The following is a 144,179-nucleotide window of genomic DNA, read 5'->3' as shown; positions in this document are numbered from 1 at the left end:
TCAAGGCAATTTTCAGAATACGTGTTCAAAAGTATTACACGACTGTCTGCCGGAACCCCCTCTCCCCCTTCCCTGGCAATGACTCCATGACCGATGCTGCCATTTATCCAAAATATATTGACAATAATACAGTCATGGTGTGCATGGTTCCCAATGGAATTAGACATCAAAGATATTTTTTATTGCCAATATGTTTACTGTCATATGAGGCACTGAGAGCACATGTGGACTAACTCATGCTTTTTGTGCATTTGATGTATTGACATGATGTCATAACAGTATACGATTATTAGGCAATGCCTGTTGACCTGTTCGTTTATGTGAAGCTTTGTACCATTTAGCAAAGTATACATTGCTGTTGCACTCAACTGCTGATAGATACCATTGAGAGCAGGAGTGGACTATGGATCATAGTCCATTTGTGCTCAGTGCCTCCATCCACTGTCACTGGATGTGATGGCGGCGAACGAAGGACTTGGGTATTCAGCATGGAACAAAATACTGGACCAGCAACCATGTGGAAATGTATGTCATTTGTTCAGCATGGAAGCCCCTGCAGAAAGCATGGAGGACCAATTGCAAGGTTAGTTGTTATTGTGTTCCTTTCTTTTGTTTGCGGATAACATTGTTGAATGTACACTAAAGTGTTCGTGTTCAAAGACGTCCAGAGGTACCTCAAACGGTAACTTTGTTCACAAAGTACAGGTTGTTTTCCATTCAAAAACAAAATGGAATACAAACATTACTATATTTATTGCTATATTGTGTAATCAAGTAACAATCACTTTTAATGTTATGTGTACAACATTTTACCACTCGCTGAGTTGTGTTGTGCAATGGCTTCACCTGTGGATACCAATGCCCACGTTGACCATTACTATTGTGTAGTTAATATTACGTTGAGGGATAATATTTTTATTACAGAGAAATTTGTGTCCAAAGGGGAAGTGCAAGGAGAAGTGAGAACAAGCACGGCTGCAGCAACAACTTTTCCAGAGGATGTGCTGAGACAAACGATGATGCCGTGATACAGAGCTGAGGAAAGTAATGCCTTAGAAACAAAGATAAATGGCTTCATAACGTTAGGAAAGAATGGAGAGCTCTAGGTCAAGAGTATGCCAACCGTAAGGGTAACCTTGTACCTCGAAAGGAAGTGCGGAATAATCAGTGAGTGCTGGTGCCGGTACGAGTGTCACAAAAACATCAACAAAGAATGGCAGGAACAAGTGTTCAATGAGTTTTATAATTTAGACAGTCATGATTTGCAGTTGGCTTTCCTGTTTACCATGATTAAAGTTGTTGATAAAGCACAGTGTTACGTAGGTGAGCAACATTCGCACAGGGAGAAGACAAAATTGTATTACTTGCTCAATTCAAATGGGTCTGAAACTAGGATGTGCAAAAGATTCTTTCAGAATACTTTAGTCATGTCTGCTGGAAGAATTGATTGGGTACTCAAGAATAAGGAGAAAAATCAACCCCTACTCGTGATGGTAGAGTTAAAGGCGAACCTGGTAATAACCCCCCCCCCCCCCCCCCTCCCCGCAAAGTTGATGCAGTAAAACATTTCATAGAAAACTTTCCGGCTTATGAAAGCCATTATGCATATCATAAAAATAATGATAGGAAATATTTAAATTTATCAATCATGTATTTACTGTACTGTGCAGAGGAGCAAATGCCCATTTCTCATTTTACTTTCCACAAAAATTTTTACAAAAACTGCAATTTGTCATTTCATCCGTCAGTGTCTGACTCTTGTTGAACATGCAGGTAAAAATAACACCTGCCAATAATGCAAGGAGAGAACAGAGTTAATTACAGAATGTGAATTCCATCAGCAAAAAGCTGAGTATGCACGGGCAGGTTTACAGAGTGATACTTCACTTAGCAAATCAGATGGTAACATTACAGTGATAACATTTGATTCGATGAAAACTTTGCTTACACCGTTCGTCTCAACTAGTACAAATATCAGTTGTGGACATATTGCTTTGGCACGCACAATATACATGCATAAATGTTTCTGTGCAATGAATCCATTGCGTTGAGAGGGCCACAAGAAATTGGTTCTTGTTTGCTGCATTTCATACACAATTTAGTCAGGACTGAAAAACTAATTATATACTGTGATCAGTGTGGAGACCAGAACAGAAACATAAAAGTTGCTGTACTATGCCAATACATTGTAAGCAGCTCAGAGTTCTCTGTGAAGGAAACAGACCATACATTTTTAGTTAGCGGATACCCTTACCTGCCCTGTGATCAGGATTTTGGCTTGGTTCAGAAATGAAAAAAAGTATTTTCCTAATATTTACCTTCCTGATTACTGGAATGATGTGGTAGTGAGTGCCAAATAAAGGAATTTGATCAACATTATGAATATGAACGCGGAATTTTTCTTTTCAGCAAAACAACTTGAAAGAAACATCACAAATCGAAAAATGTCTTCTAGCAATTATAAAGTACAATGGTTGAACATACAGTGGCTGTAGTCTGAAGCAATGAATGGATTCAAAACATGGTATACATACTCGAACCAAAACCAAGAGCTATTTCAGGAAATCGATGTGGCCCAACGAACATCCACATGCATCAGCAATCTCGAACTGCTTTATCCTAATGGACATATAATTACAGAGGCAAGAAAGAAGGACCTGATCAGTTTGCTTTTGTATGTACCCCCACTTCATCATAATCTCTACAAAACTTTAAAAGTGTCTTCAAATGCTGTATAAACATTGCCTGTGGATGATTTTGAAATGCAACATCATGCTTAAAATTATATAAACCAATTTGAAATGTTACATGTAATCCATACAACGTATAATAATAATGTATACTATTGTCACATGCAATCTATGATGGACTTTGTGCAATGAACAGAATGAATAGGGATGTTAAATGTAATCAGTACAATGTATAATAATAATGTATACTATTGTCAAATGCAATCTATGCTGGACTTTGTGCAATGAACAGAAAGAATAATCAGCGTACTAATGGACATGTCATTGAGAATGTTCAACTATTCGGAGTGAAAATGGACTAAGCCACAACAAAACTGCTAATATTCTACTATATAATTAACGTTTGTAATGTATCTTTGTCAGAATATTGTTCAATAAAACCACAGTTACATCGTATGTGTGTTAAAAGGCTGCTATGCATCACAGAAAAAACATTCTTTGTGAGCCCTTATTATTAGGCCTGTTTCTTCCATACTTACTTCCCCGGAGTTAGTCCACTTGTGCAAGATAGTGCCTCATACGTCCATCATGAAACAAATTATTTTTAAGTGCTTATTTCTATCTCACTTTCTCTCATAGTATGGGCATCCAAATCTGCAAGTTATGGATGTAAGGCTACATTTTATTCTGATCTTATTTAAGGGTGATTTGGAAAATTGTAATGCAAAGTGTGTTTATTTTAAATCAGTATATAAAGTTATGTTCTCCACACACAAAAAATATAGGAAAAAATCAATGATTCATTCTTTAAGCTGGGCAGATATTAAGATGTAGCAACTAATCTCCACTATTTATTTTTTTTTCATTATAATTCAGCTTTTTATGGTGTTTGGATTGCTTGACAACAAATTGATGGCTATCCCATCAGCCATTGAGGGGAGGGTGTAACAAAGTGCAGGTTGTGGCGCACACTGGAACAAATGACACCTATCATATAGGCTTTGAAGTCATACTTGGATCATTTCAGCAACTGGAAGAGATGGTTGAGTAGATCAGTCTTGCACTGGAGTTTCAACAAAGCTTACAGTTTGTAACACTGTCCCCAGAATTGATTGTGGCCCTTTGGTTCTGAATCAAGTAGAAGGATTGAACCAGAGATTTTGAAAGTTCTGTGACAAGATAAGCTGCGGCTTCCTAGACTTGCTCCATATGGTTGAGAACTGTAGGGTCCCCCTGAATGGGTCAGATGTGCACTACACGTCAAAGGCTGTTACTAATGTAGCTAAATGAGTGTGGAGTGCACACAAGGGCTTATCAGATTAGTGACTCTCCACCCAATCCAGATAACAATAGCTGTAGGAAATACAGAAATATCAGAGTAAGATCAAAAGAAATACCTCCCAACAGTGAGAGTACTAAAATCCTAACAGTTAACTGCTGAAGCATTTGCAACAAAGTGCCGTACTTTGAGGCACTTCTGAAAAGCAGTGAAGCTCACATACTACTAGGTACAGAAAGCTGCTTGAAACTTGAAATTGACAGCAGTGGGATTTTTGAGGATTGGGTGTATATCGAAAGGATACACAAATGGGAGTTAAAAAACTCAAATCCACTGAGACAGAGATTTGAAGCTGGATGTGAGATTGTTTGCACAAGATTCAGTCTCAGGGTTGGGCGTAAAGAAATAACTGGATTCTATCATACACCAGACTCATCTCCTCATGTAACTGAAAACATTAGAGAAAACCTCAGTTCATATGTATTTAAGTTCCCCAGTCATTGGTGGAGAATACAGTCACCCAACAATTAACTGGAAAAATTAAAATTTTGTTGGTGGTGGGCATGATATGACCCTTGTGAAACATTACTGAATACATTGTCTGAAAACTACCAAAACAGGTAGTGAGGAGCCTCACTCATGCTGGGAATATATTGGATCTAATGGCAACAAATAGACCCGAACTCTTTGAGGATGTCCACATCCAAACTGGCGACAGTGACCATGACATGGTTGTGGCAACAACAATTACCAAAGTATAAAGGACAACTAAAACAAGCAGATATCAGTAGCATCATTTCTCAATGAGGAATTTCAAACTTTCAGCACAGGTCAGGAGCATGTAGAGGGACTACGAAGACAGAGAGGAATTAAAAAATGACTACATGTCAATCCCCAACAACGAAAGAGAAGACAGCTAAACACAGGGACGTGGAGAAAGGTCAATAAAATATGTAGTAGAGAAATGGAGGTCCAGAACTGAAAATTAAATGGCCTTCGCCATATTGATATGATGGATAAAAAGTAAAACGCAGTCAACAGTCCGCGCGTCATTCCCTAAAATGGCTGATAACTCAGACAGTGAACCCAAATGAGAATGTAAACAGTCAAAGAAAGGGCATTGTGTCAGGAACTGTGGACAGCTAAAAGTTGGGTGCAATGTGCACAGAGTGGTGGGCGAGTGCTGCTTAACAAATGGCGATGGCTAAAAAGGCATTGCCCAATATGCAGCCTAGTTTAAATGATCTCCTCATGGTGGGAGGACTGAGAAGAGGTTGTCCAAGCTGCAGGGAGAGGATTAATAATCCAGAGCTTATTCCCATGAAGGGAGAACCAGGGGCGATGTCAAAGTGACACCACTTCCTGACAAACGGCAACACATAGATCATCAGAGGGAATGTAAAAATTAGTGGGCTGAGGTACAAGAATTGCAGCCTTCACAGCAGCATTAGCAGTCTTGCTTCCTGTCACACTAACATGAGCAGAAACCCACATAAACATCACAATGGTTCCATTAAGGGTGAGCATGAGAAAGCTTTCCTGGACCCATCACACTAAGTGATGGGCGGTGTACAACGCACAGAAGCTTCAAAAGGTGCTGAGAGAGAGTGAGCAGATAACACATTGGAAAAGCCTGTGTTGCCAGATGTACTATGTGGCCTGATACAGGGCAAAGAGATCTGCTGCTAAGGGTATACGGAATGAGTTTTTTGATGAAAAAAATCGATTTTTGGGTAAGTGCATTTTCGAAAAATTTAGACTCTCCCATTTAATACCATGTATAAAATATTTGGATGACGTGAATAGAACTATTTTAAATAATTTTTTTAAATAATTTCGACACACGATGTTCCGCACCTTGTATATGAGACGCGAAACATACCTGATATAGACAGCCTTGCCAGAGATATAATTGAGCACAAGAGAGTTAGCTTTTCAGTTGGCTACCCTGCTAGAAAGTTGACAATAGATTCTGCACCATTTGTATTGTTTCCTTCGTGAGTACATCCATGTCATTGTTGTGAAATTCGTATGTGGAGAAGTCATTGAGTTTTCTTTCCTTCAACATGTCAAGGTCTAGTCTGAAGGTATTTAGAAAGGGTGTACATCGGCGCAAGAAAGTAAAGTGTACTAAAAAATCATCTGACTCATCTTCATCAGTATCTGATGTCCCAGTAGCGACTAACCTCAACACTGGTAGTGATACATTGAGTGATGCTGCTGCCACTACACCGGAAAGTGCTTCAAGAAGAAAACTAGCTGGAATTGAAGAAGAATACAAGAAACTAAATGCTGGGACTACAAAATATGAGGTAATTAACGTATCTTTATTATCAGACGTTTTGGAGAACAATGTGTACAGCAAACAATGTGGAAAACGTGGTGTTTCATTGAAAACAAACTTACATGTAGGACTTGCTTGTGAATTTGAGTTGATGTGCAGTTATTGCAAATACAGTGTTACTTTCTTCAATTCCTCACATGTTACTGCAGATACAGGTAAACAATACGATATAAACATTAGACTGGTTTATGGATTACGGTGTATAGGAAAGGGCAGGGCTGCAAGTGACATGTTGTGTGGTGTGATGAACCTCCCTCCTCAACCTTCAAAATTTAACAAACACACAATTGCAATAGGCTCTGCTGTAGAAGGTGTAGCACAGGAAAACATGAAAGATGCTGTTGAGGAAGCAGTTGTTGAAAATAATAATAGCAGAGACTTGTCCATAGCTTTTGATGGAAGCTGGCAGAAGAGAGGCCACACATCTCTGAATGGTGTAGTGACAGCTACAAGTGTGGACACTGGTAAGGTAGTTGATGTGGCAGTACTTTCCAAGCATTGCAGAAGCAAGGAGAAAATGAAAAATTAACATGAAGAGGAGTGCATGGCAAATTACTATGGGTCAAGTGGTGGTGTGTAAGTTGCTGGCGTAAGAAGTATTTATCAATGCTCAGTAAAATGGTACAACGTTAGATACATAAATTATCTTGGAGATGGTGACTCAAAGGCTTTCAAAGAAATTGAGGAATTGAGACCCTATGGTAACAATGTGAAAATTTCCAAACTGGAGTGTGTTGGCCATGTTCAAAAAAAGGAAGGGATCAAGACTTCGACGGCTCAAGGCTAGCATTAAAGGCAAGAAACTGAGCGATGGAAAAACTTTAGAAAGGAAAAATAGACTGACAGATGCTACAATAGATCATATTCAGAAGTGCTATGGTCTAGCAATAAGACAGAATACAGCAGATGCAGAATTAATGAGAAGAGCAGTCTGGGCTCTGTTTTTTCATACAACTTCAAACAATGAGAATCCCCAACATGGGCTATGTCCAAAAGGAGACAATAGTTGGTGCAAGTACAACAGAGGCAAGGTAACTAAGAAGCAATACAATCACCCTCATCACCTGCCATCTACCATAATGGATGAAATAAAACCAATATTCCGAGACCTCACAGATATTAGTCTACTAAAGAAATGTCTTCAGGGCCAGACTCAAAATCCAAATGAGTGTGTGAACCATGTGATATGGAATACACTACCTAAAACTGTGTTTGTGGGTACAAACACACTTCACTTTGGCGTTTATGATGCTGTTTCATCATTCAATCAGGGCAATATAACAAAGTGCAAAGTTCGGCAGAAGTTGGGACTCTGTGTAGGACTACGAACTGCCGCAGCTATGATTTGTTTGGACAAGGAATGGCTCAGGTCTTCAGATAATGCAATAAAAGTATTTTCAAAGATGGCTAGACAGCATAGCAGAGCCATCAAGAGGAAGCTGTTGGACGATTCTGATGATACGAGCTATGGAGCAGGCTTGTACTGAAGTAACAACTTTGAAGCTAATTTCCCGTAACTTTAGTTTTTTTGTGTATCAGGTACTTTTTCTCAGGGCCTATTTATAGTAGAAAGATGAAATTTTCTGTAGTTGTTTCTTAAGACCTTCTAATATATCTGAATTAAAAGATATGTGGAATTATTTTGTATTAATGGATGTAAATTTTAAAATACTTGTTAAAATGTATAACTTTTTTTAACATTTACAAAAATTAAATTTCTGAAAAGCTATACATTACTTTTTCAAAATTAATAATTCAGCATAAAAGCAGAACATATCTCTGCATTCTGTGAAAAAATCAAGAGTATCGTCCAAATAACAGATGAGAAAATGTTCCTAACTTTTAACTCAATTTAACATTGTAAGCATAGGGCGTTCCGCATACCCTTAATACTGAGCAGTGTGCTGGAAGCTACCACGGCCAGTCTGAGAGCCATCTGTGTACACAAAGGTACTATCGCGAAATTCTGTGCGTAGATCGTGAAACTGAAGGTGATAGAACAAGGCTGGTGTAGAGTCCTTAGGAAGCGAATGAAGGCCAAGATGAACACGGGTAGCCGCATGAAGCCAAGGTGGAGAAGAGTTCATGCCCACTGGGAAAGATTCAGGGAACGTGTAGGTAATCTGCTGGATCAAGAGCTGAAAGCAAACTCCAGGAGGTAACAGAGAAGAGGGATGCACCCTGTACTGGCGATCAAAGGAGTCATCAGAGAAATAGGCACAGGATGGGTTGCCATGCATGGCAGACAAATGGCATGCATAGCTACTGAGGAGAAAGTCATGGCGGTAGAACAGCAGTAGTTCGGCAGTTTCTGCATACAGACTCTCAATCTGGCTAGTGTAAAAGGCGTCAGTAGCCAAACAGTGGCCACGATGCTTGATGGTACTGAGATGTGCAGATGCATAAAGTGCCCATGGTCTATTTTTGAACAGACAAGGGATCGATAGAAATGGAGAAGGGTGGTTCGATCTGCACCCCATGAAGTACCACTGAGGAACTGCCAGGTAAGACATGTGGGAGAACTAAGGGAGTTTTCTATCAAGCAGGAGCCCCAGGAATTCCGTAGTTTCAGTGAATGGAAGAGCAACAGGCCCAAGATATAAAGATGGTGGGAGAAACCAATTGCACCACCAGAAATTCATACAAACCGTTTTCTCAGTGGAAAAACGAAAGCCACTGTCGATGTCGCATAAGTAAGACAATCAGGACATCACTGAAGATGCTGCTCAATGAGACAGATCGATGAAGAACTGCAATAGATGGCTAAATCGTCAACAAAAAGGGAGCCAGAGATGCCCTGCAGGAGACAATCCATTATAGGGTTAATGACAATAGCAAAGAGGACAACTCTCATGAAGAAACCCTGACGTACACCGTTTTCTTGGATAGAGGTGTCCAGCAAGGCAGAATCCATACATACCTTGAAAACTTGGTCTTCCAAAAATTCCTCAAGGGAATGGGGCAGGTAGCCATGGAAGCACAATGTGTAGAGAGTATGGGGGACACAAGTCCTCCAGCAGGGTTCATAGGCTTCCTCCAAATCAAAAAACATGGCCACAGTCTGGGATTTCTGTAGAAAACCATTCCTGACATGGGTGGACAAAGTGATGATGAGATGGTCAACTGCAGAATGGCAGGCTTAAAATCCGCACTGTACAGTGGTTACTAAATTACGAGACTCGACCACATACCAGCTGGGCATGAGACATATGTTCCATCACCTTGCAAACACAGCTGGTGAGAGAGATAGGCCAGTAGCTAGAACGAAGGTGTTTGTCTTTACTGGGCTTATGTATGGGTATGACACTGGCTTCATGCCAGTATCTGGGAAACATGCCCTCTGCACAAATGTGGTTGTACATACTAAGCAGAAAGTGCTGCCTGCAAGAAAAAGGTACTGCAACATCTGAATGTGAACAGCATCTGGCCCTGGGGCGGATGATCTGTATGAAGTGAGAGCATGATCTAGTTTCCTCGTAGTAAAGGCATCATTGTAACACTCATGATTCTGAGAAGAGAAAGCTATCACCCAAGACTCATCCTATCGTTTCCAGTGGAGGAGGGTGATAGTGAGAAGAGCTCGAAATTTACGCAGAATTGTGGCCCAAGGTACTGGAGATAACAATAGGGTCCATGATGACATCATCTGCTGCTGTCAGGCTGGAAATTGGGGAATGGATCTTGGTCCCAGAGAGCCGCTGGAGAGGAAGAGCGGGTGGAATTGTTTAAAGAACTAGTGAATGAAATCCAGCTACTTTTTTTGCTATCCCATAGAATGCAATGACACTGTGAATGCATCTGTTTATAATGAATGCAGGATATGGAGAGCAAATCTCTATGTGTGAATTGCATTATGGCACTTCTCAGTCCACCAAGGGACTGGGACATGGCATGGTAAAGAGGAAGTGCGAGGAATGGAATGTTCTGTGGAGGTAAGGACAATGTTTGTAAGGTATTGCACCTGGTCATCACAACTGGGGAAATCATGTTTGTCAAATGTTGCCAGGGAGGAGAAATGCCTCCAGTTGGCCTTAGTAAGCTACCATTTGGATGTGCACGGAGGTGGGGTAGGAGTCAGCAAATGGATAGCACATGGGAAATGGTCGCTCGAGTAGGTGTCAGACATAACAGACCACTCGAGACGATGGCCAAGATGTGCAGTGCAGAAGGATAGGTCCAAATGGGAATAGGTGTGTGAGGAGTCGGAAAGGAACATGGGTGCTCCTGTGTTAAGGCAGAAAAGGGTAAGTTGATTAACAAAATCAGCCAAGATGACACCTCGAAGACAGGTTCTGAGAGAACACCAAATGGGATAGCGAGCATTAAAGTCACCAAGCAACAGAAATGGGAAAGGTAGCTGCCCAGTAAGCTGGAATAAGCCAGCCCTGGTGACATCGAATGACAGATGAATGTAAATGGTTCAAAGGGAAAAGCTCAAGTGAGGAAGGAAAAGGCAAACTGCAACAGTTTGAAGATGGGTAGTCAGTGATGTCATCCTATATGAGCAGCATGACTCCCCCATGAGATGGAAAGCTGATCTCGGGCAGAAGGTCAAAATGGACCAGGAAGAAATGCAAAAGCAGCTGTTAGTACAAGTGGATGTTCCGTTTCTAAAAGCAGGTGTAAATTCTCTTCAATGGACTGAAGCTGTGAACGTTCATTGACGAAGAGTCCGGAGGAAAAAATTAAGGGGTGTCATCTCGGCAGCTGCCAAGTGCCAGTCTGTGAAGACTCGCTGCTACAGGGCACTGAGGTAGGAGGATTGTACTTCGTGAGGTCAACAAAAGTGTCAGCTTTTGTGTGCTGACGGCCTGCGGAGTCCAATACAGAAAAATGGTTGGTGGTTTGCACCAGCGACATGGATGCCGACCAGGTGAATCTATCATGTGATGCCACAATCGAAGAGGATCTTTCAGTCCGTGGAGAAGAAGAATGTTTGCCTTTGTTTGACTTCTTCAACCCTTTCTGATTAGCAGAGGAAGTCTCACATGTTGGCTGGCTGGAGGGACGTAAGAGGTCTTCACGGGAGTACTCCTTTTGTCCTTTCTGGCCTGCCGGTACTGTAGCTGGTGACTTCACTCCATGAGATGAGAGTCTGATGGCTTGTTGCAGATCTGGACAAGGGGACTACAGTACCAACATCACATTGAGTGATTTCACAACCTCAGAGCTGAATTTGAGGTTACATGTCTGCTTGGCCATCTTCTTCATGGAGCAAGATGTAACAAAAACAGTACTGTAAGTGCCAGACGGTAAAACACAGGGCATGCGAATAGCCAAAACTTTCAAGCAACTGGGTAAGGAACTTTTTCCTTTACCCACTCAAAGAGATACACAGGACAATCTCGAGTGGAGGTGGCATCGTCGCCACTGCATTTGATACAGCAGGGAGGAGGAGGCGGACAATTGCCCTCATGCGTATCCCTACCAAAGGTTGCACAATTGGCCGGGTGTTGCCGAGACATTTGAGTGTGGTTGAAACAATGACATTGATAGCAGTGCATTGGGTTCAGAATGTATGGTTGGGCTATGAGAACCTCTTAGCTTGCACTGATCTCTGACAGCAGCAGCTCTCTATCAAAGGTGAAGAAAAAAGTGTGTGTTGGCACGAAGGAGGCAATTACGTTTTTCATCACCGAATGTACGGCAGTGACACCTTGATCAGAGAGGTATGTTGTTGTGGTCTTCAGTCCAGAGACTGGATTGATGCATCTCTCCATGCTACTCTACCCAGTGCAAGGTTCTTCATCTCCCGGTACCTACTGCAACCTACATCCTTCTGAATCTGCTTAGTGTATTCATCTCTTGGTCTCCTCTGCAATTTTTACCCTCCACGATGCCTTCCAATACTAAATTGGTGATCCCTTGATGCCTCTGAATATGCCCTACCAACCGATCCCTTCTTCCAGTCAAGTTGTACCACAAATTTCTCTTCTCTCCAATTCTATTCAGCATTCTTCTGTAGCACCACATTTCGAAAGCTTCTATTCTCTTCTTGTCTAAATTATTTATTGTCCACGTTTCACTTCCATACATGGCTACACTCCATACAAATACTTTCAGAACCGACTTCCTTACACTTAAATCTATACTCGATATTAACAAATTTCTCTTCTTCAGAAATGCTTTCCTTGCCATTGCGTCTACATTTTATATCCTCACTATTTCGACCACCATCAGTTAATTTGCTCCCCAAACAGCAATTCTCATTTACTACTTTAAGTGTCTCATTTCCTAATCTAATTCCCGCAGCATCATCCAATTTAATTCGACTACATTCCATTATTCTCATTTTGCTTTTGTTGATGTTCATGTTATATCCTCCTTTCAAGACCATGTCCACTCCGTTCAGCTGCTCTTCCAGGTCCTTTGCTGTCTCTAACAAACTTACAATGTCATTGGCAAACCTCAAAGTTTTTATTTCTTCTCCACGGATTTTAATTCCTACTCCAAATTTTTCTTTTGTTTCCTTTACTGCTTGCTCAATACACAGATTGAATAACATTGGGGAGAGGCCACAACCGTCTCACTCCCTTCCCAACCACTGCTTCCTTTTCATGTCCCTCGACTCTTATAACTGCCATATGGTTTCCGTACAAATTCCAAATAGCCTTCAGATTTTGAAAGAGAGTATTCCAGTCAACATTGTCAAAAGCTTTCTCTAAGTCTAGAAATGCTAGAAACGTAGGTTTGCCTTTCCTTAATCTATTTTCTAAGATAAGTCTTAGGGTCAGTATTGCCTCACGTATTCCAACATTTCTACAGAATCCAAACTGATCGTCCCCAAGGTCGGCTTCTACCAGTTTTTCCATTCGTCTGTAAATAATTCAAGTTAGTATTTTGCAGCAGTGGCTTATTAAACTGATAGTTCGGTAATTTTCACATTTGTCAACACCTGCTTTCTTTGGCATTGGAATTATTATATTCTTCTTGAAGTCTGAGGGTATTTTGCCTGTCTCATACATCTTGCTCATCAGGTGGTAGAGTTTTGTCAGGACTGGCTCTCCCAAGGCTGTCAGTAGTTCTAATGGAATGTTGTCTACTCCCGGGGCCTTGTTTCGACTTAGGTCTTTCAGTGCTCTGTCAAACTCTTCACGCAGTACCATATCCCCCATTTCATATTCATCTACATTCTCTTCCATTTTTATAATATTGTCCTTAAGAAAATCGCCCTTGTATAGATCCTCTGTATACTCCTTCCACCTTCCTGCTTTCCCTTCTTTGCTTAGAAAACTGGGTTTCCATCTGAGCTCTTGATATTCATGCAAGTGGTTCTCTTTTCTACAAAGGTCTCTTTAATTTTCCTGTAGGCAGTATCTATATTACCCCTAGTGATATAAGCATCTACATCCTTACGTTTGTCCTGTAGCCATCCCTGTTAAGCCATTTTGCAATTCCTGTCGATCTCATTTTTGAGACGTTTGTGTTCCTTTTTGCCTGCTTCATTTACTGCATTTTTATATTTTCTCCTTTCATCAATTAAATTCAATAGGATTTATATTAGCCCTCGTCTTTTTACCTCCTTGATCCACTGCTACCTTTACTATTTCGTCTCTCAAAGCTACCAATTCTTCTTCTACTGTATTTCTTTCCCTCATTCCCTAATGCTCTCTCTGAAACTCTGTACAACCTCTGGTTTAGCCAGTTTATCCAGGTCCCATCTCCTCAAATTCCCACCTTTTTGCAGTTTCTTCAGTTTTAGATAAGAGAGGTATGTTTGGATTTCAGCCTCAGACTGGCCTTCAGGAGCACACAGGGAGAAGAAAGAAAAAGAGGAGCCTCAAACGTCTGAGTGGAGGAAGGATAGGAGGAGGTGCGCAAAGGAAGGAAAAAGGAATGAAATACAGTTGTTAGATTGTTGTTATGTCAGCTACAGACATGTGCAACATTCCCAAAAATGTCATGTTCCCCAAGGGATGGGAGAAAAAGCAGCATGGAAGGGAAAAGATGCTGCAAAGGCTGGGGCTCTATGGTAGATTTCAAACCTGTGTGAGCAAAAATCTTAAATACTAACATCCACATCTTTTTTAATGAACTGTTTTTAGATGGAGAAAGCAAGCCAAACGGTGTATGTGTTTCATTAAGTCCACTGCTGTTATTTTATTTCAATAAAATGAAACACATTTGTGACAAAAATATGTTTCCTTGGAGTGGGAAGACATTTAAAATACCTTCACTGATCTCAGAAATAACCTCAGAAAAATGTAGGCCTCCTGAAAGAAGTGTGTAAGGCAGGGAGAAGTTGTGTAAACCAATACTATAGGTGACTACCAATAAAATGTTGTTTCTACTATTTTCCAAGTGCCAAAATGTACTAGAATAAATACCATGTTTGTAAAATGCAGCACTGTACAATGTACTTGAGGTGAGACAGTTGCAATTCCTGAAATCCATCGGCTGTGACCTCTGGCCTGCTGAGGAGCACCGCAGTCCTGGGATAAACCACGAAAATCCACTGCGTTCTGCCACACACAAACAGACCTGTACTGGAGGCAGACTGGTGAGACTACATCTGATGGACATGGCTAGCACATTAGTGGGAAATGATGGGCTTCAGATCTGCAGGTCAAATCTGTTACAGATACCCACAGAAAAGGCCTGCAATTTTGGCCCATTGTCAAGTCCACTCTGCGGCCAGCTATTCACTTGTCAAAGGTACCATGTTGACGAAATGAGACCATGTTGATCAGTCCATGCAACAGATAACTTGCGCAAATACTTTGAGAATCAATACTAATGAAGATAGGTATCAGCTCACCGCAAAGATGATTGCTGAATCGCAGACAGGCACGTAGAAAGTAATCACACTCTCACAACTAAATTTTTCGAAACAGCCTTTGTCAGAAAACAAGAGTTTACACACATTCACGGAGTCACTTATACACAACTTACGCATAGATGACTGCCATCTCTGGCCGCTGCTTCAACAATCTCTGAGAATCAGATTCAAACAAACCACTCCTCCCACCTGCCAGCTTCTCGTCAGCAGCTGCTAGGCTACTAGCAAGAATTGGTGGCAGCACTGACTGCAAACTGAGGGGAGTGGTAGGAAGGGGAGAAGCAGCAAGAATGAGGAAGTAGGGAAGTGGTGCTCGTACTCAGCTGTGCCCAGCCAGTGACGACGCATGACATCTGTCAACAAACCATTTCATCTAATGAGACAAAAATGAGATTTTTGCAGTGTTTTTTTTTTTTTTCAAATTTCCCTGACAAGTTTGAAATTCTCCCATTTCCAGAAATTGGGGCAACCCTGTGGACAACGGGACGGCGATGCTACTGTGACACTTGGCGATTTCACAACCTCAGGGGTGAATTTGAAGTTGCATGTCTGCATGGTCATGTCCTTTATCGAGCGAGATGTAACAAGAACAGTACTATAATACAGTAGAACACAGGGTTGGTGACTAGCCAATAACTTGCAAGCAACAGGCTAAGCAACTTTTTTCCTTTACCCAGATCTCTCGAGAAAGCCCGGCCATCAAGATACATGTGACAATCTCGAGAGGCGGTGGCACGGTTGCCATTGCATTTGACACAATGGGGAGAAGGATACGGACAATCCCTACTACAGGCTACACATTTGGCAGGGTGTCAACAAGACATTCGAGTGTGGTTGAAACGATGACACTGGTAGCAGTGCATCGAGTTCGGAACGTACGGTTGGATTGTGATAACTTCATAGCCTGCTTTGATCTTGGTCAGAAGCACCTCTCTATCAAAGGTGAGAAAAAGAGTGTGTGTGGGCACGAAGGAGGCATCTAACTTTTTCATCACCCGATGGAGTGCAATGATACACAAATCCAAGAGGTATGTTTGTATTTCGGCCTTGGTCAGATCGTCGAGCAGCATAGTTTAAAGAACACTGCAGGAAGACTTCAGAGTTCTATGGGCCTCGACATGAACAGGACAGCAATGGAAAAGTGAAGCAGCAAGCAGTTGTGCTTGAGAATCAGTTGCAGTCTCCAAAACCAAAGTGCCATTCTGTATACAAAAGCAGGATTTCACAGGACCGGAAACTGCATCAACACCTTTCTGAACAATAAACAGATTTACCGTCACGAAGTACTGACCATCTTCAGTATGTAAAACCACGAAGAAATGTGGTGCAGCTGGAAGGATCTTTGAATCATTAGCCTCATACCGTTTACATTTTGTAGACGTTAATTATGAAGGTGATTGGCTCATTGTGAGAAAATCCCCCACAGTTGCCAGTGTCTCCGATGGTGAGTTCCTTCCACCTGGGGGCACCCTTCACAAGGGGACACATCCACCTTAGCTGATTGTTCACACTTCCTGAACACCTGACAGAGGGAACAATCAGCAATTTAGGAAGGTAGCAGCTCAGGCAATCACCCCTCCCTGGGCCTGGCCTATACCAGGGGATATGCATAAATCCTACCTGATGACCCAGGGCTGTGAATTATGCATTATCCAGTCACCTATTATGCATCACACACAAGGGCCGGCCTTCAGGGGTGCACAGGGAGGAAGAAGAAAAAGAGGAGACTGAAATGCCAAAGCGAAGAAAGGGCAGGAGAAGATGAACGAAGAAAGGAAAAGTGAACGTAAAACAGTGGTGAGACTGTTCGTATGTCAGCTACAGACAATGCAGAACATTTCCAAAAACACACCAACCATGTTCCCTAAGGGATGGGGAAAAGAGTAGCAAGAGGACAGACAAGCAGAACGGAAGGGAAAAGATGCTGCAAAGGCTGGAGCCCCATGGTAGCCAAGCACTAACCCGTCAAAGAGTGGCGAGCCCACTGTGGGGACAGTCACTGTAAATAACTTCTAAAGAAGCAAAGGTTATGGCATAATACATGAAAAACAAATCATAGAGCTTCAGATAGAGATGCTGAATGAAACATGTTTGGCTGGTAATGATGCATGATGCCCTCAGTGACCACTTAGCAGAATACTGTCAAATGATATTTCACAAAATCCCAAATGATTCTGGTCATATTTAAAAACTGTTAGTGGCACCAAAGTTAGTGTTTAGCCCTAGAGAATGAAACAGGAACTGAAATTAAGAGAAGAAAAGCAAATGCTGAAATCCGTCTTCAAATGTTCCTGTACAAAGGAAAAATCCTATGAGAACTGAACCAATTCAATCCTCATACCACTAAAATGATGAATGAAATAAGTTTTTGTGTCACTGATGTTGAGAAACAGCTGAAATCATTGAAACTTAACAAAGGTCCAGACCCAATGGAATCCCTCTCATATTCTATATTGAATTTGTGACCGAGTTAGCCCCTCTTCTATCTATAATCTATCATAGCTCCCTTGAACAAAAAACTGCACCAAGTTCTTCGAAAAAAAGCACAGGTCACACTTATCTACAAGAAGAGTAGCAGAAATGATCCAAGAAACTACCGTCCAATATAAGTGACATTGATTTGTTGTAGAATCTTAGAACAAACATTGAGCTTACACTGAGGTATCTTGAACAGAAAGACCTCTTCAGTGCCAACCAGAATTGATCCCAAAAACATTCATCATGTGAAACCCAGCTTGCACTTTTTCACAGGACTTACTGAAACCTTTGGATCAAGGCAGTCACGTAGATGCAGTGTTTCTTGATTTCCAAAGAACATTTGACTCTGTATCACATCTACCCTTATTGTCAAAAGTTCAATCATATGACTGGATTGAGGGCTTTCTGGTAGAGAGGACGCAGCATCTCGGATGGAGAGTCACCGTCAGATGTAGAAGTACCTAGCAGACAATATTAATAGTAACCTCAGACTTTTTGTAGATGATGTAGTCATCTATAATGAAGTACTGTCTGAAAGAAGCTGCATAAATGCAAAGGCTATTCAGAAAGTAAGGAACGTTTTGGCATTTAAAAAAAAAAAAAAAACACTCTCAGTACAAGAAATACATTTTATTATATTCATCTGAAAGAGCGACTGACATACTACTTTTCCACAAAGTCACCAAACACATTGAGGCACTTATCATAGTGGTGGATAAGCTTTGAAAGACCTTCGTCGTAAAATTCTGTCGCCTGAGACTTCAGCCAGTGAGTCACGCCCGCCTGGAGTTCCACGTCGTCATCAAAGCGCTGCGTTGCAAGCTGCGTTCTTCATCTTGGGAAACAAGTGGAAGTTTCTTGGTGCAAGATTGGGGCTGTAGGGTGGATGAGGGAAAATTTCCTATTTGAATGAATTAAGGAGTTCTTTAGTGCGGTTTACCGTCTGAGATCGGGCATTGTTGTGCAAAAACAAAATTTTGGACGTCAGCTTCCTTGACGTTTGTTTTGAACTCCTCTTCTGAGGCTGTGCAAAATTTGACAGTACTGGCAGGAATTTATGGTTGCTCCACGTTCGAGAAAATCAGTAAGAAGCGTATCCCAAAACACTCGCCATCAACTTCCTTGCTGACAAGGTTTGCAAAACTTTTCTTGGTTTTTGGGGAGACCTTGTGTGCCTCCACTCCATGGACTGTAATTTTGTCTTGCAACTGATGTGTTTCACCCACGTCTCGTCACCAGCTATGATTTGATCCAGTAATTACAGTAATTAATCACCGTGTTTGTGGAAGGCCTCCAGAAATGTCAACGTTGCCCCCATTCGCTGTTCTTTATGGTGCTCTGTAAGCATTTTGAGCACCCATCATGCATAATATTTGTGGTAGCCTAGCTTTTGAGTAACAGTTTCAAGCAACAAACTCAGTGAAACTTGTGGAAAAGAAAGCGAAAGCTTCGTTATTGTAAAGCAATGGTTATCGTGAATCGTTTCATCAACTTTAGCAAGACTGTCTTTGACAGTGCTTGCGCATCCATTCTTCTCTTCATCATGAATGTTGGTCCGGCCATTTTTAAACCGAATGCACCATTTCCATACAGAACATTCACTCATTACATTGTTTTTGTACAGTTGGGACAGTTCATGATAAATTTCTGTAGGTTTTAGGTTTTTTGCCTACACAAACCATATCACTGACTGCACCCCACAGCTGGCAGGATTTTTGATTACAGCGCACATTTGAAATTCTAATATAAAAAAAAAAAACCAGACATGCAGAGACGTTCCCGCTGTCACGGATGGATGCCAACTGAGCTGCCGAGTACGCACATACCAGAATATACGTGATTGGTGTGCACCTAGAGGTGTCAGACGGAAACGTTCCCTACTTTCTGAACAGCCCTCATATTAAGTCAGATCTTGATAAGGTTTAAAAATGGTGTAAAGATTGGCACCTTGCTATAAATGCTCAGAAATGTAAAATTGTGCAGTTCACAAAACGAAGAAACCATGTAGCGTCGTATGACTACAATATCAATGACTTGCTGTTAGAATTGGTGAACTTGTACAAATACCTGTGTGTAACACTTTGTAAGGATGTGGAATCGCTTTGCTTTATTGACAGAATACTAGAGTAACTGCCATAAGTCTACAAAAGAGACTGCTTGTGAATCACTTGTGCGATCTGTTCTAAAATACTGTTCAAGTGCAAGGTACTCGTACCAAATAGGACTAACAGGGGATACTGAACTTATACAGGGAGGGCGGCATGAATGGTCACAGGGTTATTTGATCTGTGGGAGAGTGTCACTAAAGTACCTGAACTGGAAGACTCTTGAAGACAGAGGTAAACTATTCCAAGAAAACATATTAACAAACTGCCAAGAATTGGATTTAAAGGACTCTAGGAATATACAACAACCCCCTACGTATTGCTCACATAGGGTCTGTGAGGTTAAGATTAGAATAATTACTGCATGCATAGAGGCATTCAAACAACCACTCTTCTCATGCTCCATACTTGAATGGAACCGAAGGAAACCCTAATAACTGGTACAATGGGAGATGTACCCTCTGCCATGCACTTCACAGTGGTTTGTAATTCTGCTACAGGGCACACAAGCCATTTTTATGAGTCCAGCGCCCCTAGGAAATATACACACAGGACAATGTGTACTATTTGAATTTGGAGGTCCAAAATTTTCTAAGAACTGAACTGAGAATTTTCTTAAATTTCATCCACACTTTCACTATTTTCATCGCAGTAGTTGGTAGAGATCTTAAAAGGACACAATCTAATATGTTTGGAGCTTTGCACAGAAGTTTGATTTCTATTTGGTGGATACAATACCCGGTCATGAATTAAAATTTAATATTGGCCTCCCTACATGGCTATCTCTAGTATCTATCTCTTTTTTTCTCTTCGGTGCAGACCCATTCCCATAATTTTCCAGTTGAAAATACACTTTCTCCTTATGAAGTGATAAAATTATTTCCCTCAGAATTGTAAAACTTATCAAAATTTTGAATGGAAAAGGTTTTATACGCAGACATAGAGCTTGTCAGCACTTTAGGAATCAAAACCTAGCAGAAAAATAATGCATTTTGATAAGATCTTTGATGCGCAGCAACATGTAAGCCGAATATTTTCATATTACGAAATTATAAATAAGAAATCCACCAAACACAGCACTTTAGTTTCCAAAACATTGAAATCAAGATTGCAATGCACCTTTGTCAGCCAGTCACAGTTCACTTCACATTATCACACCAGCAAATGATGGCAGGTATTCAGAGCATAGAACACACAATGTAGTGAGCCAATAGAAAACAAAGAGTTAAACAGTGTGAACACACAAGTAGGAAAAGTTCATGGTTTAAATTAAAATAAATGTAAAAGTCGTGTGACTAGGGCCTTCCATCGAGTAGACTGTTCGCTGGGTGCAAGTCTTTCGATTTGATGCCACTTCGGCAACTTGCGCTTCGATGGGGATGAAATGATGACGATTAGGACAACACGACACCCAGTCTCCTACTCAGCTGGGAATCGAACCCAGACCCTTAGGATTGACATTCTGTCGTGCTGACCACTCAGCTACCAGGGGCGGACGTTTAAATTAATATACATACAGTACAGCTACAAGAAAAGCTAAGATTTTAAGTATAATATTGGTCTTTTTACTGTCAAGACAACACATCCAGTAGCAGATAGGCACAATTAAAAGACACTTTCATAAATATTTCGGCTACACACACACACTCTCCCCCCCCTCATACATGCACAACTGCCGACTCCAGTATCTCAGGCCAGACTGCAACTCAGTTGCCGGCGGCCAGTGTGGCCGAGCAGTTCTAGGTGCTTCAGGCTGGAACCACGCGTCCGCTACGGTCACAGGTTTGAATCCTGCCTCAGGCGTGGATGTGTGTGATGTCCTTAGGATAGTTAGGTTCAAGTAGTTCTAAGTTCAAGGGGACAGATGTTGTCAGATGTTAAGTTCCATAGTGCTCAGAGCCATTTGAACCATTTGCACCTCAGTGCATTGTGTGTCTCTCTTTTACTGATGAAAGCTGGGGCCGAAACCTCTATGTAAGTATCTTTTAATTTTACCTGTATTCAATCAGTCATGTCTTCTTTATGGTAAGTAGCAATATGTCTTTTTCTACATTGTTGATATTCCTACCTGAAGTTGCCATTGTTTGATACTGGTCGTTTTTGCATGTTACTCATTAAGATATATCAAACACAAATGTGCCACAAAAATTTTAAATGAAGACATAAATATCTGGTCTTCTGGACCCAACATTTTTCTGAGTGACTGGTCCACAAAGAAGTATTGAATGAGAGTCAAATGCTCTGCAACTTAGGAAATTCCTCATACATCGTCACACGTAACATAATTCACCTTGTGTAAAAGGAAATTTACTTTGATAGTAATGTTTATCAAACCACCATTTGAAATCTTGTCCCATGACCTGTTAGAAATAAGTTTGTTAGAACAGTTGCCAGAGCGCACCAGAAGACAAACGTTACTGTGCGCATGCAGCTACGATGACGTAAGAAGTACACGCCTGGTGTTTGCTCTGTTCATACAATTTTCATCTCATTCCTGTGTGGAATTTTGAGTGTTGTTGTGCATGACATGGCAATGTGCAGCAAATTGTTCAGAGGGGACACACAGAGTTACTGTACTTCGGAAATTGCTTTATCATACCTAAACCAGACAAGGAATGCAAAATTAGAAAGCAGTCCTTGGCACAATATTCATTAAAAAACCAAACTCTAAAACTGAAACAACTCAAATATTCCGCTATGCGGTGACTTTTAATACAGTTTTTTTTTTTTTTAAATACTGTTGTGTAGCATTTCCAATCAAGTTTACATACCCACAGCACTGCAAAAAGCTAATAAGGAGGAATTCAAATTTCTTGCAAAATAACAAAACCAGTTGTTTGTATACACCAGCACTGAGATAGTGGTTTTTTTATGGCTTTTTCAAACTGTATAAAAACAAACATGTTTACTTGTGAAGCCAAGAGCTGTATAATTGGTAGCTTATATTTCACTCCAGGAGTAAACAAAGCCATGTGGGAAGTGTATAATTTACTGAAGAACTGTGTTCTGCAAATTAAGAAATAACATCAGGCATAGAGGAAGTTCCAGAAAAGTGTTGAAACAAGTCTTGTGATCAATAATCGTTGTGTTTCACAGAAGACAATATGTAAAATTCTGCTAAAGCTTTTCAGTGCAGTTTTCAGGAAGCCAATTTTCTTGGGCTAGGTACCTGTATTATGTCATATTTCATTTTTTTTATTATGGCATATTGCCACATATGCCAGAAGATAAAAATGTGCACTCGAAATTCAGCGAATGGTTCAAACTATTTAATATTGTGGAATGAAACACTTTGTTTCAAATAAACAATGTGAAAACAGAATAAAATCAAAAACTAACAACATATTTTAGGTTTCTGTAATTATGTGCACATATTTTATTTGGTAGCTCCCAATCACAGCAATCCAGTCTGCTTTCATTTGACGTGAAAGCTGTAAATGAAGAGAAAACAAGAAAATCCCAAAACATAAATGTTGGTCATGTGGAGACAGCTCCCCACTACAACTCCAATTTCTCTGTGCAAGCACAAATCTGGCAGCTTGGGCACGTCAGGAAAATTTTTCCAGTTCACATCTGGGTGCTTGCTGCGTCTGCTTATACAAATAAAAGCCACACTTCATATAGCAAGAAGTGATGGAAAGAGGCTGCTCATACGCGACTTCAGCACTGCACTGGCTACTGCTCAAACAAACCTATTTTAAACAGTTGTGATGCCACACTCATTGAAAGTAGTTTGTTGTTATGGTGTATTGCATAGTCTTAGTCCTAAAGCTTTTGACACACTTTGCAGTCGGCGGACACTTGTGTGCGCATTGTGTTATGTTGATGTAAACAGCACTTTTTTTTTTTTTTTTTTTTTTTTTTTTTTTTTTTTTGCAACTTAAAGTTTTATTGATGTTTTTCCTTGCAGTAGCGGGCTAAAGTAAATTTCTTAGTTAAAGTATCACTTCTTACCAGTCAAAATTACATTCTACCAGATGAAAATATTCCCAGGTTTTTCCCCGATTTCCCGGGACATACAAAACCAAGTTATAAAGTTAATTTTGTTAAAATGCTGACTACCACGACACACTGGTGATGGCCTTCATCTGACACCATGTTCTCGCTGACAACAAGAGCAGAGCCTCGCATTTGAGACTGTGACCTGGCCTAGTGGTGAAACATCCATCACAGTGTGTGTGGCCATAGATGTGTTAAATGAGTCAGACTGTTCAAGCCAAGCAGGAGCAAAATAAAAGGTGAATTACAGCCAATAAAGAATCCTGTCATCACTTGACCAATTACTTGTTACTTCACATCATCAGATTAGTTAAAACATGACCAACTTACACCACTCAGAAGGCCAATAACTTCTGATCTCCTTGGATTTAAATATAGAATGCACCACAAAATCACATACTGGCAATCCAACTATTCAGAGCTCACTCGTGGACAAATGCCCCAAGGTAGTTGGCAATGGTCTGTGGTGACATTGTTGGGAATGGATGAAGGACCTTATGCTACCACTAGAATGGTGCGCGTATTATTGTTGCAAGATGTCGTTTCTACAGACCACTGTGGATGAGAGCTATGGTATTGCCACATTAGCACCTTTCCACACTATTATCAGGGTTGTAAAATGTCCTTTGGCATTCAATAGATCAACTGTAAGACTGGATCCTAATGCCACACTTTGTTCCATCTGTGAGTAGGACATTACTTCAATGATCCTGAGTTCATTCGCATTGTGGAAGGCACCATATTTCCTGAGCCATGCGAAGTGTTTATATGAAGGGACATTTGACAGGTTACCAAGAATACAGCCCAGCCTCTTGAGGCCAATGATACAGTCAGACAGCAGATGTGTCATGAACAGACTGTTGTGAAGTTTACAATTATCCAGTCTTACATAATGTCTCCCAGGTGTGTCTGCCTTGCCATTCTGAATTTTTCAAAGCAGTTACTGGGTGCCTTATGCCAGAAACACTATACCCAAGATCCCAACACATACATAGTGGCCTTGTTATAAAAAATTTAGAGAGAGAATGGCAAACCTAAATCTGCAGCAGAGGACTAGCATTTGAACCACTGTTCTCCTGAATGAGTCCAGTGTCTTATCACAGCGTGTGTTGGCACATACTTTTGCCACAGTTTATTATGCGCATCACCATCATGTAATCAATACAATCTTCTAGGCTTACAAGCTGCATCATTCTGAATAAAATACTCAAGTTTCTGACAGCTGTCTTCACCATCGTCATCAGGAATTGAAATCACTGACTGCCGTGTCTGGTACAGTGTTACGCTTATACAGATGTCATGACAATGTCTGTAACGTTCCAGAGAGGGCTGAAAAGGCGCATGCATGAAAGGCAAGTTCGGCAACTTCTAGAGGCCAAGTCCTGTCGCAAGACTGAGTGTCGTCACATTGCGCGAGCAGCTGGCACCGCGTTTGAAACTGTCACTCCCATATCCCTACAAGTGTCAAGCCCTACTCTTGACTTTCACTAAGTTTCAAAAGGGCATCTGAAAGTCGGCCTTGGCTGAACATTGCCTAGAAAATGTATACGAAGTACGATTTGAACAAACAAGAGTTTAGGCTCAATCATCATAATACTGGGATTCTGTTATCAAAGAAGTGATCCAAATCAGAATAAACTGCAACAATTTTAACAGAGACCAGAGGTACAAATGGGGGCAGGCTTTGAACACTGAGCAAAAGGGAAGACATAGGCTTGATGCTTGTAAGAATGCGGGAGCAGCAGATTCAAATGTAGCACCAGCCATTCATGCAATGTCACGTCACTTGGTCCTGTAGCAGCACGGAGCCACTAGGAGCTGCCTAATTTGCCTTCTGCTCCACAATATCTGTGAATATTATGAGATCTGGTATGATGTTTTTATAAGATAATGCACTTATCTACTGTAGATAATGAACTTTTTATTTTCTACTCATGAATACTACTGACAACAGGTGTGAGATAATAAATGTATATAATGTGCCTCTCTCCTTTGCCTGCTTATGTTTGATTATCTTCCAGCCTGCTCTGATGAGTCTCTTTAGACATATTGTTCTGGCTAACTTTCCTAGACGGTATCCTAATAATTCCCTCTCCTCCATCCCTCTATTCTCTGATCAAATACATGAAACTTAGGTTCTGGAAATTAGCATTCTTGCTTGTCTTCTTCGTTGCTATCTTGTATGGTATCTTTTTTAGTTTTATTTTGGACTATCTGAGCAGAGGATATTTCACAAAAAATGCTGCTGAAAAAGGGTAGTAGAGCATTGCTGATGGACACAGAAGTTACAAAAAACAATTTTACTTTAATTAGTATGTGTTTAAGTTGTGTTCAAATTATTTTTGTTTACAGCAATTTTTCTTCAACAACAAATGTTGATAACGTCAATTTCAACAGCATAATCAGTTATTACTGTACATATTTTTATACCTGTTATGGTCATAAATAAACACAGTCTTTGTTATTTCACATGAAATTCTTCACATCAGTCAACTATCTCAACCCATCAAAATAACTCATTCTGTTATCTTATTTGAACTTGGCAGGAGGTGGATCAAGCAAAAATGAGCAGAGTGAGACAGAAAGAAAAGCCACTGTGTTCTGACAAAAGTAACACATTTTTGATGTAGTGACACAAAATTCTGTTAAGCATGATACCATTTACATTTATAATTATACATTTTCGTTCTGAGAAAAATTGTACCCCACTATCAGTTAACTTTGCAGTAAGACTCCTTTTTTCACTATTCAGGAAATATATTTCTTCTGTTCAAAACTTATACACAGTCTTGATAGTGGCACAAAACCACAAATTCACTATATTCTTATACTACCATTCATTATTAGTCCCACAAAGTTAAAGAGTTTGTGTTTATCAGCACTACCACATATCTCTGTTAAAACATGGAAGTAACAATTGACAATAAACTAAAAAATGAATAGTTACACACATTCATAAACTACAGTGAGTTTAAAAAACACATTCTACATGTGCACTTTCCAACTGCCACACTTCACATACAACAACAGCAACAATGATGCAGAAATGGAACTTTCTATTACGTTAGCTGTACAATTTTCAATGTGTGATATTATGGACAGATATTTTCAATTTATAATGTTCAATATTAAGACAATTAATCATCTGTTTTCAATTTCTTCGCTTTTCATGTTCTAAACAAAATTATAATATACTTGAAACACATTATAACAGTGAACAGAATTTAATCTCTCATATTAGTTTCATGTCCATCACAAATTATGAAACATTTTAGTATTAATGCCTAAACAAAACTGAATTTCAGCACAAAGGAAAATAAATATATAAAAACACATCACTCTGAAACTGAAGATAAAGAAACTGATGTGCAAATTGTAGTCAGAACACATCAAAGTTTGCAAACTAGACGTACTAGTTTACCATTCTCCAGGCGCAGATAATGCTATTCTCTCACAACTTGTAGATGTTTATGCACCATCTGCTCCTTGTTGATAAGATGTGTCGTCTTGTTAACAAGCTGCATGAGAGCGCTTAGATGATTAGACCACTCATTCAGCACATCATTGGGATCTTTGCTTTGTGTAAAGCAGACTACCCCTGCTGGTCTGTCTGTCTTGGCAAGCACAGTCTTGTTTACCACAAGGTTTGAGAGAAAGTCTTCAGTTTCCTGTTCCCCAAACAAAACAAGTATTTAGAAACCATCACAGTTATTATGCTGAACACATATATATTTAATTTCGATTAGAGTACGCACACACGCGCGCACACACACAAGATAAAAAAATAAAAAGAGGTAAGAACTTGACTCATCTTTGACGACATATATTCATGATGTGGAATAAAATGAAAGGCATACAAAACAAAGCAATTTATAGTCCAAAAGTGAATCTCACCAGTATGCACAATATGGATTGCAGGCTGTTGTCAATCAGGGACTGAATAGTGCTGCATGGCAGACATATAACTACATACCTTGAATGTGAAATAGTAGTTCGAGCTAAGCAAATAACACACCCCATTTTGGAAACTGTTGGTGGATTCAATAAAAAAACGAATTTCATGTGTTACTTCCTACCACGGATAACGCAGTAACCAGTGGCCTTCAAATAACTACCACGAGCTGCGGAATTTGTGTTGAATTGTCACTACTAATAGTTAAGAAACATTGCCCGAAGTAACTGCAGATATCAACGTGGGACGTACAACAAACATATCCATTAGAGCAGTGTGGCAAAATTTGGCATTTATAGGCTATGGCAGCTGATGAGTGACATGAGTACCTTTCCTAACAGCGAATCGTCTGCAGTGCCTCTCCTGGCCTCATGACCATATCGATTGGACCCTAGACAACTGGAAAACCGTGACCTGGCCAGATGAGTCCCATTTTCAGTTGGTAAGAGCTGATGGTAAGGTCCAAGTGTAGTGCAGACCCCATGAAGCCATGGACCTAAGTTGTCAACAAGGTACTGTGCAAGCCTTTAGTGACTCCATAATGGTATGGATGGCGTTGACATGGAATGGACTGGGTCCCCTGGTCCAAATGAAGCAATCACTGATTGCATATGGTAATGTTAGGCTAGTTAGAAACTCTTTGCAGCCGATCATTGACTGTGTGTTCCCAAACAACAATGACTTTTTATGGATGACAATGTGCCATGTCACTGGGCCACAACATTTCGTAATTGTTTCGAAGAAAATTCTGGACAATTCTAGAAAATGATTTGGCCTTGTTCACTGTCTGATGTGAATCCCGCCAACATCTATGGGACATAATCGAGATGTCATTTCTTGCAAAAAATCCTGCTCCAGCAACACTTTCATAACTGGGGACGGCTATAAAAGGCAGCATGGCTCAAAATTTCAGCAGGGGATATCCAACAACTTCTTGAGTCCATGTCGCATCTAGCCCCTGCACTACAGATAGCAAAAGGAGGTCTCACACAATATTACGAGGTATCCCATGACTTCTGTCACCTCGGTGTACCTTTGTTCACTTCCACAATACCAATACTTTTCTTTGCCATATCTGGTGTTAGTAACAACTACTTAATAATGAAGTTATCCTATAAGAATGATTTATAGTCAAGAGTTCTAGATAAAACTGGTTTGGATACTTCTACATCTGCATTTGTACTCTGCAAACATCAGTGAACTGCACAGCAGGTAGTACGTCCCACCGAACCAATTACTAGAGTTTCTTCTCATTCTATTCATGCATGGAGCACGGGAAAAATGATTGTTTAAATGCCTCTGCATTTGCTGTAATTAATCTAACCTTGTCCTCAAAATCAGTACGTGAGTGATAAGTTGGGGGTGTAGTATATTCCTAGAGTCATTATTTAAACCTGGTACTTGAAAGTAGGCTATTTTGGGAGAGTTTACATTCAACTTTCAAGAGCCTGCCAATGCAGTCTCTTCAGCATCTCTGTGAGACTCTCCAACAGGTCAAACAAATCTGTAAACATTTATGCGGCCCTTTTCGGTACACGCTCAATATCCCATGTTAGTCCCAATTGGTACAGGTCACACACATTTGAGTAATAATCCATAGTAGGTTGCACGAGTGATTTCTAAGACATCTCCTTTACAGACAGACTGCAATTTCCTAGTATTCTACTAATAAACTGAAATCTACCACCTACTTCACCCATGACTATGCCTATGAGATCATTCCATTTTATTTTCCTACAAAGTGTTACACCAACATATTTTGATGAGTTGGCAGATATTATAGTTATATTATAGTCATACGATACCATGTCTTATCATTTTGTGAAAGGCACAATTTAACATTTCTGATCATTTAAAGTTGATTGCCAGTCTTTGCACCACTTTGAAATCTTACAACGATCTGACTGATTATTTATGCATCTTCTTTCGGATAGTACCTTAAAATAGATAACTGAGTCATCTGCAAAAAGCCTGAGGTTACTATTAACATTTGCTGCAAGTTCAATTATATGTAACACAAACAGCAAAGACCCTAGCTAGGGACGGGGGCTGGGCAAATGCCAAGAGGACAGGACATTTATACATGGGAATTTGCCCACATCAGTTTTAAATACTCAAAATCTGGGCATTCATAAAAAAGCATTTTTAAACCTTTTATGGCTAGAATGTATATTTTTACTAATTAAAATAACGTATGGGACAATACTCACGCTATTAAAAGGTAGTAAATGTTTACATTTAAACTAAGGTATATGGTTCATTGCATTTATTAGAAAGAATGAAAGAAAAGGAGAGAAGCATGCCCCCCCCCCCTTCCCCAATTTGCTTTACAAAGATGGATGCGTGTACACACTCACTCCCCCCCATAGCACTGAACAGCTGTGTAGTGATAAGATGGTATAAAAAAAACACTGTTCTTACTTACATCATCATTTTGTAATGTACGACACTTATAATCTTTGTCCAATCTCTGATTATTATTTTAGGACAATAATTGATAGCAAAATTACTAGTGAATCTATCAAACAGCTGAAGTGTGTTTCTTGATGATAAATGTGATAATGTCTTCAGTGGGGGAAAGAAGGAAAGAAAGGAAAGAAAGAAAAGAAAGAGAGAGAGAGAGAGAGAGAGAGAGAGAGAGAGAAGCTTTATTTTCAAATGTGGTGACATTTGAGACAGACTATATTTTCCTATTCCACTTCTTTCTTTATCTTCTTTCATATTTTTGCACTGCTGTGAAGATAAAATGAGAACACATACATAAATAAGATTTAATAACAAATAAAGATTCTGGAATCATTTGATTTCGATACTGTCGATTCCTAGAGAATTGGCGATTCTTAAGAGTTGTGGTATCAGAATTAATACGACACATTCCTAATTAAAATCATTATGGATAAACATTTTCCCTCTAATTCTAATCATATTCAGGGGACTCTGAAGCAGAATTGGAACTTCGTGATTATTCTCAACTTACGAAGATTGAGAAACTGGTCAAGAGGGGTGTTTTTTTTTCTTTTTTTTGTGGTAGTATAATTCATTGTAAATTTTACTTTATTTCAAAAATTACTTTCAAAATTGAGTGTTGCTTTCTTTTTTTAATTATGTACTATCCCAAGAATTAATCTCATTAAAGATGCAAAAAGTTAGGTTTATAATACAATTTGTTTTCCCCTAATAACTCCCCCATAACTCTGAAGCCACTTTTTCAACTTGATTACTCAACCAATAAAGAAGCAGTGTTGCAAAACACCTTTTCCAATATGAAATATTACCTTAAATTTTTTTATTAATTAATCTTTAAAATGTGTACATGCCTAGCCAATTATGAATTTTGGTCATTTGCCCAGGCATTTATTGTGGGCATTTGCCCCAACTTACAAATGCCCAGGCATTTTACACCACTAGTCCTAGCACATTTCCCTGGGACACACCGGACGTTACTTCTACATCTGACAAACTCTCACCATCCAAGATAAGATGATGTGTCCTCCCTACCAAAAAATCCTCAATTCCAGTCAAAAATTTTGCTTGATATGATCATAACTTTGAAAGAAAGCTTAGATGTGGTACAGAGTCAAATGCTTTTTGGAAATAAAGAAATACTGCTTTTACCTGACTACCTTGATCCAATGCTTTCAGTATATCATGTGAAAAAAGTCCAAGATGGATATCACACGATCGATGTTTTCAGAACATATGCCGGTCAGCACAGAGGTCATTCTGTTTGAAATACCTCATTGTGTTTGAGCTCATTATATGTTCTGAGATTCTACAACAAACTGATGTCAAGGATATTGGACAGTTGTTGTGACTGGTGCTTTCTTCTACCTATTGAGCATAGTTTTTTGTTTGAGGGATCTACAATAGATTATAGTGAGAAGAGGGGCTAACTCAGTCACAAATTCAGTATATAATCTGACAGGAACTCCTGGGGCATTGTTCAATATTATTAATTTCAGGGAGGAGGGGGGGGGGGGGGGGGAGGGAGATTTCCACAGCCTGTTATGAGCAGAGGCGGCAACAGCGTGTTCTGCCAATCCCTTAACGGATCAGTATGGTTAAGTAGCCCTCCCTCAAAGTGAGTGGTAAATTCCACTTTCACGGATCCAAAGTAAAACTAAGTCAGCCACTGTGGCATCACCTCTTAATACCAGGGGTAGGGAGTCAGGGAGATTAAGCGTCTGCCACAGGGCGGCTATGTTGGTCAAATGGGAACCACAACGACAGTGGAGTGTGTCCTCACAACAGAAGAGAAGAGCACAAGCCAGACAAGTATGGCCGATGCTGAGCTGACAAGGGATGGCAGTGTCCTTGCAAGAGACCTCCATGGAGGACTCCACTCCCATAGTCTCCTTTACCACCCATAGTTTGTTAGGTGAAATCAGATTGAGCCATACTGCAGTCTAGAGCCTTAAAACTTGACGGCATAATAATGACTGGAGGTCTGTTTCCGAAATACTGATCTCAAGAGTCAGCTTATTGGCAGCCAGTTTAGTCAGGCAATCAGTGAGTTCATTCCTTAGGATACCAATATGGCCTGGGGACCAGAAGGACGTCACTGAGCATCCACATTGTTCACTGGCATACAGGGAATTCTGGATAGTCATCATGACCTATGGATGGCGATGTTTAACTCTGGTCAAAAGCTTGCAAACTGCTTAAAGAGACAATTGCAGGTGAGAAAGGACTCACCAGTGCAGGGACGGATGTGCTCAAGAGCATGAAAGATGCCTACCAACTCTGCAGCAAAAACAATACAGTCATGTGGCAAGGAGCACAGTTCAGTGTGTCCCCGTGAGTATACCGTATTTACTCGAATGTAAGCCACACTTTTTTTCCGGTTGTAATAAAAAAAACTGCCTGTGGCTTAGAATTGAGTGCAAAGTAAGCGGAAGTTCTGAAAAATGTTGGTAGGTGTCGCCACAGCTAACTTCTGCCGTCAAATATATGCAGCGCTACACAGGCATGCTTTGCAGGCACAAAGATAAATACTGGCGGCAAAACCTGTGTGTCAGTATATAACTAAAAATAAAGGTGGAAGATGAGCTTTTTTCCTCCGCCCTGAGTTTTGACCACTGCGTAAACCAAGCACTGAGACAAGACGATGATTCCACACACGCCTGATCCCAATCATGACTCACATTTTAAACAATTCGTATAAGATGTATTACAAACCTAATAATTTTTTTTAGTAAATTTTAGCGTTTAATTTCTACGTTATTTTAAGTGTTGCTACTCTTCATTGCACAGGATAGAAAAGCGTGGAGAGCTGCATCAAACCAGTCTACGGACTGAAAACAACAACATACTCCGCATTTGAACTCATCACTAAAAATCTACTACGAAAATCTGACTGGAAAGACTGTTTGGGATTTATGTCAATATGTCCAACTCTACATTCTGAATTTTTCCCTACTTGTGACAAGAGATGGTTGCTAATAGGAAGTTTTATGAATTGTGAATCACATGCAGTATTCTCTTCACCATAAGAATAATATGAATGTAAACATTATGCCATGTATTCTTTTGTGTTTGCTGCTATCTCATTTAAATCATGTCTGCCTAATAAGCTACGAAACTAGAGTGAGACAACAGCAAACGCGGAAGAATATACGTATCGTGTCATGTTTATATTCGTATTATTCTTATGCTGAGTAGTGATACAGTCAGAAATGAAGCACGGCAACTGACTACATTTTTAAATCTAAGATGACTAATTTCTGTGCAGAATGTAATTTACTATAATTTCTGCACAGAATGTAATGTACTAAAGAGGTGTCTGCAGAGATTTTCAAACGGAGGAAAATTTTCGCTAAACTATTGTTCACAACATCTTCTATCATACACAGTGTATTATTTGGTTCTTGTTGATCATTATCAAAGAAAGCAGATATCCCCCTTCTGTATTTCATAAACTAACGATATAGGGAATGTATGGGCAAGTGTAATAATTTTTTACTCTTTAATAAGCAGCTACACGTTAGAAAGATGTTTTATCCATTCTATGCAATGAAGCAACCTGACTTCTTTTTAGGAAGTCCACATTGTAATTGGCATCAGTGATCATGAAGGCAATTGTAGCAACACTGATTACCGAAGTACAAAGGGCAACTAAAACACGTAGAAAGATATGGATGTTCAGTCAACTAAGTAAAGAGGCTGTAGTGCTGTATTTTCATGAGGAAAGTAAAATATCTGGATCTGGTTAGGTGCATGTAGCAGAACTGTAGCTAAAATTTATAAGAATAGTTCACCGTGCTCTAGATTGATATGTACCTGGTGGAACAGTTCACAATGGGAGGGTCCTTCAACGATATACAGTAAATGAGAAAGCATTCCTATAAAAACATAGGTGTAACACAAAGCATCGTGGTACAGACAAGAAAGTTCATGAATTAAACACATTTAACTATCAAGAGAGTCTTCAATGACTACCACAGCTGAATATTATCAGAAGCTCTGTTACAAAAGATGAAGATATTCCGATTGTATGTTAAGACTTGTTAGCGGCACCAAAGTTAGCATCCAGACTCTCACAGACAAGACAGGGACTGAAATTGGGAGCAGAAAAACAAAAAGTTGAAACAGTGAACAAACCTGAAGGTAATAAAACCAAAATCAGAAATGAAGAGCAACATTTTCTCATGTTCCTTCATACATAAAAATCCAGGAATATGGCCTCAATTTAAATCTCATGCAACTGTGAAGATGAGTGAATTAGATCTTAGTGTTAATGGTGTTGAGAAACACTGAAGTTCTAGGCCTCAACAGAATCCCTATCAAATTCTATACAGAAATGTAGCAGATTTATTCTCTCTTTGACCCACAATATACTACAGATCCGTGAAACAAAAAACCATGTCTAGTGGTTAGGAAAAACATGTTACACTCATCAACAAGAAGAACTGCAGAAGTGATACACAGAATTACTGTTAAAAAATGATGTACTAAAAGTCATGGGTGTACTGCCAGAAAAAAAGCTAAACTCTTATCAAGGTCTGACTGAATATTTGTGCAAAACTGTGTAACAATTGGCTACTTGCTTTAACTGTTTAGAAATGTAAAATTTTGCACGTTGAAAAACTAAAGAACTGCAATATCCATGAGTCACAGTAGGTATAAACTCATATAAATGCCAGGATGTAACAATTTGTATGGAAACGAAATGAAACAAGAGAACTGATTCAGTCATGGGTAAAGCAGGTTGGAGACTATGGTTCACTGATAGGATACTGAGAAAATGGAGTTAGCCTAAAAAGGAAACTGCTTACGATACACCTGTGAAACCCATCCTAGGAATTTGTTCAAACATGTGAGACCTACACCAAATACAACTAACAGGAAATATGGAGTATATAACAGAGAAGGGCAGCATGAATGGTCACATTCCTGTTTGCCCCTTGGGAGAGCGTCAAGGAGATCCTGAAAGAACTGAACTGGCACACAGTAAACTATCTCACGTAATTAGTTTCTTCATATTTGGGCCCACGGCCTCGATATAATTTCTGAATGATAAAACTATTTCACACATTCACTGTATGGTTTCAAATTCTTCACATAAGGTGGCATTTATTTTATCACGTATGTCGCTGCATTAAGGGCCAGTTTCGGCGTATTGCCATTTTCGGATGTCTGTAATAACAAAACCAAGAAATAAAAGGTAAATCACTAAATTAACATCACTACACTTTGTGTATTATAATTACTAGACACTTGTTCACCCAACACACACACACACACACACACACACACACACACACACACACACACACACACACACACTAGACACTTGTCCCCCTAAAACACATGCACGCACTCACTGAAAATATATACATATAGTTATGCATGAAGGAACACAATTTGTAAAATGTCATGTAATTAAAATGCTGTTGACAAATTGCTTCCAAGTCCTTGGCTCACATATTTACCATAGCAGCACAGCATGTCCTTTCACTTCCACTGACATAAACACAATTGTTATAATAATAAAAAAAATGGGAACAGGTAAAGTTCAAAGAGTATGCTCAGACAGCGACATTTTCCAAAGGGATCAGTGTATACCAGCAGACCACTAGTTGTTGGACCACAGTATTGCATGCATTATGTGCTTGCCATTATTCTTAATTAGAAATCTTACATAGTGGAAGCTAAAATTGTTTATAATAATGTTAGTACATTTAGTGTGACATCACCAGCCATTCGCACATGGTGAGGAAACAGTCAACAATATGAACGCCTTTCATTGTCGACAGCAGCATATAAACAATGTATATTGGGTTTAGCGACCTTTCTGCTAGCATCACAGTGCAGCTTGTGATCATGCATTTTTCTAAACTTGTGTCCACACAGTGTTTTTTGTGAGTGGAAATTTTAATAAACTTCATAGAAATGTCCTTAAAGAAGCTGCAACAAGACAACCATAAGAGTATACAATGATCTTAGAAATTAAATGTGGAATCACTGAAAAACACAAACATGGTGAGAGTGTTGGTGATTTAGCACACACATACAATTGGTCTACATAAACTATTTTCACTACCATCAAGGAAAGGGCAAGATTAAGGAGATAGATGCTTCAAAGGGAGTGACAAGAATATCTAAACAATGGTTTTGTATTCTGGACCATGTCGAAAGGTTGTTCCTTATATGGATAAATGAAAAGCAATTGCAAGGCAACACTATTAACGAGAACATCATTTGTGATAAGGCAAAAACAATTCTCGACGACCTCGTTAAGAAGACGCCAGGATGATCAGCAGCTGAAGAAGTTTTTAAGGGAAGCCTTCAGTGGTTTGAGGAGTTTAAGAGAAGAACCAGCACCCACAGGCATGGCAAAGCAGCCAGCTCCGACACAAAGGCAGCAAAGAACTTCATCAGCAGCTGATTTTTAATTGTGACAAGATGTGTGTATTCTGGAAAAAAGGTGCCGAAGGGTACCTTTATACAGCACAGGAAAAAGCATTGCCCAGTCACACGCCAATGAAAGACCACCTCCTACTGCTTTCTGTGCCAATGCAAGTGGCAATTTGAAAATCAAATACTGCTTGTTTACCATTCAGAAACTCCACGAGCCTTCAAGAAGTGTAAAATCCAGAATATCAGGTTAAATGTGATGTGGAGATCCAACAACAACAACAACAACAACGCTTCAGTGACACGTGATCTTTTTTGTGACTGGATAAATGAAGTGAGTGGCACTTCAGTGAAAAAATATTTGCAGGAGATGAATCTGCCACTCCCTACCTTGCCTGTAATGGACAATGCTCCTGCCCATTCTGCAAGTCTACAAGACAGCCTCCTTGAAAAATTTTAATTCATCAAGATCCAATTTTTGCTATCCAACACCACTCAGTTACTCCAGCCTAAGGATCAACAGATAATTTCCAGCATTAAGAAACTCTACACTGAAGCAATCTTCGAGCATTGCTTTTAGTTGACTGAAGTCTCACTCTCAGAGTGTTTTCGAAATATCAAATCAATGCCATTGTCCATGTCAAGATGATCAAAAAAGTTTTCGAAGGGGTTACCAAGAGAACCCTCCCTTCTGTTTGGAAGAAGCTTTGGTAAGAGTGTGTTGTCGAATGTGACTATGAGGCATTTTGAGTCAGTACCTGTGGAGCCTATAGTCAATGAGATTGTGTCTTTAGTGAAGAGCATGGGACTAGAAGTGGATAACAATGATATTGATGGGTTTGTGGAAGATCACGGCCAAGAAATGACCATCAAAGAGCTTATGGAGTTGCAATGTACACTCCTGGAAATGGAAAAAAGAACACATTGACACCGGTGTGTCAGACCCACCATACTTGCTCCGGACACTGCGAGAGGGCTGTACAAGCAACGATCACACGCACGGCACAGCGGACACACCAGGAACCGCGGTGTTGGCCGTCGAATGGCGCTAGCTGCGCAGCATTTGTGCATCGCCGCCGTCAGTGTCAGCCAGTTTGCCGTGGCATACGGAGCTCCATCGCAGTCTTTAACACTGGTAGCATGCCGCGACAGCGTGGATGTGAACCGTATGTGCAGTTGACGGACTTTGAGCGAGGGCGTATAGTGGGCATGCGGGAGGCCGGGTGGACTTACCGCCGAATTGCTCAACACGTGGGGCGTGAGGTCTCCACAGTACATCGATGTTGTTGCCAGTGGTCGGCGGAAGGTGCACGTGCCCGTCGACCTGGGACAGGACCGCAGCGACGCACGGATGCACGCCAAGACCGTAGGATCCTACGCAGTGCCATAGGGGACCGCACCGCCACTTCCCAGCAAATTAGGGACACTGTTGCTCCTGGGGTATCGGCGAGGACCATTCGCAACCGTCTCCATGAAGCTGGGCTACGGTCCCGCACACTGTTAGGCCGTCTTCCGCTCACGCCCCAACATCGTGCAGCCCGCCTCCAGTGGTGTCGCGACAGGCATGAATGGAGGGACGAATGGAGACGTGTCGTCTTCAGCGATGAGAGTCGCTTCTGCCTTGGTGCCAATGATGGTCGTACGTGTGTTTGGCGCCGTCAGGTGAGCGCCACAATCAGGACTGCATACGACCGAGGCACACAGGGCCAACACCCGGCATCATGGTGTGGGGAGCGATCTCCTACACTGGCCATACACCACTGGTGATCGTCGAGGGGACACTGAATAGAGCACGGTACATCCAAACCGTCATCGAACCCATCGTTCTACCATTCCTAGACCGGCAAGGGAACTTGCTGTTTCAACAGGACAATGCACGTCCGCATGTATCCCGTGCCACCCAACGTGCTCTAGAAGGTGTAAGTCAACTACCCTGGCCAGCAAGATCTCCGGATCTGTCACCCATTGAGCATGTTTGGGACTGGATGAAGCGTCGTCTCACGCGGTCTGCACGTCCAGCACGAACGCTGGTCCAACTGAGGCGCCAGGTGGCAATGGCATGGCAAGCCGTTCCACAGGACTACATCCAGCATCTCTACGATCGTCTCCATGGGAGAATAGCAGCCTGCATTGCTGCGAAAGGTGGATATACACTGTACTAGTGCCGACATTGTGCATGCTCTGTTGCCTGTGTCTATGTGCCTGTGGTTCTGTCAGTGTGATCATGTGATGTATCTGACCCCAGGAATATGTCAATAAAGTTTCCCCTTCCTGGGACAATGAATTCACGGTGTTCTTATTTCAATTTCCAGGAGTGTATTTTGCAGCAGGAAATTGTGGAGAGGCATTCTTCAGAGGTGGAGGTGTTAACAGCAAAGCGGTCTCCTTCTGGTGCAATAGGAGACATTTTAAAAGCAAGGGAATTGGTTGTAGTGTCATTTGAAAACCATCATCTAATGAAGAAGAGGCTATGCTCGCTTCTAATTTATTTCATGATACTGCTGTGTTGAATTTTCGCCAAGTGTAGAAGTATCGACAGAAATAAATGACTACAGGTAGCTTCCTAATAAAAAGGAATTAGTTATGCATCATGAATAATAAAGCACATAATATGCTGTATGTATAATTTTCTTTGAATAAATGGCATGAATAAGATAAAACTTAGAGTACTTTTTCCGTGTGGTATGCATAATCATATTTTACATTAATTTACATGGGATAAATTGTTTCACTTAATGAGTGTTTTGCTCTGTAAGATTCTGGAACAAATTACGCTTGCTATGCGAGGTTCCACTGTATTCACAATAATGTCACCACTATAATGAACTATAATGGTTATTATTACAAGAAACAAAGAGTTTGTAAAATTTTCATATGTCATTACAGTAAAAAGCAGTTCCTCTGGCCAAAGTTTCTCCCCAACAGAAGGGAGAGTTCTTCTGGTAACACCTTCTGATGCCTTTTCGATCATCTTGATGCAGACAAAGATGCTGAAGTGATACTTCGAAAACTTGTGGTACTTATGGTAGTTTAATATACACAACAACATCACTAATATAACAGACACTACCACATTAAAACACTGTGGCTCTGCAACAATACCAGATGCCATGACATTAAAAGTAGACTTTCACATTCATTGGTTCATATGGAACTTAAAATGTAACTAAAGTTGTCCAAAAACCTCCTGGTCCTCCCCCTCCGCCGCAAATTTGTCTGCTCATTTAGTATTTGTGATGCTGCTTTTTCAGGTGCTTTATATTTTCATTTCCTACAAAATATTCCTGGTTTCTCCCTCAACAGTATTATGTAATTTTTTGTTTATATACAGTTGTGGTTTGACAAGTCTGGTAAAAACTCAACGAAAAATGTTTGTTTGATGAACAACTTACATTATGTCTTGACTTCATCTCCTTTCAGGGATATACACTTGGTCCAGCAATCCTCCAGATTTTTCATACACTGGAAAAATAGGTTCTGTCACACTTCAGGACACTCATTGACTGCTACCACTTCCTCATTTGACGAAAATTTCATTCTAGCAAGCCGAAGTTTCAAGTTAGGGAACAGCAAGAAGTCACCGGGGGTAAGTCTGGTCAATAGTGTTGATGGGGAACCAATTCAAAGCCCAATTCATGCACTTTCACCGTTGTTTTCGTTTGTGCGTGGAATGGTGCTTGGTCTTTTTTCGGCCAACCCAAGTTTCAAACAATACAACAATGATGCTAATTGGGTTTAGTTATGGCTCTATGCCTTTTTTGAAGCACCCTATGAGGATTATTCACTGGGAATCCTAAAAAACCTTACCAGAAGACAAAATGTATTTGCCTTCCTCAGTGCACTTTCACCAGCCATTATTTTGACTGCCGTTTTAACTCTGATGTGTAATGAGAGAACCATGTTTCATCAATTGTCACAAATCGGTGCAAAATGTCTTGCAGATTGCAATTGAAGGCCACCAGACACTGTGCTGAAATGTTGTTCTTGATGCCGTTCCAGTCACCTGTGAGCAATAACGGCACCCACCTTGCACACAGCTTATTCATTGTCATCTCTCTGTGTATGATATTATGACCTAACTCATATGCTTACAATCTCTGCAATGTCATGATTTTTATTCAGTGGTCATTCTTTTACCACAGCATCGATTCTGTCAATGGTACATTTGTCATAACCTCAATAGGACGGCAGGAGCGCACTTCGTCTTCGGTGCTTGTCCAACCATGTTTAAATTCATTAATCCAAAAGCAAGTGGTCATCAATGATGGCGCTCAGTCCAGGAACTTCATCCAATTCTGTTTTGATCTGTGCGGCAGTCCAAGCCTTCAAATGAAAATGTTTAATAACAGTATGAAACTGTTTTCTTCATTTTCAATCACAGACTACTCACTGACCAATTCAGATGGCTGTCAACAATGAACTGCACACTGCATATTGTTGAAATTCTTTATATGATCCTTGGAATAATCAAGCTAATCAACCATGAAGCGTAACAAAAATATTCCATCCTTTCATGGAAATTTACTAGATTTAGCAAACCATTCTTGTATAATGAGGAATGGCCGATTCCTCTTAGATACATGCCATATGTGGATGAATTATTCTCATTCTATCTGACATGTTCATCAAAACTTCTCCCCATTTGGCCAATATAAAACTTCTTGCAGTTCCTACAATTTATTTTATGAGAGGCACTCAAATGAAAACGAGGCAGAAGGAAAAAAGTAAGTAAACTGTTTATTATTTCAAAAGTAATCACCATAACCACTAATGCATTTATTACACTCTTGAACAAGTCAGTCAATGCCTTCATTGAAAAACGTTTGCAGCTGCTTACAGAAGCAAGATTGTACCCACATGTGCACCTTTTCCTCCACAGCAAATCAATTGCTATGAATGTATGCTAAACAATCTTGGCAACATGTGGTCCCATCCAGATCGCGTAAGAACTTATTTGGGATACAATTAATACCTGGGCCTGCTCTGGGGCAGTCCTTGCTCAGCTGCTATTAAGTACTATGCCACAATACCAGAGAAGGAAAGTTGCTATTCACCATATAGCGGAGATACTGAGTCGCGATAGACACAATAAAGAGATTCACACAATTAAAGCTTTCGGCACACACACACACACACACACACACACACACACACACACACACACACACATGCACGCACACAAACGCAACTTGCACACACATCTGCAGTCTCAGAGAGCTGAGACCACAATGCAAACAGCAGCACCAGTGCATGACGGAAGTGGCAACTGGGTGGGGGTAAGGACATCTTTGCTATCTGGATTGAAGGTGAGGACACCTTATTCACATTCCTCCAGAACCTCAACAACTTCTCCCCCATTTGCTTCACCTGGTCCTACTCAACACAACAAGCCACCTTTCTAGATGTTGATCTTCACCTCAGAGATGGCTACATCAGTACCTCCGTCCATATCTAACTTACTAACCACCAGCAGTACCTCCACTTCGACAGCTGCCACCCATTCCATACCAAGAAATCCCTTCTGTACAGCCTATCCACCCGTGGTCGTCGCATCTGCAGTGACGAGCAGTCCCTCTCAAAATATACCAAGGGTCACATTGAAGCCTTGAATGACTAATTATCCTCCCATCCTTGTACAAAAACAAATCTCCCTCGCCTTATCTTTCCAGTCTCCCGCCACCTCCCAAAGTCCCACAGTCCGGCTACAGAGGAGCATTACCCTCATAACACAGTACCAATCCGGGACTGGAGCAACTGAATTACATTCTCCGCCAGGGTTTCGATTACCTCTCGTCATGCCCTGAAATGAGAAATGTCCTGCCCACTATCCTTCTCACCCCGCCTACCGTGGTATTCCACTGTCCACCGAACCTACACAATATACTCATCCATCTTTACACAAACCCGGCTCCCAGTCCCTTAACTCATGGCTCATACCTCTGTAATAGACATAGGTGCAAGACCTGTCCCACCACCACCACCACCACCACCACCTACTCCAGTCCGGTCACTAACATCACCTATCCCATTAAAGGCAGGGCTTCGTGTGAAACCAGTCATGTGATTTACAAGCTAAGCTGCAACCACTGTGCTGCATTCTATGTAGGCATGATAATCAACAAGCTGTCTGTCTGCATGAATGGTAACTGACAAACTGCGGCCAAAAAACAAGTGGACCACCCAGTTGCTGAACACACTGCCAAACATGATATCCCTGATCTCAATGACTGCTTCACAGCCTGTGCCATATGGATCCTTCCCACCAACACCAGCTTTTCTGAATTGCGCAAGTGGGAACTTTCCCTGCAATACATCCTACGTTCCCGTAACCCTCCTGGCCTCAACCTTTGTTAGTCACTGTCCTCACCCATCCAGCCCCCTCCCTGTTCCCATTCCAGCACTACACAGCCGTCATTTCACCGCCACACCCAGTCTTTTAATTTCTTTTATTTCTCTCCCTTCTGCTACTTACCCCCCCCCCCCCCCCCCCACACACACACACCTTCTCTCCTGCCCTCTGTCTAAACTGCAACACTTCACTGTCCGCCACTCCCACCATACTATCCCTCCCCCTCCCCGCCCCAGCCTCCTCCTTACCCCCCACCAAGTCGCCACTCCCATCATGCACTGGTGCTGCTGTTCACAGTGTGGTCTCACCTTTCTAAGACTGCAGATGTGTGTGCAAGTTGTGTGCGTGTGTGTGTCTACTGCTGGCAAAGGCCTGAATGGCCGAAAGCTTTAATTGTGTGAATCTTTTTATTGTGCCTATTGCGTCTCAGCATCTCCACTATATGGTGAGTAGCAACTTTCCTTCTCTGGTATTGTTACATTCCATCCTGTATTTTCCATTGTTTGATTTAAGTACTGTGTCAGTAATATTTCTTAAAACAGTAGAAACACTGCCATCTCTTCCTTCTGTAATCCTTTTTGTGTAGCCTTACACATGTCAACATCTATAATCCATTTAACTACCAATTCTTACATATGTAGCCTCATCTGAATAGTGCTCTTTCAGTGTTTAAACTTTTAAGTAGATGGTAACTTCCTAACGTTTGGACAACAAAATTGGCTTGTATGATTTTCCTAAGACACTGGATGCTGTTGCCTATTCTGGTAGGTGATAATTTGCAATATTATTGTGTTTTCTGTTTGTGCTGTATGAAACCCTGACACGCAGTTATGAACGTGATACAGTCACCACTGATGCCTCATGTCACCATGAATTTATGCAACACTAAGGGCTGACAACATATTACTACTTTCAGAAATGTTTACCCCTCCACATAGCTTGATCCCTCTTCTCTACTTGAGGAAGGAACTAAAAGTTCCAAAAAATAGCTTTCTGTACTTACGTGTGTTTTGCGAGCAGTACTTGGAAATTTTCCCTCTTACATGGATATACCAGCCAGCCACTGTCACACCTTTTAATTTCATACTTATCACAATTAAGAAATAATGCACTAACATTGCAAAACTTCATTAGAGGCAAATTTCCAATATTTCAGTTCTTTCTACTATTTTATTTCATTCTAATTTTAGATGAAGAGACCAATAACTTGTCAATTCACATGCCTTCAAAAAATAATAATTACTTCAAGCACCTTGCCACCAATTTTCATTGTTCAAAACATCTTTCTGAGAACAGCCCTTTCTTTACAATTTCAGAACATCCTAGAAGTTTTGTGCCATGAACATCACGACTTTAATGCAATTATAAAAGCAGCTGAACTTCTGGGAGATAAAGTACAGAAATGTGAGAAGTTTCTCCGAGTCCCATGTTTAACAGTGATTGTACCTTGAACCTGCAGCAAGATTGCAGGAGAAGGCAGATTCTAGTTTTGTTATGAAATACTAGACTGGATTATACAAGAGAATACAATGGGAAAATATACACAATAGCTTTATGTAACATGCCTATCAAGATTTGTTGAGTTGAATGGCTAGTGTCTTGAAGTGAGATCATAACACGAACACCAAGAAGAGTAAAAAAAAGACTGAATGGAATGTGGTCAAACAAATCAGATAATGCTGCGAGAATTGCACACTGAAAGTAACTGTTGACTTTTGCAATTTGGGGAACAAAATAGCTGACAATGTTATAAAGCTTTTCATATGGAATGTAACCTTATACAGAAATGAAATGTGGTTTAAGAAAGAAGAGAGTAGAAGGGTTTGAAATATGGTGTTGCATATGAATGAAGAAGATTAGGCAGGTACACTGAATAACTCATGAAGATAACTAAATGAAATTGCTGATAAAAGTAATTTATGGGACAATTTGGCCAAAAGTAGGGGTTAGCTAATAGGACATATCCTGAGTTATCGAGGAATAGTGAATTTCACTATGAAAAAAAGTATGGGGGGTAAAAATTGTTTTTGTTTGAGTTGCCTCCAGTGGCCATCCAACATAGTTACTGGAGCAAATAACATGACAACTTTTGACCAAGTTTGCTGCCGTACCTGTCTTTTTCAATATATTGAGCAGTCTTGTCAGTTCCTCCATTTGACCTTTTAGTAACTGTTTATTTGTTTTTTTCCAAATTTATGAAACTCAGTTTGCTCTATGGTAACTGAGTGTGCACTTGTGCCGAAGTTGACTAAGCCCTCCCCTCAACCACACAAGTGAGTGGCGCGCGTGCGTCCACACACACACACACACACACACACACACACACACACACACACACACAGAGTGTCAATTCTTTATTAATAGATCTGCGGTGCACTATATGAAAATGGGATCAAAGTTTTTCACACTGTAAGTACACTGTACATACCTCAATGGGCAAATCCAGCAATTCTGCCATTCTTTTCAGACTTATCCTAGTGTAATACTTTGCCATTACTCTGATATTCTGCAAAATAAGGAAATAAAAAAACAGATTGTTTAAACAATATTTGTTATTTAATTTATTTCAAACTTCTAATTCAATTCAGTCATGCCACAGCAGATAAGAACTATAGTCAACAAAAGAGGCTGGGTATCATCAAAATGAGGGAAGGACAATGAAAAAATGGAGGGAATGAGGGTGGTATAAGCAGAATATGGAATATAGAATCAGTTTAGCCAAAGTAAACTGGTAAAATACAGATGTAAATGACAACTAGACAAGACAGTTTATTATCTTACATGCTCAACAACACGGCTCTTCAAATCTTGCCACCTCTTCTGTCCTTGTTCCGAGTCAGCAGTGAACACAGATGTGGGCTTACTTTGTGGCGAGCCTTGCCTCAACTCCTTTTCATAGATCTCGCAAAGGCCAGACCATTTGATCAACTCTGGATTTGTGAACAGGCGAAGTAGCTCCCTGTATATCAACAGAAACATGAACAATGATCATGAAATCTTGCTCTGTTGTTTGACGTCAATTTGATGAAAATGTAAATGCAAATTTAATTTCTTACTAAGGTTTGTGGCAAGAAATGGTTAAATCAGACATGTTTTCATCATATATCCTATTATAATTTACCAAAAAAATAACTGAAGGTGAAGGATTAGTTAAGAACCTTTGTGTTATATTTGATGGATTGTTTCAGTTCTGTAGCGTTAACTCCACCGAAGTTAAGTTTTATTTTAATTTACTTCTAACGAGTCTGTAAATCAGACACATTCTGAGCATCCAGAACACTTTGTAGAACATCAAACATTTCCTGGAACCAGAAATTTCCATAACTTTAAGTCATCAGATTGTTTTGAGAACTTTGATGGGAGGAGGATGAGCAGTGATGTGAAGGCTACTTTGAAATACAAGTTAAGGAATAAATTAGCAAACTTTGTGAGAGAAGACACTTTTATTCCATCAAATGTAACTTGTAAATATTCTAGTTCATTGTACTCTGGGATAATCATTGTCCTAAACACAACAGAACATGGCGTTACTCTACAATTTATGTATCCTTCAGGACCTTCGCCATTATTCCATAGGCGAAAATGAGAATATATTTACCTGTTACCAGTCCTCACATACTTGCTGTAGTTAAATGTTCAAAAACCTCAACCGCAAAAATTTGCCAATTTTCAGAGGAGTCTCTATGCAGAAAAAAAAATATTACCATTGGAAATTCTGTCTACTATATGTAACGATGTTTAAAAATTCTATTAACCTGAACTTTTTTAAAAATACCGTTGATTGAGCCTGTTTCTTTTATAAATTTAATTGCTTAGAATTTCTGTTAGGTCAAAAGTATATTATTTGGAGCACTTGGAGTTTCAAAAATTATTTTAGATTCTCAAGGGGGAAAAAAATCAAATGCTATTATTTGTTACAAAAGAAATAATAACAAAGTAATAAAAACTGCATTATTTTTATTTCCCAAAGCGATAGCTGATACTTTGAGGATTACTTAAAAATCTATTTCAGCCTGTGTGTTTTTCAATGTAAAGGTAAACCAGATTTTTTTGCAAAATAAAATATTGTATATTCACTTTCCAAAGAGCCATTCTTCAGTGTCGTTGATACACACTGTTTCAACATGAGTCCAATGGCCTCAGTTGGCATCAACAGCTGTTTAAGCAAGTCTGTGGGCTCGTAAAATGCAGCAGATGTACTTGAACACATAAGGATCACAGTAATGTTATATGAGGGTCACTCCAAAAGAAATGCACACTATTTCTGTAAAAAAAAAAGTTTTATAGTGAATAGATACATCCTTCCCACTTGTTTTCAAACTTAGTTCAACCTGTTCCCATGAGTGGTGCCGTCACAACATGTCTTCAAGATGGCTGCTACACTTGATGTTCGTCAGAAGCAACGTGCAGTCATAGAATTCCTGTGCTGTGAAAACAAGACAGTGGCGGGCCTCGTACTGCACACACTCCAGACAATGTGCAGAGAATTAACGAATTGGTGACTGCTGACAGATGCATTACAGTGAATGAACTGTCACGCTACGTTGGGATAGCGGAAGGAAGTGTTTGCAGAATACTCAAAGCGTTGACGTTAAAAAAGGTTTGTGCCAACTGGGTTCCCAGGAGGAAGACAGTGGCTCACGAAGGAACAAGAAAAATGGTATGCAGTGAACTTTTGGAAGAGTATGAGAATGGTGGAGATGAATTTCTTGAAAGAATTGTGACAGGTGATGAAATGTGGCTCCATCACTTTTCACCAGAGACGAAGAGGCAATCAATGGAGTGGCATCATGCAAATTCACCCAAGGTGGGGGGATATTCAAAACCACACCTTCTGCTGGAAAAGTTATGGCTACGGTGTTTTTCGATTCCGAAGGACTCTTGCTTGTGGACATCATGCCAAATGGAGCCTCTATAAATTTTGATGCATATGTGATGACGCTGAAGAAGCTTCGAGCTAGACTCTGTCGTGTTCGACCACATCAGCAAAAGCAGGATGTTTTGCTGTTGCATGACAATACACGGCCACATCTCAGTCAAAAAACCATGGAAGCGATCACAAAATTCGGATGGACAACATTGAAACACCCGCCTTAACAGTCCTGACCTGGCTCATTGTGACTATCATCTCTTTGGGAAACTGGAAGACTCTCTTCGTGGAACAAGGTTTGAAGAGGATGACTCCCTTGTGCATGCTGTCAAACAGTGGCTCCAACAGGTTGGTCCAGAATTTTGCAGTGCTGGCGTACAGGCACTGGTTCCAAGATACCTTAAGGCAGTTGAGAGGGATGGAAATTATGTGGAGAAATGAAAATATCATTCCTAAAGGATGTATCTACACACTGTAAAACTTTCAAACATGTAGAATAAAATATGGATTTAAAATAAAATAGTGTGCATTTCTTTTGGAGTGACCCTCGTATATGTATTTGAAATTGGTTAAAATCAGATATATCCACTGAAAATACTCTTTGCTATATAATATGCGACAGTTATTGCACAAATGAAATTTGTTATTAAAGGTACTTAAAAGCTACTTATTACTACTAAAAATACTTATAGTTTTAAATCAGATGTTTCGTTTCACTCATTTAAACATTGTGAGTGGTAGCGTTTTTGGCCTGATTCCACTTACACCTGGAAATGTCATCTGCTTTCACGTTTATTAGTAGTTGCAAATACGAATGTCAAATCTCATTAATAAATCTAAAGCACCTTCAAACACGTGGGCAGATGAAATTAAAATCTAATCTAGCTTAGGGTGATGGACACAAAATTTCTAACACTGAATACATTACCAGTGACTTCTTTATTTTTAATTTTACAGGAAATCTCTACATCCAGTCACCTAAACATTACACACAGATTTACTCTAGGCTATCCATTTCATTTTCGTGATAACTAACACATTCATCATCCTGAATTGTTCCAATTCATCATCACTCGATCGAGTTGTGACCATGTTAATAATTACATCACCAATGGTAACTTTCATGATGGCACTGTTCATACAGTACTCAGTTTCTAATCATGTTACCTTATTACAGTACCCACACCAGTCTTAAGCAGTAACACTTTTCTGAAGGGAGCATCTGTGTGCTTTTGCAGGATTTCACTGGACATTTCCCCAGTCACACTACATTCTCTAAAATATCTTTAAACTTTTGCCTACGCAAGTTCAACTGCATTGAGATTACAATTGTATGATGGTAAGCAGACAACTTTATTGCCTAGACTTTAAGCCAATTTCGTCGATGACGAAAATTTTCTGCACTTGTTGGTGCCATTCAATCAGGGGGAAGAGAGCCCCTTTTCTCATACTGCCAGCACAGTTGATTCTCCTCTTCTGTAGCCACTCCATCACAATCTTTTTTATTGGTGTCTTGTCAAGATGCCTGATGTTACAGAGCTCACTCTCCGCAACAGTCACCCACTGTGGAAGAAGGTTTGGCAAAAATAATTCCTGAAACCACTTTTCGAAGTTCGTGGAATTCACTGGGATATGGTAGTCTCCTTTGACAGATTTACTATAGACCTGACGCTAAGCTTCTCAGATAAAACCATTTTTGAAACCTACACTTGCAAATACAAGTAATTCTGAAGCAATGTAGGATCATGTTACTATCAAACCAAGTCTCACGAAGGTAAAAAATATTGTTACCTGTTTCACAAATCCCTCTCATTTCCACAAGGAATCGGGAATGCCAGTCTTATTTCTCTCATTGACTAGGACTACTGAATAAAAGAATTACTGAAAGTCTCCTCCTCCTCTTTCTTGGAGTTCCTGGAGATTCTCCAGGATAAGTATTAGTAAACTTCAAGAGTTTCTTTAAGCTGGACACATTTTTTCCAGTTTACACAGCAGCAGGTGTAGTAGTTTGTTCTGCTGTTTGTCTGAGTTGCAACATTTAACAACATTCATCACCATTTTGCAAGCTCGGCTGTGACTTGCTGCTCACTTTCCATGAACAGGAATGGAGGAAGTTGGCGGTGTCACAGTCAATGAGGCAGCATCAGACTCATTCATTTTGACATACAGAAATTGAATATGAAGTCACAACACAGTAAATTAACCTGTGAACAGTGTGGCTATGAAAATATCAGAAGTAAGGTTGGTAGTTGACAGAAATGAGTGAATATCATTACAAATAAATACATAATCTTTCAACATATATCAAAACCAATCCTTGATAGTTGCCATGCCATGGCTCTTTAAAAAGTGAACTGACAATACGGTAATATATATATATACATTTTTTTCCCATCTTGATAGTTTTACTTGTAGGTATGAAAACCTTTCTTCTACAATCCTCATATTGTAGAGCAGGCATGAGAAACCTTTAGCGACCCACAAGTCAGATTCACATCTTTTTTTAAGCTCAGGGACTGCCTTGCCATATAATGCTACAGCAGCGCTCAAAACGCATTAAGTCAAAACCATAGTGTCCAAGATATTAATGTTTATAGGGTGATGCGCTGATATAAATGGCACACCTTCCCTGACATGCTACAACAACAAATTATGCTTCAAAAAGCATGTTTTATAGAGTATATTCATTTTGTGTTCACCAAATCTTCAGATGTCTACACTCATTACATGTTGTGAACACTGTTTACTTATGACAGTTGACAACAGCTGTCTCAAGAACTTCCACTGTAAAATTCTGCAATGCCATTAGTACAGAAACAATGTTCGTTACCTGAAATAAATGTAAATATCTGAAGGTGGAATGTTAGGCACCTTCAAATGTCATCACCAAAAACAATTGTCTATAAAAGTAACTGGTTGCAGCCAATTCATTATAAATTATCTTCAGTTTCAATAGTTGCAGTGTTTTAATACATTCACAATGGACAAGAATTACTTACTAATTGGGGGGGGGGGGGGGGGCAACACCACTCAACGTGGCACAGTCAACAAATAATAGGAGTGCCCCTGTAAATTTCTTTATGGGTCAGTTTCCCAACTGCCCTATAGAGAACAGAACTTTTAAATTTAACATTGAATTGAGGAAGTATGGCTTTTTGTATCTCTGGAAGTTATTGCAGGAGAGATCTGAAACTTTACTCGTATTAACTTACTAATAGAAAGTTTTAAAGCATAAAATTTCATTTTCTAGCTGCTTTCCAATATCTTAAAAATTGAGGGCAAAGTTGACTATATTTGTAAAAAATGCCAAAAATGGGGAAAAGAAAGTCTTGTGCAAACTCTTTAAAGTCTTCATAAGAAAGGCCGTGTTCTAAATCACCTAAAAATCTAGATTTAGTTTTTCAGTGTGAGCATATAAGGCCCACATCATATTAAAAAAATATGATTTGGTTTCGCAATGCAAGCATATAAGGCCCTAAAGAACAACGGCAAGGTAGAGGTGCATTGAAAATATGTCCCTATCCCACTGGTACTCTACTATGACAACTTTTATTGCATTCTACAATTATGTAGTACTCTCTGGGGAAGTTAATATCCAAAGTCCTGATGGCTAGGATGTGAGATCAAGTAAAGCAAAATGTGTAAATGTGCTGAAATGGTCCATGATGGCTTAACTGCTGCTGGTTTGTCTTCAAGTGAGAAAGCCAGCACTACTATCACAAAAGGCCACTCCCGATAGCTGTGCAACAGCAGCTATGGTGTGTTTCTTTACCACAGGTTCCCAAGCCTGATAAGAGTTTCTTTACACATAATTCTAAGCCTGATTATATATTTCTTGATGTGTCAGAGGACAAAACTATAAGAGGTATCTTTTAGGAGACTTCCGCTGAGTAGAAGGATACTTTAATAAGCCTTATGCATCCACATGATACAGCACCTTCATTTTATTGGCCCTCAAGGGGTGACAAGGGATGTGTCCTGAAACAGCACATTATTGCAGTTATTCCAGCACCCTCAGTAATGTCATCTGGCTGGCTGTATAATTTTCTTCATGAAGTTCAACAGCAAATTAATGAAACTTGTATAAAATTCACCTACGTTGAAGGAAACATAAGCTTAGGATTCTAAGAGAGACCTCTTCTAACTTTGTCCACTGGCACTTCAAGCAATGTATTATCACGCTTGTGATTCCATGTCAAGAAATCCTTATCAAGATTGGATACCTGTGATAAAAAAATCAATTGGCAGCTGCTGTTGCACAGTTATCGGATATGGGCCCTACGGCAATGAGGATGCTAGCTTTCTCACTTCAAAACAAATAAGCTGTGGTTAAGTGACAATGGACCATTGCAACACATTAAGACAATTTTTAATTAGTTCAAATAAACTACCAACTATGCTATACTTTAAACTGTAACTAAACTATCGTGTCAAAGGCAGTGTACAATGAAAAGACATACTCTAAATTCTCTAGAACCATGACCAAAAAGTGTCAGGTAGACTGGTATGAACTTACGCACAACTTAAACAATGTGGCAATATGTAAAACTTGAAGGTAGTTTGTAAGATATGAGTTGCAGCTAGTATGACATAATTTTACTACCATTACACCCAGAGCCTTGGTAAAGCACAGATAAATTTTGAAGCTTATTACTAGTTGGATTCTGTTGTTATCACGGCAGAAAAACAGGCTGAAAAATGGCAAGATGAATTGTGACAAAACAACCTCCCCTTTTTTATGTTTTTTTGTTTTGATTCAGTCTCATTCCCTAACCATCAGGACTGTTGAGATCCAGTCATGCATGGTGACATCAGTTTATAAACCACCAAATGCTGGGTTCAAGTTCATAGAATGCCCCAATTTTCAATCTCAGCAATAAAGCAGGTCACTTATCACTTAAAACTGCCATAGCACATCTTGAGGTTTCCAGAGACTAATCAGAGTGGACAAGATCGTGAACACTGGGCTAAACAGATGGAGGGTTGATGTTAATACATGAGCAGAAGTTGCCATCCTTGTTTAACGGTGGGACATGGCACGGACAATATAACCCTGATAACACATTTGTTAGTGACCATATTGCCCAGAAGGCAAAGAAGGAAATTTTGGGGTCTCTTCCTCACACTAAGCACCAACCAGTGAACTTCACTGTTGCAGCAATGGTGTAGTCAGAAACTGCCCAATTTAAAAGACTATTCAATTTTATAAGAGCACAGTGCGAGTAGTTCAACAGACCCAATAAAGAAGCCATAAAGCTTAAGCCAAACCCAGAGATGTATGATAGGTTTATCAAATTACTTAAAGTCATCTCTCGTAGATACATTCATAAAGGATGCAGAACAGATTACATCCCTGGACTTGATAATGATTCAAGATCTCTCCTTCGGAAATACAAACACTTATTTGAAGATGACCCATTCCATGAAGAAACAACTCAGATACGTGATGAACTACTGATGTTATATCAGCAACAAGAAGAGAGAAATGGTGTGGTGTGGTGACCTGAGTAGACACGAAACAGAACAGCCATAAGGTGTGGAAGCTGCTGAAGAAAATTAACAGTGACCCCACAAGTTCTCCTCCAAGCCTATTTAATTTAACACCTAAACAAATTGCACATCAACCATTATTGAATGGGAAAACTAAAAGAAGAACTGTGGACAGGAAAGTTTCAAAGAAACATTAATGAGGAAGACCAAACTGATACTCCCTTCAACATGGAAGAATTGAAAGCAACTTTTCAGTCTATGAAGAACAATGAAGTAGCAGGCTCAGATGATCTAAGACCAGAGCAAATTAAAATGTTTGGGCCAGTTAGAAAGCAATGGCTCTTAAATTTAATGAACACCTGCATTTCAAAATTACAGATTCCTAAGATCTGGCACAAAGCCAAAGTTGCATCACTTCTGAACCCTGGAAAGGAACCAACTGATCTTAAAAACTTTCGACCAGTTTCTCTTTGCCAACTGTACGAAGTCCTGGAAAGGCTGATCCTCAACTGCATCTCACATGATGTTGATAAAAACCTTATAAATGAGCTGTCGGGTTTCTGCCCAGGAAAGTCACGCTGTGGTGAAATCCTCAATTTGACTCAGTATATAGAGATCGATACAAAAGAACACAAGTTATAGGAGTGGCATTTGAAGATCTTCCAGCAGCATATGACAATGTAAATCACAACAGTTGATTAGAAAGGTATATTTAGCTATGAAAGACTACCGCTTAATACAGGTCATCCAGTGTTTGCCAAAAAACACGAGGTTTTTTGTCACTCTGCATAACAGGAAGAGCCAGTGGAGGACCCTGAGGAATGGTCTCCATCAAGGTAGCATACAGGCACCCCTGCTGTACAACTACACTAACAACCAGCCAATCAACCCTAGAACAAGAACATATATGCAGATGATACAGCAACTGCAGCTCGAGGCAAAACCTTTGAGGAAGTGGAGACGAAGCTGACACCAACTCTCGAGGATCTCAGTAAGCATTACGATGATAACCACTCAAAGCCAAATCCCAGAAAGACACAGATCTGTGCCTTCCATATGAGAATCTGAGAAGCCAGGAGGAGGTTAAGTATTGCCTGGAGAGGGCAACAGCTATGCCATGGTGATACTAAAAAATACCTGGGAGTAGAGTTGGATTATAGTCTCACATTCAAAGTTCACTGCCAAGAAACAAGACTGAAGTATCTGCTCAGGAAAACATCATATATTAACTTATTGGCATCACTTGGGGATTGCAGCCTAATGCGCTCTGTACATCCACCCAGGCATTGTGCTTCTATGCAGTAGAATATGCACCACCAGTCTGGCATAACTCCACACATGCTTAACAGGTGGACATGTCACTGAATGAGACTGGACGCATTGTGACTGGCTCCTTACGACCAACTCCTGTCACGAAAATCTTTCAAATTGTAGGTGTAGCACCACCTAACATCCACAGAAGAACAGCCACATAAATGGAGAAAAGATACAGGAAACTGACGTCATGTATCCCCTGTTCAGACATAAAGCGCAAAGACCTAGGTTGAGGTCAAGGAGCAGCTTCATGCACCAATCAGCAGCAGTTCCATCTGCACCTGGAACTCGTCAAACAGAGCTATAGCAAGATTCATTAACTGAAAGGACTACACCACTGATGAGGAATTATGTAAGTGTGGTAACCTACAGGACACAACATCTGGCCTGCAGAAACCTGCCAGATCCTTGCACCACGGAACATCTTTATGCAACAAGTCATAAGGTCATCAAAAGCATGGAATTCTGGAGCTTGCAGTCGATTTAATAGAAACCATGTATGTCTTGCTGCATTAAGTTATTACTTCCAGCATCTTGTATTACTGTACTACACTTTTATTTATCATGTTCCATTTTAAATCAGTTTGTATATCTAAGTCCTGGATACATAAAATAAAAATAAATACATAACTTTTAATATTACCTTCCCCAGAGATTATTACAATATTGTTGAACATAACAAAAGATGTAAGATTCAATCTGATTACTGGTGGAATATGGGGATCTTTCGAATGCACCTCCACCTTTTAACTGTTTTTAGGACCTTATAAACTTGCATTGCAAAAACAAATCTAACTTTTTAATTGGTTTAGAACGTGGTCTTTATAGTGAAGACATTTTAAAAGAGTTAGCAGAGGACTCTTTTGTAAAAGTGGGCTAAAATAGTCTTTCTATGCATTTTTACAAAAATTGTCAACTGTACCCTTAATAAGTAAACTACTGGAAAGCAGTAGGAGAATGAAATTTTACATTCTAAAACCATGTATTGTTAAGTTATTATATGCAATGTTTCACAGTTATCCTGTAATTACTTCTGGAAATATAAAAAACCAAACTTAACACTTATTTCAAACACACATTTTTTTGGCCATCTTTGCTTCAAATTATAGTATGAGAAGGAAAGTTACCACTCACCATATAGCGGAAATGCTGAGTTACAGATAGGCACAACAAAAAGAGTTTCACACTTAAAGCTTTCAGCCAATGGCCTTTGTCGACAATAGACACACACACACACACACACACACACACACACACACACACACACACACACACGTTACACCTAGTGCAACTCAGCATCTCCACTATATGGTGACAACTTTCCTTGTCATATTGTTACATTCCATCCTGGATTTTCCACTGTTTGATTTTTGCTTCAAATTATTCATATGAAAATTGCTCACAACATCTTTTTTTATTACTTCACTGAAGAGATGTAGAAGGGAGAGCAAAAAGTTGTACAAGATGGTCTAGCTTTCTTTGTTTCAAGAAAATACTGCTGGAGATATTTCAAAACTGCCACAAACTTGAAGGTGCACTTTTGAGAGTTGTGGTATGAACAATGTTCAATGGTAACATGAGCAAATAGTCACAAAAAATTTCAGCAGAATCCATGACGGTCAAGTGAGAGTCTTTAGACCACATGGCATGATCCTAGTGTAAATCACCTCTGCTTTTTGTGTTATATACAAACATTACAGTTGTTTCCAAAGTGCAAATGATTATTGACAGCAAACTCCATAGGTAGAAAATGTATGTTGAAGTTCTCGCCAGTATGTCAACTGTTTTAAAAAGTTGTCTAAAAGAGATGCTAGAGTGATCACAAATTTATCTTTATTACACACTTACATGCAACAAACACTTTACTAAATGACGAGTTACACAAGAACATGACGATGCAGGACATTAGTAAATGAAAATAGGAAAAGGACTTTGATCTTCAAAATACAAGTAAATAAATAAAAGTGCCTTAGCACACTCTCATCGTGTATTATCTATAGGAGCAGTATTTGCAATTATAGGAGGAGCTCTCGGTGAAACTTTGGCTACTGCAATTCTCAAAACAATTGCCATAGTACTCACTTGTATGTCGGAATTTCATCAAGTAATTTTTCTTGCAAGACACGATGCGTCAGGTCGCTTTGCTCATTATCAAATGGGGCCAGGACAAGATATAGTACAACATTCTTAAGCACCTCTTGTCTCTTGTCTGCATCTTCCTGCACTGACGGTGTATTCAAAACAGCTCTGTAGTGCTTGCACGTTGCTAAGTAAGAACCCTCATGCTGGTCCAGTTCAATCATGAGCCTGCAAGCAAAAACAAAAATATTCTTTTGCACACAAATTTTCACTTCCAACATTTATTAACATTAATGATACATCAAAACAGTGTAATTGACTGGGATCAGAATGTGGAAAACCTTTTCTTTTATGGAGACTGCCTTCCTAAATGATACCTGAGAGCATGGCTATCATACTGATAGCCAGAATAAAAGTCACTGCAAACAGAATGTTAAAGATATTTGGTCAGTATAATCTGAAATGGAATATCACTGTATTCAGATCTTCCTTCACATGACACATGGTCTTATTCTGCCACAAATGTTCAGCCAAACAAATTATTTGCATGGAACTGAAATCAACCTATTATGAGATATAAAATAATTACTGAAACTCTTAACAGGTATTTCCTGGCATGGTATGGAGCACTGTCTCTGTTGGAATTATTTTTCCCAAGTAAATATCCAAATGAAAATGCTTTCATACATGTTGTTGCTGTTATGGTTAACAGATTTTTTGGTGGCAATTGGGTAGCTGCAATTCCAATCCTAACATTAATATAAAACTAAATCAATGCGTTATTAATCCACAACTACATCCATATTCTATCAACCACGGTGAAGTGTATGGTAGAGGATAATTAACACAGTACTAGTTACTGGGTCTTCTTCTCACTCCATTCAAGTTGGGAGTGCAGGAAGAATGTTTGTTTAAATCTCTCTGTGCTTGATGTAATTAGTCTAACTTGCCTTTGCGAACATTATGAGCCGGGAAAGTCTTTTGGAACACTGTCATTTCATTTGCGGGGTACCACCACAGAAGTGATATGAAGGGTGTTTATTATATTCTTAGATTCCTCACTTAAAGCTGTTTTTTGAAACTTTGTTGGTAGGCTTTAAAGAGTAGTTGGCTTTTACCATCAAAGCACCTATTCATTCAGGTTTTTCAGTGTTTCTGTGACTCCCATGACTAAAATAATCCTGTAATCATTCAAGCTACATTTCTTTGCATACATTCAACATCGCCTGTTAGTCCTATATGTATGGGTCCCCACACACTTCAGCAGTACTCTACAATGGATCACATGAGTGTTTGGCATGCAATCAGCTAGTCTACTTTGTAGATTAATTACATTTTTCTAGCACACTACAAACGAACTGAAGTCTTCCACCTGCTTTACCAATGACTTAGACTATTGTGAAGGTACAGGTTCCTCTCGTGAAATATATATAAGCATTTGAATACCACTTACACCCTCCATGGTCTTATATAATTGGGCAAGTCAGATATTTTCAACTGGGTTCAGTCCAAATATAGCTGTTACTCTTTAGTTAAAATATTAATGTGCTGCTGTTTCTGCATGGCAGTAATTTTACATCTGAGGTATTCCTGGAGTGTTGTGAGGTGATGGAAGGTCTCCTTATGATGTGCTTATGTCATCATACAATGCCTCCTTTTAGTCTGCAATGCCATGTGCCATGCCATGGAGTCCTTCCTGAAGACATTCTATGCCATGGACTTCTCAAAAATTGAAACAGATATCAGGAATACAGAGTAAAGCATTTAGTCAGTTCAGGTTTGACGCTAATCAGCCTAGGGAAAAAAGTTATCAAATGAATATTCAGATTTTTTATGATTTAATGCATGGTTAATAAACCAAGTCTCTCACTAGGACACTCATTTTCTATTAGTACTGAAGTAACCAACACAAGAAGATTTTTGAGATTTGCAGAGCTTTTGTCCAAACCAGCGCTGGGGCCTACCTGCAAGACGTTGCACTTCATTGGCATGAACCCTTCCAAGCCACACAATCTTAGTGAAGAGTCAAATTACGATATCATAAAAGGAGTGATTTCGGAACTTAAATTACAGTGTGAAGAAGATGATAAATGGTTTGAAACCAGCCCACCATGCGGCCATCACTAAGTTTATACGAAATTTGCTAAACGCAAACAAGATCAAGAATTTGAATCGATTACAATGAAATTTTCTGGAGTGATGCACTTGTGCAGTGCTACCAAAGGTCAGGATGCAGAACCACACAAAGTTGCACACAATTCAAGGTGGATGCAGCAGATGAAGACAGACATCTGTAGTGTAAATTCAGGAGATCTTAAAAAAAAAAATATTATTGTAGACATAGAGAATACTTTTTATAAAATATGAGTGATTTACATGTGGCAACACTAGTCAATAAGGGGTTGCCACATGGATCATCAGTGCTCAGATTCAGATACGTGTGCATTAGTTATGCCCTATTGGCATCGGCTGAGTGAGTCATCAACATCTTCACAACAAGAGTACCTGGCACTATGACCCAGTGTCTGTGGCTACGTTCATCCATCAGCGCAGTCGGTGAATGCATCAACGGCAGTTAGCAGTGTCTGAGTAATGCCAGTACAGCACTTTGGGACTCCAAGCAGCTGTCCTCTCACCGTACTACGGCACATCAGCAGTAATTAACAACTATTCAGTGAGTCAGGATGTTGTTTATGAACTTTTTTTCTAGTTTTGATTATCGTTTGCTGTGAATTCAACATCAACTACCAAAAATGGCTCTGAGCACTATGGGAGTTAACGGCTATGGTCATCAGTTTGCTAGAACTTAGAACTACTTAGACCTAACTAACCTAAGGACATCACAGAACACCCAGTCATCACGAGGCAGAGAAAATCCCCGACCCGCTGGGAATCATCCCCGGGAACCCGGGCGCGGGAAGCGAGAACGCTACCGCACGACCATGAGCTGCGGACTCATCAACCAAAAGGCCAAGGGTAAAGAATGTGTATTTCTTATCATGAAGTACATACTGTAATTTATGTTACATCTACAGTTCCACAATGACAGCAAACTAAGACACAATCATGTCATCTACAGACGAAAGTACGAAGATGGAGGGATTTATGCAGGCAGTATCTGAACAATTTTCACAGACAAATGATAGGTCTATGCAACTTGAACATAAAATGATGAACAGTTTATGTTATTTTAGGGTGTATATGTGGACGAGGAAAAAAAATTCCCTGATTTTCCCCGGATTTCATGGTTAAAAATACACTTTGTCCCAGAGGAAAATACACTTTTTTCATAAGTAACAGTATCTTTTCCTCGGAACTGTGAAACTTATCAATCCTTTCAATGGTTGTGGTTTTATACACCGGCATAGAATTTCCCGGCACTTTAGAAAAACTCAGAGGAAAAAACATGTTTTGGAAAGATGTCTGATGTGCATCAGAAGTGATATCAGGTGTTCCCACGGAAGCGTCCTGGGACCTCTGCTGTTCCTGATCTACACTCCTGGAAATTGAAATAAGAACACCGTGAATTCATTGTCCCAGGAAGGGGAAACTTTATTGACACATTCCTGGGGTCAGATACATCACATGATCACACTGACAGAACCACAGGCACATAGACACAGACAACAGAGCATGCACAATGTCGGCACTAGTACAGTGTATATCCAACTTTCGCAGCAGTGCAGGCTGCTATTCTCCCATGGAGACTATCCTAGAGATGCTGGATGTAGTCCTGTGGAACAGCTTGCCATGCCATTTCCACCTGGCGCCTTAGTTGGACCAGCGTTCGTGCTGGACGTGCAGACCGCGTGAGACGACGCTTCATCCAGTCCCAAACATGCTAAATGGGGGACAGATCCGGAGATCTTGCTGGCCAGGGTAGTTGACTTACACCTTCTAGAGCACGTTGGGTGGCACGGGATACATGCGGACGTGCATTGTCCTGTTGGAACAGCAAGTTCCCTTGCCGGTCTAGGAATGGTAGAACGATGGGTTCGATGACGGTTTGGATGTACCGTGCACTATTCAGTGTCCCCTCAACGATCACCAGAGGTGTACGGCCAGTGTAGGAGATCGCTCCCCACACCATGATGCCGGGTGTTGGCCCTGTGTGCCTCGGTCGTATGCAGTCCTGATTGTGGCGCTCACCTGCACGCCGCCAAACACGCATACGACCATCATTGGCACCAAGGCAGAAGCGACTCTCATCGCTGAAGACGACACGTCTCCATTCGTCCCTCCATTCACGCCTGTCGCGACACCACTGGAGGCGGGCTGCACGATGTTAGGGCGTGAGCGGAAGACGGCCTAACGGTGTGCAGGACTGTAGCCCAGCTTCATGGAGACGGTTGCGAATGGTCCGGCCTCCCGCATGCCCACTATACGCCCTCGCTCAAAGTCCATCAACTGCACATACGGTTCACGTCCACGCTGTCGCGGCATGCTACCAGTGTTAAAGACTGTGATGGAGCTCCGTATGCCACGGCAAACTGGCTGACACTGACGGCGGCGGTGCACAAATGCTGCGCAGCTAGCGCCATTCGACGGCCAACACCGCGGTTCCTGGTCTGTCCGCTGTGCCGTGCGTGTGATCATTGGTTGTACAGCCCTCTCGCAGTGTCCGGAGCAAGTATGGTGGGTCTGACAAACCAGTGTCAATGTGTTCTTTTTTCCATTTCCAGGAGTGTATATAAATGACAAGGGTGACAATCTGAGCAGTTCTCTTAGATTGTTCGCAGATGATGCTGTAATTTACCGTCTAGTAAGGTCATCCGAAGACCAGTATCAGTTGCAAAGCGATTTAGAAAAGATTGCTGTATGGTGTGTCAGGTGGCAGTTGACGCTAAATAACGAAAAGTGTGAGATGATCCACATGAATTCCAAAAGAAATCCGTTGGAATTCGATTACTTGATAAATAGTACAATTCTCAAGGCTGTCAATTCAACTACGTACCTGAGTGTTAAAATTACGAACAACTTCAGTTGGTAGGACCACATAGATAATATTGTCGGGAAGGCGAGCCAAAGGTTGCGTTTCATTGGCAGGACACTTAGAAGATGCAACAAGTCCACTAAAGAGACAGCTTACACTACACTCGTTCGTCCTCTGTTAGAATATTGCTGCGCAGTGTGGGATCCTTACCAGGTGGGATTGACGGAGGACATCAAAAGGGTGCAAAAAAGGGCAGCTCGTTTTGTATTATCACGTTATAGGGGAGAGAGTGTGGCAGATATGATACACGAGTTGGGATGGAAGTCATTACAGCATAGACATTTTTCGTCGCGGCGAGACCTTTTTACGAAATTTCAGTCGCCAACTTTCTCTTCCGAATGCGAAAATATTTTGTTGAGCCCAACCTACATAGGTAGGAATGATCATCAAAATAAAATAAGAGAAATCAGAGCTTGAACAGAAAGGTTTAGGTGTTCGTTTTTCCCGCTTGCTGTTCGGGAGTGGAATAGTAGAGAGATAGTATGATTGTGGTCCGATGAACCCTCTGCCAAGCACTTAAATGTGAATTGCAGAGTAGTCATGTAGATGTAGATGCAGTAATATGTACACTGCTTTTTTCGTGATACACGGAAGTATAAATTCGAATTCCACCAAACACCGCATGTTAGATTCTGAAGGATTGAAATCGAGACTGCACTGCACTTTTGTAAGCCAGTTGTAACTCATGTCACGTGATATCGCCAGCCAATGACAGAGGATATTCAGAGCATAGGATACGTGGTGTAGTCAGCCAATAGCATCATCACTGTTAAGTAGCGTGAACATACAAATAGGAAAAGCTAATGGTTTAAATTAATATATATAATGTTGCTACAAGAAAAGAAATGCTTACACGTTTAATATTGGTCTCTAAGATTAATAAGCTGCAAGAGAAGCTAAGCTTTCACACATAATGTTGATCTTTTTTGCGCGTGTTACACTTTAAGATACATCACACAAATGTGCCAGTAAAATTTTTAATGACGGCATAAATGTCTGATTTTCTGGGCTGGAAAATAATATAAATGGTTGTCCTCAAAGAGCTGATTTTTGAATGAGAGTAAAGATCTGATTTTTGAATGAGAGTAAAACGCTCTGCGATTTAAGAAATTCATCAGACATTTACGCACAGAGTTCATCTTGCGTAAAAGGAAATTTTCATTGAAAGTAACGCTTTTCAAAGAACCATTCGGAATATTTTCCCGAGACCTGTTAGAAATAGATTCATTTCAGCAGCTGCCAGAGAGCACCAGATAACAGGTGTCGCCGCACTTGTGCAGCTACAATGACGCAGGATGCCCGTACGTTCGTACATGTGAAATATTAAAAGATCTTACTTTATGTCATTAAAAAAAAAAAAAAGGAGAAGAGGAAGAAGAAGACATTAGAGGATACTGCAAGAACATGGGAATTTTGTGAACCATACTAAAATGCATAATTCAGTTTAAAGTGCACATTCGCATGTTCAGATTCAGATGTACAGAAGATGAAAACCTGAACTTGAAATGCAGCGAACAGTTGAAACTAGCCAATAGTGTGGAATTAAACACTTCCTTTCAAATAAATTGACTGCCTCAGCAGAAAAGATTAATATACCTCAAATTTCTTAACAAACTGACAACAATAGCTTCATTGTTCTGCAAGGCAATTAACACTTGACTGTCAGGAAGGTGGCAACAAAATATAATCTGAAACTAATAACATATTTCAGCCTTCCATAATTATGTGAATGTATTTTAATTCACTTGATAGCTCCCGGCCACAGAAATCTGTTTTGATTTTCGTTTGACGAGAGAGCAATAAACGAAGAGGAAACAGCAAAATCACTTAATGTAAACACGGGTCACATGGAGACTACCACCTCCCCACTACAACTCAAGACTGCTCTGTGCATCAAGTCCGGATCTATGATATTTCCGAACCGGGGCAATATTAAATAGTGGTGCTACCCCTCCCTCGAGTGTTTGACGTAGGACGCCAAAAATTTAAATAATCGACTTTTCAAAAATACCTTAATTTTGTAGTGCACATCTTTCTGAAGAGTCTGATACATAAAACATATATGTTTGAGGGAATGTAAGACATGTTATTTGGTCTTAAGTGTGCCAAAGTGCAGTACCACTTCACACAGCACTCTTCCATCGCACGTCTCTGTATTTCGCTCTGTGGAACTCAAACGCGTAATATTTTGTAATGGGTGCCATCAAACTACATTCAGGGCAGTGAAAATTAAAATGTCCTGTGGTGCCTCTGCTGTTCGCAGTTGGCCGGTTTCAAATCCTGCCCCTCTTAAAGAGAATCTCGCAATTAATACTGGATGGGATTATTTGTAACTGGCAGAACAAGAACTCTTCAGAGAATTTGCAGTCTTTACTGCCTATTAGCCAGTAGCTTGCTGTTCTGTGTGACATAAAATTAAATATAGGATACATAAAAAGAGTAAAGACAAGAGACAAGCAAGACAGTACACATTTCTACAATCCTGAAGTCCTAGCCTTTTTCGTTTTTGTTTCTTTCTTTTTTTTTTTTACTATGTAATCTTGCCACCGCTTTATGTGGCGTACTTTCTTTTCTGGGAAAGACTATTACCTCATCGAAGTTCGTCAACTATTTGCTACATGAAAAAATGAAATGTCGTTGTCTAATACTAGAAAAGCTCTTAATACAAATTGTACCCAAGACTGATGTAGTTCCTCAATCTGGTTACGTGTATTTTGTCTCTGTCTGCTAGATAAAATGAAAGAGAGCTGCCTATTATTGCTGCAATTGTTACACACACCAAATAAACGAATCTGTTTTAACACAAATGGTCATTTTTATAACACGACAGAGTATAATTCACGAAGTACCAATATCAAATGCCTATTAGGCCTACTAAAAGCAAAAAGTTTTACATTAGGAAATCATTCCACATTTCACTCATATTCTCTAGCTTCTGAAGAATGAGATCAAAAAGTAGGAGTACGAAATTTTTATATAAATTTGGAATCGTCATATTCTTCCGTACTTTGTGTGAGTTCGTTTCTTCCCCTTCCTCGGTCTAACAATCTTGTCATCACTAACTTTGTAACTATTCTTGCCAGTGTCAAAACTTATTCTCTGGTTAACTTCACTAACTCTGCCACAATCACCGCTTTAGTTATCCTGCATTTATTCTCCGGTTAGGCGTTATGTGTTCGTGCAACTTGTTTTCCGCGCTACTCCCAGAATAGAAGTTTAGCAACTGCTAGCCGGGGACTATAACTGGCCCTTAGTAGTGTAGTGGTCTGACCAAAAATTTCTGTCAAAATTTCACTTTCTTGGATACACAGAGAAGACAATACATAATCTTTGTTGCCTGTTATTCCTGTTAGTCTTTTATTTCCACTCTGGTAGTCTGAATCTATGGAATTCGCTAGTAATTATAACAACACTGATAATTTACAAACCCAGTCAACTGCATGAAAAGTGATTGGCATTCACCCATTTAACTTTGTTCTGCTCAGCTCGTATAGGCCCGTCCCTTTTGTCTGCAGGAAAGTTTATTTCTAGATGCGACAGGGATTCCCCTGGCAGAGACAACATGTACAAGTACAAAAATCAACTTTTGATTAATTCAGAAATCAACTTAGAATTTGTTCAAAAATGTTTCAAACCCAACAGAGATGTGTTCAAAATCATATGAGTAATTGATACACCAAATTGCGCTGGATGCCAGGCGCTGTGTGAAAAAAAGATCTTTTTCCTTAATAATATGAATTATTATTGTGTTATATTGTGAGTAGCAATCTATCCTTTTCATAATACTGTCTATTAAACATTAGATGCTACAGAAAATTAATCAGAGCAGTTACATATCCAAACCTAATAATGATAAGTGGAGTAACTACAGCAGCCAACAATCAAGAAATGTTTGGGCAGAAAATAATGAACAGAGGAATATGTGGTAAGACAGCAGTGGAGAGGTAATACCATGACCAATGATAATTGGGAATTCCAATCTACAGAATCCAACAGTAATAATAATAATAATAATAATAATAATAATAATAATAATAATCCCCGTGGAGACCCGGGAAAAGAATAGGCCTCCGGTATGTTCTGCCAGTCGTAAAAGGCGACGAAAAGAACAAACCACTAATAGGGCTAACCCCCCTTTTGATGTGATTAGTTGGTTCAGGACACAACTAAAGAAGCCTCGGACAAGCGCCGTCATGGTCGGGGACGACACTTGAACCCTATGCCCGCCCACAATGGTAACGACACTGCTAGCCAACTGGAGAATGATTAAAATCCAAATAGAGGTGTTTTAAAGGATATGCTTCCTGCAACCACCCTAGAAGGAAAACAAAGACAGAGGATGAGATGGTCAGATGAAGTTAATCAATACCTCATGTTCTGTTATTACCAAGCAACAAACCTAGGAACCAACACAACTGGATACAGATCACAAGTATACGCAACATTTATTACCAGATACCCAGAATTAAAATTTTTAACAGAATAACGACTAGCTGATCAGATCCGTGTAATAATAAAAAATAACAGGACACCCCAGTCAGAATTAGAAAACATCAAACAAGTACAACAAATACTGGAACAAAATAATGTGCAATCAGAAGAAGAAAATACAGTAATGGACTCACACATCCCAGAGCAAACAAACAACAACACGCATCAATTAAACAATCAGAGAAAAACGAAATCTTAAGACTGTCACCAGAACAAGTATAAATAGAACGCGAAGTGACACACATGTTAGAAATAGAAGAAAAATTGCAGCTGACATATATAGAATACAAAGACACAAATACAGACATTAGACCATTCTTTCATAGACTGCCAAATAACCCACAAGTCGAAACGACAATAAAAACTATCAACACAATCATACACAACAAAATAAATGAAAACACAACTATGGAAGAGTTACAACTACTGGTTTATATAGGAGCACTCACTACACTAAATATACTCACTAGACAGAGATCAGAACCAACCAACACACAGAAGAAACCCACAAAACCAGCATGGCAACACAGGCTACAGATCAGAATAGAAAAACTGAGAAAAGACATTGGACAGCAAACACAATTTATAAGACATCAAATTTCAGGCGAAAAAAAACTTAGGTAAAATCTCACAACAAGAAGCAATAGAGCAATTAGATGAAAAGAAGCAGAAATTACAAGCATTGGCCGAACGACTTAGAAGATACAAAAAAAGTGAAAATAGAAGGAAACAAAACCAAACATTCAACACAAACCAAAAGAAATTTTACCAGACAATAGATAACACACACATTAAAATAGACAATCCACCAAACATAACAGACATGGAACACTTCTGGAGCAACATATGGTTAAACCCGGTACAACATAACAGGCATGCACAGTGGATAGAAGCAGAAACAGACACATACAAGATGATACCACAAATGCCTGAAGTGATAATTTTGCAACATGAAGTCACTAAAGCAATTAATTCTACTCACAATTGGAAAGCCCCTGGAAAAGATAAAACAGCAAATTTCTGGCTAAAGAAGTTCACCTCAACACATTCACATCTAACTAAATTATTTAACAGTTACATTGCAGACCCATACATGTTCCCTGATACACGTACACATGGAATAACTTATATGAAACCTAAAGATCAAGCAGACACAGCAAACGCAGCTAAATACCGCCCCATAACATGCTTACCAACAATATACAAAATATTAACTTCAGTCATTACACAGAAATTAATGACACATACAACAAAGAACAAAATTATAAATGAAGAACAAGAAGGCTGTTGCAAAGGAGCATGAGGATGTAAAGAGCAACTGATAATAGATGCAGAGGTAACATATCAAGCTAAAACTAAACAAAGGTCACTACACTATGCATACATTGATTACCGAAAAGCTTTTGATAGTGTACCCCACTCATGGTTACTACAAATATTGGAAATATACAAAGTAGATCCTAAATTGATACAGTTCCTAAATATAGTAATGAAAAATCGGAAAACCACACTTAATGTCCAAACAAATTCAAATAATATCACATCACAGCCAATACAGATTAAGTGTGGAATATACCAAGGAGACTCATTAAGTCCTTTCTGGTTCTGCCTTGCTCTGAACCCACTATCCAACATGCTAAATAATACAAATTATGGATACAATATTACTGGAACATACCCACACAAAATCACATATTTGCTATACATGGATGATCTAAAACTACTGGCAGCAACAAATCAACACCTCAACCAATTACTAAAGGTAACAGAAGTATTCAGCAATGATATAAATATGGCTTTTGGAACAGACAAATGTAAGAAAAATAGCATAGTCAAGGGAAAACACACTAAACAAGAAGATTACATACTGGATAACCACAGCGACTGCATAGAAGCGATGGAAAAAACAGATGCCTATAAATATCTAGGATACAGACAAGAAATAGGAATAGATAATACAAATATTAAGGAAGAACTAAAAGAAAAATATAGACAAAGACTAACAAAAATACTGAAAACAGAATTGACAGCAAGAAGCAAAACAAAAGCTATAAATACTTATGCTATACCCATATTGACCTACTCATTTGGAGTAGTGAAATGGGGTAACACAGACCTAGAAGCACTCAATACACTTACACGATCACAATGCCACAAATATAGATTACTTCACATACATTCAGCAACAGAAAGATTCACATTAAGCAGAAAGGAAGGAGGAAGGGGATTTATCGACATAAAAAACCTACATTATGGACAGGTAGACAATTTAAGAAATTTCTTTCTAGAACGAGCAGAAGCTAGCAAAATACACAAAGCAATCACTCATATAAATACATCGGCTACACCACTGCAATTTCATAACCACTTCTACAACCCTTTAGATCACATAACATCAACAGATACGAAGAAAGTAAATTGGAAAAGGAAAACACTACATGGCAAGCACACGTATCATCTAACACAGCCAAACATCGATCAAGACGCATCCAACACATGGCAAAGAAAAGGCAATATATACAGTGAGACGGAAGGATTCATGATTGCAATACAGGATCAATCAGTAAACACCAGATATTACAGCAAGCATATTATTAAAGATTCCAATACCACAACAGATAGATGCAGACTTTGCAAACAACAAATAGAAACAGTAGATCACATCACAAGCGGATGTACAATACTAGAAAATACAGAATACTGCAGAAGACATGACAATGTAGCAAAAATACCACAGCAACAACCTGCCATACAACATAAACTAATAAAACAACACATTCCCACATACAAGCATGCACCACAAAATGTACTGGAAAATGATAAATACAAATTATACTGGAACAGAAGCATTATAACAGTTAAAACAACACCACATAACAAGCCTGACATCATACTCACCAATAAAAAGAAGAAATTAACAAAACTAATAGAAATATCGATACCCAATACAACAAATATACAGAAGAAAACAGGAGAAGAAATTGAAAAATACATCCAACTGGCTGACGAAGTCAAGGGCATGTGGCATCACGATAAAGTTGACATTATACTGATTATACCATCAACTACAGGAGTCATACCACACAATATCCACCAGTACATCAACGGAATACAGCTACATCCAAACTTATATATACAACTACATAAATCTGTAATTATTGATACATGTTCAATTACCCGAAAGTTCCTAAATGCAATATAACATATACCGTACAGTTAAAAGGAAGTCACGCTTGATCAAGGTCCACGTCACTTTGTACTTTTGACCAGACATAACGTCTGAGATAAGAAAGAAATAATAATAATAATAATAATAATAATAATAATAATAATAATAATAATAATAATGATAATGATAATACAGAAGGGGAAAACTACGAAGTGTCTGGGTAGGAGTTCGGTCCCAACAACAAGTTGAAAACAAGAAACAAATACTGTATTCTAATTTAATAGAATAATATATGGGGAAAAGTATATTGTCTGAGAAGGAACAAAACCTTGACACATATACACAACTAAAACTGAATGGATTGTGAGCACCATCACAGTGATCATTATTGTGCATTCTGGCAGTGAAACTGTTGTGATTCGCCGATCTTTCAAAATGCCACCGCACAGTTACGCGCATTCTCTACATGCGGCACTGTCTGCCAGCCATGCACCAACAGCGCCACCTAAGCAGCCAGCCAGGCAGCGGCCTCTAGACTCGGACTCAGTTATGATTCGACTGTTAAAGTGTGCACACGTCTTACTCTGTTTACTTCACCTGTGACCTTCTTCCTTGAAATAACAATTGCCGACGAGGATGGGATTTTTCTTTTCCATCGTTGACTCACATGTTTCCATGGCTACTTTAGAGCAACTATTGCAAGGTCTCATAGAACAGCAAATGCTTCTCACAAATGTGATTCATGATTTGGTCGCGGCATCAAATGTGGGGCGTCTCTCGTCGTCTTATCTAACTCCTTTTCCTCCTTACGACGAGATGGCGGAAGACTGGTCTGATTACGAAAAACGACTTCGACAGCACTTCTTGGCATTTCATGTCGCGGACGAACAAACATGTAAGTCTCTGTTCCTTTCATGGATTTCACCTCAAATGTATTGGTTGTTGTCGCAATTGGCTCCTTTGAAAGATCCTGAGTCTTTGTCCTTTGCTGAAATGTGCTCACTTCTGTCCGAATATTTTCAAAAGCAAACGCATGTGGTAGCCTCTAATGTTGCCTTTTATCATTGTCAAAAACAACCGAATCAATCGTATCGCGCTTGGGCTGCTGAACTTCACAGCCTCAGTAGAAAGTGTCAATTTGTTACGGAAGTTCACAAAGAATCCTACGCCGATTCCATAGTACAGGATGCTATTACCAGATCGGCACCCGACAAAGAAGTTAGACAACGTGCCCTTCAATTGGCAAATCCGACTCTAGATGAAGTCCTATCCATCGCTCAGTCTTTTGAAATTTCTCATGCCACTGGAGAGCAAATAGAGGCATGGGGCGACGTCAGGGAAATACAACCTCTGTGCAATGTTGACGAAGTGTGTGGCGTGTCCCCGCTGACCGACGTGGCTGCAGTAACTCCCAAGCGCAGCCTCGGCCTAACCGTAAACAAACCACTAAGAAACTGCAGCAAAACCCACAGCAACTTCCCTTCATGTCCGCGGTGTTTTAAGAAACATTTACGAGAAGGTTGTGCACAATGTGTCACAAAAGAGGGCCATGTGACTTGCGTTTGCAAATCCGGCCGCATACATGATGATGTACATGACGCTGATTCCGATTCTGTGTCGTCTGTCAATTTTACTTCTTCTCTTTCAGGGAAGTTATTCCTCACTGTCCAAATACTTGGTCGAGATGTTTGCATGCAGGTGGATACTGCTTCTGCTGCCACTATCATCAATTCTCAGATGTATCTTCAGTTGGGTTCTCCAATCCTGTCACCTGTCACTAGGCAATTGCGGACTTACAATAAACAGAAGATTTATCCCTTGGGGCAATTTGATGCTGAGGTATCTTACAAATCTGTTGTTTGCACTGTTCCCGTATTTGTGGTCGACCATAGTAGCACGGAGAACCTTTTTGGTTTCAATGCCTTTTGCGTTTTTGGGTCCTCCATAGATGACTCTGTCAATATTGTCTCAGATGCTATTCCTTATGTGCAATTAGATTCCTTGTCGACAACCTTTCCGTCCCTTTTGTCTCCTGGGTTAGGCCGTGCAAACGACTTTGAAGCTCATATCACGATCAAACCCACTGCTCGGCCTAAGTTTTCTCAGGCTCGGCCCATTCCTGTGGCCCTTCGTGATCAGGTCAAACAGGAGCTGGATTGTCTCATTGCTTCAAGGGCTTGCTTCCTGTCAATTCCAGTGAGTGGTCCGCTCCTGTCGTCGTCGTTGCTAAGCCAAATGATGATATTTGTCTCTGTAGCGATTTCAAAGCCACTGTAAATGTTCAATGCCTTATCGACACTTACCCTATGCCTTGGCCAGAAGAATTATTCATTAAACTTGCTGGAGGCCAGTATTTTTCTAAACTTGACCTGTCAGAAGCTTATCATCAATCTCCTCTTGACGGTGCTTCCTGGCAGTTTCTGGTCTTTAACACGTCTTTCAGCCTCTATCAATACCAATGATTGCGATTTGGGGTTGCCAGCGTCCCTGCTCTCTTTCAGCGATTCTTGGAACAATTATTGCTCACTGTCCCTGGGTGTATAAATTACCAGGACGACACTGTTGTCACTGGCTCCACCACAGATGAACATCTTCAAAATCTCCGCACACTTTTTCATGTCTTACAGACTGCTGGTCTTAAGTGTAATCTTCAGAAATCACAATTTTTTCAGATATCTATCATGTACTTGGGGTTTCAACTCTCGCGGGATGGTATTCGTCTGCTTCAGCAAACTGCTGCTGCAATCGATGCCCTTCCTCGCCATACATCTGTTAAGGAACTACAGGCCTTCTTGGGGAAAATAGCAACCTATCACAAGTTTTTACCGTCTGCTGTTTCGGTGGCTCAGCCGTTGCATCGCCTGTTGCACAAAAACATGTGTTTTCACTGGTCAGCGCCATGCGATGCGGCTTTCCAGAAATTGAAGACTATGCTGAAACAGGCCCTGTGCCTGGCTACTTATCGAACTGGCCAACATCTTGTTCTTGCCACGGACACCTCTCAATATGGGGTCGGAGCAGTCCTGGCACACTGTTTTTCTGACTGTTTTGAACAACTCTTTGCTTATGCCTCCAAAACACTCACGGATGCCCAACAAAAGTATTCTAAAACTGTAAAAGAAGCTTTGGCCATTAATTATGCTCTTCGTAAGTTTGGTGTTTCTCTCTATGGATCCAAATTTCATCGTGTTATGGATCACAAACCACTTGTTTCCTTGTTTCATCCATCAAAGTCACTTTCCGACAAGGCTGCTCACCGCCTCCAGCGTTGGGCTCTTTACTTGTCTCGTTTCAATTATGAGATTCATTTCCGGCCGACGGCTCAACATGGAAATGCTGATGCACTGTCTCGCATTCCCATGGGTCCTGATCTGGCATTCAATAGGGACAAACTTTTTGACCAGGATGTTGGCGAACAGTGGGTTGTGGACAGGTTCCCCATCACCGGGGACTGGCTGGCAGCTGCTACGGGTTCTGACCCTACCCTCTCCCAGGTTTTACACTGTATTCAGAAGGGTTGGCCAGATCGTCCGTCCGCTATGACTTCTGATCCGTTGAGAAACTACTACGCTTTGCGTTACCGCCTCAAGGCTAGGGATGGTGTTATCCTCCTTTCCACCGAAAATGCTTCGCCGCGTGTTGTGGTACCTGCGTCTTTTCATGCTTCGGTCTTGCGCCTCATTCACCAAGGGCACTGGGGTGTATCTTGCACAAAATCTCTGGCGCGCCATCATGTGTACTGGCCCGGCATCGATTCTGAAATCGCACACACAGTCGCTGCCTGCGGCCCTTGTACATCACAGGCCGCTGCCCTGAAGTCATCTTTGTCACTGTGGCCTTCGCCTGAGAAGCCCTGGGAGCGTATTCATGCTACCTATTGGCTTATTCTAACTTTCCCTTCATTGTCCATTGCACGTCGCCTACAACTGCGGCAACCACCAATGCTCTAGCTCACATTTTCTCTTTGGAAGGCTTTCCCTCTACTCTTGTTAATCATAATGGTCAGCAATTTGCCTTGCCTCTTCCGATTTTGCAGATTTTTGTGCCCATCATGACGTCATGCATGTCACGCCCCCTCTGTTCCATCCATAGCAAAATAGTGAGGCTGAATGACTGGTCCGCACATTTAAGGCTCAGATGAGGAAACTCCTGACTTATTCTGCTGCTGATGATGATGCGCTTCTCCAATTTCTGGCTTCTTACCGTTTCACCCCCATGGGCGACCACAGCCCGGCTGAGCTCTTACATGGCCAACAGCCCCGCACGGTACTTCATCTTCTGCGGCCTTCCATCTTCGCTTGGCCGGTTCACCGCCAGCATCCTTGTATGGGTACGGAGATATGGCAGGCAGCCAAAATGGAGTCCTGGTCGCATGTAATGGCACCATGGCCGACGCCTGTATGAAATCCAGATGGACACGGGTGTTGCAGTGGGTCATTCAGACCAGCTTTGGCCTAGTGTGCTGGCAACGCCTGTTCCGGATGCCACTACACCACCTTCGGCTCTACCGAACACAGTCCTCTACAACACAGTCCTCTCACCATCATATCAGTGTCAGCACAAGAACTGACGCCACCAAGAGATGTACCCATGCAGGAACCAGATGACCATCATCTGTTGGAGCAACTCTACTCGCCTCCTTCTCCTACGGACACAGACACATCGTCCATGTCTCCTGTTATAAGAACCGGACTTGCCACAACGGGCAGATTGGTGCACTGGGCCGCAGCAGATTCGACCCCTACGTCTCCTGTCATCTCGACCCATTATCATCGGGGACACTTCTGTCCGTACAGGAACCTCCTCCTCGAAACTTTACGGTCAGTCAAACAACACCTATGGACGTTAGCCATCTACAGGCCACCTCCATCAAGACCTATGCAAAAACTTCAAAGGGAGGAAAAGTGTTGTGACTCTCCGATCTTTCAAAGTGCCGCCGCGCAGTTACGCGTGTCCTCTACATGCGGCGCTGTCTGCTAGTCATGCAGCAGCAGCGCCACCTAAGCGACCAGCCAGCCAGCGCCCACTAGACTCGGACTCAGTTATGATTTGACTGTTAAAGTGTACACAGGTCTTACTCTGTTTACTTGATCTGTGACTTTCATGTATTGCATCTTCCTTGAAATATATTTGTTCAACTTGAAGTTATAACAGAAACCCATGCAGTATATCAACACATCTTAGAACAGAAAACATGTTGTACCCGTTCCTTAGACTACCTGTAAATGGGGTAAAAATAGTAGGGAATTCATAGACGACTGGTAAGGAAATCCATACTGAGTTTTTGGTGAAATTTAGTCTACAGGAATATGTCTTTGAATATCCAATGTTGTTAGTACTATGGTGAAATGTACCAATAATTATAGAAGTTCATTGGTTATCAGAATATAAAGTTATATTGGATTTTAATGACTGTTTACTAATATTTCCTTACGAGTAAAATAAGATAAGGCTGACACTACATTTTGATGCAACAGCCCTGTATAATGATAAATTATTGAAACAATTATGCAGAGTAGTACAGAGAATTCTATATATGATTGTAATATGAAAGTTAAGGAGGAAGATGTAGTGAATGTAATTAACAAAGCTCCAAGAGTGTCACTACATGAGAAGTCAGACCTAATATTATTATTGATTAAACATATAGACATTTTTATTTAAAATCTCGGATGATTAAAGACTTTTAGTGTGTACTTAAAATAAAGCCACATGAAACGTTTTTTTGCAAATTTCTATCTCATCCTGATAGCAGCAAAAGATGCAGTAAAAGAAGAAATGAGTACAATTGTCTCATGGGACATAACAGAATCATCAAATAATTGTTACAATTCGTAATAAGTTGTCAGCAACAAGATGGATCAGTACGGTTGTCAGAGCAATGAGCAAAATCATAGAACCAAAACAGGATAGTCTTCACATCATTGACAAGTTACTGTCAAAATTTACATGAGCAAAATATAGAAGCACAATGGACTTAACTTCTGGGTATGGGCAGTTTAAGTTACATGCAGTCTACGAAATACACAGCATTCCTTTCAAAGGTCAAGCCTACAACTTGAAAGTACTACCGTTCAGGCTCAATATCTCAGTATCTGTATATATTACTGTATAAAAAACAGGTGAAGAACAACATGAAAATGTCTTAGTCTATGAGGATGACATGGTAATCATTTCCAAAACCTGGATTGAACATCTTCAAATGCAAGATCAACTTATTACAATGTTATATGCATATTCAACAACTATTAAGCTTTCAAAATCGCAATTCAGTTGTAGTGGTGGTAAGTTCTTAGTCACACTGTAAATACAGAATGTATAAAATTAGATCCATGTAGATTAGACAGTATAACAGGGGGTATCCACAGACAAAGGGTGGGGGGGGGGGGGGGGGGGGTGGGGGGGGGAGATTTTCTTGGTTGAAAATACACTATATCCCTGACGAAAGTACATTTTTTCCATGGTAAGTGACAATATACTTCCCTCACAGCTATAAAACTTGTCAATCCTCTGAATGGTAAAGGTTTTATACAGCTGCATAGAGTATCCCAGCACTTTAAGAAATGAGACACTGCAAAAAGCATTTAGTTTTGAAAAAGATCTCTGATGTGCAGCAACGCTTATGCTGTACATTTTCGTATTAGGAAAGTATAAACAGGAAGTCCAGCAAATACAGAATAGTTGCTTGTTAAGCACTTCAGTGATGAGATTGCTAGAAAAAATAAATAAATAAATTCTCTCTCTCTCTCTCTCTCTCTCTCTCTCTCTCTCTCTCTCTCTCACACACACACACACACACACACACACACACACACACAAGGATAGTTATATTTTCTACAGTTTGGATTTCTTAAGGGTTCTGATATACAGAAATATATTTACACTTACAGTGAGAATGTACTTAATTCATTAGGTAATAAATTAGAGGCTACTTGCATTTTTCTGTGACATCTCAAAGGCCTTTGGCTGTGTGAACCACGCCATTGTCTTAAGTAAATTAGAATATTATGGTGTCACTGGCAATGCTGCGAAATGGTCCGAGTCTCATCAGTCTAACAGGAAACAAAGGGTGTTGCAAAATACCTGTGCAGTAAGCAGTCAGTCTTCATGTGATTGGGAATTAATTACATGTGGTGTTCCCCAAGGTTCCATCTGGGATCCATTACTTTTTCTTGTGCACATTAACGACCTCTTGTCTGAAACTTCCTGGCAGATTAAAACTGTGTGCCGGACCGAGACTCGAACTCGGGACCTTGCCTTTCGCGGGCAAGTGCTCTACCAACTGAACTACCCAAGCACGACTCACGTCCCGCCCTCACAGCTTTACTTCTGCCAGTACCTCGTCTCCTACCTTCCAAACTTTACTGAAGCTCACCCTCGAGAATCATCTCATTTCTTGGGTCTATGGAATGAAAACTGAATCTAATCTAACCTGCGATCATTACTGCCTAATTTGTAATTGATGAAAGAACTACGATAAATATTAAAAGCTAATCTTGGAACTTCATCTTTTTTTAGCACGTGTTACCATTTAAGGTATATCAAACACAAGTGTGCCAGGAAAATTGTAAATGATGGCATAAATGGCTGGTCTTCACGATTTAAGAAATTCACTGCACAGTCACATGAAACTTAATTCATCTTGCATAAAAGGAAATTTACTTTGAAACTAATGCTTTTCAAACCACCATCAACAATGTTTTCCCACGGCCTGTTAGAAATGTAAACAGTTTTGATGTCATGCTTTTCAAAATGAGGTCTGTGAGAAAGATGCTTCAAACACAGACTGTTGTTACGAAGTATTGCACAGTCTCTCACACATTTTGCTGTTGGTTGATGATTGTGTGTGCACAGTGTTCTGTTGTTGTATATGGCACATTTTCTTTGGAACTCAAGTTTTATTTTGGTGTTATTCTCTTGTTTATGTTTTATTGGAAAGGCAAACCTACGTTTCTAGCATTTGTAGACTTAGAGAAAGCTTTTGACAATGTTGACTGGAATACTCTCTTTCAAATTCTAAAGGTGGCAGGGGTAAAATACAGGGAGCAAAAGGCTATTTACAATTTGTACAGAAACCAGATGGCAGTTATAAGAGTCGAGGAACATGAAAGGGAAGCAGTGGTTGGGAAAGGAGTGAGACAGGGTTGTAGCCTCTCCCCGATGTTATTCAATCGGTATATTAAGCAAGCAGTGAAGGAGACAAAAGAAAAATTCAGAGTAGGTATTAAAATCCATGGAGAAGAAATAAAAACTTTGAGGTTCGCCGATGACATTGTACTTCTGTCAGAGACAGCAACGGACATGGAAGAGCAGTTGAATGGAATGGAAAGTGTCTTGAAAGGAGGGTATAAGATGAACATCAACAAAAGCAAAACGAGGATAATGGAATGTAGTCGAATTAAGTCGCGTGATGCTGAGGGAATTAGATTAGGAAATGAGACACTTAAAGTAGTAAAGGAGTTTTGCTATTTGGGGAGCAAAATAACTGATGATGGTCGAAGTAGAGAAGATATAAAATGTAGACTGGCAATGGCAAGGAAAGCGTTTCTGAAGAAGAGAAATTTGTTAACATCGAGTATAGATTTAAGTGTCAGGAAGTCATTTCTGAAAGTAGTTGTATGGAGTATAGCCATGTATGGAAGTGAAACACGGACGATAAATAGTTTGGACAAGAAGAGAATAGAAGCTTTCGAAATGTAGTGCTACAGAAGAATGCTGAAAATTAGATGGGTAGATCACATAACTAATGAGGAAGTATTGTATAGGATTGGGGAGAAGAGAAGTTTGTGGCACAACTTGACAAGAAGAAGGAATCTGTTGGTAGGCCATGTTCTGAGGCATCAAGGGATCACAAATTTAGCATTGGAGGGCAGCGTGGAGGGTAAAAATCGTAGAGGGAGACCAAGAGATGAATACACTAAGCAGATTCAGAAGGATTTAGGTTGCAGTAGGTACTGGGAGATGAAGAAGCTTGCACAGGATAGAGTAGCATGGAGAGTTGCATCAAACCAGTCTCAGGACTGAAGACCACAACAACAGCATGTTTTATTGCAGCAGTATAATTCTTCAGCAGTGGGCTAAAGTAAAATTCTTTGTTAGTTTCAGTTCTCACCAGTATAAAAAAAAACTGCTAACTGAAACAATGAAAAATTTCCAGACTTCTAAAAAATTACCAGGTTTTTCAAGAATAAAAAAAAATTCTTGGGGTTTTCTGGTATTTTACAGTTGTTCTGGGGTATATACACCCTGTATAAGCAAATGTCCAGAGCCATCTAACAAGAAGCAAATTATAGCTTGGAATGATAGGTTATTACAGGATGTTTCTACCACAGGAGGCACTAAATACCCCTTTGTGGCGGATAGAAGAGTATAGGTCAGAGATTAATACTAGTACATCGTAACTTTAAAGAACATTTTCATAGATCAATGTATTAGACTACTTTATAAAAGTTTAAAAATGGAACAACAAAATGATGATATGTTGTGCAACTATGCTCATTACTTAGAACAAAATCCAAATCACAACAGTAAGGAATAGAAGATTCATAAAGGACTATACTTCCATAAAAATAAAAATATTAATAATTGGTTACTAAGTATGAAATTAGTACAGTAGATCTATTAACATGGTATATACACTTAGGGCACCCTCATTTTGGGCTAAAGAAGTGGGCAATGCATGTGAGAAAGTATTATTACTTAAGAAACATGTTTAGACAAGACTGAAGTCATGTAGTATGTGTTAGAAGTTAAAGTACAGACCTCGAAGATGCATGCCATATATATGGTACCCCATAACAGCAGGAGCATTATGAGATTTTGTGGTCATGGACTTATAATGTTCACTATCTTGACAATGGGAAGGAATGGTGTACATCATCGTTGTGGCTGAATGTTGGTCAAAGTTAATTAAACTGTATCCTCTGAATAGAGCCATGACCAATCATGTTGGGTCAAAGTTGAACAATAATTAATTTACACTTGTAGGGAAACCGAAGAATTTGCTATTAGGCAATGGTACCCAATTTACAGATAGGCAATGTAAAGAATTTCTGTCCTGGGATATGGTAGATCATATGTTATTTCCAAACACCACCCATATACAGCGACAAGAACTGTGTGTGAATTAAATAGGTTATGTCGCATGTATTGCATTCTAAGTGGAATGATTAGATGGGGAACTTCCAAAAAATATTGATCGAAATGCCCCACTCAGTTACTACAGTATCACCCACCAATGTAGTTGACTGGTGAGTAGAGGGAGAATATAAATTGAAATATAAAGAATGGTCCAAGCTAAATGAATCCTTACAGTGTGTGACAACAAATAATATTAAGGAATTACTAATTAAAGCAGTAGAAAAAAAGGAAAACAGATGGGAAACAGGGGCTCCAACACCCTATAAGATAGTGGACCTAGTTTTGGCGAGAAACCATGAACTCAGCTGTAAGAGAGAGAAGTTGATAAGAAAGTTTTATACATTGTATGAAGGATCTTTTATAATTATAAGAATGCCACACACTAAAACAACCATACTAACCGACCCAGCTTCCAAAAAGGTGAAGGTATGTTTAATAAACAACATTTATGACCTTTCACAACAAACTATAATTGAATAATTATACATACTGTAACAAGCAGGGTGTTATACCTTCCCTATCATTTATGTATGATGGTTGGGTTTCACATGTCTTTTATAGAGAAGATCTGGTCATACAAATTGTTAAATAGGTACTGTAAGTCGTTAAGTACAGAGTATAACTAAATAAGTACGTTTCACAGTGGTGAAATACTGTGAACAACCACCGACATGTAGACTGATGATTAAAAGGCTAATTATTACTGATTACCAACATGTTGTTAACTATTCCCTACAGGTTATTCACAGTAGTGTAGGTAGGATCAGTTTTCAGGATCTGTATGGGTGAAACTGGGACAAGTCAATTCTGTAAAACATACTGAACAGTTCATCCTCCAGCGTATTGGTGAAGATCCATGAGAAGTTTATTCTGTAGGGTATGCCGATCACACATTGTCCTCTGGCATCTCAGTGAAGAACTGACTAGGGATGCTTCCTTGAGGTGGGGTGAGGGTGGGATGGGAATCTGTTTTTGGGGATCTGTCTTCTCTAATTCATCAATCCAGACACACATTTTCCTTTATTTTCCTTTCATTCTTCTGCAAGAGAAGTAACGGTTCTCTTCCCTCATTCCAGATTCATATGTTTCTATCATTAAAACTCTTCTTTTATCTGTGTCACATTGCGGCAATTACAACAGGTTTTTACTCTTAACATTGAGAGATGGTTCACAGCAACACGTAAAAGACATATTGACATAGACTATTATTATTATTATTATTATTATTATTCGTGGACAAGTAGGTTGTGGTTATTATGTTGAGATGGATTTGGTGGGAGGGGTTATAAATTGTGTTTGACATTTCTTTAAGGGAAATTTTGATAATTTATTTACACATGTTATATAATAGTTGGAGATTGGATGGAAGAGGCACTTCTTTCATTGTATATTTAATGAACATTATCATTAATTAAGATGTAGTATACAGTGGGTTTGAGGACCCAGGTGCTCTAACTGAGGTGAGGCAGAGGAACTAGTAAGGAAAGAGGTGATGAGGATAAAGTGCAAAGCTGAGAGGCTGATCCAGAAAGAGGTCTTCTAGGAATTTGTAAGACAGGAAGGTGAGGGAGAAAGTAATTAATTCTGGTTGACAGAAGTATGTGTTATGGTACATAATAAGTACTACTTTTGTACGAGGCAGAATTGTTATTTCCCTTTATGTGAAGAGTACAAAGCTGCTCAGTACAAAGGAATGTTGTGCTATGGTTGGATTGAGCTTATTAATACTTACAGCTCTATGAGCTAAGTTTTATTGCACTGTAAAGGATATTCATAGTAAATGACCACTATTTAGTAATAAGTAATAATTTTATGAGGTGAGAAGTCTAGGGGGTGCTATCCAAAATTTTTGGGCTGGTGCTGCCACCTGTTGAAAACCTCACCTTTGAACTAACGGTCACCGTCACCCTTGAAGTAGTTCCCACCCGCAGGTACACACCAGTCGCAGCGCTTCTGCCACTGGTGAAACATTTTCTGGAAGTCCTGTTCTTTGAGGGTGTTTATCACCACCAGTGATGCTTCTTGAATTCTCTCTAGAGTGTTGGACTGACAGCTTTTCAACTTGAGTTTCAGTTTGGGAATAGAGCGAAGTCGCAAGGTGCCAAATCTGATGAGTATGGAGATTGGGGTACAACAGCCATGTTGTTTATTGCCAGAAAGGTCCCGGTGAGCAAGGATGTGTGACAGGGCATGTTGTAATGATGCAGCAGCCAGTTCCCTTGGCGCTAAAGTTCGTGCCATCACCGCCACACGTTTTCACGGAACCATTGCTAAATGTTACAGTAGTGTGTGAAATTCACTGTTTGGTTGCATGGGATGAATTCTTTGTGTACAATTCCCTTGGTAACAAAGAAACTTATGACCATGCTCTTCACCTGTCTTGCTTTTCTGGGTCTTGGAGAGCCCGGGCTCTTCCACTGGGACAATTGTAGCTTTGTCTCTGAGTCATAATCGTAAACCCAAGACAAAATACTATTACCATTAATCAAAGAGAGTAGAATTAAGACAGGCAGATCGTAAAAAGGAAATGTAATATAGTAGAGATTACCCGCAGGAGTGTCTATGGAAAGGTCCCAGAACTAGTCTCCTTAAAAACAGTAACAAAATCCACATAGTGCCAGGGACAGAAAGATGGCTGAAACCATTTGTTGATAGGAATGAAATTCTAAATTCAGAGTGAAGCATACATCGGGAAGATAGGTTGAATACCAGTGGTGGAGGCGTGTTAACAGCCATAAAAAAAAATGTGAAAATATCTACTGAGGTTAGTACAGACTCTGAATGCAAAATAATTTGGGCAAAGGTATGTTAAAGGTGGATCAAACAGGGCCACCGAATACTTTTATGCCCTTGCCTCAGGAGCAATAGTGGCGCAACATTTGTGGGGAAACTTGCAGAATGTTTCGTGTGAATCTCTTCTTCATGTTGTAGTATTAGGTGGATGTCTCAATTTAACAGTTACACATGGGAGGCTCGAGTGATTAAGGTGGGTAGTAAGGTCAGTGAACCATGTGCAACTGTTCTAAAAGACTTATCTGAAACTTACCTTCAGCAGCTTAACAAAGAAACAACTCTCAAGGGCACCGTATTAGATCTCCTGGTCATGGAAATGACCATAGCATAGAAAAGCAACTGAAGTTACTCAAAACCAGGAGAGATTATAGTATAAGATGAGGTGCCAATATGATTGTACACAGAATACAGAAAAGAATTTGTAGCTACAGTGTACTGTAGGTCATTACCATTTTCAAGAAGATTGTCAAACAGATACATAAAACTAAAGGCCAATATATCTGCTGTCGGCAAAATTTTGGAACATTGTTTTATCTTGATGTTGATGATATTTCTGGAGAGTGAAAATCTTCTTGTTGGAATCAACACAGGTTCTGAAAACGACTGCATGAAGCCCAGCTTGCTATGTTTCTACACAAGACCCAGAAAGAAGTAGATGAGCACCTAGGTTGAGACCATGTTTCTTGTCTTCCGGAAGGCTTTCAATACAGTTACACACTACAGCCTAATGAATAAATGCCAGACCATCTGTGTTACTGGATTAAAGAGTTTCTAAAATAGGACACAGCATGTCACTCTGAACAGGGAGAAATCTTGAGAGGTAAAAGTAACTTCAGGCATACCACAAGGGAGTGTAATTGGACCACAACTTTTCATGGAATATACAAACGACCAAGAAGATAACACTAGAAGTTCAACGTGTTTTCACAGATGATGCTGTTGTACACAGAGAAGTCACAGAAAACTGAAGCGAAATGCAGGAAGACCAGCAGATGATTGATGCTTGTTGTAGGGATTGACAATTAACCCTCAACATTGAGAAATGTAACACACTATGTCATATCGAAATGTTCATAATTTGCAATATATTTTATCTTTGCCAGAGATTTAGAAACTGTACACGGACACTTGACGCACTCAACGTGAATTGTCATATTCGGATATGACTCACTGGTTGCTAAGAATTCTTATAAACCTCATCACACTCATATTAAATTCCCATTTCTGTTCTTGCTTTCTCCCTTGGCTAATGGACATTTAAGGCATGTATTAAGTCAGAGATAAAATAAAAATTGATTTTACACATTATATCACCACACTGTTTATTCATTACGTACCTTCGCTCATTGAAATACATTCATCAGAGACAAAGCAATATTACATGCCAGTGAAGAGAAAGAGTCAAAATTAATGTGTAGTGTGCTACAATGTGCATTGTTGTCTGCAAAGGCAATTACTAGCGACAACATATGCTCAGTCTAAATCGGTAATAGAAAGAACATGTAGTTTTCGTGATCTATTTCAGAGATTATTTTTCACAATAACTTACGAATAAATTATTTTACGTTCTGCCATGAACCATGCCATATAGGACAGGCAATTGTATTAACTGTTACTTTTAACTGTGAATACATATGCACCTTACATTATTGCACGTGAACAGGCAGAAAGACCCATTATTGTATGATTACACAATTGCAGAACAATCACCAGAAGCAATTACTTCCATAAAATATCTAGAAGTATGTGCATAGAGTGATTTGAAGTGGAAAGACCAAATAAAATCAATCACCAAAAAGACAGACAACAAACAGATTCATTAGAAGAATCCACAGGAAATGCAGTCCATTCACGAGAGAAGTAGCTTGCAAAAACTTTCGTTCAACCAATACTTGAATATTGCTTGTCAGTCTAGATCTACAGGAGATAGGACTGACAGAGGAAAGAAAGACGATGCTCTGGTACCGCGCGCCGCAGAATTTGAATCCGCACCAGATGTCATGGACGCCGAAGACCCACAGAGGTCTTTGCACCATCACGCCTTAAGCTGTGGTGGCGCACCTCCTGGCCCACTTTTAGTGTGGGGACGCCACAGTGGAACATGTGGTCCCAGCGGCCAATAGTGGTGCCCCCGATAGCATACTTAAACGATGGCCACTCGCTCAGCCAGTCGGTCTACTCTTGCTCACGTCGGGTTACACCTTGCTTTGCACTAGACTGCTTACTTCCTGGTTCATGTACGAGTTTGTTTCCTTGTGGCTCTGTTGTTCGGTCTTGTATTTGTTCCGTCCTATGTTTGTTGTGTCCGTCCTATTCCATTGTGTTTTTGTTTGCGGCCTCTCTGCGGGTCCCGCTGCGCCTTCCGTCGTTGCTACCCTGCGACCATCCTGGTCGCAGTTACAACAAATGCAATGAAGAGGAACAGCATGTTTTGTTACAGGTTCATTTACTTCTTACAAAAGTGTCAGAGATGCTCAGCCAATTCCAGCAGCAGATGTTGGACGAGAAGCACTGTGCATCATCATGTGGTTTACTGTTAAAGTTCCAACACCGTATGTTCCTAGAATAGCTGACCAATATTATCACTTCTCCCTTCCTATATACACTATGTGATCAAAAGTATTCGGACACCTGGCTGAAAATGACTTACAAATTTGTGGCACCCTCCATTGGTAATGATGGAATTCAATATGGTGTTGGCCCACCCTTTGCCTTGACGACAGCATCCACTCTCGCAGGCATACGTTCAGACAGGTGCCGGAAAGTTTCTTGGGGAATGGTAGCCCATTCTAAATGGAGTGCTGTATAGAGGAGAGGTATTGATGTCGGTCGATGAGGCCTGGCACGAAGTTGGCATTCCAAAACATCCCAAAGGTGTTCTGTAGGATGCACGTCAGGACTCTGTGCAGGCAGTCCATTACAGGGATATTATTGTCATGTAACCACTCTGTCTCAGGCCTTGCATTATGAACAGGTGCTTGATCATGTTGAAAGATGCAATCGCCATCCCCGAATTGCTCTTCAACAGTGGGAACCAAGAAGGTGCTTAAAACATCAATGTAGGCCTGTGCTGTGATAGTGCCACACAAAACAAAAAGGGGCGCAAGCCCCCTCCGTGAAAAATACAACGACACTATAACACCACCGCTTCCGAATTTTACTGTTGGCACTTTACATGCTGGCAGATGACGTTCACCGGGCAGTCACCATCCCCACCATCGGATCGCCACATTGTATACTGTGATTCGTCACTCCACATGCTGTTTTTCCACTGTTCAGTCACCCAATGTTTACGCTCCTTACGCCACGCGAGGCATCGTCTGGCATTTACTGGCATGATGTGTGGCTTATGAGCAGCCACTCGACCAAGAAATCCAAGTCTTCCCACCTCCCGCCTAACTGACATAGTATTAGCAGTGGATCCTCATGCAGTTTGGAATTCCTGTGTGATGGTCTGGATAGATGTCTGGCTATTACACATTATGACCCTCTTCAACTGTCGGCGGTCTCTGTCATGACATCAGACAAGGTCGGCCTGTACGCTTTTGAGCTGTACGTGTCCCTTCACGTTTCCACTTCACTATCACATCGAAAATAGTGGACGTAGGCATGTTAAGGAGTGTGGAAATCTCGCATACAGACATATGACACAAGTGACACCCAATCACCTGACCACGTTTGAAGTCCCTGATTTCCGTGGAGAACCCCTTCTGCTCTCTCGCGATGTCTAATGACTAATGGCTACTGAGGTCACTGACAGAGTACCTGGCAGTAGGTGGCAGCACAATGCACCTACTATGAAAGACTTATGTTTCTGGCGGTGTTTGGATACTTTTGATCACAAAGCGTATATCTCATATATATTACAGATTTGAGGTCACACTAAGGCTTACCAGCAATCATTAATCACATGACCCATTTGCAACTGAAAAAGGGGAAGGGAGAAGTGGCAATGGACACAGAGCATCCTCCATCACATGCAATAAAGTGGTCTGCAAATATAGATCTAAATATAATTATGATCTCTTATCTCAGCTCTCTGTATGTCACTTTTTACGCCAATTTAATCATTTCAGATTCTAATGTTGTGAAGTCTTTAGTGCACCTGGGAATGACCCAATCCCAAAGCCACTGATGCTGCGACACAAAAAGATGTAGCAGGTAACACGTTATTGAGAATGGCCACCACGGGCTACACATTATTGCTGTCAGTAGCATGTGCAGTAACAGTTTACAGTTCCCCTGATCAAAAAGACTCCCATCTCACAAGAATTTAAAGTCCATTAGTCCTCTTGAGAAAAGGCTAATATGATTCAATACTAAGTTTTTTTTCAACTGCATAAGAAGTTTCACATAGATACTACAACTAGGCAGAATATTTTCATTAGGCTATAAATTCACCAAAACTGATTAAGATTATGCTGTCTGAAGATCATCCCAGTGAAGGATACCGGAATATTTGACACTGGCCTTTGATTTCACATATGCAATGGAAAAAAATGTATTTGATAATATAATTAAACATTTCCCAGAACCATTTAAGTCTCTTTTTATTATCTATGGTAATGATTGAAGAAGACGAAATGAAGTAAAATTTGTGCTGCGACCGCGACTCATCCCGGGTCTTCTTGCTTGCTAGGCAGAAATCCTAACCATTACACCATCACATTTAATTATAAGATCTATAAGATCACCAATGGTACAAGGATACCCCATTACGTCCAATGCTAGGGTGGTTGCCAATATCGGAAAGCCCTGGCAGTAGTGACAATATGTGAGGGAAAAATGAATTGTAGTTTGCGCTGGGGAGAGCACTCAGTTTAGGTAGTTCGTGCAGCAACATCAATCATCATACTGCGGTGGTGTAATGGTTAGCATTTATGCCTAACAAGCCAGAAGACCCGGGTTTGAGTCCCGGCTGCAGCACAAGTTTTAATTCATTTCGTCTGCTTTGATTATTATGATAATGTTGGAGAACACCCCTGTATTACCAATAAATATCAGCACCTTATTTGTGAAAATGTGCAAAAAGACAGAAGGCTTAAAGTTTTGACAGGCACTTTGGTAGAAATTTAGATATCATACTGCTGTTGATGAGAAAATCTGGATAGTTTATTGCCAAGTGATGCAAAGACAGATCAGATTTTTATTTTGGTGCTGGTGAAAACGGTCTTCTGAATTAATTTTAATTACAATGTAGTAACATCAAGCATTTTTATATATGATGTCTTCATGCACATTACCCTTACCTGTTTTAAAATAGACACTACAAACATGACTTTCAGCATGTACTGCAAAGAATTTTCACATTTTGTACTCTTCTTTATGCAACCTAAATTAGCCACAACTCAAATTATTCTCTTTCTTAGATTTTACTATCTTTTCCCCAATGACTGCCACCTTTCTGTTTTTTGTCTTTAGTATTCATTATAACAATCTGAATTACGACAGATCAGATTTGTACTGACCACAAAGAGGCAGCAGCAACTAGCTGCAGACTGCTGCACTTAAAACTAGACAGAGTATCCAGAGGGGACAGTAGCCTCATGTGTGCCAGTTATACGTGTACGAAAAAGAGTGTACGTTTCCCTCTCTGATGAAGGCATTTGTCCGATACCTGAATACCCTCTACTTTGAAATGATGCGGATTGCCACCTAATGCATCCTCTAGGTAGTGAGACTAGCCTAATTCACATCATTATTCCACCCTTGATTCTCCATTGTTTATAAACATTATATATCTTATTCTCCTTGGTTGCCTTCTTTCCGTATCCATATCAACTTATGCTATAGCACTATATGTAATACTTGGACATGTTCCGCAGCGTCAGGCCACCAGCCTGTCACACTTTGACTAGTCTGCCAACAGCAACTGCACAGGCCAGCCCCCACAGGCTGCCTGCAGTGGGCCACACAACGTGTGCACACGGCTCAGCATCCGCCGCGCTGTCTTGTCTACTCGAGCACTCCTCCCCACAAGCACAGTACAGCAAGCACTCGCCCTCATAATAAGTTCATAGTGATTGTCAGCAGTTGCTTCTGTAAGTACCTGGATCGATTCTATGTTTGTGTCTATGTTCTCAACTGTTGTTTGCTTGTGGATGGGAGAAGAATAAACTTTTTCTCATTGTGGTCATGCTAGTGTTTGTGTCTTGCATTGCAAATGGCACTGAGTGTGGTTTTCACTTTCGTGTGCTCAGTCTACTTCTTTGCTCCTTCAGTTCTTCTGACCCTGGAGGTAGTGCTCCCATCTCTCCTTGAGCGGAACAGACTCTTACAGTTGCTACCACAAACTTCTCTGCCACACTGCTTATGCAGGCTTCCACACTGTTGGTGTACCTGCTGCCTTTCTCCCCTTATGACGACCTGGCCAAAGATGGGAGATATATGAAGAACTGTCTTTGGCAACACTTCCTCACTTTTAGTGTCTATGATGCTGCCCCGTGATTGATAAAAAACTACTGATCAGCCTTCCCTCTATGTTGACTTTAAAGTTTCAGTTAATACTAAGTCTACCACTGATATCTACCCTTTACCCCGTCCATACGAGTTATTGGCTCAACTCACCGGGGGCCAGTTTTTGTATGAAGCCTATTTACAGGCTCCACTGAATGAGGATTCTAAATGGCTCCTTAATATTAATATGTCCTTCGGCTTGTACCAATATCAGCACCTCTATCCCGGCAATTTTTCATAATTTTTGGAACAACTGACAATGCCTGTTCTGGGATGTGTCAACAATCTCTATGTCATCCTTGTAGCAGATGTGTCCACAGAAGAGCATTTACGTAACTTACGCACCTTGTTCAGTCTTATATACTGCATGGTTGAAATGCAACTTGGCCAAATCACACTTCTTCTGGCTGTTGATATTTCTTGGGATGGTGTTCAGCCTTCGCGCCATAATGGTGTTACAGTCACAGCACTGCCTTGCCCTACAAACGTAAAGGAACTCCAAGTGTTTATAGGTAAAATTGCTTACTATTAATAATTTATCCTGGGCGTGACTGCATTGATCAATCCCTTCCACGATTTGCTCCACAAGAACATTCCCTTTCAGTGAACGCTGGCCTGCAAACGTGTGTTCACGCCATTGATAGCTAAATTACATTCTGCTCTGTTTAGCTGATTTCCATCCCAGCCACCACCTGGTTTTGGCTATGGATGTCTCTCATGACAGACTCAGGACTATTCTCGCACATCAATATGTGGATGGTTCAGAATGTCTGACAGCTTTTGCATCAAAATTGCTCAACTCCACTTAGCAGCACTCTTCACAAGTTGAAAAGGAAGCAGTTACTATTGACTATGCTCTCAAAAGTTTCATGTGTTCTTGTACAGGCACCAGTTCCACCTCATTAGTGATCACAAGCCATTAGTTTAATTGTTTATTCCTCCTGCTTCGTTGCCCACCAAAGCAGCACAGCGCCTCCATTGTTGGGTTTTGTTTCTGCCTCGCTACAACTATGAAATACATTTTTGGTCTATTGTGTAACATGCCAATGCCAATGTGCTGTCCCAGCTTCTGACTGGGCAGGACTCCACAATTGATTGGAATGAACTCCTATGTTTCCACTTAGGTGCTGAGGTGTCATGTGCAGTGGAAGGATGCTCTCAGATCACAGTTTAAGTCACTGCATATCTGGTTTTGCATGAAGTTATTCACGTAATTCAGCAGTGTTGGCCAGACAGGCCTCTGGACAGAGTTTCTAATCTTTTGTCTAACTATTTTGCCTTCTGCAACACATTTCAGTATCTGACGGTGGTGATCTCTTAGCTATGAACTGGCTGTTATTCAGGGTTGTAATCCCACACAGCCTCCAGTGGGATGTGCTTCCGCTGATACACCAGGAAGATAGGGGAGGGCGAGTCCTTGTGCACCAAGTTACTGGCCCGTCTGCATGTGTTTTGGCCCAGCATTCATGGTGACATTGTGCATGCTGTCACGCCCTGTTCTTAGTATGCCACCCAACTAGCATCACAGCAGGCTACGCTTTTCCCGTGGACCAGACTGCAGTGTCCGTGGAAAGTATCCATGCTGATTCTGCGGGATCCTTCCTAAATTCTGCTTGGCTGTTGGTTGTCAACACTTTCTATAAATTTCCATGTGTTAGCCACTCCTTCGATATCAGGCGTGTTTACGGTTCAGGACCCCTCGAAAAGTTTGTCTATTTAAGGATTGCCATGCACGCTTGTGACGGATAATGGTACACAGTTTGTATTTTACGCCATAACCCCATGTTGTATTCTAGGCATTCGCACGTGACTGCATCTCTTTTTCACCTACAACCTAACGGTGAGGCAGACATTTCATAGACATGTTCAAAATTCAAATCTAGTAGTACATCGTGGACTTCTTCACGGATGACACCTTGACACGCTTCTCGAGTTCCTATAGGAGTCTGGCTGAGATCACAGTCGCCAACCCCGCGCTCTCTTGCATCTGCTCATGCTACTCCACTGATGTCCATCGGCAGGGTCCATGTCTTGGTTTGTTCCTGGCTCTGCTGTCTGTGCTCAAGTGTTTGGCCACCAACTGAAGTGGATTCCACCCATGGTCCACAGCTGCCACAGATATTGTCTCTATATGATGCACACCCGTGATGGGGTGGTGGCACGCCACCATGACCAGCTGCGCCTTCACACAACAGGGATCGCCTCCTTCCACAGCACCTGTCCCAGCTTCTATGGACGTCCCAGCTGCAAGGGAAGATGCATTAAGTGTAAAGGGCACTGGCATAGCCAGAACCAGTTGCAGTGCATCACTGCAACTGGTGATTCTGCTGCTGGCTAGGCCAGTGCCTTCGGGTCCTTCAACATCTGTGTTCCTAGCGTCCGAGCGTCCCCCAAAGAAGCAACCAGTGTCTTGACCATTGGAGCAACTCCACCATGTCGAGGAATCTAATGTCGAGATGCTACCAGTGCCTTTGTCATTTGTCCTCTCTTATGGTAATTTGCAGAGGAATACTGCAGCAGCAGACCACCCTTCCCATGAGGGTAAAGGGAGTCTATAATCCTGCACACAATGCTTGGATATGTGCCGTGGCATCAGGATGCCCACGTGCTACACTTTGAACATTGCACCAAAGCCTTTTGTTCAGGCTGGCCACAAGAGGTCGCCTGCAGTGGTCCACACAACTTGTGCACACAACATGGCATGTGACTTGCAGTCTAACGGAACCTTCTCCTTTATAAGCACAGCGCAGCAGGCGCTCGCCCTTATATTGAATTCGTACTTATTGTTGGCAACTGCTTGTATCAGAACCTGTATTGTTTCTAAGTTTGTGCCTATATTCTCAACAGTTGTTCACCAGTATAGCAAGAGGAATAAATTTTGGTCCATTACGCCCATGCTGTTGTTAGCATCTTACAGTACAACACAACGTTCAATTTTTCTAATAACACATAACGAAAATGTTCCACTCTGCTGACTCTGTTCATACAAATGATTTTCAGAAAGTATTAATACGGAGCAATATGATTCAGCTCATCATACAGAACAAGAAAACCATAAAAAACGTTAGCCATGGTCAAAATTAAATCTAGTGTACGTTCATTTTCAAAAGAGGGGTGGTATGTAATTTTTCAATAAATGGGGTTTCTGAGCAGGCTGTATAAAATATATTATACTGCAGTGTGCGAAGGTGTCACATAACAAAAACATTATTCCAAAATATCTACTGAATGATACAGTGGTAATACTTCAACTAATTACAGGTGATGACTGCCTTCCTATAACTCAAATGTGTAAAAAATTACATTAGTACAAAAATTCTTGAGTATTGTGCTGACAATCTAAAAAAAAAAGGTTGCATAAAAATGTTACAAGCATTACACAAAAAATAAAGTTTTGGTCTTGTTTAGTTTACAGAATTACTTTGTTAACCTTTAGCAAATTATGGAATAAAGCAAAAGTATAACCTTTGCTATGGGAACCTTTCTTGTTTATGTTAAAAGCACTCCAGAATTAAATTTTCTGTAATGTGATAAAAGCTTACCTATAGTACTTCAGTTTCAAATCTTGTGTGCCTTCATCATCAAAGAATTTTGTGTTAATTTTCTTTGATATAATCTGTGTTCTTATATAATCCTTTTTGGCCAGGCATAAACGCATCTGCTCCAGAATAAGTTCTACCTACAGGTAAAAATCGTAATAAACTAATTAATTGCTTTAAAAAATGCTTATTTTTAGAAGCAATATAAATTCAATTCAGATCATGATGACCCTTACAACAAAAGTTTACACCACATTTTCTAACTTTTTTTTTTTAATGCAACAAGATATCATAAGTACTGGAGAGTTTAAGAAAAATGATTTTTGTCCTAGACAAATGGAAGAGAAAACCCTGATGCTACCTCTCTCTGGAAGTGAGCAGGCAATGCCTGCACAGATATTCTACAAATGTCCAACAATGCAAGGTCTGAGTATCCCACAGAAAAGGAGACTTCTTCCTTCCAAATGGCCAACAGGTTTTCAGAGGACTGAGTAGTGGGAGGATGGTGGACACACTCGTGCTCCTAGAACTAGAAACCATTCCTACAGGTGATTGTTTCTACGGAGGTCAATGGCATACAAGATACATGATATGGACAGTAAAAATCTGAGTAAGTTGTATCACTGAATGAAAGAGTGCTAGGAATGATGACATGGAGCACCCCAACATAAGCAGATTGTCCAAGTTCACATGCCAATATCCAGTACAGACGAAGAGGAAATAAATAAAATATATGAACAAAAAAGTGTAAATCTATGTACATTAAAAGGAAATGGACAAGAACAAACTATAAAGGTAGGAAACATGAACAGCTTAGTAGGGAAAGATAAAGAATTTAGTTGAAAAACACAGGGAACGAAACAAAATTGGTGAAAACTAACAGCCTTCTAAGAGCAATTTGACATCTGGATTTCTAATACTTGGTATAAGAACCACCACTGAAGAATGTATACATGGAAACCTCACAGTGATAACACAATACCAGATATATTTTGTTATATTCAACCGCATATTCAAAAATAGTATCAAACAGGAAAAATGTTCCTGAGAGCAGAGGTGGATTCAGAGCAAAATTTACTGATGGCAGAACAAACCTGAAGTACATTAAAAGAAAAAACCGGTAAGAAAATGGATTCACTATCTTTAAGGTCTACTCTCAAACTACAGAAAAACTGGAAAATTCTGCATAAATGTGTCAGAGAAAACTCTAGAAGAAGAGACCAGAGAAGTAGAGGAGGAAAAAAATAGGTAAGAATGGGCAGCATGAAGTAAGTTGTATAAAATTAATAAAAAGAGAAAAGTATAGACGCTGAAGAAGAGAGTAATAAGATTAACTGATCAGTCCAGCGAGGAATGAATGAGGATTTTGTGCAAGGACACTGAAGAAGTGGAAAATTAATGGAAATGTATACAGTAGTTGAGTACCTAACAAACAAAGCTTCAACTTACTCAACAAAAAATGCGAGGCTTAAGTTTGTGTACAAGAGAACAAGTGAGTACGGAAGGTATATGTTGAAGAATTATATGCAACAAAAGCATATCATACACCACCACTGAGCAGGAATTGCAATGCAAGGAAACAAATAGTGGCCGACAGATAACACAATGGGAATGGCAAAAGCCATTCAGAAACTGAAGTAGAGCAAAACAATGAGCTGTGGTGAAGTACCAAAAAATGAAATGATCGGCCACCGAGTGAAGTCTTATTTCAGTCTACGCCACATTGGGTGCCAGTGATAAGGATGAAATGATGATGAGGCCAACACAACATCCAGTCCACAAATGGAGAAAATCTCCAAGCCAGCCAGGAATTGAACCCATGTCCGCTGCAGGGGAGGCAAGCACATTGCCATTCAGCTAAGCAGGCGGACAGTGAAGTACCAGTTGAAGCTCTAAAGGCCTTGGGAAATGGAGCAGTATTTAAGTAGACTGACAAATTTTATCAATACAATATGTGACAAGGGCAATTGACTTCAAGATTTGGTTGAAGCCAAACACTTACTTTTACCCTAGAAAAAAAATGCCAAAGACTTAAGATTATATGACAATTAATTACACGTGAACGATTGAAAAGGCAGTGTATCTGCATGTACTCAGAAGTTTTCATAGAAAAATTAAGGAAAACATGGTGGAGGATCCATTCAGATTCAAGAAAGGAACATCAGATGCTATGAATGGCACATGATGCTGAAGTAATCAGGAACATATTCATTTTCATCTGTTTGACTGGCTGAGAAAAAGCTTTGGTCATATTTGACTGGACCAATCTCCTGAAGAGTTTGAAAGACATTCATGTATAATGAAAGGGCAGAACCCTAATAAAGGAACTGAACACAAGACACGAAGTGGTAGTAAGTATTGACAATGAGGAAACAAATGAGATGGGCCCCGGAAGAGGTGATAAGAAAAGGGTATTGGCCACCAACACTTCTCCACATTCACGGTAAGAAACATACGGCCGAAGCAGTACAGGAAACAACAGAAATGACACAAGAAGAGGAATAATACCAGAAGAGTAGGGATGAAGATAAAAATAAGAACAACCAAAGTTATGAGAATCAATAAACATGAAGTTTCCATTAAAACATCATTGGAAGAGAAGACCTTGGATCATGCAAAATCTTTTAGGTACTTAGAAGTCAGGTGACAGAAAATGCATGCTGTTTGAGGAAAATAAAAAGCAGACTACCTATGGCTAAAATAGTACATAACTGAGGGTAAAGGAGATCACTTACCAAATAGCAGCTAAATGTTCAGTCATCGAAAGGCACACAACTTGCTAGCTTCCAGAATAAAAAATTCTTTGTGGTGCTAGGGACAGTGTGTGTATGCCCCCCCCCCCCCCCCCCCACACACACACACACTTGTCCCTATGTTGTGTCAGATGTATACACAAGCCAGTATAATGTAGGTGTTAGGGGCAAAAGTAGGAGCAAGCGCACGTGTGTGTGTGTGTGTGTGTGTGTGTGTGTGTGTGTGTGTGTGTGTGTGTGTGTTTTACTATTAAATAATTTACATTCTACCACAACTTTACTATTATATTTTAAGAGTGAAAAACAAGAATGACTACACCAGGCACGTCATTCATCTATTTATGCAAGGAAACAAGGAAAAGAGAAGCTGTGCAGGCATTTACAGGATGTAGTCAAGATCAGAGGGTCTGAGCCTGCACCACCTACTGTTTATTGTGAGGACAGAGGAATGGCTGGGATTGCCTGCTAAGACAGTACCATACCAGCAGCAGGGACTGAGGCCACAGCACAAAATAAGTTCAAATATCTATTGAGATCAGTCAGACCTCGATGCCGCCTACTTCACTGGGAGCAAGTATGACTACATCTATCTGGATCATCTGGAGGCGACTGATATTTCATAGACCAACCAGCACCCAGAATCATCAGGAACTGAGTTAAAATCACCTGTAGAAGGCTGGCCAGCAACAGAGGAGGAGATACAGTGCAAAAGCACAAGATACAAGATGCCTATGCAACAGGATTTTTTTATACATATAGTCACGAAAAAGGCGAAACGGTATGTACAGATAAAAAGGTATGTTTCTGAATCTTACATCGAACCATTCAGTATGCTGTGAGGAAAGCAGAAGAGAGGTAAGTGCATACTGGTTTTGAGGCACACAATGTATTAATTATCACAGAGCATGGTCTGACACACAACGGATTACGAGCTTACAATGTAATTGGTTTTCAAGGAATTTAATATTTCAATAAAATGAAACACAAAAGGAGGTGAGGTTGTTATATTCATCAAAAATGAGATACAGGATAATTTTCCAGGGATGGTTGCGAAGAGCACAGAGATTTTTTTTTTTTTTTTTTTTTTTTTGTACTATAGGCTAAGTTACAGGGACATAAATGCTACATTCTTGGATTATACAGATCTTCAGGAAGCTCTGTCGATAGCTTTCTCAGAGAGATAGATGCCTTTCTTGTAAATGTGGTGAGGGATTTCCAATACATTTTAATGGTAGGAGATACAAATATTAACACATCAAAGTAAATTCTTATATTTAGGCACTTCTGTGATGTACACAGCACTCTCACTTCAAAATTGAAAGTAAATTGCCCTATTTGATAATAATACTTGCAAGTCATTATTTTGTGGTGTCTAGGAGGTTATTCTTTCTGTAGACTATCTTTTATTATTTTAAATAATGTCTGGCTGCTGATCTGTCTGGTTGTTTGTTGTGTGTTTCTTCTCTATTACTGCTTTTTGAATTTATAAGTTCTCTTATAGGTTAGGATATGTTTCTTGTTGCTGAACTTGAATATTTTCATGTCCTTTTGAATTGTGGTGGGGCGTGGTCTTCTTGCCAGAGGCATTCTGCAAATGCTGAATGGTTGGTGCCATATTTCCATGCTGTTTTGTGTCCCTTATACCTTTACCTTTTTCAAAAGTTCTGCCCATCTGTTCTAAGTGTAGAGCATCACAACTTTTCCACTGGAATTGGTAAACTTTTTGTACATGTTAGGGTGATCTTGCTTTATTAAACATTTATGTATTGAGGTCCTGCTCTAATATGCTATTTTTATTCCCTGTTTCTTGAGGATGCTCCCAACTCTGTGTGTGTGCTTCCATATGTAACTGTGTACCAGCTTGACTCGAGTGTCTTGAGTTGTTCCCTTGCTATGTAGTGGTGGTGGTGGTGTTGATGTCGGTGTTGTGGGTCTCTGGATTTGTGTGGTGTTTTGTTATTATATTCATGTTTTTTTGGATTCTCTTGCTCAGCTTTGTTACTAGGGATTCTTGCTATCCCTTAAGGAGCTGGACATAACTATTCAGACAGCAAAAAATAAAATATCAAGAATCCCCAGTTTAAAAAAGGGGGGGGGGAAGAGGAGGCACGCGCTCTTGCGCCTCCCCCCCCCCCCCCCCACACACACACACAGACAGACAGAAAGAGAGCACACTCCCACCACTACCAAAACAAACAAAAGATGAATACATCCCCCATTAACAAAACTAACACATGAAATGGTGACATGACAGTGGTTCTTTAATACATTGAAAAATTAATATATTTAGCACTGTGAAAGTGCTGTGTGCTGAAATCTAACACATACATGTGAAAGGCAGGAAGAATGATGTAATAAATAAATAAAATCTTAAGTAACAATATGAATTACACTGAAACTATATTGGCAGATTAAAACTGTGTGTCAGACTGAGACTCAAATTCGGGAACTTTGACTTTCATGGACAAATGCTCTACTAACTGAGCTACACATTCATGACTCATAACCTATCCTCACAGATCTACATCTGTCAGTACTTCATCTCCTACCTTCAAATGTTCTGTCAAACTTGCACTCCTGGAGGAAATTATATTGTGGACACATGGTTTAACCACAGCCTGGGGGATGTTTCCATAAAGAATTTTCTCACTTTGCAGCAGAGTCTGCACTAATATGAAACTTTTCTGATAGATTAAAACTGTATGCCGGACTGAGATTCGAACTTGGAACCTTTGCCTCCTGTGAAGTCTGGAAGGTAGAAGATGAGATACTGGCAAAAGTTGAGCTGTGAGTAGGGTTTTGAGTCATACTTGGGTAGCTCAGTCGGTAGAACACTTGCCCGCAAAAGGCAAATGTCCTGAGTCCGAGTCTCGGTCCAGCATACAGCTTTATTCTGACAGGAAAGTTTCATATCGTTGCGTACACTGCTGCAGAATGAAAAATCAATTCTGAAGAAATAACACTGTTTACAGTAGTACATAAAGCATGTGAACTGTTCATGATTCTTGCAAACAACATTTTAAGTTGTTACAATGATTTAAAAGCAAAAGGCACATGGCTTTAATAGGACTTTCACTACAGTTCCAAAAGACAGTATTTAACCTATGCAACTCTTAATTTGTAACTGCAGAAAAAGTGGCAGAAGAACACAGAAGAAAACTTGTACGAATCTTTTGTAACATCTGATAATACCAAAACAATTGCTTGGACTTACATAAATTCCAAAAGGAAAGGCTCATCTAGCATCAGACACTGAAATTTAACTCTAAGAAAGGGTAACAATGATTCTTTGGACCCTCAGGATGTTAGCTCCATTTTCAAACAGCACTATGCAGACACAATAGGCAACTGACAGGATATAGCAAAGGTTAAAGTTAAGACTACTGAAATATCAAAGTCTGTTTCTTTTCCCAACAGAAGAGTATAAAGTAGCAAATATAATAAATTTTAAAAACTAAGAGCACGGAAAGGATACGCGCTACATCATCTAGGATAGTTAAAAAACATTATACTCAACATATAACAGGAACACTATTATTTTTTTTTTTGGGTAAACCTAATTTTCAAAGAATTTATTTACCTGAATGCCCAAAAGAAAGTAAACCAATTCCAATATACTTGTTTTCAATTTTTACTTTTGAAAAAGGTGAATATGAATTTTCATTAAATATTGCTTGAGAAATGGAATAAAGTGCAGTGCCACATTCAAAATATTGACTGTGGATTTTAGCAAATCACGACAAAAGTTTACGAGTGGTATCCATATTTGAAACTGGGTCGTAAGACAACGATAAGATGACAAGTGCCTTGGACATTCCGACACATCAATTACCGATGACAATGTGGAAGTAGTACTGAAAATGGTTCTGGAAAATCACCAGATTACCATCAGCGAGGTTGCTGATGATGTCAGCATATACTTCGGCTCATGCCAAGCAATTTTCTCTGATGTTTTTGGCTTGAAAAGCAAAATTTGCTCCAAAATTGATGAATTCCGACTCAAAATGACATCACACAGACATTGCTCAGGGATTACTGAATGAAGTTAACAATGAGCCATAACCTCTTTAACGAAGTTTAGAACTGGTGACGAAACATGGGTATATGGATATGACATTGAAACCAGCGCCCAATCATCCAACTGAAACTGCCTGAAGAGACAAGATTGAAAAAAATTGACAAGTGCATCATAAGTTCCTGCCTTATGAACATACGGTCAATAGGGAACACTACTGGAAATTATGTGCCTTTTGTGTGAAGCAATCTGCCGAAAATAATTAGAATTGTGGCATAATCATTCATGGAAATTGCGTCATGTTAATGCTCCCACTCACAAGTCAATGCTTGTTCATGACTGTTTGGCCTCAGCTACTGTATTTGGCAGACATAGCCCCCTGAGACTTCTTTCTAACCATGAAAGGATATCATTTTGGATAAAAAACAGAACTGCTCAAGGAGCTGAACACCATAATGAGAAGTGAGTTCCAGAAGTGCTTCCACGAATGGAAAAAGTGGTGGCATAAGAGAATTGTAAGTGTACGATATTCATGATCTACATCTACATCTACATCCGTACTCCGCAAGCCACCTGACGGTGTGTGGCGGAGGGTACCCTGAGTACCTCTATCGGTTCTCCCTTCTATTCCAGTCTCGTATTGTACGTGGAAAGAAGGATTGTCGGTATGCTTCTGTGTGGGCTCTAATCTCTCTGATTTTATCCTCATGGTCTCTTCGCGAGATATACGTAGGAGGGAGCAATATACTGCTTGACTCTTCGGTGAAGGTATGTTCTCGAAACTTCAACAAAAGCCCGTACCGAGCTACTGAGCGTCTCTCCTGCAGAGTCTTCCACTGGAGTTTATCTATCATCTCCGTAACGCTTTCGCAATTACTAAATGATCCTGTAACGAAGCGCGCTGCTCTCCGTTGGATCTTCTCTATCTCTTCTATCAACCCTACCTGGTGCGGATCCCACACTTCTGAGCAGTATTCAAGCATTGGGCGAACAAGCGTACTGTAACCTACTTCCTTTGTTGTCGGATTGCATTTCCTTAGGATTCTTCCAATGAATCTCAGTCTGGCATCTGCTTTACCAACGATCAACTTTATATGATCATTCCATTTTAAATCACTCCTAATGCGTACTCCCAGATAATTTATGGAATTAACTGCTTCCAGTTGCTGACCTGCTATTTTGTAGCTAAATGATAAGGGACCTATCTTTCTATGTATTCGCATCACATTACACTTCGCTACATTGAGATTCAATTGCCATTCCGTGCACCATGCGTCAATTCGCTGCAGATCCTCCTGCATTTCAGTACAATTTTCCATTGTTGCAACCTCTCGATACACCACAGCATCATCTGCAAAAAGCCTCAGTGAACTTCCGATGTCATCCACCAGGTCATTTATGTATATTGTGAATAGCAACGGTCCTATGACACTCCCCTGCGGCACACCTGAAATCACTCTTACTTCGGAAGACTTCTCTCCATTGAGAATGATGTGCTGCGTTCTGTTATCTAGGAACTCCTCAATCCAATCACACAATTGATCTGATAGTCCGTATGCTCTTACTTTGTTCATTAAACGACTATGGGGAACTGTGTCAAACGCCTTGCGGAAGTCAAGAAACACGGCATCTACCTGTGAACCCGTGTCTAAGGCCCTCTGAGTCTCGTGGACGAATAGCGCGAGCTGGGTTTCACACGATCGTCTTTTTCGAAACCCATGCTGATTCCTACAGAGTAGATTTCTAGTCTCCAGAAAAGACATTATACTCGAACATAATACGTGTTCCAAAATTCTACAACTGATCGACGTTAGAGATATAGGTCTATAGTTCTGCACATCTGTTCGACGTCCCTTCTTGAGAACGGGGATGACCTGTGCCCTTTTCCAATCCTTTGGAACGCTTCGCTCTTCTAGAGACCTATGGTACACCGTTGCAAGAAGGGGGGCAAGTTCCTTCGCGTACTCTGTGTAAAATCGAACTGGTATCCCATCAGGACCAGCGGCCTTTCCTCTTTTGAGCGATTTTAATTGTTTCTCTATCCCTCTGTCGTCTACTTCGATATCTACCATTTTGTCAACTGTGCGACAATCTAGAGAAGGAAGCACAGTGCAGTCTTCCTCTGTGAAACAGCTTTGGAAGAAGACATTTAGTAATTCGGCCTTTAGTCTGTCATCCTCTGTTTCAGTACCATTTTGGTCACAGAGTGTCTGGACATTTTGTTTTGATCCACCTACCGCTTTGACATAGGACCAAAATTTCTTAGGATTTTCTGCCAAGTCAGTACATAGAACGTTACTTTCGAATTCATTGAAAGCCTCTCGCATAGCCCTCCTCACACTACATTTCGCTTCGCGTAATTTTTGTTTGTCTGCAAGGCTTTGGCTATGTTTATGTTTGCTGTGAAGTTCCCTTTGCTTCCGCAGCAGTTTTCTAACTCGGTTGTTGTACCACGGTGGCTCTTTTCCATCTCTTACGATCTTGCTTGGCACATACTCATCTAACGCATATTGTACCATGGTTTTGAACTTTGTCCACTGATCCTCAACACTATCTGCACTTGAGACAAAACTTTTGTGTTGAGCCGTCAGGTACTCTGTAATCTGCTTTTTGTCACTTTTGCTAAACAGAAAAATCTTCCTACCTTTTTTAATATTTCTATTTACGGCTGAAATCATCGACGCAGTAACCGCTTTATGATCGCTGATTCCCTGTTCTGCATTAACTGATTCAAATAGTTCGGGTCTGTTTGTCACCAGAAGGTCTAATATATTATCGCCACGAGTCGGTTTTCTGTTTAACTGCTCAAGGTAGTTTTCAGATAAAGCACTTAAAAATATTTCACTGGATTCTTTGTCCCTGCCACCCGTTATGAACGTTTGAGTCTCCCAGTCTATATCCGGCAAATTTAAATCTCCACCCAGAACTATAACATGGTGGGGAAATCTACTCGAAATATTTTCCAAATTATTCTTCAGGTGCTGAGCCACAACAGCTGCTGAGCCCGGGGGCCTATAGAGACATCCAATTACCATGTCTGAGCCTGCTTTAACCGTGACCTTCACCCAAATCATTTCACAATTCGAATCTCCGTCAATTTCCTTCGATACTATTGCACTTCTTATCGCTATAAACACGCCTCCCCCTTCACTGTCCAGCCTATCTCTGCGGTATACATTCCAATCAGAGTTTAGGATTTCATTACTGTTTACGTCTGGTTTCAGCCAACTTTCTGTTCCTAGTACTATATGGGCGTTGTGACCGTTTATTAAAGAGAGCAGTTCTGGGACCTTTCTATAGACGCTTCTGCAGTTTACTATTAGCACATTAATATTGTTATTCCTTGTTGCATTTTGCCTACTCCTGCCTTGCCGCGTCTCAGGAGGCGTCTTGTCGGGCCTAGGGAGGGAATTCTCTAACCTAAAAAAACCCCATGTGCACTCCACACGTACTCCGCTACCCTCGTAGCCGCTTCCGGCGTGTAGTGCACGCCTGACCTATTCAGGGGGACCCTACATTTCTCCACCCGATAGCGGAGGTCGAGAAATTTGCACCCCAGCTCTCCGCAGAATCGTCTGAGCCTCTGGTTTAAGCCTTCCACTCGGCTCCAAACCAGAGGACCGCGATCGGTTCTCGGAACGATACTACAAATAGTTAGCTCTGATTCCACCCCGCGAGCGAGGCTTTCCACCTTCACCAACTCCGCCAACCGCCTGTACGAACTGAGGATGACCTCTGAACCCAGACGGCAAGAGTCATTGGTGCCGACATGAGCAACAATTTGCAGTCGGGTGCACCCAGTGCTCTCTATCGCCGCCGGTAGGGCCTCCTCCACATCTCGGATGAGGCCCCCCGGCAAGCAGACAGAGTGAACACTGGCCTTCTTCCCCGACCTTTCCGCTATTTCCCTAAGGGGCTCCATCACCCGCCTAACGTTGGAGCTCCCAATAACTAATGATGATCAGTCCCATACTCCTTTACAGAGTGTAGGGGAGCGACGTCGGAGAACCGCGCGGCCTTACTAGGCAAGGTCCTAGTGGAGGTGGTTTGCCATTGCCTTCCTCTGACCGTAATAGGGATGAATGACGATGATGAAGACGACACAACAACAACCAGTCATCTCGAGGTTGCCGGGAATCGAACCCGGGACCCCGTGCTCGGGAAGCGAGAACGCTACCGCGAGACCACGAACTGCGGACACGATGTTCATATTGATGAATAAATGAAGATTTTTTTTTATGGAAAAACGGTTTTGATCACACCCTATATAAGGGTAGTTAAAAATATTGGAAACAGTAATAAAGGACAGTTAAGTTAATGAAGAGACAAAACAAAAGTGAGGCACAGCATGGCTTTAGGAAACATTGGTCAACTAATGCAGCAACTGTTAACTTTTAACATTCATTTCAAACAGCAAGACGCATTAGGCCTACATGGGAGGAAAAAAAAAAGTGGTTTATTTCTTGACTTCTCTAAAGATTTTGATTGCGTATGTCATGAGGCATTACTGCAGGAACCTTATCTTTATGGAGGAAAATCTACCAACCTTATATAATATTTTGTGACAGAGTGCTGAGCTAAAACAAACTGTGGATAACATTGTTCTTGTTCTCAAGGTTGCGTGAAGTAAAATACAAAGTATTTCAGCATCAAGTACTTTGACAGTTATCTTTAATTCTTTACATAAATGAAAAATTTGCCACAGGAGACGAAGTCATTATGTGTGTGTGTTTTATACATATCCTTCTAAACCGTTGGATCGATTTCAACCAAACTTTGCTACATACATACCTTACTGTCATAATGAAAGCACTTAGTGACTTGCAACAAAATTTAAACATCTTTTCAGACTTTTACAATTTTTTTCTCTTTGAAAACACCTACAAAATGATGTAAGGAAGAAAGTGTATCACTTACTTCTGTTCACACTGTAGAAGTACCAAGTGAGGTGTGACGTTATAATTTATTACTTCTTTACTACTAACTCTATTCACGACACATTTTACAGACAGTATGCACATATGCCACTGAATGTTAGTGCAAAATTATATCATTGTAGGATGCATAGTTCAGTAATAAATAATTAAGCACAAGGCCAGACACTGCATAATATGGATATGGTTGCAGTGCCATAAATAAATACCTGGGCAACTCTGGGCCTCTCCGCAACTGTATGTATAAATGGCTTTCACCTTAGTTTTGTAAACTCAGTCCTACATGAGCCAAGCAGTTACAAATTACAGTATATGTTAGTGCACAGTTACAGGACTTTGGCAAATCACATGGATAACACATGCTCCAAAAAGCTCTAACATATTTCCTATGAGGAAAACATACAGTATTTTAAATATAGACACTTTAATAAAAATGTACTGTGGTCTCATGCTTAATTTTCCTTTATTTAAGATACAATGATAGCCATACCTGCCACAACATTAAATTCAATAAACATTTGTGTGGGCAGTAGGCTTTCATGAAATTATATTTTTTGAAACAATATTATGAAAAGGATAGTTGCTACTCACCATATAGCTGAGATGCTGAGCTGCAAATAGGCATAACAAAATGACTTCAGAAAGTGAGGTTTCGGCCAACTAAGCCTCCTACTGTGGTATTCCGCCGTCCACTGAACCTACACAATATACTCGTCCATCCTTACACAACCCCTGCTCCCAATCTCTTACCTCTTGTCTCACACCCCTGTAATAGACCTAGATGTAAGACCTGTCCCATACGTCCTCCTTTCACCACCTACTCCAGTCCAGTCACTAACATCACCTATCCCATCAAAGGCAGAAGCCAGTCATGTGATTTACAAGCTAAGCTGCAACCACTGTGCTGCATTCTATGTAGGCATGACAACCAACAAGCTGTCTGTCTGCATGAACAGCCACCGACAAACTGTGGTCAAAAAACAAGTGGACCCCCTGTTGCTGAACACACTGCCAAACATGATACAGTGAAACCTCTTTATAACGTTCCTCCATATAATGTTTTCCTCTATGTTACATCTGTTTTTTTCAGTCCCGACTAAAAGCCCATATGAACAATGTTAAATTTTCCTCTTTACTGCATTTCCTCTATATTACAAATTCCTCCATGTAACACTCATATTTTTGAAACCCTGGTCAATTATTTACCTCTTTATAACGTTTAAGTGACTGGATGTAGGCGCATAATTTTCCGTTCTGTGGATTCACAGTTTGCACCGGCTCGGAAACTCCACGCTCAGCGTGTTACATATGTCAGTGCCAGGACCTGGTCATGTGACATGTGACGCACATTCTGCTTGCGATCTTTTGGCGCCATTTACTTTCACCCATCCCCACCCATCCCACCGGGCCCCATGTTTTAATTACAATAAACTAATCATTTAATACATTGATCATTTGCAATGAATATCATATTACAGTTTGTGAAATTTTAAAATGTCATCTATGGCACCATTTGTCAAAGCTGATTAGTGGTATCCAGATCTTCAGCAATGCCCTATAATTATTACTTGGAAGCCTTCCTCTTTATAGTGTTTTCCTCTACACAGCGTTTAGAATTTGTGGTCCCTAGAAAAACGTTATATAGAGGTTTCACTGTATACCTGACCTCAATGACTGCTTCACAGCCTGTGCCATATGGCACTATGCCACCAACACCAGATTTTCTGAATTGTGCAGGTGAGAACTTTCGCTGCAATACATCCTACGTTCCTGTAACCCTCCTGGCCTCAACCTTCGTTGGTCACTGTCCTCACCCATCCAGTCCCCTCCCAGTTCCCATTCCAGCACTACACAGTCATCATTCCACAGCCACACTTAAGTCTTTTAATTTCTTTTATTTCTCTCCTTTCCGCTACTTACCCCTTCCCCCTCCACACCTTCTCTCCTGCCCTCCATCTAACCTGTAGCACTTGACTGTCCGCCACTCCCACCATACTATACCTCCCCCTCCCCACCCCAGCCTCCTCCTTACCTCCACCCAGTCACCACTCCCATCATGTTACTGGTAGTGCTGCTCGCAGTGCAGTTTCAGCTCTCTGAGGCTGCAGACATGTGTGCAAGTTATGTACTGCTGACAAAGGCCTTTATGGCCGAAAGCTGTAATTGTGTGAAGCTTTTTGCTGTGCCTATCGCGACTCAGCATCTCTGCTACATGCTACTAATGGCGTGTGTCACTTTGGACCTGAGGAAATTCTCTCTGGATTCCAGTGGATATCTGATTTGGTGAAGGCTGCCGGTCTTGCTTATGAGATGAAGGCAGAGCTCACCATCTGCAGCATCATTGACAGAATCTACTGCAGACCTTTGGTGCAGAGCCGGATGGAGGGTCTGAATCAGAGGCTCAGACAGTTTTGCGACCGTGTTGACTTGCGCCATAGGGTGATGGGGTTTCAGGTTCCGCTGAATAGGTCAGGAGTTCACTACACTCAGCTGGCGACTACACAGGTAACGGAAGCTGTGTGGCGTGGACTGGGCGGTTTTTTAGGTTAGAAGGCCTCGGGAAAGTACGGGGTGAACTGCAATCTCAAAGGGTTCATGGCAAATACAGAATGTGCTTGCATCAAGGAACAGTCGGAATTGTAGTTGTAAATTGTTGTAGTTGTGCTGGGAAAATCCCTGAGCTACAAGCGCTAATAGAAAGCACAGAAGTTGAAATCGTTATAGGTACAGAAAGCTGGCCGAAGCCTGAAATAATTTCTGCAGAAATTTTTACGAAGTCTCAGAGGGTGTTCGGGAAAGATAGATTAGGCAGAATTGGTGGTGGAGTGTTTGTGTCTATCAGTAGTGAAGTTGAAGTAGATACTCAGTGCGAATTGGTATGGGTGGAGGTTATACTTAACAGCCGAACTAAGTTAATAATTGGCTCCTTCTACCGACCCCCAGACTCCAATGATATAGTTGCTGAACAGTTCAGAGAAAATTTGAGTCTTGTAACAAATAAATACCCCACTCATACGGTTGTAGTTGGTGGGGACATCAACCTTCCCTCGATATGTTGGCAAAAATACTTGTTCAAAACCGGTGGTAGGCAGAAAACGTCTTCCAAGATTGTCCTAAATGCTTTCTCCGAAAATTATTTCGAGCAATTAGTCCACAAACCCACGCGAAATGTAAATGGTTGCGAGAACACACTTGAGCTCTTAGCCACAAACTGTTCAGAGCTAATAGAGAGCATCATGACTAATACAGGGATTAGTGCTCACAAGGTCGTTGTAGCTAGGCTCAATACCGTTTCTTCCAAATCCACCAGGAACAAAGACAAAATAATTTTAATTAAAAAAGCAGATAAAGTGTCACTAGAAGTCTTCCTAAGAGACGATCTCCATTCCTTCCGAACTAACTATGCAAATGTAGACAAGATGTGGCTCAAATTCAAAGATATAGTAGCAACAGCAATTGAGAGATTCATACCTCATAAATTGGTAAGAGATGGAGCAGATCCCCCGTAGTACACAAAACAGGTCCGAACGCTGTTGCAGAGGCAATGGAAAAAGCATGCGAAGTTCAGAAGAACGCGAAATCCTGAAGATTGGCTAAAATTTACAGACGCGCGTAATTTGGCACGGACTTCAATGCGAGATGCCTTTAACAGGTTCCACAACGAAACATTGTCTCGAAATTTGGTAGAAAATCTGAAGAAATTCTGGTCATATGTAAAGTACACAAGCGGCAAGACGCAGTCAATACCTTCTCTGCGCAGTGCCGATGGTACTGTTATCGACGACTGTGCCGCGAAAATCGAGTTATTGAACACAGTTTGCCGAAATTCCTTCACCAGGGAAGACGAATGGAATATTCCAGAATTTGAAACACTAACAGCTGCTCGCATGAGTTTCTTAGAAGTAGATACCTTAGGGGTTGTGAAGCAATTCAAATTGCTTGATACGGGCAAGTCTTCAGGTCCAGATTGTATACCGATTAGGTTCCTTTCGATTACGCTGATACAATACCTCCCTACTTAGCAATCATATACAACTGCTCGCTCACCGATAGATCTGTGCCTACAGACTGGAAAATTGCGGAGGTCGCACCAGTGTTTAAGAAGTGTAGTAGGAGTAATCCATCAAACTACAGACCTATATCATTGACGTTGGTTTGCATGGGGGTTTGGTGCATATACTGTATTCAAACATTATGAATCACCTCGAAGGGAGCGATCTATTGATACGTTATCAGCATGGTTTCAGAAAACTTTCTTGTGCAATGCAGCTAGCTCTTTATTCGCACGAAGTAATGGCCGCTATCGACAGGGGATCTCAGGTTGATTCCGTATTTCTAGATTTCCGAAAAGCTTTTGACACCGTTCCTCACCGTGGGATCCTTACCAGGTGGGATTGACAGAGGACATCGAAAGGGTGCAAAAAAGGGCAGCTCGTTTTGTATTATCACGTAATGGGGGAGAGAGTGTGGCAGATATGATACGCGAATTGGGATGGAAGTCATTAAAGCAAAGACGTTTTTCGTCACGGTGAGATCTATGTACGAAATTTCAGTCACCAACTTTCTCTTCCGAATGCGAAAATATTTTGTTGAGCCCAACCTACATAGGTAGGAATGATCATCAAAATAAAATAAGAGAAATGACAGCTCGAACAGAAAGGTTTAGGTGTTCTTTTTTCCTGTGCGCTGTTCGGAAGTGGAATAGTAGATAGTATGATTGTGGTTCGATGAACCCTCTGCCAAGCACTTAAATGTGAATTGCAGAGGAGTCATTTAGATGTAGATGGGAGTAGCAACTTACCTTCTCTGGTATTGTTACATTCCATCCTGGACTTTCCATTTTTTCAGAAAAGTTATCCATATTTTTAATAAAACTTTACTTGTTGCTGACACTGAAAACAAAAATCAACATTGTTTGCTACCACCCCCCCCCCCCCAAAAAAAAAGGGGTAATGAGAGAGAATTTTCGAGGGGTTGTGACAAACGTGGTGATGCCCTTAACTAAAGAAAAACTGGCACACACAAGTTCAATTCGCTGCAAATATCATGGAGGTATAGCCACTTTATTAAATTTTATCTTCTTCCTGCAGATAATAAATGCACAGAATAACTGTACATAAATGTAATCTGTATTACAAACAAAATTTGTCACTTTTATAATGAATTTAATGGTGGAATTGTGTAATGTCAATAAATTAATATGGTATTTTAAACTATTCATATTGTTCTTCATATTTATCCACATGAACACTAGATCTGGCACATCCACTTTAAAATCTGGCCATGTGAGACATGCCAGAGCTGTCCCTGCTAACTTGATATTATTATTTTTATATTTGTTTATGAATGCTACAGACATACTTCCTTGTCAATTGAAGACATGACATCTGAAAATGAGTCCATAACCATAGTCTGGCACTTTATTTTATAGATCCATCTTGATCATGCAAACTTTTGCCATTCACTATTACCAGTTCCGGCTACTGCCATATTCAGATCTTGTGCTGCTGGATATTCTGGAGAACAGCAATAGTAGCACAAGATATGAAGATAGCAGAAGCTGAAACCACTAATAGTGCAGTGTAAAAGTTTGTGTGATCAAGACGGACCTGTAAAATAAAATGTCTGCTTGTGTCTGTGTATGTGTGTGCGCGCGCACGAGTGTATACCTGTCCTTTTGTCCCCTTAAGGTAAGTCTTTCCGCTCCCAGGATTGGAATGACTCCTTACCCTCTCCCTTAAAACCCACATCCTTTCATCTTTCCCTCTTTCCTGAAGAAGCAACCGTTGGTTACGAAAGCTTGAATTTTGTGTCTATGTTTGTGTATCTATCGACCTGCCAGCGCTTTTGTTTGGTAAGTCATATCCAATTTGTTTTTAGATATATTTTTCCCACATGGAATGTTTCCCTCTATTATATTCATCAGTAATATCAAATGAGATTTTTTTGAAATGTGCTACACTACAGGTCAGTCTGTAACCACAATCAGTTTTCCGAATTTCACATTTACTGGCTCTGCCAACTCTCAACCAAACTGTCACTTCCAACATAACCTACACCTTGGGCTAAGCTACAGATCTATCACCACAACAAGGATTTTTTGCTTTAACATTTGTTACCTCCGCAAACTAATGAAACTGTGAAAACTTGCACTGCAGGCAATATCACAGCAGCCATTAACATTACGCCACTGGCCAAAGTCTACAACTAGTAAAGAGTATTCTTGTTTAGCCCAACAAAATATTGACGATTGTATCTTGTATTTAACACATAGCTCAGGCCCTACATAATGTATTGCTGATGAGTGGCTGCTTTGTTGATTGTGGCACTGCTTGAAGCTGAGGGGTAGAATCATATTCTACTTCCTATACACAGAACTTGATTTAGTTCTGATATGATCAGGTAGGAAAAGTAACAATCTTGTAAGCTACAAGGAATTTTACACAAAAGAACATTCACATTTGAAACCAAAAGGTTTGATGTCTACAAGACTAGCCCAATACTTAGGCCTAATAGCTGAAAAGCAACAGAATCCATTCTAAAGTTCTTTTCAAGCTATAATATTCCTCCACAACATTTCGAAAAACAAAGTAAATAAAATGAATATGTTGATTAACATCACATTTTGTTACTTTTGTTAGTGACTGATAACAGTTAGTGAAGTACAGTAGAGTATTATTTGGAAGCGTTCTAGGTAGAAAATTGACATTAGTGAACACAAAAAGTAGAATCCTGTTGGGACTGGGCTGGTCAGTTCTGCAGTTTCTCCCTATCTGCCAACCGTGTGGTTGCTGTTCTGTGTTGACACCCCAAACTTCACTTGTGGTAGAGATTGCTATTAGTGTGGCAATCACAACAGCAACTAAATGTAAAAACATTGTTGTGGTTTTTTTCTGACAAAATAATAGATAGACCTAAGTAGAAGAAAAGTGCTAATGGATCAAGCTAAGTTCGGAGATATGGAGTTGATAATGCAATGATACTGGGCACCTAAAAAGAATTCTCAGGAAATGAAGAATAGGAGCATGAAAATATGCAAGACTGGATTGAATGTGATGTCAGTGACCCTGGATATCAAGTAGACAGATGGTGAAATAACTCCAAATGGCATTGACCCCTAAGACCCTTGCAATGAAAAGGAAGAACCTAGCAACAACGACAATGCTGAAAATGGGCTATTCAGTGAGAAAATTTTCACTATCCTGAAGTCTGTATGAAGTGGTTAGAGGAAAAAGAAGAATATAACCGTGTGCAGTTACTGTCTTCAAAATCTTTTGCGTCAGAAAATGGGTCTCAGCTCAGGAAAGATAATAAAAAAGAAATAAATGGGCTTCTTTTCCTAAACTGTACGCCTACTTGAATGCCATTTTGACTTCTGAAACTAGGCCATGTAGGCCATTCCCTATGTTGCTTGCTAAGACATGTGATACAAAATACATCTAGGCTATTTACAGGGGTGTGTTTAATTCAGTGTTTCTTTGTACCATACTCATATGAACACTGGACAATATGTTTTCAGATGTGTTCAGTAATCTGAAAAATCAGTTATCCTAATTGTTTTGGACAAACTGTACACTGATGCTTCTTTTCAGAAGACATTCCTTCAAACTGGATCTCCAAAGCAAAATGCGAGTTCAAATGTATGATTGTAACATCACGGAAATACTTCTTTGTTCCTTCTTTGTGACACTGTAGCAATGTCCGATTCACAGTAGTAAAGATATTGACACCTGACATTGACAGGCCTACTGCATGGTATGGGAGCTATCAACACACAGCCCAAAAATGGATTGGTTGACAAAATAAAATAGTACATTAATATTAGAAAGAAACAGTACTTTACCTTCTCCCTTTTTTCCATGGAACCATAAGTCTCAACTTGGAGTTCCTGGATTATGTTTGCAGCTTCAACTATGTTACCCTCCTCCTCTTTCATTTTCGCCAGTTTATGTGTTAACCTAGCTCGCTCAACTTCCACGTATATCTAAAACAGGTGTAATTAACAACAATTATTTTAAATAAATCTTACAGAAAAACACTCTTAAGAAAACAGAGCAATGCAAATATTTTTAGGACCTTTCCTTCTGTAACACTTCTTAAAGTATCAATAAGTTTCGTTTTTATTTCCTTGTTAGGCGTTTTCTCAACGTACTCGCAGCATTCTTGCACCATTTTTGTCACTGCTTGCTTGAGCTGACTTCGGCGTTTAGCAAGAAGAGCTATATGTTCATTCAGTGTATTCCACTGACCTGCTTCAAAACACAGTCTTACAATGGCAACTAGGACTCGACCAGTTGAAACCATATCTGAACTCTGAAACATTAAATCACTATTAGAATAGGTTTTACTGTACAATTTAATGTGTACTCACTATGAAGTGGTCAATTCAGTAGTTTACCGTTCTTGTTTGCTTCTCGAGAGCTAGTAGTGCCTCTAACGCTTCGCTTAGTTTCCCCTCCTTGGCCAATTTCTCACATTCTGGAATCTTTTCATCACAAACCCCTGTACAGTCAACTTCCATTTTCACAACACGCCCAGCATCTGTAGCAATTTCGTCTGCCATTCTCAAAATTCAGTCGGTAGTTTACTGCAAAGCAAAATCAAGACAGTAGAACTTATCACCAGCTTAACAATGCACACGTTTCCAATAAGCCACAGCGAGATGTCTTTCTTGTGAGTTTACCACTTACACAAAAGTGAAGTATTCTTCCTTCAACAATATTTTACTCGGATGCAGCAAATCCCCTTCTCGAGCTCACGGTTTGCTTACAATAGCATAGTTGATCAAATTTACTTGTCAGCGTTTTTCAAACCGGAAGTCAATGTATATTTCACGAAAAACTACTCTGGATCACATTCAGTATTGCGATGCTTCTTTCAAGTTAATAAATGCTATTTACTGTTTTTTGTGGAATTTAAATGGTAAATGAGACACTTAATACCAGAAGTTAAATTTGATTCCAGCTCCGTTGCGACTTCGTTAGTAATGGCGAATATTATCGGGAACGATACAGTTGTTATTGTGGTAGCAGTATGTGTTTGATTCATAAGATGCAGACGTTGTAGCAAGCAAAATGTCGGAAAATCAAGAGGTGGCCAAAAGTGAACAACCTGAAGGGAGCAGACCTCTCAGCGTTGCATCTGAAACGTCATTGGAATCACATACAGATGCAACTGCAGAAGCATCTCAGCAGCCAACAAGTAAACATAAAAGTGAGTTCAAAATGTCATTGGACCCGGTAAATTGCATTTCCTACAATTAGGCCTATGTCTTCGTAATATAGCACAAATCAGAACTTTTTCGAACACTGAAATACATCCATATAATAACGTGCAGCGGGACCATAACACACAATTGTGTAGAGCTTACTGTAGGCAGTGCTAAGAGACTTCTAATATTTGATACAAATAAGCTCAGACAACTGCTCTACTGCGATGTGACACCCATCTAAGCACGTAAACAAACAAGAGTGTTCATATATTCTGCAATGCTATCAAATTCCGTTTGTTTATTTGTTGTTTTTCAGCATTGCGGGGAAAGTCTTTTCAGTACCTGGGTTTTGTAAGTTTCATCGTAGTGCTTGTCATATTCGATGCTAAGCTACTGAGGTAATCAAACAGTGAAGAAACACGTCAGTTTTCATTGTATGACTGTCTGCATACAGTGGGCATGTCACTACTTAAAAAGTCGAAAATTTCTGGCTTTGCTCATTTGTTTAACTGAATTTGGAAATTAAACATTCTGTACAAACAGAAACACGGATAAAAGTCAAAAGTTATTTAGATGGATACACAGTATGACGCACTTTCGCGTTTTTATCAGTTATTCCTTCGAAGCCAGAGTTTACTTTGCTTAACAGTAGGGCCTACTGTCAAACTTAACTTAGCAGCAAATCTAACAAAAGAGAAAAAATCAACATCAGATTTCTTGCCTTCCCTATTTTCTGCAATTGGTATGTAATTGTTCTTTAGAAATAAAATGTCTTCTGCATCAAATACACCAAAGGCACTTTGTTAATAAATGAATTCAAAATGGAATGGTTATAATAACTGCAAGCAAATTAGAATTTTATTTCCCCACAAATAATTGCAAGCATATAGAACAAAATTGTGAGTAACTTTTCTTTCCAAATTTCAGTAGGCTAGTTCGGAAGCTTGAAGTTAAGTGTGCAACTGTAACAACTGTCGTGAGGTGTGGTACTGAGTGATGTCTGTAACAAAACTTTACGCCATGCATATTTTTGGTGGGAAATAGATGTCAAAGAAAGGTAATTTGGCAATGCAGTTATCATATGTACAATAATCTTTTTGATTCAAGTAACGTACTGGGTAACTGAACTGTCCACTTAGATTAGATGTAGCATACTTTTCGTTCCAATTAATGCATAATGAGGAGATCCTCCTGGGTATGTCAAGATAAAACTACAAAATAACTATTACAATGAAAAGCAAACATGCTAATATACATTCCATAGGTCCCAAGTGACTTGGGGGAGGGGAGCAAGAATTACACGTAGACAATCGACTCTCTCAACTTCATGTTACTAAAATGTTCACATACCTGGAGGGGAGGAAGAATTGTATGTAGACAATCGAATCTCAGCATGATTTAACTTAAATGTTTACATACCAGGAAGCAATCTTAGGTGCAAAGAAAATTATCCTAACTCATTTTATTTACTGAAAAAGAATAAAATGAAAATGCCAATTAGGCATACCTTCCACATTCAACACTGTAGGGAATTGGGAAATAAAAACCAACATGTATCTATGAAAAATCTTACTAAAATATTTTGGTTGACCTGTAGGTCAGAACTGTAAACAGTTGAGAGCTGAAAACAGATCCAATCATTTTCTTAATTCATATGTTGTAATTCACTGTTAAAGGTCTTCAGTGTAAAGAATGACAAGAGACAGTTTGTGTGCACAAATGTGTTGTATCTGTATTCGGTTACTGTAAATGAAAAAGGCAGCCTCAGTGAAATAACAGAAAATATGTGCAAGCAATAATGAGAGACATTAATATTTTTTTGTATGCGTTGATGTATGCAGACATAAAAATTACGCTAAGAACTGTTTCATAAACAAATTCAAATATAAACAATATAATTCAATACTTAAAACTCTTCTACCATGCTTATAACATTATCGTCCTTTCTGTACCTGAATATACTTAGCTGCCACAGCGTCATGATCAGTCTCACCTTAATGTGGCTGTTAGGCGCATTTATGTGTGGCCGGGGAGGGCACTGATGGCGGAGGGCATGGATCACATCTCAGTGGTGCCAGTTGGGTCTATCAGTGGATGGGGTTTCACTAGTCATGGCCTGCACCTCAATAGGTACGGGAAGGGGAGGCTGGCTAAGCTTATAGGTGACAGTGTAGTGGGTGGTGGTAGTGGTATCACTAATGGAAAAATTCCTGTAGTAGTTGGTGTTAGAGCTGCACTTTTTTTAGACTGAAGTCAGCTGATAGGTATACCTGCTTAAAGGAAGTGCCTCTAACTAAGCGCTCACTACCAGAGGATGTAATGCTTCCATGTAGAGAAGGCATTAAGATATTTCATCAAAATATAAGAGGTATTAGAGATAAAGCTACTCAACTGCTAATAGATGTTAACTCTGAAATTATTGGTATATCAGCACACCACTTAAATAATTTGATAATTCAGAGGCTTCCTTTACCAGGCTACAGATTAGCTGGCTGTTTCTCGAGGAGTTTCTTGCGGGGTGGGGGAGTGGCTTTGTACATAAAAAAAAAAAAAAACAGTATTTCATTTGAGTCCATAGACGTATCACGACACTGCACTGAACAGATATTTGAAAGTTGTGCAGCATTAGTTGAATTTAGTGAAATTAAACTTCTAATTGCTGTTGTTTATAGGTCCCCTAACTCCGACTTCAGAGTATTTTTGCTTAAGTTAGAGAGGGTTCTTGATTCACATTGTAGGAAGTACCAGAAAATAGTTATATGTGGTGACTTCAATATTAATTTTGTACATGATTGTGTAAGTAAAAGGATGTTGGTAGATCTCCTAAATTCATTTGATCTGATGCAAAACTGTATTTTTTCCAACTAGGGTGCAGGGGAACAGTAGCACAGTCATAGGCAATATTTTTATTCATTCTTCATTACTAGATGGGCATTCTGTTAGTAAAATGGTGAATGGCCTTTCAGACCATGATGCACAAATTTTAACACTAAAAGGTCTTTGTACTCAAACCAATGTTGTATTTAATTACAAACTACGTAGGAAAGTTAATCCAACAGCAATAGACGAGTTTTTCAAAACTTGTCAAGGAACAAGAGTGGCAAGATGTTTATAGCGCCGATAATATAGATGATAAATGCAATGCTTTCCATAACACATTTCTCATGCTCTTTGAGAGTTGCTTTCCATTAGAACATTCTAAACGGGGTACTAGCAGTAATGGACAGCCTGGTTGGCTGACTAGTGGGATAAGGATATCATATAGAACAAAGCGGGAATTATATCAAAATGTTAGAAGTAGTCACAATCAAGCTACAGTAGCCCATTACAAACAGTATTGTAAGGTGCTTAAAAATGTTATTTGCAAGGCAAAAAGTATGTGGTATGCAAATAGAATAGTTAATTCACAGGATAAAATTAAAGCCATATGGTCATTTGTGAAGGAAGTGTTTGGTCAGCAGCACAAGGTTGATGATATAAAGTCAGTTCGCAGTAATAATATTTCTGTTACTGATAAATCAGATATATGTACAGTATTTAACAACCATTTTCTGAGCATTGCTGGTGAATTAAATAAAAATTTAGTTTCTACAGGAAATCATATAAATTTCTTAGCAAATGCCTTTCCGAGATTGACGTCTGAAATACTCCTCTGTGATTCAGACAAGAGGGAGATTGAGTCAATAATTAAATCACTGACGACTAAGGACTCTCATGGTTACGATGGAGTGTCTAGTAGAATATTAAAGTACTGTGCTGCACATGTTAGCCCTGTATTTAGCCATATTTGTAATTTTTCCTTTAGGAATGGTCAGTTTCCTGAGCGATTAAAGTACTCAGTAGTAAAGCCACTTTATAAAAAGGGAGAGAGGGAGAATGTAGATAATTTTAGACCTATTTCTATGCCACCAGTGTTTGCAAAAGTTATCGAAAAGGCTGTGTATGTAAGGTTAATTGATCATTTTATATCACATGATTTGCTATCAAATGTACAGTTCGGCTTTAGAAGTTGTTTGACATCTGAAAATGCTATATTCTCTTTTCTCTGTGAGGTACTGGATGGGCTAAACAAAAGGTTTCGAACCCTTGGCGTATTTTTTGATTTAACAAAGGCATTTGACTGTGTTGATCTCACAACATTGCTCCATAAGTTGCACCATTACGGAATAAGGGGAGTAGCACTCAATTGGTTCACCTCTAACTTTAGCAACAGGCAGCGAAAGGTCATTATTCACAATGTTGATAACGGCTGTGATGTGGGATCTGAGTGGGGTACAGTCAAGTGGGGGGTGCCCCAGGGATCAGTGTTGGAGCCGCTACTGTTCCTTATTTATATAAATGATATGCCCTCCAGTATGGTGGGTAACTCTAAAATATTTCTGTTTGCTGATGACACTAGCTTGGTAGTAAAGGATGTTGTGTGCAACATTGACTCGGTTTCAAGTAGTGCAGTACATGACCTCAGTTCATGGCTTGTAGAAAATAAACTAACGTTAAATCACAGTAAGACTCAGTTTTTACAGTTTCTAACACACAATTCAACAAAACATGATGTTTTAATCTCACAGAACGGGCATATGATTGGTGAAACTGAGCAGTTCAAATTCCAAGGTGTTCAGATAGATAGTAAGCTGTCGTGGAAAGCCCACGTTCAGGATCTTGTTCAAAGACTTTAATACTGCCATTTTCACTATTCGAATGGTATCGAAAGTGAGTGATACTTCGACACGTAAATTAATCTACTTTGCTTATTTTCATTCACTTATGTCGTATGGTATTATGTTTTGGGGTAACTCTTCCCATTCTAGAAGGATATTTTTGGCTCAGAAACGGGCGGTTCGGGCAATAAGTGGTGTGAGTTCACGAACCTCTTGTCGACCTCTGTTCACGAGCCTGGGTATTTTGACATTGGCCTCTCAATATGTATATTCCTTATTGTCGTTTCTTGTTACCAATATTAGTTTATTTCCAAGAATAAGCAGCTTTCACTTGGTTAATACTCGGCAGAAATCAAGCCTCCATTTGGATCGGACTTCCTTAACTCTTGTGCAAAAAGGTGTGCAGTATACTGCTGCATCCATTTTCAATAAGCTGCCACTCGAATTCAAAAATCTTAGCAGTAATCCATGCACTTTCAAATTGAAAAGACAAGTTTCCTCATGGGTCACTCCTTCTATTCTGTCGAGTAGTTCCTTGAAAAATTAACCTGATTCTCATTGTATAGCTGATAGTGTTTGCTTAAACTTATGGACTGATTTTATTGCAGGTTCATGAACATTTATTTTTATCTGTTATTTCTTTTATGTTGTAAGTTCATGTACTGACACATTCTATGACCTTGGAGATTGGTTGCTCAATTTGGTCCTACAGAACTTGACGTGTAAATAAAATAAAATAAAATAAATAACACCAGCTGGAGTGCAGATTGCGCTACTCTTCTGCAGCTTTACAAAGCCCTGATAAATCCCACCCTGATTATGGGAGTGTGGCATACGGTTCAGCATCGCCCACAGCATTTGTAAATAATGTGTCTGATTGTAACACTCGTATTGCTAGTCTTCCCTAGGCAATTTCTGATTGGGTTACATCTGGCAAGTGGTGGTGGGGGTTGATGATGCTTACATGTCCCTTCATTGCACTTTGCTTTCTGGAGTTTTTGCGTTTCTTCTTATGTCTCCCTTTCTTCTTTTTTTCCCCCTTATCTAGCCTTCATTGACCTTGGGGTCTTTTTTCCCCTGAGTTTTGCACTGTAGGTCATCCCTGATGTATTATCATGTAGTCCTGTGTTCAAGGAAAAAGGGACTGATGATGTAATAGGCCTAGTTCGGTCCCTTCCTCATCCAATCAGTCAACCAACCAACCAACAATTGGTGCTTATCCTTCGGTTTTTCCGTTGTCATATCACCATTGTGAGCACATGCATTGACCCAATTTTCTTTTTCTTTTACAGTCTCCACCTATTCTCACAAATAATTTATCTTGTTGGTCTAGATCAGGGCCGGCCATGCCACGCCAAACTTCATGCATGCGGTGTATGCTGGCAGCGAGTCGATTAAGGCCCGACCTGTCTTCACTTTGCTAGGGCATCCTCGGAATACCTAGTACAATGCGACACATCAGAGGGTATTGCTGTGTGGCATTTTTCAGACAGCAGAATCATGGTGTCAGCATTGTTTACCCTTCTCGATTTGTTCATGGTATAAAACAAGTTCACAGGTCTGTGGCTGCTTGCACGAAAAGAGGCAGTTTAGTGATCTGTCATCACAAGCCTTTAAAACTGGTTGGAATTGACAGAAGGGAGGGATGAGAATTGTTTCATATATTAAGCATTCGCATAAGTGACGAGTACCACACATTTGCTATGAAACGACATTACAGTACCATGCAGAAAGAATTTAAAGATTTAGCCTAGTTGGCAATGATAGAAGAGCAAAAAATTACAGCAATCAACAGATGGATCTCGTTGTACTGGACATCAAGAAGAACTTTGTGCTAAATTTGCAGGAGCACGTAAAAAGTAGTTGGTGCTTTCTGATGTCAGTTGCAACAGCTTTCAGTGCAATTGAATGAAGAGTATGGAGACTTTAAATGCTACTGCAAATTACGTTGCTTAAGTCAAGGGGTAGGCATGGAACTATTGTTGAACTTGTGAAGGAAAGAGGGGTACAGGAATGAAAATTAGGACATGCGGAATGAATTACAGACCTCACATTTTAAGTGGACTTGGACTGCACAGTGTCCACAGTAAGACATTGCAGGTAGGAAATAATTTTATTCTGATTTGATGGGAGTGCACTTAAAAGGATAATCACGTTTTAGAAAGGACACATTCTGTCACACAGTTCAGTTCCCTAAGCTCACAGGTGTTAAAGAAAAAACGATGTTTTGGGAATTCATTGTTGCCTCTAAGATATTGTAAGGATAGTTTCCGAAACATTTTGAGGACACTGTCAGCCAAACATTTGTCTTAGAGCTGTTTGCAAGACAGTTTGTCATTTCAGTTAAGTGTCCCTGTGCATGTGCAGATGTAATTGATTGGTCTGCAAGTTAAGTCCCTTTTTAAAGACAGATCTCTTTAATGTTGAAACTGTCCAGTACAGCTACATTGCTTTAGAATTTGAGCACCTTAATAATGAGGTTGCTTAAGTGGTGCTATTGTAAATTTCAACCCAACATATGTGTGTGAAAGACTTTTTTTTTTTATTATGAAACTAAAGAAGAGGCAATTCTGTGACAACTTGAGTGTGAAAATCTGTGAAGCTGTCTGTGTCTGCCCGCATGCTGAATGTTTGTACCAGATAAAAATTATGTATTTCAGCTTGCCAAAAATAATTAAATAATACTGAAATTTATTTATTTGAAACCTATGTTGAGAAATGTGAAATATAAAACCAAATTTCACAAAGTGTGACTGCATTGCCATTTAATGATGGCATCTTTGTAGTTTCCCCCTCCTCGCACTCAGGCATTGTGGCGTGACAGTGGGGGGAACGTGCCAGCCTGGCTGAGTGCTATGGAACTCATGCCAGGACATTGTGCACGACCTCAATTCTTGGCCAACCCCATACTAGATAATATGCATAGTATTTAGCAGCTAATTTTTTGCCTTTTGTGAGGTAAAGAGTTAGCAGTATCCTGTTCAAATCTCATTTGACACTAGCCATGACATTGCAAGTGGATGAAATTGACTTTGACTTGTAACTACTGCTGTGATTGTTGTGACATTTCTGGCATGAAATACTTGATTCATGTCTCATTCACAGTAATATTTTGTTGCACAAAATCAATTAGATGCTTTTTAAAACGGTGTAAAAATGGTGGAAAATGAATTTTTAAATTTTTGTTTGGTCACCTTAGAAAGATCAGCACTCATCTTGCATTAAGTTGAATCTTGTGTAAAATATGATGTGCTCTTTCTTGATTGCCGCACAGTCCCAAGTAATGCATAATTTGTGTATAAACACTCCAAATGAAAAAGCAATTTGTTGCTGTGGTATGCAGTCTGGAGACTGGTTTGATGCAGCTCCCCACACTGCTCCATACTGTGTAAGCCACTTCATCTCTGAATAAGTACTGCAACCTACATGCTTCTGAATCTGCTTACAATATTCAACTCTTGGTCTCCCTTAGCATTTTTAGCCTCCTCACTTCCCTCCAGTACTAAATTGGTGATCCCTTGACGTCTCAGAATATGTCCTAACAACTGATCCCTTATACTAGTTAAGTTGTGCTGCAAATTTCTTTTCTCCTCAATTCTATTCAGTAACTCCTCATTAGTTATACGATCTACTCATCTAATCTTCAGCATTCTTCTGTAGCAACTCATATCAAAAGCTACTGTTCTCTTTTTGTCTAAAATGTTTATCGTCCATGTTTCACTTCCAAACATGTCTACACTGCATACAAATATTCGTGATATTCATACAGCTGCTTCTCTTTTCTCCAAATATCTCTCTAACTTTTCTGTAGGCAGCATCTACCTCTCCTTCTAGTGATATATGCTTCAAAGTCCTTAGATTTGTCCTTGTCCTGTAGCCATTGCTGTGTAGCTGCTTTGCACTTCTTGTCGATTTCAGTTTTTAGATGCTTCTTTTCTCTTTTGCCTGTTTCATTTACTACATTTCTATATTTTCTCTTTTCATCAGTTAAGTTATGCAGCGGATAGGCAGTTGGTGCAGGGAGTGGCAACTGACCCTTAACATGGACAAATGTAATGTATTGTGAATACATAGAAAGAAGGATCCTTTATTGTTTGATTATATGATAGCGAAACAAACACTGGGAGCAGTTACTTCTGTAAAATATCTGGGAGTATGCGTGCGGAACAATTTGAAGTGGAATGATCATATAAAATTAATTGTTGGTAAGGTGGGTACCAGGTTGAGATTCATTGGGAGAGTCCTTACAAAATCTAGTCCACCAACAGAGGAGGTAGCTTACGAAACACTCGTTTGACCTATACTTGAGTATTGCTCATCAGTGTGGGATCCGTACCAGATCCGGTTGACGGAGGAGATAGAGAAGATCTAAAGAAGAGCGACGCGTTTCGTCACAGGGTTATTTCGTAACCGTGATAGTGTTACAGAGATGTTTAGTAAACTCAAGTGGCAGACTGCAAGAGAGGCGCTCTGCATCGCGGTGTAGCTTGCTCGTCAGGTTTCGAGAGGGTGCGTTTCTGGATGAGGTATCGAATATATTGCTTCCCCCTACTTACACCTCCCAAGGAGATCACGAATGTAAAATTAGAGAGATTGAAGTGCGCACGGAGGCTTTCAGACAGTCGTTCTTCCCACGAACCATACGCGACTGGAACAGAAAAGGGAGGTAATGACAGTGGCACGTAAAGTGCCCTCCGCCACACGCCGTTGGGTGGCTTGTGGAATGTAAACGTAGATGTAGACGTAAGTTAAATATCTCCTGTGTTATCCAAGGATTCCTACTAACCCTTTTCTTTTTACCTCTTTGATCCTCTTCTGCCTTCTCTATTTCATCTCTCAGAGCTACCCTTTTGTCATCTACTGTATTCCTTTGCACTGTCCTTGTCAATGCCGCATCTGGAACCCTTCAACAACCTCTGGTTCTTTCCATGTATCTAGGTCCCACTCCCTTAATTTCCTACCTTTTTACACTTTCTTTATTTTACTCTGCAGTTCATAACCAGTGAATTGTGATCAGAGCCCCTATCTGCCCCTGGAAATATCTTACAATTTAGATTCTAGTTCCAGAAGCTCTGTTGCACCATTACATAATCAGTCTGAAACCTTCCAGTGTCTCCAGGTCTCTTCCATGTGTACAACCTTCTTTCATGATTGTTAAACCAAGTGTTAGCGGTGATTAAATTGTGCTCTGTACATAATTCTACCAGGTGGCTTCCTCTTTCATTCCTTTGCCCCAGTCCACAATCACCTTCGTTTCCTTCTCTTTATTTTTCTACAATCTAATTCCAATCTCCTATTACTATTAACTTTTCATCTTCCTTAACTATCAGAATAGTTTCTTTTATCTCATTGTATATTTTATCAAACTCTTTGTTATCGGTAGAGCTAGTCGGCATATGAACATGAAATGCTGTAGTGGGCTTGGGCCTCCTTGAGTCTTATCTTGGCAGCAGTAATGCCTTCACTCTGCTCCAATGGTCCTGACACTACCCAGTCCCACATGTTAAGTTTCTGTGGTTGAGGCGTAGGTCCCTGTGGCCTCTGAGGCTACCAGTCGCACAGCGTAATGTGTCTCAGAACCTGTGTGTGTTGATACCAGAACCTCTCAACTGGTAGCAAATGGTGACCATGGGGCAAAACCTACCTCCTTGGTCTCTTCTCACCCTCAAAGTATACCAGCAGCATGATTCTCCAGTGGAACTGTTGCGGTTTTTTCCACCACCTGGCTGAACTATGACATTTGTTAAGCAATTCTCCTATTTTATGCTCTGCCGTTCAGGAAATTTGGTTTCCAGCAATGTGTACCCCTGCCTTTCTTGGCTGGCCAGTAGGGATATTTTAAGAATCACACAGACTATGATAGGATGTTGGGTGGAGTTTACACTTTTGTTCAGGTCTCTGTTTTATGTAGCGAACATGTGCCTCTTGATACAACTTTGGAGGCTGCAGCTGTTTGAGTAAGAGCATCTCAGGATTTTACTGTCCATAATGTTTATCTCCCTTCCAATGATGAAGTATCGCAGAACGTATTGTTTGCATTGGTCCCTTACCTCCCTCCACCTTTCCTAATCTTGGATGACTTTAATGCACATAACCCTTTATAGGTTGGAACCACAATCACTGGCTGCGGTAAGGGTATTGTAAACTTACTGGCAGATCTTGACCTCTTCCTCTTCAATACTGGTGTCCCCACTCACTTCAGTGTGGCACATGGAACTTACTTGTCCATTGATATTTCTGTTTGTAGCACTGGTCTTCTCCCATCCATCCACTGGAGAGTCCACAATAGTCTGTCTAGTGGTGACCACTTGCTGCTCTTCTTGTCCCTCCCTCAGTATCACTCCCCTGGGAGCCCTCCCAGATGGGCTCTCAATGGTGCCGACGAGGAATCTTTCACTTCCACTGTTGTCCTTAGCTCCCCATTACATGAAAGTATTGATGCAGCTGTCCACAGTACAACAGCAGCCATTTTATTGGTAGCTTACATACCGATCCACTTTGCTTCAGGACCCTTCTGTCAGAAGACAGTACCTTGGTAACTGCCTGGTCCATTAGAGATTGCAGGCAGGCTCTCCAGTACTGTAAACAGGTTCCATCAATGGTTTTACCTAACAAAACGACACAAGCAAGCATGTTGGTAATGGTACATTTCAACCATTGGACCACGTATCTCTCCTTCGCAGGTTTGAGTGAAGATCAGGTACCAGTCCCCTGCAGATGTACCTGGCATTTCATTGAATGGTGCTGTCTTCACTGGCTCTGATGCTGTCACACCAAGTGTTGTACTCTGTGTTATGCTCGAGTCTCTGCATCTGAGAACTATTAATGAATGTTTTGTGCCCACAAACTGTAGATGGGGTGAATGCACTTTTCTGTCACTACTCGCCACCTAGAGCCACATAATGCTTCATTCCATGAGTGGGAATTCTTCAGTGCCCTATCCCTTTACCATGATAAAACCCCAGCGCCTGACTGCATCCACAACCAAATGCTCAAACAACTGTGTGTGGACTGTCAACGGCATCTCCTTACCATCATCAACGGTATCTGGAGTGAGGCTGAGTTCATGTCTCAATAGGGAGAAAGCATCGTCATCTTGGTACTGAAACCAATTGAGTACCCTTTAGAGATGGTCAGCTATCATCTAGTTAGTCTCACCAGTGTTTTCTGTAAGTTGCTAGAACGCATGGTGAGCTGATGGCTGTGTTGGCTTATTTACTCTTCGGACCTTCTACCTCCATCCCAGGCTGGTTTTCATCAAGGCCGTTTCACTGTTGATAACTTGGTTTACCTGGATTCAGCCATCTGGACAGCTTTTGACTGATGTCAACAGGTTATTGCTGTCTTCTCCAGCCTACAAAAGGCTTATGACACCTCATGGCAACACCACGTGCTTGTTACCTTACACTTCATATTTTTGTCCAGAACTTCTTTCGTGCTGTACTTTCCGGGTTCGAGTTGGTGCTTTCCATACTATCCCCCATATCGAAAAAAAATGTGGTCCATCAGGGCTTGTTATTGACTGTCCCTCTCTTTCTAGTACGCATCAGTGGTATAAAAGCAGTTGTCAGGTCCTCCGTATCACCCTCCTTGTATGCTTATTATTTTTGCTTTTGTTATTGCTCCTCTGTAGTGTGGCTGTTGCTCGACACCGACTGCAGGATACCATTCAAAAGGAACAGTCATAGGCCCTCACCCACTGCATTTAGTTTTCAGCTGCCAAGACTCGTGTCATGCACTTCATTTTATGTTGAACTGTTCCTCCAAAAGCAGAACTTTATGTTGACGACCAATTAGTCAAACTGGTGGAGACTTGGTGCTTTTTGGGAGTGGTCTTCAATGCCCAATGATGTGTCTTCCCCACTTTTGCAAACTTAAGTACATGTGCTAGCTCCACTTTAATACACCTCATTGCCACAGTGACACCAGCTGGACATGCCATCTTGATTATGGGAGTCTGGCATATGGTTCGGTATTGGCCTCAACATAGTGGTCACCGGACCTAATGTGGGATTTGATTTGCAACAGGAGCCTATTGAACTAGCTCCATGAGCAGCCTACTCGTGGTGACTGGGGTCCCTCCATTGTGGATCAGACACCAACAAGTTACTCAATTATGTTATACATGTTTGCAGATCTCCGAAGCATCCAAACTACTGTGTCCTTTTTCCAAGTACTGAGATCCGCCCCCACCCTACCCTCATCACCCTTTAGCCACGACTATCCTGGGTCTTCTTCCTGACCTCCATAAAGCTGGATGGCCAGTCGTCTTTTGTTGGAACCTCTAGTCATGCTGACCAGTTAGCAAAGTTGGCTACTGAGATCCTGATTTTGGAAATGGGAATCCCAGAACTATTTTTTCAATTTACTCTGTGATGTCAACTGTTGGAAGTCTGGAACTCAGAATGGTCTGCTCTGGACTCCCAAACAAGCTGAGGGCAATAAATGAGACCGCAACCATGTGGCAATTTTCCTTTCGCACTTCTCACAGGGAGTCTACAGTCCTGTGTCGGCAACACATTGGCCATACTTGGCTGCCTATGGCCACATTCTCCATTGTGAAGACCCATCTTTCTGCCAGTTTGGTGCCTGGCTGGCAGTGGCTTTCGTGTTACTAGACTGTCCAAAGTTGGCTGCTGTGGGATGATAACTTATGGTAACTAGTGTATGAATACCAGGGGAAACCTTGAAAAAAGTTGTCAGTTTTCTAAACAGTGTAACTCAAAGAGTAAGATTTGTAACCCCATATAATGCTTACCATCTTTTAAGACACCTTTTTGGGAACATGTTCATGTATGAACCACAGCTTTAACTCTCACACTTTTTTGATTGTATTTTTATGTTGCAAGTGAAATAAATCATGCTAATTATTTATGTGGATCATACTTACACATTACTCAAAATACAAACAAAGTAGAATGTTTATATTTTCCTGTAAGTTCCATACATTATTATCTTTAAAGCAGACTATTGAAAAGATGGTGCTGTCATAAATTGTGGTACAAAAATGTTTTAAATATGATTATCAAAAATTTTGGAAATGAATTCAGGGTTTTTCTTCAAAAAAAGCATTTTATTTTCACAGTTAAGTCACAAGAGCAGTCCACTTTTTAGTTAAGCATGTTTGAAGACAGTATATAAAATTGCAGCTCTCTATCTTTAATAGTGTTTAGCCAAAGTGTACCAGAACATGAAATAATTTAACTTTTGGGAAGTTAAAGTTAAAACTTGCTTTTCCTATTAAACTTGCATGGCAATGATGCATCCCAGGTCCATATTCAACTTGTTTCCTGTGTTGTTCTTCCTCCCTTCTCTTTTTGAAACTACTTCTTATGTTGCTTCTTTGGTAGCTTTCAACATTGTTTTTTCTGCTTTGAAGAGTTTCCTACAGTCAATGGCTATTTGAGCTCTTTAGTCCACCATGCACTCCCATCAGTTCCATAGCATTAAGCCTTGACACTGCACCCTCATTGAAACATAGACCAGCATCTAGCACATTTATTTTCAGAGTATCTAGTCCTACTAGAGCAGTTTTTGGTATCAATTCCCATGTACAGTTGGTGAATCTTTCATTTGAATTCTGAGTCCTACCATGTAAACATTTCTCTGATAATATTGTCACTAAGATCCCTATACATAGGTTTTATACCAAGTGGCAAAAAAATATTTATGGTTGTAGGTCTCACCTTGAGTAACAGCTCTCAGGTAGCCACACCATAAATCACTGCCAGGTGGGCAGAGTACATGACATGGTTTGTCATCTGCGGAGGATTTATGAAAGAAGGTAACCCATACTGCATTTTTCATTCCCTCAAGGTCATTTTAATTTTGTCTTATGGCTTTTCCATAATAATACTGCAACCTGTCTTTTCTTTGTCTGTAAACTGATCATGTCCAATAATGCACTTACTATCATCTAATTTCTTCCTCATAAAGTTCCTCAATCTTGTACCAAACCTTTTCTGGACATGCCCAACACATTCCACTTTCTTTAGGTTTTGTGTCGGCATAAGGTTCAGATTCACAAACTTTTGAGTCTCCATCTTCTGGGTAAGATGTATACTTCGCACCATATTTCTGCACTGACGTGTGAAATATCTTCATGATACCTTCAGATTCCACCCCTCCACCATAACCACTAAAATTAATCAAATATTTATGATTTTCAGTTTCACTGGCACAGCTATGACAGTACTTGGTAATACATTCCACATCAATGACTTTACTATTGTCCAAGAAGGTAGATGTCACTACACCATTTAGGGAACTATGGCCTCTTCATTGCTAGGGTGCATCCAGGGCTGCAGACATACATGTATTGCTGTCATTCATGTCTATAGTTTCCTGAACAGCATTTTTCATGCTATCATTTGTTACTTCTTCTAAAGTCTGTAGAATAATTTTATTGTACCTGTGAAACATTGTAGGGGGAGGTAAGTCCATGAGAGCACAGTAGTTGAAGTTGTATTTCAGAATTAGCAGAGTTAATCCATTTGGTGAACCGACTTCCATAAAATTTACTTTGAATAAACCAAACTTCTTAATTCTTCCCATTGTTTTCAGCTGGAATAAGAAACTCTGGCACACAATTACTTTGATGTAAACAAAATATTCGCGCCAAAACAACAGCAGGCAATAACTAAACTCCCTGTATAAACAAAAGATAAGAAACTATAAAGCTTTTGCAGATTAGCCAACTTAATGGACTAAAAAAAATGAAACAAATGAGAGCAAAACTTTATTTTTAACAGAGCTGGCTGTGTGCCTTGGGGTTGTCGTGGTGTGTGCAGCCACTTATAATTCCTCTAACTTTCATAATTTCTGTTGTCCAGTTTCCTGGAAGTAAACTTTGTCTCATTCAAAAAACTACAGAGAAACTTTTAAGACAAAAATTAAAAAATAGATTTTTTTGACAGTTATTCACGTACAAGTCTCCATAAACTTCCTAACATGCTCCCTCTGGTGCTAGCGGCTGATGTGACTGACCTGGTTTTATTTTTTACTAGTGACGGCAATTTCTACTTGTCTCTGTGAGGTTGGCAATTTCTACTTGTCTCTGTGAGGTTGGCCTCATTGACCATCTGCTCTCGCCCACGTGACCTACAGTGGCCATTGCTCAGTGGTCTGGACTGGCTCTTACCCTTCCCAACTTTTTATGTTCCTTATAGTTTTTGTTTTTAATGTTTTGTTATTCCTAAAATTTTAGCATCTTCTCTGTGCTGCTCATTTTCTGAGGGGTAACAGAGTGCGGAGGTGGTGCTGGTCAAATGCAGAGGGTATGACTTCCACTCCATACCATGTCTTAGGGTCCTCCAACCACACTTTGGGCAGAGTAACTCCCCTGGGCTTACCAGGATTTGCCTTTTGTATCCTTCCCCTGAGGTTTGTTTCTGGTTTGATACATATAGAATGAAAGGACTAATGACTTTGCAGTTTGGTCCCTTAAAAAAAAAGGCAAGCAAGCAAACAGTAGCACCCTTTTAACCTGAAAAGAAACTGCAGAAAAATATAATGGTTAAATATTTGTATTAATTACAAACAGAGTTTTTTTATTTGATATTTAATTATTAGTTCAGATTTTCCCATACTTGGTATTGCATACTAAATTTCCACAGTGCAGTAAAATTATTTGGAATTGCTGGTTAAAAGTTGAAAGCTGCAAGATGTGAAATATAAATTGGGAGATGTACTTGCCTTTCATTGATATTCAAAGAATGTGGAAAGATATTGATTGTTGAAGCTTGTATGTGGTATTTAATATTGTGACAAATTCTCTAATAGTTCAAAGTAGAATTCTTTGATAGTATAGAACACTCCAGCTAAAGATAACAGAAGGAATAATAATGAAAATAATGAATTTTTGAAAATATAATATAATTGGATGGACAAAAAGTTTACTCACCAAGTGGTAGCAGGAGGAAACAGATATGGGAAGGTGCAAGCTTTGAAACTAACAGCTCCTCCTTGCGGGAGTGTTGAAGGGAAATGAAGAAGGATGAGGAAGAAGGACTGTTAATGTTTAGGAAATGGGGAGAGTTAAAAAACAAATCCTGAACCCCAGGTGAGGGGAGCCTAACTGTTTGTGATTGCACCAGATGGGACTTGAAAACCTGATAACCTAGTTCAAAAGCAGATTTTCTGGACCATTACATCCAATGCTGCTACTACTGATTCCTCCAAACAAATAATAAGTACTGTTGTGGTCTTGCATGTGTTATCAGCTGCTTCAACAGGACTATGACTTCTTAAAATCATGCCCTGAAATGTGGTTCACTCTGTCTGAAATTTTGCCCGCCACACTTAAATTAATTTTCATAAGCCCCCCCTTCACCTCTCCCAAATCGCTGCAGTATCCTCATCAGGTACTATGCTCTTTTTGCACCCATTTCCATATCCTATGGCTCCTACCCTTGTTACCATCCCTGATGTAAGACTTACCTATGCACTCTCCTACCACCATCTATACCAGTTCTGTAATTGGCAAAAAATCTACTACGAAAGGGAAAGCTACCTGTGAAATGATCATGCCATATACCTGCTGTTAGGTAAACATTGTTCAGACTTCTACATTGTTATGACTTTCACCAAGTTATCAATTTAGGATAAATGAGCAAATGAAGATAAAACAGAGGGCATATACTGGCAACACAATATCCTGTTGCAGGGCATGCTCTGCAACATGACAGTCATGACATTAATGCTTGTTTCACCATATAAGCCACTAGATTTACCACCTTGACACCAGTCTCTCAGAACTCCACAGGAGGGAACTGCGGTTAAAATATGTGCTTGGTTCTCTCCCTTCATGTGCTCCAAATTTACATTAATTGTTTGGTTTCAGCATTTCTTTCCAGCAACTATTCCTTTTCTTTTCTTCTCTTCGTTTTGGTTTTCTATGTGTTTTATTTTCTGACCAGTCTATTTTTTTTGTTTCCATCCCAACCACACCTGTCTGCCACATATAGTGCATTTAAGGCTTTTGCACCTGTCTGCCACATATAAAGCACTCACGGCTCTTATTAACTCTTGCACAATGCTTTGTAAATAATCTATGTCTTGCTTACTTCCAATCTTCCATCTTTAAGCTCTTGGGTTTTCAAATCTCGTCTGGTGCAGTCCCCAACAGTCAGTTGTTCCTTTTCATCCTGAGCCGTAAGTTTTCCTAGACCTGTGTTCTGATAACTTTACTGTAAATCCCCCCCCCCCCCCCCCCCACTTCCTAAACCTTGCATCCTTTTCCCTCATCTCTCTTACTTTCCCTTCAGACCTTCTGCCAGAAGAGGAAGTTACTGTCTCTGAAAGTTTACACATTTCCATAAGTTGTAAATGTGCCTTCTCGTGCTGTCGCTTGCTAAGTAGATTTTTTATATATCCAACAGTATTTTCAAAGACGAATAACAAGATAAAAAGAGTAAATAAAGATATGGATGTTTCTTTGTGATTTTGAGTTGTGCTATGTATGATATTTAATGTCTGTCAGATCAAAATATGCTGCTGGAGTTGGTGGTCATGTGTGCGTGTGGTATGCTTGCTTGTGTGAATGAATGGTTTGTGTTTCTCTTTTTCTGTTGAAGGCTGTGGCCTAAGGCTTATGTTTAAGTTCTTTTAATTGCACGTGTCTGCAAGTTAGCATGTTATCTTTACTGTAAGTAGCAGTCTTATCTGTTCCTGCATTGTTAGATCAAAATGTGTGGATTATGCATAAGTAATGTAATTTTCTCTTGATATTTTTATGACGATTTTCTGTATTAGGTTAAACATATTGAAACTCGTTAAAATGTTTTACATCCTTGATTGATATTTGTGAACTTGCTACAGACATTTCTTCCCAAGTTGTAACAGTTCATTTACTTTTTGTTATAGTTGATATTCTGATGAAGGCAACTGGAAATGCCCCAATTCTAAAACGGAAAAGATGGGCTGTTGAACCAGATAAAAAAATTGGATGGATAACAGAATTTTTTAAAAAGCATTTGAGACTTGAGAAGTCGGAATCTTTAGTAAGTCTGAACATCAGCATTTACATTTGAGATTGATCTTCATAAAATTTGTCATATAGTAATTTGTCTTGTGTGTCCTTGTCTGTTGAAATTCTTCAGTTATTTCTGTTTTTCAAAATATGGTTCAGATTCTTTTTAGAACATCAAAATTTATTGTTTTACTATTTGTATTATATTAATTTCATTTCTTTCTTTACAGTTCCTGTATGTAAACCAAGCTTTTGCACCTGCACCTGATAATACAGTGGGAAATCTTTATGAATGTTATGGAATTGATGGAAAGTTAGTCATACATTACTGCAAAAGTCAGGCTTGGGGTTGACACTCTGCATAAATAGTAACTTTATTTCAGCTTTGGTTAAAGGTCTCTCAGGCCAAGGTATGGTGTGTTGCTGACACACATTCCGATACTAGCAGGCCACTGCCACAAAGGTCCATTTTATTGTATTCCAAAAGTGGGTGGTTTGCAGTTCCTCCCAAGATTTTTTATGTGCATATCATCCCAAGGCATGCTAGACATTTATTAAAATGTATAATTTGTTGCATTGCTTGTCAATAAATTTTCCAACATAGGTTATCTGTTAAGATCGGACATATAGGGTATTGCAGGAATAAGTAAACCAAATTTCTGCTGTACAGTTCCCTTGTAAATATATGTATGTTTATATTTATTGAATGTAAAAATGATCATTATGTGAGGTTCGTAGTTTTCATGTCTGTGATATTTTTCTTTACGGTGCATAGAGCACTGTTTTGTTTTATTAATTGACTCGCCTGTTCATATTTACTCATGATGTCATTCAGTTATAAATCTGTCCTGTGTAAAATAAATGTAGTAGTTTTTATAATCTTTGATAATGGATTGAATGAAAAATAAATATAAAATATTAAGAAACTGGTAGTTTACTGTCCTGTAAATTTTTGATCTGATGAAATGGTTTGAAGTGTGTATTGTTATGTGGCATTTTCAGTTCTTGCTACTGTTGGTAATGGAGGCTGAGGGAAATGAAAGGAGACTCAAAACTTGACATTTAATGGAAATAAATTTCTTCTCTTATTTAAAACCAAATTAGTTTTCAGTTGTTTGCTCTCTTAGGTAGGTATTCTGTTCCTAACATTATTATCTAAAAACAGATGACGATGTTGTCCAAGCAAGTGTTCATTTTGTATGATACTCTTGTACTCTTGTCTGGTATACCAGACACCAGTGTCAGGTACTGCTTGATTCACTTGCAGTTAAGTGAGATCTGAAGCAAAGAACTAGTAGCCTGTTTGTAGCTTCTGTTTTATTTATTTTGGCCACTAACAATGTTAGAGTGTAGCACAAACTTTTACAGATTTCTAGTATTGTAATTCCACTACTCTCGATCTTGAAATCCAGTGTAAACCTGATGAGTTGCGTTAGGCCCTGTGGGTAGTGTTAAAATTACAAATTAAAAATTTCTGGGTTAAGTTCCATTTTGGTTCTAGAATTTATTCTAATTTTAGCATGACTTCTCATCACCTTCAGTTCATTGTATGAGGGTTGGAACTTAAATAGTGGCAACTATTTATTAACAACTGATACAAAAGAGTTACATGTTTGCACCTTTGTGAAGGTGTAGTTTCCAGCAGTGATTGTGCAATGAATCATATATTCTGCATAGCTCTGTCATTTGCTGCAATGTATTTTGTAATACAAAATGTATGTGTTAAATAAAGCAACATCAAATAGGTAAAAGAATATCTTGCGGTATCCTTTCATACATTTTCTCATCACAGGGAAACATGCGAGCATCTGATCTTTGCGATCAATTCCAGTCATGCCTCTATTGTATTCGATGACACATTTTGGTTTCCATGGCACATTGCGGCGAGGTGTGTCTGTGGCAATCATTTCTGCTGTTGAATGTTTTGTGGAAAGCATGTAGACCTCTCGTTTATCTTTCCATTTTAGTGCCAATATTCTATTACAACTCCTCACTGTATATTCTTCCTTCTTCAATTTTGCCTTCAGGACGTCTGTGGCCATATTTTGTTCTGTTTCAGCACACAGTTCCAGTCACATTAGTTTTATTGGTGAGGACAGTTTTGAACAGTTTCGGTGAAGAAAACCAGTTACCTAAATATCAGTTATGCCCTTTGTGTAATACCGACTGTGATAGTTCGAGAACTACACTTTGAGGCACTACCACTAGCCTCACGTTTGTCTCCACCCGTGTGTCTCTTAAAATCATAGCAGTATCCTGAACTTGACTCACACAATCTATAAATTTTAATACAAAATTGTTTGTAGGATAAAGCGCCCCTTAAATTTCATTAATGATTCATCAGTGGCAATATTCTCTTGCATTCTGTACACTTCCTTAAATTTTTATTGAACATATCTATGACTGGCCTTAGTTTGTACAACTTATCTGTGTTGTTGGCTAAACTGTTATTCGCTAGATGCAGAAATCTACTGATGTGCAGAAATCTCCTGAATGGCATTGTCTTCCTAAATATTGGCGTTTCTATTATGGCCTTCCTAGACAAATACATCTGAATCGACGGTTTCCTTACTTCAGCCATGATTATACATAGCGCAATGTATATTTTTATTTCATTACAGCCGATAGGAGACCACTTTTGGTCTATTTTTTGTCTCTTCTGCTCATTGTTGAGTACGTCTTGTGCATATCTATTTGTCTCAGTTATGACATAGAAAATACATAATTCTCTTATGCATGTACTCACGTGCTGTAAAGCTGTGCCCTATATTCCGGGAATTTCCGTATAAGTCCAGATTGTTGGTTCATTGTCTTCCTTTTGCCACATACATGAATCTGATTGTTGCTGGTAGGTTTGCTCCTCTTCTTCAGTATCGTCTTCAATCACCAGCCGTTTACACCATTTTCATACAGGAGGTAAAACGTTGCTACCACTGTCACTGCCGCTGTCAAAATATCCTGCAAAATCATTGTTGTCTCCCTCTGCTCGTGAACGCGTTTGCTACACTTCGGGAACATTGTGAAAGTATTTTTGTAATGTCGGCAGGTTCAAATGCGGCAAAGAACACTTAGTGTATGCTGCGTGCACTCGAATCAGTTCCGCTATGTGTCAGAGATGTTCTGTTTACATTTGGTGCGGCTGACCGACGATGTCTCTCACACGACTTGCACTTGTTCGGTGCGGAAAACGTAACACGTCTCTGATATGTCTGGGTGATGTCTGGCCAGGTCGGCACGCTACGTCTCTCATATGACGTTGTAAGCTAAGGGGTTAAGGAGTGTTCTTCTTCTTCTTCTTCTTCTTCCTCCTGGAACATCTCTGCTAATGTATGTAATCTACAACACCTTTTGCAATATTCTCTCTTCTCCCAATATCTTTCATTTAATATGTCTACCCATTGTAGTCTTATTTTATTTGCTGCAACAGATCGTCCTGTTAGGTGTCATATATAAAGTATTATTAGAGTGGTGTATATACATACCTCTTAGTGTTTATGGTGGATAACGTTGTCATTAGAAGTGGAGAAAATGATATTAGAAAGTACTTATTGTCAGTGGTATTGATCTTATTACTGTAACTGGTGTGTAGTTTCTTGGAAACATTTCAGTACAGTATTAAGTAGTGTTGCAAGCAAGCCATATTTAAAAATCAATACTACATCATATTTAAGCGCAAAATTGTGCCACAAAAGTGTCATTCGATTTTTGATTGGTAAATGTATGGAAGTATGAGGTTTGGGCAACTGTTAAAAGGAGGTATGGCTTCGCTAAAACTGTAAATCAAAAATGACAAAAAATGAAAATTGTTAGCACATGAAAATGTTGATACATTAGGGCCAGAATTATGATTATTTACCCTTTCTGTTGTCCCAAAATATCTCATTTTTTCCCTTTATCATCATCCAGCCAAACAATGGATAACAAAGCTGTTTACCAATACAGTGTTCATAGCTCCCCAAATTTTGTCAGGCTGGAACAGGTGTACTCCACCTAGGAACTTGTCTCATTGCATTACTCATTTTACGCTATAGCCTATTAAAAAATTAAGTTACAACAGAATATATACTATTATTGACAGCATAGTACCCAGAGAAAGCTTTATTTAGATCAAACTGCATTTGTTGTGCGTTGGTCTTAGCACTAACTTCATTGACTGAAGTAGCCTTCCAAACAGGCCAGAAAACTTGTCACTTTCGTTGATTTAACTGCAGCCTATACTTCTGGATCGTTAGATCAAACAATGTAAATTCCAGGATGGAATAGCAAGAATGCTATGTAAATGATAAATTGCTATTCACCATACAGAAGAAATGAGACACACACACAGGTACAACAAAAAACTGCAGTACATTTAAGAATTTGGCCAAAAGGACTTCTGAAATAAAAAGCACACACATTCACACGAGCTCAACACACACACACACACACACACACACACACACACACACACACACAATCACCTTAGTGACCAGAGACAGTGGCCTTGTGTGTGTGAGTTGTGCTTGTGTGAACGTTTACATGTTTTCTACTTTAGAAGACGGCCTTTCAGCCGAAAGCTTAAACGTATACCAGTCTTTCTGTTGTGCCTGTCTGTGAACCAACATCTCCTCTGTATGGTGAGCAACAGTCTGTTCTTTACATAACACCACTGTATGCTTAAGACTACTGTTTAAGCTGGGACAATCCATTCCCATAACAGACTGCTGTTTAAGCTGGGACAGTTCATTCCCATTTCTAAGTTGATGAAATTACTGGAGAGAATATTTGAAACTCATTTGTTGAAACCACTGTAAAAAAAATCTCTGAGTAAACTGTATAAGACAAATAATGGACTGCCACATAGGTCAGTGTTGGTTCCCATTTTGTTGAAGTTGTACACAACCAACAAGTCACTATCATATCAAAAATTGTTGCCAAAACTTCACATGTGCACAGTGTGCTGGATGCGTGTAGTCTGCGACTCTGTCTGTCTTAACACTATTCAGTATATATTGGCTTTTTTAGATCTGGACTCACATATGGGAGGACAATGGTACAAACCTGCGTCTGGCGATCCCAGTTCAAGTTTTCCGTAATTTTGGTAACTCATGTAAGGCAAATGCCAGGATGGCTCCTTCAAAAGTGCCCAGACATTATCCTGTTCCATCCTTCCCTAATCTGAGCTTCTATTCTGTCTCTAATGACCTCGTCGTCAATGGGACATTAAAGCACTAATCTCCTCCACCTTTTCCATTTCTAAGTCCTTCTTTGCTTTTCTTGCAACAGTCAGGTGATAGACACCCACATACATATATGTGAGACTTCCACATGCTTGCAGAGTTTTTGATTCTCCCTGTTACAAACAATGGACATGCCGTCCCAACCCTAGTAAAATAAAGGGGGTGCAGATTTCACCTAAGTAACAAGATCACCGACAAAATGTAATAGCAACTTTTGCTAAGCATAGTTAAATCACAACTTGCATCTTAAGTGTTTCTAGCATCCTGCTTGTTTGCCGGTATGCATCAACTACCTTGCGCTTAAGGAATCTGACATACTGGTGAGCTTCGACGTGGTATCTCTATTCTTTTAAGTTCCGTTACAAGAATCCTTGGAACTCATCACCCAGAAATTTGACAAAGACACCACGAACCTTTTCAGACATGTTGTGACATCAACTTACTTCTTATTTGACGGTGAATACTACGAGCAGACAGAAGGAGTAGCCATGGGGTGTTCACTCTCACCCGTTGTCGCAAATATGTACGTGGAACATTTCGAGGAGGAAGCTCTTGAATCAGCACATCTAATACCTCCTGTTTCTTTAGATATGTGGATGATACCTTTGTTATCTGGCCACATGGAAGAGATACACTGGCAGACTTCCTCACATGTCTCAACTCCAGACATGAGAATATTAAGTTAACCATGGAGATCGAAACGGATGGGATGCTCGCTTTCATAGATGTTTTGATTAGAAGATGAGCTGATGGCACTTTGGGGCCACAGAACAACCTCGGTCTACATAAATCAGGGGTTTATCAGATACCTTGCCAATGCGGTAGTGTACACATAGGGTAGACCATTCGTATCATTGAGGACCGATGCCGAGAACATCAACGGCACACTAGACTGCTACAGCCCAGTAAGCTGGCAATCAGTGAGCATTGCCTGTCGGAACTCCACAACATGGATTATGACCAAACCAAAGTCCTTACAAAGACTTCCAAATACTGGGACTGTGTCATCAAAGAAGCCGTAGAGATCAGAGTAAGGGAGCCACAACTAAATCGTGACAGCAGTTACATCCTTAGCAAGGCATGGAAACCCGCGATCACTTGGATTAAGAAGAAAAAGGATATTTCCCAGAGTGTACTGACTTTGAGGGAGGAGGGAAAATGACGAGAGCGGTGTCGGCAGACCCTCCTGAATGAGAAGACCTAGGATGCAGCGTCCAGACAACGGGAGCATGGACGCTGTACCTGGACTGCACCCGGGGCGCGGACCACAACGGCTCATAGGAAGTGCCTGAGGGATGGGTGTTGCCCTATATATAGAGGCGCCATCCCACCACCGGTCAGTACATCAGCGCTCCTGATGATGGCAATGTGGTCGATTGCCGAAATATTGTGTCCTATGCACACTCATACCAGGCTGTTCACCCGAGATTTCTTTCATCCTAAAATATGCCTGCAGAAACTGAAGAATCACATCACATACCTCTACGGGAAGGAGATGTATTGCAATGTGAAAAGGATTGACAAGTTGCGTCATCTGTGAAGTCATCTACTGAGTTCTTTTGTTTTTGTTATGAAGTGCTGAGAAGAATGTGTGGTACCGAATTTTGCTAAGGTCAAGCGTCACATCGACTCAGCAGCGGCCAGAAGAATCAAGAAATGTGCCAGCCTAGCTTTGGTACGAGAGAGAGTTTGCTTCAGGCGGTGGCGCTTGGACACTACCAACAAAGAACTCCTACAGTTATATGTACAACTGGCCAACTGTTTCAACCCCTGGATGTGGGATTGGGTTGATGGTGTCACATGGGCCACAGAGGACTCAACCCTGAGGAAGTCAGACAAATGACAGGCACCCAAGTTTGAACGTATATCGAAGATACAACCTTCTGATGGCAGCGGAAAGACCATCATCTATCTCACTAACAAGGAACTGGATGATGACGCTATTTTGGTTCTTATGAAATGACTGAATTTCGCTCCGACTCCTAAAGATGTACCCATTGCTGACATCATTAGCACAGTGGAACAAACAGCTGCTCGACTTCCACCTGAAGCTGCTGAAGAAGTTCGTCGTGAAACCTGCAGAGCTGTAACCAAAACAAAGCTGATGAAACTGAACATCTCGTACAGGAGGAGAGCCACCATACAGAACTAAGAGAAGATCCAGATACAGTAACATTACCTGCAGACAAGAGCAATGGAACAGTAATCCTATCCTGATAGGATTATGCTGAGTAGATGCGGGCCCTGCTTGGTGACAGCGCATACCACAAGATTGACACCGATTCCACCAAGAGGGTCAAGAGGAAGACTCTGGCACTTCTCAAGGATTCCGGCCTCCCTGATGAGATTACCAAGAAGTTACGCCTGAGGGTTGCTGTTCCTTCTAGACTTTACGGAGTGCCGTAGGTGCACAAGGAATCGATTCAGTTATGTCCCATTGTCAACAATATTGGTGCCCCAATGTACCTTCTTGTCAAGCACCTCAAACAACTGCTTAGCCCGTACGTTGGGAGATGTACACACCACAGCCGTAACTCCGTGGATTTCCTGGGATGCATCAACCACCTTGCGCTTAAGGAATCTGACATACTGGTGAGCTTCGACGTGGTATCTCTATTCTTTTAAGTTCCATTACAAGAATCCTTGGAACTCATCAGCCAGAAATTTGACGAAGAGACCACGAACCTTTTCAGACATGTTCTGACATCAACATACTTCTTATTTGACAGTGAATACTACGAACAGACAGAAGGAGTAGCCATTGGGAGGCCACTCTTACCTGTTGTCACAAATATGTACATGGAACATTCCGAGGTGGAAGCTCTTGAATCAGCACATCTAAAACCCACCTGTTTCTTTAGATATATGTGGATGATACCTTTGTTATCTGGCCACATTGAAGAGAGAAACTGGCAGACTTCCTCACTCATCTCAACTCCAGACATGAGAATATTTAGTTCACCATGGAGATCGAAACAGATGGGATGATTGCTTTCCTAGATGTTTTGATTATAAGATGAGCTGATGGCACTTTGGGGCCACAGGACAACCTTGGTCTACGTAAATCAGGGGTTTATCAGATACCTTGCCAATGCAGTAGTGTATACATAGGGCAGACCATTCGCACCATTGAGAACCGATGCCGAGAACATCAACGGCACACTAGACTGCAACAGCCCAGTAAGCTGGCAATCACTGGGCATTGCACTTTGGGCCACAGCGTGCATAGGAAGAAGATGCGCACTGATTTGTACCTACATGTGGATAGCTGCCACCACCTGGAACAAAAGAATGGTATGCTCAAAATTCTTATACACAGAGCTCTCACTATCTCTGACAGGGACAGTCTCCAACAAGAATTGGACCATCTGATGACCATGTTTCGGAGGAACGATTACAAGGAAGGGTAAATTCAGAAGGCCCTACATCCCACACCTGCAGCACCGGCAGAAACTGAGGATGAACCTCAGGAGGAGGTGGCCTTGGCTATTATTCCGTTTTGTGAGGCCTTATCCGGAAAAATTGGACGCATTTTCTGAAACACCAAGTGAAAACCATCTTCCGTCCTCCAAGCAAAACCAAGAGCCTTCTTGTTAGTGTCGAGGAAAACCTTGGTCTACGTAAATCAGGGGTTTATCAGATACATTGCCAATGCGGTAGTGTATACGTAGGGCAGACCATTTGTACCATTGAGGATCAATGCCGAGAACATCAACGGCACACTAGACTGCAACAGCCCAGTAAGTCGGCAATCACAGAGCATTGTCTGTCGGAACACCAGAGCATGGGTTATTACCAAACTGAAGTCCTCACACAGACTTCCAAATACTGGGACTGTGTCATCAAAGAAGCTGTAGAGATCAGAGTAAGCGAGCCACAACTAAATCGTGACAGCAGTTACATCCTTAGCAACACGTGGGAATCCACGATCGCTTGGATTAAGAAGAAAAAGGATATTTCCTAGAGTGTAGCGACTTTGGGGGAAGCCCCTGCGGGTTCGGGGGTTAGAATAGGCCCGCGGTATTCCTGCCTGTCATAAGAGGCGACTAAAAGGAGTCTCAACTGTTTCGGCCTTTAATGTGATGGTCCCCGTTGGGGTTTGACCTCCATTTTTCCAAATTCAACAGAAGTACAAGCCTTTTGGGGAAGGACACCTTACGTGGTGCACCATCAGTCCTGTGTGCCCTTAGACCTTGGCACTCTTTATCGTATTGGCGTCGTCACTGCACCCTCCATCCCTCATTTTGGGCATACACACCTGTTGGATTGTGTAAGTTACGCCCTTAGTGCATCACCACCTGCACCCACGATCACTATGGACTGCCCATGACACCCAAAATGCAGCACAGTAGCCAGCCCATTGTGGTGGGGTCGTCATGTACCCTCTAGGTTGTAGCCCCCTGACAACACAGGGATCGTACTGCCAATGCCTGAGCTGACACCTCCCTACATAAGCGAAGGAGTAGATGCTCGTCTCTCTGGGGCATCAGGACTCCCTGCAATGGCCATCCTGCCAGGTGGCCTTTGCTGTGGCTCGGTGGCGCCCGTGGGGAGAGCCCCTGGTCGGAGTGGGTGGCATCGGGGCGGATGCCCCGCAATGAAGCGGGTGAAGTCTCAATCCGGTGGTCGAACGACCGCCAACGTCTCTAAGTGCGGTAAGACAGAATTTAATGCTGTGACATATAACCCCAAATCATTCCCTACCCTAGCCACGCCACGGGAGGAACGTAGGGCTGCGGACAGACAGGAGCTGTATTCACCGCGATACCTTGTGTGCAACAGAACCGATGGGGGTTCGTTTTTGGGGACTAAGCCTCTCTTCTTTGTTCACCATCTTGAAGATAAGTTTGGGGAAGTGGCATCTGTTTCCAAAATGAGGAGCAGGGCTATTTTGATACAAGCAGTTTCATCTGCACAGGTACAGGCGTTACTTGCCTGTGAGAAGCTCGGTGACATGGCCATTAACGTCAGTCCCCATAAGTCCTTAAATTTGGTCCAGGGGATTATCTTTCATAAAGATCTTCTGCTACAGTCTGATGATGAGCTACGGGAGAACCTGGCACGATGAGGTGTGCACTTTGTCCGTCGTGTCTTTAGGGGGCCCAAGGATAATAGGGTCGCTACCGGTGCCTTCATCCTGGCCTTTGAGGGTGACTGCTTGCCTGAGAAGGTCAACGTCATGATTTACCGGTGCGATGTCAAGCCCTATGTCCCGCCCCCTATGTGATGCTTCCAGTGCTGGAAGTTTGGACATATGTCCTCCAGATGCACTGCCAGCCCCACGGGTCGTGATTGTGGACTACCTTCACATCCTAATGCTCCATGTGCTCCGCCTCCCACCTGCATTAACTGTGGGGAGCATCATTCTCCGTGCTCGCTAGACTGTGCAGTCTACCAAAGATAGCGGAAGATACAAGAAATTAAGAACCTGGACCGTTTAACTTACCAAGAGGCAAGGAGGAAGCTAGAACAGCTCAACCCAACATCTATGTTGAAGAGTTATGCTGCTGCAACTCTGCCGCCACCAGTTCCTGCAAAGACTCCCTTCTGAGTTGACCCACAGAACAGTAAAGTTACGCCTGCCCCACTGCTGGTAGGGGCCATGCTCTCTTCCACAGCTCCCAAAACACCCGATTTGGGAGCAGTGGACTCCGAACAACTGGGGACATCCATCCCCGCATCTCAGCTGGAGAGGCACCAGCCCCCTCCGGCTGCTCAGCCGGAGAAGCACCAGCTTCCTCTGGCTGCTCGGCAGGAGAGGCAACAGCCTCCTCAGGCCTCACTCGTTCAGAATGGGTCCCTTGGGGGAGTCCCTTCCAAGGATTTTACCAGTGTCTCACAAGACGCTAGCCAGTGGCTGAGGAAGCCACCAGCAGCTGGTCGAAGGGCTTCACGCTCTTCCTCTGTTCCTGACAAAGTGTCAGGAAAGCCCTCCCAGCATGCGAACCTTCCTCCCAAAGACAAGAGAGAGAAGAGGAAGCTCTCTAAGAATCCTAAGGACCCAGTGGTTCCCGTGCCACCGCTTCCTGTCAGCTCAGCCTCTGAGGATGAGGTCGAGCTCTTTGCATCCTCTGATGACCTCGATCTCGCTGTCTCAGAAACGATGGCAGTTGCGATATCAGTCACTCAGTCGGAGGCAGCATGTGACTCTGTGAAGTAATTTTATTTTTCTGTGCCTTCATGCCCCTACAGGACACGCTTTGTACAATCCTCCAGTGGAATTGTGGCGGTTATTTTAGCCATCTCCCTGAGCTGCGACAGCTTCTAAGCATCACACCTGCTCTCTGCATTGCCCTCCAGGAAACCTGGTTTCCGGCAAAGCGGACCCCTGTCCTTCGTGGATACAGGGGTTATTCCTGCAACCGTAGCACTTACAATTGTGTGTCAGGTGGAGCCTGCGTGTATGTCCTTACCTCTGTATATAGTGCTCCTGTGCCCCTTCAAACATCGTTGGAAGCTGTGGCTGTCCGCGTAAGGACTACCCAGGACATAACCGTCTGCAGTGTCTATCTCCCTCCAGTAGGTACAGTCTCCCTGACCGAATTGGCTGCACTTGTCGACCAACTCCCCACGCCTTTTCTTCTCCTGGGGATTTTAACGCCCACAATCCCCTGTGGGGTGGAACGAAGGTTACTGGCCGAGGCAGAGAGGTCGAGAATCTCATCTCCCAACTCGACCTCTGCCTCTTAAACACTGGCGCCGCCACACATTTCAGTGTGGCGCATGGCACGTTCTCGGCCATAGATCTGTCGTGCACCCCAGGGCTTGTACCATCGGTCCACTGGAGAGTCCATGACGACTTGTGGTAGTGACCATTTTCCCATCTTCCTTTCACTACCCCAGCACTACCCCAGCGTCGCTCCCTTGAACGCTTGCCTAGATGGGCATTTAGCAAGGCAAACTGGGACACGTTCTCCTCTGCTGCCACTGTAGAATCTCTCCCCCACGGTACCATCTATGTGGCGGTTGGGGAACTGACTGCAGCGATTGTTTCCGCTGCGGAACATGCCATTCCTCGTTTGTTAGGGTGCCCCCGGCGAAAGTCAGTGCCTTGGTGGTCTTTGTAGGTCGCTGCAGCCATTGAAGAACGTCGGCGGGCTCTTCAGCAACATAAGCGGCACCTGTCTTTGGAGAACCTCATTTTCTTCAAACGTCTCCGTGCTCAGGCACGGCGGTTCATCAAGAGGCGGAAACAGGAGTGCTGGGAGAGGTACGTTTCCACCATTGGTTCCCGTACTTCACCCTCCCAGGTGTG

The 144,179-nt window shown here is 40.5% G+C and overlaps 2 protein-coding genes across 2 annotated transcripts; one reads left to right on the top strand and one right to left on the bottom strand.

The window, feature by feature from the left end:
- Nucleotides 1-25,959: 25,959 nt before the first annotated feature.
- On the bottom strand, nt 25,960-112,648 carry LOC126278396 (26S proteasome non-ATPase regulatory subunit 12). Its single transcript, XM_049978496.1, has 9 exons — nt 112,558-112,648; nt 112,266-112,454; nt 111,944-112,180; nt 111,711-111,851; nt 92,169-92,305; nt 56,588-56,812; nt 45,613-45,790; nt 45,260-45,337; nt 25,960-27,342 (listed from the first exon to the last, which is right to left on the bottom strand). The coding sequence occupies exons 2-9, from the start codon at nt 112,428-112,430 to the stop codon at nt 27,118-27,120; spliced, it is 1,386 nt and encodes a 461-aa protein (XP_049834453.1). The 5' UTR covers nt 112,431-112,454; nt 112,558-112,648; the 3' UTR covers nt 25,960-27,117.
- Nucleotides 112,649-112,941: 293 nt separating this feature from the next.
- LOC126278400 (autophagy protein 12-like) lies at nt 112,942-133,461 on the top strand. The gene is made up of 3 exons (XM_049978502.1): nt 112,942-113,080; nt 131,600-131,736; nt 131,936-133,461. The coding sequence occupies exons 1-3, from the start codon at nt 112,942-112,944 to the stop codon at nt 132,056-132,058; spliced, it is 399 nt and encodes a 132-aa protein (XP_049834459.1). The 3' UTR covers nt 132,059-133,461.
- Nucleotides 133,462-144,179: the final 10,718 nt, after the last annotated feature.

The sequence above is a fragment of the Schistocerca gregaria genome, chromosome 6, assembly GCF_023897955.1.
Source record: "Schistocerca gregaria isolate iqSchGreg1 chromosome 6, iqSchGreg1.2, whole genome shotgun sequence".
Taxonomy (NCBI): Eukaryota; Metazoa; Arthropoda; class Insecta; order Orthoptera; family Acrididae; genus Schistocerca; species Schistocerca gregaria.
Note: the sequence above shows the minus strand (reverse complement) of the source record. Positions and strands in the feature narration are given on the sequence as shown.

Bases quoted from the DNA above. Each gene is read 5' to 3' on its own strand.
- LOC126278396 (XM_049978496.1), bottom strand. From the start codon at position 112,430: ATGGCAGACGAAATTGCTACAGATGCTGGGCGTGTTGTGAAAATGGAA. The intron at 111,852-111,943 runs GTCCTAAAAATA...CACCTGTTTTAG, and splicing joins GAAGTGTTACAGAAGGAAAG to ATATACGTGGAAGTTGAGCG. The intron at 56,813-92,168 runs GTAAGCTTTTAT...TTTTGCTTGCAG, and splicing joins TTGAAACTGAAGTACTATAG to GCTCATGATTGAACTGGACC.
- LOC126278400 (XM_049978502.1), top strand. From the start codon at position 112,942: ATGTCGGAAAATCAAGAGGTGGCCAAAAGTGAACAACCTGAAGGGAGC. The intron at 113,081-131,599 runs GTGAGTTCAAAA...TTTTTGTTATAG, and splicing joins GCCAACAAGTAAACATAAAA to TTGATATTCTGATGAAGGCA. The intron at 131,737-131,935 runs GTAAGTCTGAAC...CTTTCTTTACAG, and splicing joins TTGAGAAGTCGGAATCTTTA to TTCCTGTATGTAAACCAAGC.